The sequence below is a fragment of the Mytilus galloprovincialis genome, chromosome 6 (genome assembly GCF_965363235.1).
Source record: "Mytilus galloprovincialis chromosome 6, xbMytGall1.hap1.1, whole genome shotgun sequence".
Lineage (NCBI taxonomy): Eukaryota > Metazoa > Mollusca > Bivalvia > Mytilida > Mytilidae > Mytilus > Mytilus galloprovincialis.
Window position 1 is genome coordinate 102435585 of NC_134843.1, and position 124498 is coordinate 102560082.

Here is a 124498-nt window from a genome sequence, read left to right on the forward strand (position 1 = left end):
AATATTTTTTGCACCACCATAATTCGATTTCAGGAATTCCACAGTTTGATTTAAAAAAAAACGTTAATTATTACAGAATATCGCCCTTCAATCAAGATGTGTGAGATCCTGAAACGAAAATAACACATGAGTATACAGAAGCAAACGACAGCATTCATGATACAGACACTTGACTTGGGGTTGGTGAATACAGAATGTGAAAAGGGTTAACATAAAAATAAGAACATGGGATACGATTGACCAGGTATACGATTGTCATGAGATCTCTCCACCACAGAACAAATCATCGGATGTAGAACGTTCTCAACTGGTCATCGAACGGCCTTTAACAATGAGCAAAATCCATTTTAAAACTATGATATGTTTTAGCAAATTAGTAATGTTGTTATCGATTTTAATTTAAACCTTTGTCTACATTAATTTAAAGTCGGCCTGCTTGGTAAAAATCCTTCCCTCATGTTTTCCCCATAAATAAGCCAAAGTTGTCGAAGAGGCACTAGCTAGGATATATATGCAAAATAAAAAATAGGTAGATTTTTTTTTCAAGGCTCATTAATGAAAGTGAAACGTGGAAATAATAATTTGCTTTTAGCAGCCAGTTCAATTTTGTCAAAAATAAGCTAAGAAACATTGATGATGAATAACTCACTTGCAAGTGAATAATTCGACCTCATTGAATCCGTAGTAATGTTTACTTCAATTTAAGCCCTTAACTAGAGTTGAATAACGCATGCATTGTGCGTGCTCAATTATTTATAGGAAAACGAACATTGAATGTGAATCAAAGGTAAATCATTTGATTGACTAATTCGATCCAAAAAACTAAGTCTAGGCAAAAAAAACACACGAAAGAAGCTTCATATATTATCGCGCTCATGCCCTGTAAATCGTTGTTATTTTTTTTTTAACTTTTTATAAATCAAATATGAGAATTTAAGTCAAATCGGTGAACATGAATTTGACCGTCTGAGCTAGTGCCCCTTTAGCCCGGCCATTCTGAGGGGGCACTAAATATACTGAAGTAGTTTATTTGGCAACGGTAGAATATATAGAATAGGTAACAGGTAACATGTAACTGAGGTACTTGTGTTGGAGACCGAACATTTTTTTTTTGCCTCCCCCTTTTTTTTTATCTTTTAATTTTAATTTTTATATACATTTTAATTATTTTTGCATTTTTCTGTATCATAAGAACATAAATATACTACAACTTACTTGTATTTGATATTTACTATCAGAGGAAAAACAATCGCCCCGGGCTGTCCCCCTGCAAGTACAGGTATATGCAAGCCACACCGCGGATACATACTTACGATACATCTGCGAAAGATACACAGGCACTTGTCTCAGACACAACTATAAAATATATTCTATACCTTATTATAACTTGTTATAGTAACTAAGGTATATAGGAATTTTTTTTCTGAGACAAGTGCCTGTGGAAAGATACCACAGGAACAGTCAAAGTCATAAATCGACTACCCAAGATAGCTTTTTATAGACCGTATAGCAGAGACATATAATACATTATATAATACATATAATGTATTATATGTCTCTGATTATAGGCATGATTCTTCTTATGGTATCCAGTTATCCATCAGATTTTTGATGGTTACTAACTGCTTAAATCTTATTATTCGATAAAATTTAGTCACTTTTTCTTATATATAATTTTAGAAATGTATTTGAATCATTTATTTTTAACATAAAGCGACAATTGGAGATGAGATCGGGATTGCTTGTACACAATTTGGCAAGATCAAAATGTCTGCTCCCATGAACTATTTTGGACCTGAAGTTATTAGACGTTAGAGGTCTACCAACATCTATGAACTAACATGTGTAAGGTTTAAATGGATCACAGATTAACATAAATCAAGTCCAATAACAACTAACCTTTAAATTTCTTCACAAAATACAGGAATAGTCTTAAAACATATGAGTAAAATTAGTTTCGTTTTATACCTAAAGGCTAAGTTTAGATCCTGTTTAGCTGTTTCAATACCGATATGTAAAGCAAAATTATATCCGGATGAAATTTGATCCGGAGGAAAAAATGTCGCAGTAGTTGTTGTTATTTTTTTATCTGGAGGAAAATATTTCCCTGGGATATTTTTTCCTTTGCCGTGAAATTCTATCTGGGTAGTTAACTTATTGAATAGTTATTAGAAAAAACTTATCGTTTAAAAAATACCATGAAATAATAAAAGTGTATTTGAAATGAAGCAAAATTGTTAAAAAAAATGTATTATAATGGGAAATATTTCACAAATTATCCTTTAAAAAATTTCCTGAAATATTCAAGTCAATGTCATCCTTTCAAAAAGAAAATTATCATGAAACATAGGGAAGAAAACCAGAAGTAATTTTAAAGATCGAAATTGTGAAAATAATATGATTAAATAAGGTTAGTGAAATACATGTAAAAGTGAGTTGTTTTCAGATCTCAGTACAAATATGAATTTAAAAGTAAGGTAGAAATATAGTTGCATTACTACAGTTAACTGAGTGAGTAATAGAAGAATTTGATTATGATGATATTTTTAACTATATAAATAGTTTTGTCTGGGGACAGAGATTTAGTTGTTGATTATATGGAAATCAGATAAATCATAGCATAACAATATATATTGGAACAAAAGCACGCATGTTTAACAGCTGGATAGTTTTTACCTGTGAAATGTTATCTGTCTTATTAGATCAAGATGTAAGTCATCTTTTTATATAAATGAATATATATTTTCAAGGAAACATTTCACTATAAAATAGATTCAGAAAATATATTATATTAATATCTTTAAAATAATAATTGCTCATAATTACCTCCCTTTGATAAATTATGCAAATTTGGTCTACCTTTGTGAAGCATTTTATAATTATAGTCAGGGTTATATTGATTGTGAGTAACTTATATAGTAGTTAATGGGACTCTATTTCACACAATTCTGTGAATTATAGGACGGCAAATATATACTGGTAAATACTATCCACATAACACAGATAGATTTTCACTCCTCTGGAAAAAATCAACCTGTGAAACACCATGCCTGGAAAAATATTACCGGGACAAATTATCCTCAGGATAAAATATCACAGAGGAAGAAATAAACTGTTGCTGCTTTGTCTGGTAGATGCTGTAGTTGTATTAACAGTCGCTTGTGGTATTTAGTCTTAATTTTTTTTTTTGGGGGGGGGGGGATTTCAGACTTTTAACAGGACTCCAGGATCAGGTGTTTTTAAGCTCGAGATTTCGGGATTTATGCTTTAGGGATCCTGACTTTTTTCGAAATTTCAGGAAGTCATTAGATATAGGAAGATGTGGTGTGAGTGCCAATGAGACAACTCTCCATACAAATAACAATTTAAAAAGTAAACCATTATAGGTTAAAGTACGGCCTTCAACACGGAGCCTTGGCTTGTCAGGATTTCAATTTCTTTGAATTTGGGAATTCGGGGAGCCACTGCTGGAGCTCGGGGGGTATAAAGTTTTACCCTTGCCCGTCTGTACGTATGTCCATCCGTATGTTCCAAAGTTGGTTTCTGTTCTCTAACTTTAGTTCATAGAAGAATTACGAATTTGCCGGTATTTGAAAGGCAGAAAAATGATGAGATTTTGCACGTCTAAAACATTTGATTTTTTTCCGTTCTCTAACTTTTACCATTCTATAGGTATGCTTTTTTTTTTACAAATTTATGGAAAAATTACTGAATTTTTTATTTTTGTTCTCCAACTTTAGATTGTCTCAACCTAATGTTGTGAGACTTATACACAATACTTATTACCACAAAACTCAGATGAAGTACAAATTTGGATAGCGTCAAACTTCATAATATATTTCTTTTATAGATACTCACTAAACCATCAGATTGGTGATAGGATCGTTGAGCAAAAAAATTATAGTTGTTCAGTTTTGTCCCTTTATAACTTTATATGATAAGCAAGCGGGGCCATCACCTGTGTCCCATGGACACATTCCCACTTATTTAAAAAATGTAATAAAAAATAAGGGTCACCATACTTTTTTCAAGATGCAGCAGGAACATACATTGTGTATATTGATGGGACTTGACACTACCTACATGTAGTTGTAGCAGTTATCTATCATGTCTACAGAGCTCATGTTGAATCTATGTTTGAGTGACATCTTATTGATATAATCAGAAATTATTAGGATAATAGCGTGCATATTTTAAACTCATGTCTGTTTCCATATCGTATCTTTAATAATTATGACCTGATGATAATATAGTAAGTAAGTAAGTCAATTTATTTAGAGTCCGGCATTTTATGTACTAATCAACACAGTCAACATGAGCTCTGTAGATATGATAGATAACTGCTACAACTACATGTAGGTGGAATCAGCACCATATTTTTATTACCCTGTTTGCATTCTGTATCATTCTGTGATGAAATGAATTGGATTATGACAAATTTGAAGTGACAGATTACAAATTTGATACACTTAAAAAAAATTTGGTCCTACATGTGTATTGGTATCATATTGTTGTTGTCGTCAGCATAGTCCGAAGACAAGTGGTTTCCAAATAATTACTTTAGTATAATATAAGTAAATAGAAATTAATAAAATTTTTGCAAAAATGATTAGAAAAACCACATCTACAAATAAACCAACACTGATGAAAGGATCTGATGACCTTGGGCTTATTGGAGTAGATACAAATGTACCTAATATCTTAAAAATACTCATAGACTTCAATAATCAACAATGATCAGTAGTACTAGATTTAGAACTGAGTAAAGCATAGCCAAAATTGTCAGTAGTCTTCTTATTTCATTTATTTGGAGTTAGTGCTCTTGAATGATGATTTAAGAATATTTTATGTTTTTGCCTGTTATCTTGAAAATTATAAAAGATAGACAGACACTTTGACAATAAATGAAAATGAAAATGAAAAATAAGAAGACTCAAGCATTAATTTATTTTTTTATTTTTCAGGACTTAGATTTGCTGTCTAAATGATTTAAAACAAGAAATGGGTTCATCTAGAAATACAAGGAAGAGACAGAAAGTTGGTAGAAATAAACTTGAAGATCTTAAGGACAAAGATAGTAATGATGGAACAGAGGTAAAGACAATTTCATTTACACATAACGACAGCTTAGAAGAAAACTTATCTCAGAATACACAAAGTTATGATGAGGATCTAGACCAGTATGAAGAAAACTATGATTACTATGACAGTTACTGTGGTTATGAGGAAGACTGTGGGGAAACTCAAAGTTTTGGCATGGGTGTTGAACCAGAAACTCTGGAAGTTTTAAAACACATGATCCTTGATTTAATATCTGACACTAGAAAGTCTGAGATGATATCCTGTGATGCTGAACGATATTTGGCATCCATATTAGGCATCTGTGATATAGAACAAAGAAAAGAGTTGATGAAAGTGAGAAATAAGAACCATAACCCACTATCTTTGGCTTGTAAGTTAAAAAATGCTGACTTAGTCAAGTTTTTAGTGGAGCATTGTGATGCTAATGTTGATGGTGAATCACATGACCTGAAGGGCAAGCCTTTGTTTTGTGCAGTAGCAAATGGGGATGAAGATGTTATCCATTATTTACTTGAATGTAATGCTGATGTTGGTATTGACATTGGGAAGAACTGTAATTGTCTAATGCTTGCCATGATGGTATTCCCACCAGAAGTATTTCCAGTATTTGGATATAAACACCCAGAAGATTCTGATAACCAAACTAAGCTAGGTGAGGAGTTAAAGGAGGCAGTGGATAAGGGAATCTGTCATAAAGTGGAGATTGTTAAAATGTTGGTAGATAAAGGGGCTGTGGAGAAATGTTCAGAGAGACAACTTTTTGATATCTTGACTGCTGCTTTTGATGAAACAAAAGATTTTTATAAAACCTCACTTCAATTTTTGCTTGATAGAGTTCCAGTTGATTTTGGTAATGTTAGGAATATAGAAGGTTTGTCAGTATTTGGATTTGAGATGATTCACAGAGGAAGCTCAATATCAGGTTATCTAGAACCTTATCTAGAGAATATAAACAATGTAAATGATGCTAATCTACTTAGATTTCAGTCGGCCATTGAAAACTGTGATAGCACTGAAGAACATGTTGATTGTGTTTTGGCATCATTTAGTATTGATAAAGATAAGAATGAGATTGTCCAGTGTGAGAAATCAGATGAAAAGTTAGAGGCTAAGTATGTTCACCCCATTCTGTATCTAGCCTCCTCTGGGGACACCATGTTATACCATAAGTGTTTACTGATGCCAGACATACCTCTCCAAGTTAAGATAGAAAGTCTGGAAGTGTTTGGGACATACTGCTGTACTTCTAATTACTTCGCTGATGCTGTGCAATGTTGGAAAGCTGCTGATGAAATAAGGAGACAAAAATGTGTCCGTGTCACCAGAAATAAAATGTACAAGACAACAATAAATGATGCAGAAAGTATGTCAAAATGGGAAACTGAGGAACGTGCACGTGAAGAAGCCCGATCTCAGTTTTTGTCCTCTTTAAATCCAATTATGCCAACATTAATTATAGATCTTCTAGACACTGTGTCAAATTATTTCTCTCATGTAACCAAGAAAACTGTTCAGCTGGTGAAACATATATTTAATGAAGAAGTCAAAAAGGGGGAGGTTCCTGATTTGAGTGACATATCTACCCATTCATCTTTCGGATGGCACCTTGGTAAAAACCAGGCAGGAAAGACAATAGACACACGCTTGGCAATCCTACTTAAAAGTGCTCAGATTCATGAGAGTTTGATCGGTTATGGAGATTTCAGAACATTTTTGGCGTACAAGAATCTAGCTGAAGAACTTGACAAGGAAGATAGAGTTAGACAATTGGCTACATTCATTACTTATAGTTTTCCATATTTCATTCAATTTCTACCAAATGAAGAAATTTTAGACAAAAAATATTTTTGTAAATGGTTTATCTTAAAATTGGTTGACATAGTTACTAATGAGAATCACCGTTCACTGTTATCTTTTGAAACTTTAATGTCAATATGGAAATGTTTCTTCCTAGAATGTTGTGTGACTCCAAGGAGTCAGAGAAAGTTCATAGAATTTGCATCATTGCTTGTGATGATGAAGATTATGAATAAACAAAAGAAAACCTTTGAAGAAACGAAGAGGTTTTCCAAGTTTATGAGACAAGTTATTCAGGCTGATCTTAGGAATTTATACGGTCAAACAATACTTCATTATGCTGTACCAACTCTCTCTGATGATACTATTGATTCATGGATGCCATATTTGGAATACAAGAAAAGTTCATTGACAAATGAATTTAGTGGATCATTGGAAATGATAGAGTTATTGTTAACATTTGGAGCCGATCCTAATGCTTCTGATGATGAAGGAATGACTCCTTTACATTTTTGTTACTTTTTAATGTTAAAGGTTTCTGAGGAGCAGGGTACCAGTAACCCTCAAGACATTGTTAAAGCTCTCCTGGAAGGAGGTGCTCACCCAGACTGTGTAGATCAAACCAACCAATCAGCAATAGATAATTCACAGGATTCAGTAGTACCACTATGTCCAGTGGCTAACCGAACACTTCAATGTCTTGCCTCGGTGTCCATCCTAGATAATAATATTGGATACCATGAACATTTACCTCAACATCTAATACAATTTGTTAAACTTCATCAGAGGAATGGGGAGCCTACATATCAAAACTTTCCTGACCATTTATTTGGATTATCTCCTGACTGACCATTACACAGATCAGAAGTCATGTTAAGTGTTAGGGATATTAAAATGATTTTTGATTTTATTTACATATTGTATACATATTTTTTTTTCTAACCAACTGGTTCCTTTTTTCACACCTACTGGTTCCATTTTCTAACCAACTGGTTCACATTTTATAACCATGGTTCCATTTTTCTAACCTATTGGGTCCATTTTTCAAACCTACTGGTTCCATTTTCTAAACAACTGGTTCAATTTTTATACAACCCCAAACAAATTTTGGGAGTGTTTAATGGTATGATGTTGTCGTCTGCGTTGTCGTCCTCGTCATCGTCAGAAGACACATTTGGTTTCCGGACAATTACTTTAGTTTCATGAGAAGGTTTAATACCACAAAAGGAAGGTTGGGATTGTTTTTTGGGATGGTGGTCTCAAGTGTTATCGAATAAGGGGCCAAAAAGGGGCCCAAAACAAGCATTTTTCTACTTTTAGGGTAATAACTTTTGTATAAGTATTTCCTGAAGTAGTTTTGGATTCATTTTGGGGGTTATGATGCCAACAGTTTAGGAATTAAGGGCCAAAAGGGGCCAAACAACAAGCATTTCTGTAGTTTCTGTACAATAACTTGGGTGTCAGTGTATAGATTATTCTGACATTGTACCACAAAGTTCCAAATCACAAAAGGAAGGTTTGGATTGAGTATGGGGGTTATTGCCCCATTCATACAGGAATTGGGGGCTAAAACAAGTATTTTTCTTGTTTCTGGACAATAATTTTTGTTTAAGTGTATGGATCTCTCTGAAATTGTACTACAAGGTTCCAAATACTACAATGGAAAGGCGGGAACCAATTTTGAGACAATTGCTCCAAGAGGGGGATTATCAAAGTTGTTTTTTTTTTGGGAGAGGGGGTCCAATTTTTCTCAATTTCTCAAATTTCAAATTTTTGAAAAGTTTTTAAAAAAAATCTTTAATTGCACAGTATTTGGCAATAGATTTGTAAGATCATGACATTTGTTTTGTGTCAGAAACCTATATTATGTCAAAAATTTGATTACAATCCAAATTCAGAGCTGTATCAAGCTTGAATGTTGTGTCCATACTTGCCCCAACTGTTCAGGGTTGGACCTCTGTAGTCGTATAAAGCTGCACCCTGCAAAGCACCTGGTTATAACCATGGTTCCATTTTTCTAACCTTTTTGTTCCATTTTTACAACCAACTGGTTCCATTTTTCTAACCAACTGGTTCCATTTTTTCAACCAACTGGTTCCATTTTTCTAACCATCTGGTTCCAATTTTTCCAACCAACTGGTTCCATTTTTCCAACCAAATTGTTCCATTTTTCTAACCAACTGGTTCCATTTTCCAACCAACTGGTTCCATTTTTCTAACTTTATTCATGTATAACAGCTGTGACTGAACGTGTTTTGAAATGTATAAATCTGTGATTTTCATAAACTTTCTGTAGATCTTATTATTGTACAAGTAAATGCAGTTACACACTAGTTATCAGGTATCTTGACTAAGGGGTATACATTGTAAATATCCACATGTTACACACTAGTTATCAGGTATCTTGACTAAGGGGTATACATTGCAAATATCCACATGTTACACACTAGTTATCAGGTATCTTGACTAAGGGGTATTCATTGTAAATATCCACATGTTACACACTAGTTATCAGGTATCTTGACTAAGGGGTATACATTGTAAATATCCACATGTTACACACTAGTTATCAGGTATCTTGACTAAGGGGTATACATTGTAAATATCCACATGTTTAATTTTTTGAAAACCGTAGTTAATAGAAAAGACTTATTGCAACTCAGTTACTTACAAAGTGATGATCAACTGAAATAAATCAATATTGTTTGTCTATTAAGTAATGCCTGTAATGGAGTTGTTGCCCTTTAAAGCCAATTATTTTTATGGCCCATTTATTGGCATTATGTTTTCTGGTCTGTTTTTCGCTCATGTCCGTCCGTCTGTTCGTCCGCCTGTCTGTCCCGTTTTATGTTAAAGTTTTTGGTCGAGGTAGTTTTTGATGAAGTTGAAGTCCAATCAACTTGAAACTTTGTTCACCTGTTCCTTAAGATTGATCTTTCTAATTTTAATGGCAAATTAGAGATTTTCCCCCTTTTTCACTTTCCACTGAACATAGAAAATGATAGTGGGGATGGGGCATCTGTGTACAATGGACACATTCTTGTTTTGTGTGTTTATTACCCTGAAACCCATACATGTACAGCTAAGAAAAAATAAACAACAAAATTGATATAATAAGTCATTTCATTGGTTGTAAATGCAGTGATGACCAAAATGAATATAAGGAGATGTGGTATGATTTCCAATGAGACAAGAAGCCACAGAAGTTCAAATGAAGCTTATGTAAGCAATTGAATTTGTACAACATTCAACAGTGAGAAAAACTGTCTACCATATAGTTGGCTATAAAAGACCACAACATGAAAAACATGAAACAATTCAATAGACAAAAATCGACAATTGATTGGTAATGGAAAGGTCTGATTCTCCAATGATTTGTAAGCAAATCATTGGTCTTCAGTAATAAATACTAAAAAGCTTAAAATAGATATCAACATGGCATGATTATTTTGCTAGTTGAGCAGTTCTGCCTCAATGAAGATATTTTTATAAAGTGATTTACAGTAGAATATGAAATACAGGAAATAATGTTATATTTGTTCTTCAGTCAATGTCTTGTCTGCTTTGTTATCAATATGCAAATAAAATGATTTGTTTTCTTACATTGTATTTATTATTTTTTAGCCTAGTTCATAGTTTGATATGTTTAAAATGTGGATGTGCAGAACTAAATAATTTTCTCTTGGACTTTCCTTAACATTCTTGAAGAAATTTACTGAAAAACAATAATTTGATGAGCTATAATCGTATTTACAGATCTAAGTGCAACAATTATATCCCACTCTAATAGAAAGTTTATATTAGGTAACGTCTGTATCTCCATCCCATAACATTTATCTTAAAATTCCCTGAGAACTACATATCAGAGCCTACTGAAATTTGGTATCAAGCTTTATCTGAGCCTGTTTCATTGTGAATAGCACTTGTCCACTTCCTGTTCATTATAATCGCCATGTATAAAATGTTCGGCGCTTCTTACCAAGGAATTGCAAATTAAGGTTGTCTTAAATCAAGTACCAACCCTGACGTGATCATGCTTTTTCATGCCTTTTAGATTGTTGACTCATTCATTTATAGTTTACTTAGGTTACATTGTATAACTGACAAATTCAGTAAGTAGGTTACATTGTACAACTTATAAAGACATTAAGTCATTGTACAACCGGTTTCGACAATAAGGTTGAATTGTACACGTAAAGTAAGTGACAAAACCTGTGTAAATTGATAAAAGTAGATGTGGTATGAGACAACTCTCCATCCAAGTCACAATTTATAAGGAGGATTTTGAAAATAGATAACTCAGCCTTGATAATCACAAAAACAAATGGTTTGTTCTGTGGTAGTTTGAAAATAAATTACCTGACTTGCAATGTATAGAAAATAAATAACTCAGCAGGTCTAATCGAAAGTATGAGATGGCACCAGATTCTTCATAAATTCATCTTTTCCCCCCAAAAAAATCGGGAAACACTTCCCAAATTTTTAATAACAAAAGTATAAATATTTTTTAAATATGTCTGAAAATTGGTTTCATTTAACTTGAGGTATATTGTTTCAGGAAACCTTACCTCACCTTTATTTTAACAGGGCCGTAACTACATGTAGGAAATTTCAAAACCAAACGATTGTCTCCATATCAAATTGTGTTCACGGCCTTGCAAGAAGAAAGTTCTGTTTTCCCTCAGACTTATAGCCCTGATTTTTCGGGATCAATTTTTCTTATTTATTTGTCTTTTGTTCATTGATTGCCCTTCTGTATTCTGTTAGTGTAACATTCCTTTTGTAATCTAGTAATTTTGTTATGAACTTGATCATGAGTTAAAAAAAACAGCAGCCACAGGCTTACCTATGTGAATTCCATTTTTGCTTTATCATGCACATTGGTCTTTTGATGTTGTCCCTAGAAACTTCAGTCTTACACTGAATTTATACATTTTGCTTTGAGACCAAAATATTGTCAAAAAATTATTAAAACAAAGGGTCTTCGGAACACCCAGAAAGAAAGCATAATTTTGCATCGTTTGTTCTATAGCTTCTTGGGCCTTCAGTGGCTCCAAATCCCTTCAAAAAAATTAAAAGTGCCTAGTTATAACTAAACTTTAATACTATGTATGTATGCAATACATGTATATATGCAGTTGGGAATTTAAAAGATTAATTTCTGCAGAGGGGGATGGTTATTCTAATTAAATAGTACATAATGACTTGACTATACTATATGTATTATTTATAATAAACAAATCATTTAAAAAATTGTATGTTTTCGAATATCAAAAATATAGATGTGAAAATGAATAATCAGTCCCTTGCTTTAATGAAAATGAAAAATCTTGCTTCAATAGTGCAGAAAATGAATAATCTGTCCTCTTAGTTTACAAAAATAAATAACTGATCAAAAACAAATCCTCCTGCCCCCCCCCCCCCCCCCAGAATATCAAATGGTCGTCCCCTAAAAACGAGAAACACTTATGAACCACACCAACAAACGACTACTGAACATCAGATTCCTGACTTGGACAGGTGCAAACAATTGCAGCGGGTTTAAACGTTTTAATGGTACCAAACCTTCACTCTTATCTGAAACAATAGTGTAACTTCACACTATATACTTGTCGTGTGTTTTACATTAAGTGACAGTACATTATGTTGCATTGTACAAAACGACTAAATGGTGTATTCAACTCATATAAACAGTAAAAATGTTGCGATATAAAACAAGATAAAACGAACAAGGATTATGCCGAATGTGTTGTTGTATGGATTTTTTAAAAGCTTTCGATAAAGTGGACCATGTAAGACTTATCTTTAAGCTAAAACGCACGGGAATTAACAACAGAACACCAGTATAAATAAAGGCATGACCTATAATGGTTTACTTTTATAAATTGTTATTTGGATGGAGAGTTGTCTCATTGGCACTCATACCACATTTTCCTATATCTATGGTTTCATACAGATTTCAAAAAGTGGTAGTTGATGGTTACACATCAAAGAGATGTCCTGATGTGTCATTCGTCTCTCAAGGCTCTGTTCTTGATCCTCGTCTTTTCTAATTTATGATATACCAGACAACCGTCAATCAATATGCTTCTGTTTGTAGATGATGAAATCTAACATCTCTTTCTAAATGCCGAACCCTTCAACCAGACTTGCATAAATTGGAACAGTGCGGACAAGAAATGTTAAGGTCGTTCAATCCAGACACATGTGAAATCTATACAACTAGAGAGCAAAAACCTTATTTTTTTTAATACACATTGTCGTTACACGATCTCATATTTAAAAAAAACATGTAAGGGTTCCAAGGATCTCAGTGTCTCGCCTTCTTTTGCTGTTATTCGCATGTAGGCTCAACCAAAATGGGGGTGGGTAAATTATTATTTACTGAATTTCCTCCAAATACTAGTAATATCTTTTGATTGTAGAAGCTTCTATCCAAGTTTGGTAAAAATCCAGGATGGATTATGAATCTAATAAATGTTTTAAAAACCTTAATCACATAGTTATTGCAATATTTACTGGTAAAACAACTAAATCCATCTATAAGTAAAATACGGATAAACAGGATTTTTTTTCTCACAAAATTTACTTCTGGATACTATCTTAGGATCATAAAGTTCTGTCCTAGTTTGGTAAAAATCCAGGAAAGTTTAAGAAAGTAAGGGACGACATCAAAAGTTCAATGTAGGATAAAAAACTTAATTCACATAGTTTTTTCACTGACCCCTCATTGATCTGCAATGGAAATCTATAACGAAGTACCTACATAATACTATTGATCTGCAATGGAAATCTATAACGAAGTACCTACATAATACTATTGATCTACAATTGAAATCTATAACGAAGTACCAACATAATACTATTGATCTGCAATGGAAACCTATAACGAAGTACCTACATAATACTATTGATCTGCAATGGAAATCTATAACGAAGTACCTACATAATACTATTGATCTACAATGGATATCTATAACGAAGTACCTACATAATACTATTGATCTGCAATGGAAATCTATAACGAAGTACCTACATAATACTATTGATTCTGCAATGGAAATCTATAACGAAGTACCAACATAATACTATTGATTCTGCAATGGAAATCTATAACGAAGTACCAACATAATACTATTGATCTACAATTGAAATCTATAACGAAGTACCAACATAATACTATTGATCTGCAATGGAAATCTATAACGAAGTACCAACATAATACTATTGATTCTGCAATGGAAATCTATAACGAAGTACCAACATAATACTATTGATCTGCAATGGAAATCTATAACGAAGTACCTACATAATACTATTGATCTGCAATGGATATCTATAACGAAGTACCAACATAATACTATTGATCTGCAATGGAAATCTATAACGAAGTACCTACATAATACTATTGATCTACAATGGAAATCTATAACGAAGTACCAACATAATACTATTGATCTGCAATGGATATCTATAACGAAGTACCAACATAATACTATTGATCTGCAATGGAAATCTATAGCGAAGTACCAACATAATACTATTGATCTACAATGGAAATCTATAACGAAGTACCAACATAATACTATTGATCTGCAATGGATATCTATAACGAAGTACCTACATAATACTATTGATCTGCAATGGAAATCTATAACGAAGTACCTACATAATACTATTGATCTTCAATGGATATCTATAACGAAGTACCAACATAATACTATTGATCTGCAATGGAAATCTATAACGAAGTACCTACATAATACTATTGATCTGCAATGGAAATCTATAACGAAGTACCAACATAATACTATTGATCTGCAATGGAAATCTATAACGAAGTACCTACATAATACTATTGATCTGCAATGGATATCTATAACGAAGTACCAACATAATACTATTGATTCTGCAATGGATATCTATAACGAAGTACCAACATAATACTATTGATTCTGCAATGGATATCTATAACGAAGTACCAACATAATACTATTGATCTGCAATGGATATCTATAACGAAGTACCAACATAATACTATTGATTCTGCAATGGATATCTATAACGAAGTACCAACATAATACTATTGATCTGCAATGGATATCTATAACGAAGTACCAACATAATACTATTGATCTGCAATGGATATCTATAACGAAGTACCAACATAATACTATTGATCTGCAATGGAAACCTATAACGAAGTACCTACATAATACTATTGATCTGCAATGGATATCTATAACGAAGTACCTACATAATACTATTGATCTACAATGGAAATCTATAACGAAGTACCAACATAATACTATTGATCTGCAATGGAAATCTATAACGAAGTACCAACATAATACTATTGATCTGCAATGGATATCTATAACGAAGTACCTACATAATACTATTGATCTTCAATGGATATCTATAACGAAGTACCTACATAATACTATTGATCTGCAATGGAAATCTATAACGAAGTACCTACATAATACTATTGATTCTGCAATGGAAATCTATAGCGAAGTACCTACATAATACTATTGATCTGCAATGGATATCTATAACGAAGTACCTACATAATACTATTGATCTGCAATGGAAATCTATAACGAAGTACCTACATAATACTATTGATTCTGCAATGGAAATCTATAGCGAAGTACCAACATAATACTATTGATCTGCAATGGAAATCTATAACGAAGTACCTACATAATACTATTGATCTGCAATGGAAATCTATAACGAAGTACCTACATAATACTATTGATCTACAATGGATATCTATAACGAAGTACCTACATAATACTATTGATCTGCAATGGATATCTATAACGAAGTACCTACATAATACTATTGATCTTCAATGGATATCTATAACGAAGTACCTACATAATACTATTGATCTGCAATGGAAATCTATAACGAAGTACCTACATAATACTATTGATCTGCAATGGAAACCTATAACGAAGTACCTACATAATACTATTGATCTTCAATGGAAACCTATAACGAAGTACCAACATAATACTATTGATTCTGCAATGGAAATCTATAACGAAGTACCAACATAATACTATTGATTCTGCAATGGAAACCTATAACGAAGTACCTACATAATACTATTGATTCTGCAATGGAAATCTATAACGAAGTACCTACATAATACTATTGATTCTGCAATGGAAATCTATAACGAAGTACCTACATAATACTATTGATCTGCAATGGAAATCTATAACGAAGTACCTACATAATACTATTGATCTGCAATGGAAATCTATAACGAAGTACCAACATAATACTATTGATTCTGCAATGGAAATCTATAACGAAGTACCTACATAATACTATTGATCTACAATGGAAATCTATAACGAAGTACCAACATAATACTATTGATCTGCAATGGAAATCTATAACGAAGTACCAACATAATACTATTGATCTGCAATGGAAATCTATAACGAAGTACCAACATAATACTATTGATTCTGCAATGGAAATCTATAACGAAGTACCAACATAATACTATTGATCTGCAATGGATATCTATAACGAAGTACCTACATAATACTATTGATCTGCAATGGATATCTATAACGAAGTACCTACATAATACTATTGATCTACAATGGAAATCTATAACGAAGTACCAACATAATACTATTGATCTGCAATGGAAATCTATAACGAAGTACCAACATAATACTATTGATCTGCAATGGAAATCTATAACGAAGTACCAACATAATACTATTGATTCTGCAATGGAAATCTATAACGAAGTACCTACATAATACTATTGATCTGCAATGGAAATCTATAACGAAGTACCTACATAATACTATTGATCTGCAATGGAAATCTATAACGAAGTACCTACATAATACTATTGATCTGCAATGGACCTCATTTTCATGGTTAAGTGATCTAAGTTGAGTTTATGAGTTTTGGTCGTTTTTTTCTAATACTAAATACAATGGTCAACTATATTCGGTGTATAGAAATATTTTATGATCTTTATGTCAGTTGACCTTGACTTCATTTTCATGATTCAATGCTCAATGTTAATTTTTGTGTTTTGATCTGTTTTTCTTAAAGTCATATGAAACGAATGAGTGGTGAAAAATAATGTTTATCCAAATCTTGAACCAATGCATGTATATATCATAAACTTAGTTCTCTGTGCACGATTTTCTAATTTTTTACGCAAATATATCGTATAATCGTCAATTTTTTTTTCTCTCTGTCTGTTATGATTTAACAAATATGGCTGCTCATTATATGCCGTGTTTTGAAGCCGAAGTTTACCAATTGTCACCTAATAGTAAACAAATAACAAAAAGCATGGGTATTGAACACGTGTTTAACATGAACAATCAGATAATTGTTTATTTTAATGACAGATTCATGCGTATTGCGATCACCGGATTTTTACGAGGAGGGCTGGGTTACGCTCAGGTCACGTATGCATACGGAAAATAAGTCGGCGAATTGGTTCCTGGAAGGAAGCAATTAAAAATAAGTAAACTTCTTCGAAATGTGGACAAATTAAAGAATTTTCCTCAGAAAAAAGTATATATACATAAGTTGTATAATGAAAACCATTCATTTAGTTATAAAAAAACATATGCATATTTTTTTTTAATTTGAGGTTTCTTATGCATGACTTTAAACTACTAACAATAGGTTAACTATATTTGTTCTATGGACAAATTGTTAGCTGTACATGTCTGCCTGGCATTGACCTCATTTTCATGGTTCATTGATAATTACTTAACTTTCTTGGTTAATGTTCAGTTAATGTGACAGTTGTAATAAAGCTTTACAAGATGGGACTATCAACATTATATCAATGATTAGTAAAGAAGGCGAGACATTTCAGCGTGTGCACTCTTGTTTTTATTGGTTCTGGTCTGGCTGTGTCTAAGAGCATCTCATTCTGCATATTTCTCATACTATTTATATGATGTCTGCATCTTACTGGTACTGCATTGGTACTTAGCAATTTATGGCTATCTTAAACAACACCCGGCGTCCCTCAATTCGATTATAATGTCTTTATAGTTATATCCATGTTATCCAAGCAAAGACTTCTCCCTGAAGCTGATATTCTAATATTCTTCACAGAACACTAAATGTATAATTAGTGATCCCCTGTTGGTTTATATACATACCTTTAGTATAATTGAAAATCCAACCATATTTATACTAATTTTTCACAACCAAGAGTAACATTTTTTAAGAATGACACTTTATTAGCCAAATTATAATAAATATATCCACAAAGCATTAATATGTACGATAATTATGTGTACAGGCAGAAACATATAATACAATTGTATTATATATGTCTCTGGTACAGATAAATTGGCGCAAATGAGTGTAGAATATTGGGGCAATTGATACATTTAGGAAAAAGAATTTGCGTAAATGATCGCCTGAAAAACAGTAATTTGACTCCTGCCATACAATCAAATTGAATATATTCATATTAACTGGGACTATTATACTAAGTAGTAACTAGTATAATAATCCCAGGTCTCAATAATTAAAAGGGCAAACAAAACAAATCTTTCACGGTGCACTGCTAATCATATTTTTAGCTCCTAGTATGTCCTCTCTTGTGATCCTCAACACATTGATAAAATTTATATGTATTTGTGTTACTGTCACGGGATTTGTAGGTGTTATTGTAGGTAAAATGTTTTTTTTTAGATTGCCGCCCTTTTCCCGCTGATTAATGTTCACAGGTTTAAAACAAAATACAAGAAGTCTAATAACATACAGACCAAATTGACGAGTTTTCTTTGGGTAGGTGAAAAAAGATTGACATCAAAATGCAATAACAAACAAATATTATATCATAACAAATCAGGAATAAACAAATCGTTTAAGTACAACATGTCAATTTACTATAACAACAAAAGTAAACACTAAGTCTAACACCAGGCAGAAATCAGCTTAAGAACATTTCTGACAATATTTCATTTAAAGTTGTTTGATATAAAATATGTTAATATGAGAGTCAAACAAGTCTTGTAAAACTGTTTTATTATCGTCCTGTGAATTTTGGAGACCAGAAACATACAGAATTAGATTAGAAAAAAAACAGTATATTTTTTCAAAGTTTTTTTTAAGGTCAACATTCAATAAACTACATAAACACAAGATCTAGTGAGCTTTTCTAATCAACAGGTGCTTGTGGATAGGGTCCCTCTTTGTCCCCTGCCTCTAGTTTGAACTCTCCCAGGAAAAATTCTTGCCAGATTTTTATTTAGAACCTTGACCCTCATACTGGGTGAATTGCACCTCAGTATGCACATAAATCTTCATCCTTCGTGAAGATTCACATCATTAGCACCTCTACCCTTATCCTGGGTGAAGTATATATACACATCAGTAAATGCACCTAAATCCTCATCCTTTGTGAAAGTACACATCAGTATGCTCCTTCATCCTAATCATTGGTGAAGTACACATTAGTATGATCCTTAAAATTCATCCTGGGTGAAACACGCATCAGTCTGCACCACAATCCTCTCCCTTGGTGAAGTAAACAACTGTCTGCACATCATCCTTAGTGAAATACACATCTGTATGCACCACAACCCTCATCCTAGGTGAAGTACACATCAGTCTGCACCTTGACCCTCATCCTAGGTGAAGTACATATCAGTATGCACCTCAACCCTCATCCTTGGTGAAGTACACATCAGTATGCACCTCTATCCTCATCCTAGGTGAAGTACACATCAGTATGCACCTTGAGCCTCATCCCTGGGTGAAGTACAGATCAGTCTGCACCTTGACCCTCATTCTAGGTGAAGTACATATAAGTATGCACCTCAACCCTCATCCCTGGTGAAGTACACATCAGTATGCACCTCTATCCTCATCCTAGGTGAAGTATACATCAGTATGCACCTTGACCCTCATCCTAGGTGAAGTACATATCAGTATGCACATCAACCCGCATCCTTTGTGAAGTACACATCAGTCTGCACCTTGACCCTCATCCTAGGTGAAGTACACATCAGTCTGCACCTTGACCCTCATCCTAGGTGAAGTACATATCAGTATGCACCTCAACCCTCATCCTTCATGAAGTACACAACAGTCTGCTCCTTGACCCTCATCCTTGGTGAAGTACACATCAGTGCCCCCCCCCCACCCTTTCCTCATCCTTGGTGCACTACATACCTGTATGCACCTCAACCCTCATCCTTGGTGAAGTACACAACAGTCTGCACCTTGACCCTTATCCTTGGTGAAGTACATATCAGTATGCACCTCAACCCTAGTCCTTGGTGAAGTACACATCAGTATGTACCTCTATCCTCATCCTTGGTGAAGTACACATCAGTATGTACCTCTATCCTCATCCTTAATGAAGTACACATCAGTATGCACCTTGACCCTCATCCTTTGTTGAAGTACAAATCAGTATGCACCTTGACCCTCATTCTTGGTGAAGTATACATCAGTATGCAACTTAACCCTCATCCTTGGTGAAGTACATATAAGTCTGCACCACAACCGTCATCCTGTGTGAAGTACACATCAGTCTGCACCTCAACCCTCATCCTTGGTGAAGTACACATTAGTATGCACCTTGACCCTCATCCTTGGTGAAAAACACATCAGTGTGCACCTTGACCCTTGTCCTTGGTGAAGTACACGTCAGTCTGCACCCTGGTTCTGGGTGAAGTACACATTAGTATGCACCTTGACCCTCATCCTTGGTGAAGTACACATCAGTCTGCACCTTGACCCTCATCCTTGGTGAAGTACACATCAGTCTGCACCTCAACCCTAGTCCTTGGTGAGGTACATATCAGTATGCACCTCAACTCCATCCTGGGTGAAGTACACATCAGTATGCACCTCTGCCCTCATCCTTGGTGAAAAACACATCATTCTGCACCTTGACCCTCATCCCTTGTGAAGTACACATCAGTCTGCACCCAAACCCTCGTCCTTGGTGAAGTACACATCAGTATGAACCTCAAACCTCATCCTGGGTGAAGTACACATTAGTATGCACCTTGACCCTCATCCTTGGTGAAGAACACATCAGTGTGCACCATGACCCTTGTCCTTGGTGAAGTACACGTCAGTCTGCACCCTGGTTCTGGGTGAAGTACACATTAGTATGCACCTTGACCCTCATCCTTGGTGAAGTACACATCAGTATGCACCTCAACCCTCGTCCTTGGTGAAGTACACATCAGTATGCACCTCAACCCTCATCTTGGGTGAAGTACACATCAGTATGCACCTTGACCCTCATCCTGGGTGAAGAACACATCAGTATGCACCTCGGCCCTCATCCTTGGTGAAGTACACATCAGTCTGCACCTTGACCCTCATCCCTTGTGAAGTACACATCAGTCTGCACCTCAACCCTAGGCCTTGGTGAAGTACAATTCAGTATGCACCTCAACTCCATCCTGGGTGAAGTACACATCAGTCTGCACCTTGATCCTCATCCCTTGTGAAGTACACATCAGTCTGCACCCAAACCCTCGTCCTTGGTGAAGTACACATCAGTATGCACCTCAACCCTCATCCTGGGTGAAGTACACATTAGTATGCACCTTGACCCTCATCATTGGTGAAGAACACATCAGTCTGCACCTTGACCCTTGTCCTTGGTGAAGTACACGTCAGTCTGCACCCTGGTTCTGGGTGATGTACACATCAGTATGCACCTTGACCCTCATCCTTGGTGAAGTACACATCAGTATGCACCTCAACCCTCATCCTGGGTGAAGTACACATCAGTATGAACCTTAACCCTCATCCTTGGTGAAGTACACATCAGTCTGCACCTCGAAGCTCATTCTTGGGTGAAGTACAGATCAGTATGCACTTCAAACTGATATATTGTTTATAGGCTTTCAAAATTGCTTCCTGAGGAAAAATTGTTAAAAACTTGGAATTAATGTGAAATGATTCTGTGACAAAATTTTCGTTTTTTTGTCTTGCTTGACAGAGTCAAAAAGCTATAGACATCATTGACATAGGTATGATGTTTCCGGCGTCGGCAGTGTCAACAATGTTACTGATGTATTAGTTTGTGATTAGGTCTAGTTTATGGTGAACCACTAGAGGCAAGTCATTGATATTTCGTATGCTGTCGTATTAGTATTGACACATCTCATTACCATGGAGATTATTTTGCCCTGCCCCCTCAATTATAAATCTATTGACCTATTTATCAGTTTGTGATTATGTCAGTTTATGGGGAACCACTAATATTTGGTATGCAGTTGCATTATATAATTAGCATTGGCTAACCACATTTCCATGGAGATTGTTTATCTGTTTTCTCTTGTACCTTTTTATTAATAAATTTGTAATCATGAAATAAAATGACTGACCAATCAGATTTAGTCTGACCTTCATTAAAAAAGGCTATAATAGTATTGACATCATAAACCTCTTGGGCTCCAAACATTAATTTCAAACATAACGGGCATTTAAGATCATAAATACATCAATTTTAAGTTTGCATAAAGGATCCATAAAAAGTTGAGTGGAAATATGAATGCATTCCAGCTAAGGCAACATCAATATTGTTTAAGTACTGTAAGCTGTATGGTGAGGAAACTGATCAATAATCTGGGTGTTTCAGTTTCAACTCTTTAAGATTTACATTTGTTTAATGGTTCATACATGCATTAAACTGGGTTTACATGTATCATTTTACATGTATCATACATGCATTAAACTGGGTTTACATGTATCATTAAACTGGGTTTACATGTATCATTTTATTTGTAAGTTGTTTGAGTTATAGTTTTGTTTATTTTCCAGATTGAATGAACGGCTATGGATTCTACAAGCGACTGCTGTTTCAAAGAAACATCTTCATACGAAAAATGCTCTAAAAGACGTCGTTTAAATGTTGATATTAACAGTAATTGCTATCACCCTGACTTACAGAACGATGGTTGTCAAAATACAAGCAATGAACATCTGCAAAAGACATTTAATTATGGGGATGGAGTTAAACCAGAAACTTTTAAATCTATTGAAAGCATAATTCATGATTTAGTCTTATCTACAAAACCACCAAATAAATCTGAAGAAGTGAAGATGTACTTAGAAACAATGCTTCTTGGAAAGCATTCAAAAGAGAAACTAAAAAAGTCGAAAGAATTGAAGGATAAATCGAGGGTCATTACCGATGCTGAAAGGTATATAATGGCTGTATTAAGTGTTTGTTCTAAAGAACAGAGAAAGGAATTGATGAAAGTTACAAACAAACATCATAATGATCACGTTCCGTTATCATTGGCTTGTAAGATCGGAAATCTGGAACTGGTCAAGTTTCTGGTGGAGTACTGTGAGGCTGACGTCAATGGCAATGAGGGAGATAGTAAACCCATGTTGTGGGCAATATCTAACCAGGAGGAAGACTTGGTTCGCTACTTACTGGAAAACAAAGCTGACCCTGCAACAAATGTGGGTAACTGTAATCTTTTAATGTTTTCAATGAAGATCTTTTCTTATGCACCATGGCCAACATTTGGTTATGAAGAAGTAGAGGATGATGATGATGAAGATGAAGATGATGATGGAGATGATAACAAAACTAAAGAGGGTTCTGATAAGAACAAAACTGATGATGATGATACCGATGATGAGGAGGAGGAAAAAGAGAGTTGTGATAACACTGATGTTGAAAACAAGAAGAATGAAAACATTCCTGCGCCATTTTGTCCAAAACTTGAAATTGTAAAAATGTTGATTGATTATGGAGCTGTTGAGAAATGTTCTGAGAGCCAACTTTATGACATATTTAAAGCTGTGCTTCCAGAAGAGAGTAGCAACTTGATAATAATCAACATGGCAGAAGAATTGTATGAAGCTTGTTTGCCATTATTACTTGCCAAAGTACCTAACATAGCCAGTTTAAAGAACGATCAAGGTATGACTTTGTTAGGTTACGAACTTCTTCATAAGGATTTGATTAGAAAATGTAAGATTTCAAGTCATTTGCTACGTCGCCTCGGTAGAAGTGACGGGTCAGATATCAATAACGCCAACATTATCAAATATTACCCTGTACGTCTTCCATCAGAGGACATGTCCGATTGTATTGAAACAAATATAGATACTGTTCTTAAGTCTTGCAGTGTTGACCAGACTACAAACAATGCAGTTTGTACTGATGAACCTGGTAACTATGAGTATGTACATCCAGTTGTATTTTTAGCGAGTGGTGGGAGGAGGTTATTACATACATGTCTAAATAAACATAAGGTTCCGTTTCAACCCAAGTTTGACGCATTAGAAGCTGCTGGGGCTTATTATGCCAAATTTGGGTACTATAAAGATGCTATGAGTTGCTGGAATAATGCAGACAAAATAAGGCAACAGAAAGTTTCAAATAGAACAAAGAAAATCATGAAAGTAGAGATCATTCAAAATCCAATTAATATTTCACCTTGGGAAAAAGAATTTCAAGTAAAAACTTTAATGTCTAAGAAGTTACTGAATCCATTTGAAGGTGATTCTAATGTCAGCATGGAGTTTGTTTACCTGGATATGGCTGAGAATGCCAGGATAACTATCAGGTTGGTAAAAAAATGGCAGGAAAAATTAATAAGAAGCGGTAATGCTCCTGTTATTACAGTGAATCCACCAGACAAATCAATAAAATCTCACCTTACTTGTCTGAACACATGTAACAGTAAAAAGTTGGACAAGAACACTAATACACGTTTGGCTATGCTGTTAAAAGGTGCATTAATACATGAGCGCCTCGTAGGATACGGTTCTCATGAGACGCTAAAGGCATTCGAAGCATTGTCCACAGAGTACTACAAACTCAATCAAATTAAAGATTTCGTTTCTGTTGTCACATACAGCTTTCCATACTTTTTGAGATACATATCACAAGAGGAAACCTATATTGTAAGAGATTATACAAAGACTGAGACATTGTCTAAGTTCATTACCAACTTAACATCCATTGTTTTGACAGAGACAAAATGCATGCAGTTAACGTTTGACGAGCTAATGGCAATTGGTAAATGTTTCTTCCTCCACTACTTAGGCACACCAAAGATACAAAGAATGTTCACAGATATTGCACCTCTGCTTGTAGCTGTAAAAGTACTGGATAGTTATGACAAGAGTGAAGAGCAGAGAACAAAGTTTTTAAAGTTCATGAAAAGAGTAGCGAGTGACGACCTGAGGAACCGTGTTGGACAAAGTCTCTTACATTATGTCACCCCTGTAGTAATGGATAGAGAAGCCAAAGATTTAGAGAAAGAAGTTTCAGGATCACAGAAATTAGTCCAGATATTACTAAGTTCAGGAGCAGATCCTAATACCGTGGACGACTATGGAATGACACCTCTTCATTTAGCTTACCGTATCTTGTTGAGTGCTGGATCAGAGCGTGAAACTGACCAAATGAATATCATCCAAGCCCTGTTGGTATCTGGTGCTCACACTGACTGTATAGATGCTGCCAACAGAACCCCCATCTGGTATTCCCAAACATCATCAAGACCATTGTGCCCCGTGGGTACACGATCCTTGCAATGTCTAGCCTCTGCTGTGATTATAAACAGTGGTGTACCTTATCAAGGACATCTATTACCTCACATAGAGAAGGTGGTAGACTTGCATAAGAAGAGGGGCAAACGTACATCTGATCAATTTACAGAATATTTGTTCAGTGAATCTAATCAATGTTTGTACCAGGAGTCTGATCAAAGTGATCAAGGTGATCAAAGTGTTCAAAGTAATCAAAGTGGTGAAAGTGATGAGAATGAATGCTCTGATTGACATATATATATATATATAACCAGACAGTTAACAGCTAGTTGTAAATTGTGATCATGGTTAAGTTGGTTGTAATTTGCTAAACAGGCTAAAGTAAATGTGGTAAAAGCTCTAAAAATACTTTCAAAATGTCATTTATAACATGCTAAAACATATATAAGTATTACATATGTCTCACAGGAAACAGTAAGCAATACATGACAAAGAAAAAAAGTTCAACATTTTGGGTGCATCTTAATTTTAAACCATGGACAGGACTTTTGAAGATTGCTGATTGATTAACATGTGACCCATGTATAGATATAGGCTGAGTTTTTTGTCTTGCATATCAATAATTTATCTACAGGCCATGTTTTTTTCTGGGCTAATTTTTACATTATTTAATTAAACTATCAGTAAATAACCCATTAAAAAAACAATTTTGTGTAAATTAAAAAAAACAACAGTTTAATTATTTGAACTTATATTGCCATAATGTTTGCTTATTCCCATTTAGCTAATACATTGCTGTGAAGTAGAACCTTGAATGAAATTCTCTGTTCATAGATCAAGGAATTTAGAAATAAGATATTCTTTTACTTCAATAACAGCAAAATGACAGTGCTTTAAAGTGGGACATATTTCACCAGACGTTTCTATTGTTGACACACCAATTCAAAACTCCATTATTAAAATATATCATGTTACAGTGGGTGTTTATTTATAAAATCCAATTGTGTTCAACTTTCTAAAAAACCCAAATTGTGTGCAACTTTCTTAAAAAAAAAAAAATTTTGTTCATTACTTTCTCAAAAAACACAAATTGTGTGCAACTTTCTCAAAAAATTCATAATGTTATATAGAAACTTTCTTCAAAAATACAAATGGTGTGCAACTTTCTTTAAAAATAATATTTGTGTGCAACTTTCTTCAAAAATACAAATTGTTGTGTGCTACTTTGTAAGTTAACTCAAAATTACAAATTATGTGCTACACTGTTAACTATCTTTTAACAAACTTAACAACACAAATTGTATATAAGTTAACTTTAAAATACAAATTGTGTGCCACTTGTGTGTTACTAAACTTAAACATACATATGGTATCTTACATTGTTAGTAAACTTATAGATACAAAATGTGTGCTACATTGGTTGTTAACTTAAAATTACAAATTGTGTGCTAAAGTGCTTGATATTAATTAACTTAAAAATCCCAAACTGAAATTCAAATTGTGTGCTACATTGTTAATTAACTTTAAAATTCAAATTGTGTGCTACATTGTTAATTAACTTAAAAATTCAAATTGTGTGCTACATTGTTAATAACTTTAAATTCAGAAATTATTGCTTGCATTTATTATTGCGATTTTGTCATTTTAGACTTAAATGCAATTTTAATTTTTATGATTTTGAGAAAAATTCTGCTTAATGCATATAAAATATTTCAAAATGTGAGTTTAAATTATTGCATTTACAACTCTGTCAAATTGTTTGCAATAATAAAAACCTCGCAATAATTTCTGAATTTACAGTAACTTAAAAATTCAAATTGTGTGCTTCATTGTTAATTAACTTAAAAATTCAAATTGTGTGCTTTATTGTTAATTAACTTTAAAAAATCAAATTGTTGCTACATTGTTAATTAACTTAAAAAATCAAATTGTGTGCTTCATTGTTAGTTAACTTAAAAAATCAAATTGTGTGCCTTCATTGTTAGTTAACTTAAAAATCAAATTGTTGCTACATTGTTAATTAACTTAAAAATTCAAATTGTGTGCTTCATTGTTAATTAACTTAAAAAATCAAATTGTGTGCTACATTGTTAGTTAACTTAAAAAATCAAATTGTGTGCTTCATTGTTAATTAACTTAAAAAATCAAATTGTGTGCTTCATTGTTAGTTAACTTTAAAAATCAAATTGTGTGCTTCATTGTTAGTTAACTTAAGAAATCAAATTTACATTGTTAATTAACTTAAAAATTCAAATTGTGTGCTTCATTGTTAGTTAACTAAACAAATCAAATTGTGTGTTACATTGTTAGTTAACTTAAAAAATCAAATTGTGTGTTACATTGTTAATTAACTTAAAAATTCAAACTGTGTGCTTCATTGTTAGTTAACTTAATTAACTTAAAAATTCAAATTGTGTGCTTCATTGTTAGTTAACTAAACAATCAAATTGTGTGCTACATTGTTAGTTAACTTAAAAAATCAAATTGTGTGCCTTCATTGTTAATTAACTTAAAAAATCAAATTGTGTGTTACATTGTTAATTAACTTAAAAATTCAAATTGTGTGCTTCATTGTTAGTTAACTTAAAAATGCAAACTGTGCTCATGTGGTGCATTGAATTTTGTAGTAATTTATATAATTACTGTGTTACCAGTGTTTAATAAAAAAAAAAAGAAGAATTGGACTAGTTTCCACCTTGCTACAATTTACATTAAATATTTTGTTCAAAATTTAGAATTAAATTATTTATCATTCATTGCATTATTTTTCATTTTTTATGCCATGCTCAATTTAAGATGATGATTAAGTATTTATGACACATGGCCTTACCTTGTAGTTGGTGGATCACTTTTGGTGCCACATCACTTTGTAGTTCAGCAGATCTGTATTTACGTCAAAGAATCTTGTAAATTGTAGTTCAGCAGATCTGTATTTACGTCAAAGAATCTTGTAAATTGTAGTTCAGTTATTATGCCACACCATATTTAAAATGTTACTTCAGTTTTTATGCCACACCATATTTTTGAGTCACTTCAGTTTTAATGCCACACTTCCTTATAGATATTGTTCAGTTTTCATGCCATACCAATTTATTTGGTATGATTTCAAATAAAACTATCCACCAGAGGACAGAGAACAATGATGTCAACGTCTATAGGACACTGTATTGCCTTGAACAATGTGTAAAACCCATACTGTATAATAAGTTATACCAGCCCAAAACATGATAAAATGGGAAACAATTCATAACATTTAGAACTATCCTAAAGATTTATGTAATTTCTCCAGGTCACAGTGGCACCCATAATAACTATGTTTTGTCAATAACTTGGTTTATATCAGGTTAATTAGTGTAAATGTGTATTCATGTCGTTTTTTGTTTAAATGTACTTTAATCATTCTAATCATTTTCTGTGCTTTATTTTGTAATTCATTTGATTGTATAGCTCAAATTTTGGGCACCATGATTGGTTAATAAAATTACCTATTTATCTATCTAACAGAAAACCAGCAACCTTATGATAAAAACCATTGAGGGAAAACTACCAAAAACAAACAGTTGATAGTTAAGTAATAGACAACTTTCGAGTTCGATGCATTTCCGTCAAAAACTCTGGTTTTAATGAATATATAAAAAAGAAGATGTGGTATGATTGCCAATGAGACAACTATCCACAAAAGACCAAAATGACACAGACATTAACAACTATAGGTCACCGTACGGCCTTCAACAATGAGCAAAGCCCATACCGCATAGTCAGCTATAAAAGGCCCCGATAAGACGTCATTTGTGCGTTTAGGGGCGTCGTCACTTCCATTCTAATGTTGAGCGAGTGGTTGGAAAACTATAATTCTATATTGTACGAATTATTCGTCAAATTGAATTCTCAAAATTGACAATCAGCATTGCTGTCATTAGGGAATTGTCATTAAGTTCCTACAGAACAACCATTATTTCTAGTTTATCCCACACAATGATGATCACTAAGACGCTTGATGAACGTAAATAGTGCAGGGATACAAGCGATCCCCTCTATCTGGTAAATGACATCATAAAGGCTCGTATAATCCGGTGAAGGATGAACTCGAAAGTGGTCTATTATGTCATATAACCTTGCAGTTGGTTGTCTCTTTGTAATGCCACAAAACCTTGTAGTTGGTATAATTCAATTTTTATGCCACAAAATCTTTTAGTTAGTTGTCAAGTTATAATGCCACAAAATCTTGTAGTTGGTTGTTCATTTCAATGCCACAAAACTTTATTAAAGCTTGTAGTTGGTAGTTCAGTTAAAATGACATACAACCTTGTAGTTGGTAGTTCAGTTAAAATGTCATACAACCTTGTGGTTGGTAGTTCAGTTAAAATGTCATACAACCTTGTGGTTGGTAGTTCAGTTAAAATGTCATACAACCTTGTAGTTGGTAGTTCAGTTAAAATGTCATACAACCTTGTGGTTGGTAGTTCAGTTAAAAAGTCATACAACCTTGTGGTTGGTAGTTCAGTTAAAATGTCATACAACCTTGTGGTTGGTAGTTCAGTTAAAATGTCATACAACCTTGTAGTTGGTAGTTCAGTTAAAATGTCATACAACCTTGTTGTTGGTAGTTCAGTTAAAATGTCATACAACCTTGTGGTTGGTAGTTCAGTTAAAATGTCATACAACCTTGTTGTTGGTAGTTCAGTTAAAATGTTATACAACCTTGTTGTTGGTAGTTCAGTTAAAATGTCATACAACCTTGTAGTTGGTAGTTCAGTTAAAATGTCATACAACCTTGTTGTTGGTAGTTCAGTTAAAATGTCATTCAACCTTGTAGTTGGTAGTGCACTTTTAATGAAGCACATCTTTGATATGAAATATATAAAAAAAATGTGGTATGATTGCCAACGAGACTCCACAAGAGACCAAAATAACACAGAAATTAACAACTATAGGTCACCGTACGGCCTTCAACAACAAGCAAAGCCCATACCGCATAGTCCGGTATAAAAGGCACGAAATAACATGATGTAAAGCAAACGAGAAAACTAACGGCCTAATTAATGTACAAAAAATGAGCGAAAAACAAAATATGTAACGCACAAACAAACGACAACCACTGAATTACAGGCTCCTGACTTGGGATAGGCGCATACATACAGAATGTGGCGGGGTTAAACATGTTAGCAGCAGTGGCGGATCTAGAAATTTTCATAAGTGGGGACCCGATTTTGTCACGTTTCAGTGATTCCCTATATAAGCAACCAAATTTTTTTCTCAAAAGGGGGGCCCGGGCACCCTGTCCCCCCCCCCTAAATCCGCCTCTGAGCAGGATCCAAACCCTCCTCGTTACCTGGGACAGTGGTATAACAGTACAACAAAAGAACGAACTATCAAAATCAGTTGAAAGGCTTAACTCATCTGGAAGTTCATTTGTTATGTCACAAAACCTTATAGTTGGTAGTTCAGTTATATTACTACAATACCTTGTAGTTGTTATTCTAGTATAATGCCACAAAACTTTGAACATGTTGCAGTGCTAGTTCAATTATATTGCCACACAATCTTGTAGTTGTTAGTTTAGTTTTGCCACATAACCGTCTATCTGGTACTCATTTGTTAGGCCACATAACCTTATGGTTAGTAGTTGGTAGTTCGGTTATGCCACATAAGCTGGCTGGCATTCAGTTAATACCACACAGCCTTATTGTAACTATTTAAGTTACTATACGAAACAACCTTGTAGTTGGAAGCTTAGTTACGTCACATAACCGTTTATCTGGTACTCGTGTGTTAGGCCACATAACCTTATAGTAGGTATTTCAGTAATTATACCACAAAATCTTATAGTTGGTAGCTGAATTATGCCACATAACCGTCTATAAAGTTATACCACACAACATTATGGTTGGTAGTTCATTTACTGTATCACACAACATTGTGGTTGGTTGTTTAGTTATAATGCCACATAACCGTCTATCTGGTACTCATTTGTAATGCCACACAACCTTATGGTTGGTAGTTCAGTTACTTTATCACACAACCTTGTAGTTGGTAGTTTAGTTATAATGCCACATAACCGTCTATCTGGTACTCATTTGTAATGCCACACAACCTCATGGTTGGTAGTTCAGTTACTTTATCACACAACCTTGTAGTTGGTAGTTTAGTTATAATGCCACATAACCGTCTATCTGGTACTCATTTGTAATGCCACACAACCTTATGGTTGGTAGTTCAGTTACTTTATCACACAACCTTGTAGTTGGTAGTTTAGTTATAATGCCACATAACCGTCTATCTGGTACTCATTTGTAATGCCACACAACCTTATGGTTGGTAGTTCAGTTACTATACCACACAACATTGTAGTTGGTAGTTTAGTTATGCCACATAACCGTCTATAAAGTTATACCACAAAACATTATGGTTGGTAGTTCATTTACTTTACCACACAACCTTGTAGTTGGTAGTTTAGTTATAATGCCACATAACCGTCTATCTGGTACTCATTTGTAATGCCACACAACCTTATGGTTGGTAGTTCAGTTACTTTATCACACAACATTGTAGTTGGTAGTTTAGTTATGCCACATAACCGTCTATAAAGTTATACCACACAACATTATGGTTGGTAGTTCATTTACTTTACCACACAACCTTGTAGTTGGTAGTTTAGTTATAATGCCACATAACCGTCTATCTGGTATTCATTTGTAATGCCACACAACCTTATGGTTGGTAGTTCAGTTACTTTATCACACAACATTGTAGTTGGTAGTTTAGTTATAATGGCACATAACCGTCTATCTGGTATTCATTTGTAATGCCACACAACCTTATGGTTTGTAGTTCAGTTACTTTATCACACAACCCTGTAGTTGGTAGTTTAGTTATGCCACATAACCGTCTATCTGGTACTCATTTGTAATGCCACACAACCTTATGGTTGGTAGTTCAGTTACTTTATCACACAACATTGTAGTTGGTAGTTTAGTTATAATGGCACATAACCGTCTATCTGGTATTCATTTGTAATGCCACACAACCTTATGGTTTGTAGTTCAGTTACTTTATCACACAACCCTGTAGTTGGTAGTTTAGTTATGCCACATAACCGTCTATCTGGTACTCATTTGTTATTTCACAAAACCATAACGATGGTTATTCATATGTTTTGCCATACAACCTTATGGTTTGTAGTTCAGTTATAATCCCACACAGCCTTATAGTTTGAAGTTCAGTTATATTATAATGCCACACAATCTTGTAGTTAGAAGTCCAGTTATGCCACATAACATAGCTGGTAGTTCAGTAGGTATACCACTCTATCTTATACATGTTAGTACAGTTAAGCCACACAGTCAACCTTATACCTGGTATTCAGTTATGCCACACAACCTTATAGTTAGTTAAGTTATTAGGCCATGCAACCTTAGATTAAGTATTTCAATTTTTATGACATACCACCTTTTAGATAGTACTTCCTGTGTTATGCCACACCACCGTATAGTTTAATAGTTCAAGATGGTGCCATTGGTGTTTATTTCCATATTTATGTTGTTTCCTCTTCTTTTCGAACGAATAAAAGATATGGGTTAACAAAATGATACAATAACAAAAGATTGCAATAAAATTGAGAATGGAAATGGGGAATATGTCAAAGAGACAACAACTCGACCAAAGAGCAGACAACATCCGAAGGCCACCATGGGTCTTCAACGCAGGCGAGAAAAATATCCCGCACCGGAGGTGGGCATCAGCTGGCCCCTGAATAAAAATGTGTACTAGTTCAATGAAAATGAACATCACACTAAACTCCAAATGCATATTTTATAGGTTCATTTCTGTATATAAAAAAAGTCATACGAACGCTAATGGTGTGTACACCTGTGAAAAGAACCAGCTGTACATGCTGTACCACTGTACCAAAGGGAAAACCCCTCAGACACTTTTCTACATAGCACTGCTTAAAAAAGATGCATCAACACATACTTCCCTACACAACCTGTGTGATTTATGTTCTCTATGAGGGAAAGTAGAGCATGTTCCAAAAGTAACACCCATCGAAAACAAATTCAGGGGTCACAATATGGGAAAAGGATCGGGGATGGTGTCTCAACAAATGGAACAAATACATGGTCATATGTGACAGATATTCCATAAAGGTTAACCAAATTATTGTCGAAATCCGGATCTGGTGTACAAAAAAATATTGACACCTTATGTTTGTGGCATAAAACCTTGGCCACAAGTTTATTGTTTTCTGTATAGTATTAAATTTATGTTAAGATCCATTTTGTTACATCTTGCAATCGCCAATGGCAGTCAGCAGGGTTAAAGAAAATCAGTTGTTCGACCTGTTTGTCAAATGCGATTTGTTTAAATATACATGTACTTTTTCAATGTTTTGGTCTTTTGGAAATGGTGTTTGTGCTGTATTTAGACCCTTCTACAACGAAATTTGTTTTACATGCACACGTATAAAAATTGCGGTTTTTATCCAACGCAATAATAGGTTTGAACGTAGTTTTCAATTTAGACTTGTCAGTGGCGGATCCAGAAATTTACATAAGTGGGGGCCCACTGACTGACCTAAGAGGGGGCCCGCTCCAGTCACGCTTCAATGATTCCCTATATAAGCAGCCAAATTTTTTCCTAAAAAGGGGGGGGGGCGGGCCCCCTTGGCCCCCGCTCTAAATCCGCCTCTGCTTGTTTATATATTCCATAGACAGGGATTGCTGAAATGTTTCTTCATTGAAATATAAGACGCGTTTAGCGGATGAAATATTCATGTTTTCCTATTGCTATATATAGCGAGTTCGGCTTTATACATTATATCTCAGTTTTGTCATTTTTTGCATTTTGTTGAACAGAATATCCATGTTCATACTGTTTTGGGCAAATTTGATTTTAATCAGTTACCATAAGGTAACTTTGAGTCCGTCATTGTGTAAAGCAAAATATCGTCCTATGAAATATTGTGGCCATATTTATGAACAAGTTTTTGTCGAGCCTGCGACTTTTGTCGCAGAAAGCTCGACATATGGATAGTGATCCGGCGGCGGCGGTGTTAACTCACTTCTTAAAAAGCTTTATATTTTAGAAGGTGGAAGACATACATGCTTCATACTTTGTATATGGATGCCTCATGTTACAAGGTTTCCGTCAGTCACATGTCCAATGTCCCTGGCCTCATTTTCATGGTTCAGTGACCACTTGAAAAAAGAAGTTAAGATTTTTTGTAATGTTAAAATCTCTTATTATATAAGTAATAGGATAACTATATTTGGTATGTGCGTACCTTGCAAGGTCCTCATGCCCGTTAGACAGTTTTCACTTGACCTCGACCTCATTTCATGGATCAGTGAACAAGGTTAAGTTTTGGTGGTCAAGTCCATATCTGACATACTATAACAATAGGTCTAGTATATTCAGTGTATGGAAGCACTGTAAGGGGTACATGTCTAGCTGACAGGTGTCATCTGACCTTGATCTCATTTTCATGGTTCAGTGGTCAAAGCCAGTTTAGTTTTTGAGTTTTGGTCTTTTTTTTTTTCTAGTACTATAATGCAATAGGTCAACTATATTTGGTGTGTGGAAATATTTTATGATACATATGTCGGAAGTGTAGGTTTTATTTGACCTTGACCCCATTTTCACGGTTCATTGCTCAGTGTTAAGTTTTTGTGTTTTGGTCTTAAAAAAAAATAAACTATTAGTAAAAGGTCATGTATATTTGTTGTATGGAAGAATTGTTAGCTGTACATGCCTGCCTGGCATGGTTCATCTGACCTTGACCTCATTTTCTTGGTTCAAAGGTCAATGTTTAGTTTTCTTGGTTTATTTTAAGTTTATGTGACAGTTGTAATAAAGCTTTATGTTTAATAAGACTATCAATATAATATCAATGATTAGTAAAGAAGGCGAGATATTTTAGTGTGTGCACTCTTGTATACTAAAAGCATGATTATATGGACAAAGATTTGTGCATGTTCATCCTGTTTTTGGCAAGGATATTTTTGTCCAGTTCTTTTCATTCATGGCAGATTTTTCATTTTTAAAATACAACTATTCCCTTCCCCTGTCATGAAATAGAATGATTGCACTCTTATCCTGTTCCAAAGGTACAGTAAACAGTTTACTTAAAACCCTGTTGTATTCCATCAGTAGAGTTTAACGTCAGTTTATGTTGATATTTTCATGTTTTTTTTTTTTTAAATCGGGTAGCACATTGATAGTACATACAGAAAATATAGAATAACAAATCATTAATGACAATACAACAATACAATAATAATAATTTATTAACGTCTCACCATCAATAATACAGTATACGCATTTCACATTATAAAAGTAAACATTTTTAAAATTAGTAATGTCATTCTAAAAGAATAATGAGAGACGGATTAGAAGGAACTAGTATTTACAAATTTTCAAAAAGCAATTATAAAACAAAAGTTAAATCATAGAACATATTTACCGTCATCAATTATCGGTATAAAAACGTCTTCTACGGTCTAAAATAAGCTTGCAGATTTTGGCACATTTTTGTAAAAATGACAAAGAAATGAAAAAGATCATTATCAAGATGCTTATATCGTTTAAAAAAAAAAGAGATATTTATGATTTTATTAGATAATCATACTTGTATTTTATATTATTTGACTGAGTCCAGGTGAATAGATACTCTCAAAATATGCTATTTATCGAAGGAAAAAAAATGATTAAATTTCATTTTCATTTAAATATTATGTTACAAGCACCGATTATGAGCACACCTTTTATGTCGTTTTTTGTTTCCCGCTCTTTTTATTCAGCACACGATGTAAACAAAGATGATGAGGATGCTGGAAAGCTTTGATTTACATTTTAATTCAAGTGATTTAGACGTAAGAAAAGTACATTTTTTTTTGGCAGAAACTAATTGTACATTTTATCTGTCTGTTTTTTTTTGTTTTTTTTTTATCTGAAAATTATTTATTCTAAGTTTCTGATGAAGTTTAAAGTCCAATCAATCGTTCGTCCTTTCGTTCGTTCGTCCGTCTCTGTCTGTCCTTCTTCAGGTTCAAGTTTTTGGTCAAGGTAGTTTTAAATGAAGACAAGTTGAAGTCCAACCAATACAACTTGAAATTAGTACACATGCTCCCACGCATGCTCCATGGATTTTTGACTCCAATTTCGCGGTCCACTGAACCATGTGAACATAGTCAAAGCAAACAGATAGTGCGAGTTAGCTTTAACAGTTAAATATGACGTCGTAGGAAGGCGTCTGAGTTAAAAAATTAAAATAGCTTTGCCAGACACCCTACATTTGCACTAGGGCGGTTCCAGAACCTTGATGTCTGGGTTAGGGGCGGGGGGGGGGGGGGAGGGGGGCACCGTGAAACCAAAATTTTTAAATATTTTTATTAAAGATGTATATATTTCTATAGCTTTTATTATATACTATCCTCGTGTATTGTATTTTCGACCTACTAACATATTTTTCCGAATTTCCCTGTTATATGTTTGAACATAGACATACCTAATATTTTGAGAGTCGCTAGTATACTTGTGCATAAAATAGTTGTATCGGAAATATATTGCGATCTTTAATTTATTTTTTCATTTGAGCTCATTAGATCGATGGCAAATTTGTTGACAAAAACAAGGGTCCTGTGTTTTCGACCTATCTGAAAAACGGGTCAAAAGTTGGAAACGACATGTCGTACATTTTGTACATATCCAGAATTGGTTATAAATTTGATACCAAAATTTATATCAAAGTGTTAGAGGCAATCAAACTTATGACTTAAAGAATTGAATGGTTAAATATACAACTATAAGATATAAAATATTATTTTGATGTCTTTTTTGGACAAGTTGTACACATTTCAGAATGAGGCACTTTGGAAGCCTTGTATGGTCTTGTATACATTCATGTTTTTGTTAAATACTTTGGTTAATCCATTGTGAAGTGAGGTTGGTGAGTATTGTCTGTAATTTCCACTGACACTGTTTTTTCTGTAAATAAAATTTAACTGATATTTTATTTTTTCGGTAAAAAGCTGTATGGAGCATGCGTATTTCCGTATTCAAATTAACATTAAGTATTACAACTAACCACCTGACAGTCATGTGACTTTATGACCTTGAAGTTAAATTTGCATGCAAAAAGACCTCTGCCATAAGTTTAGAAAATTCGTTTATTTTAGACCGATTCTTTTGGAAGATAAAACTAGTATTAGTGAAAAGGGTACAAAAATGTGATATCAAATAAAAAAACATAAATACTTAATATAATATCTTTATTTGAAAAATCTTCACCCCACGTGGTATCATTTACTATTGTTACTAATTATAGCATATGGATATGACGTCATGCGGGCATGCGCAGCATACGGGAAGTGAAAGTAGAATTAGGTCGAAAACGTCAGACGGTCGAAAACACAATACGAGACGATACATGTATTTCCCTTTAAATATACTTTATATACTTTATTTTCAGGCCAATTGATTTTTATCATATTCGTCCTAAACATGCATGAAATATTTGCCACTGATCAACAATCAATCAATATTGTTTTTATATTTGGATAATTTCATCACCGCTATATTCTGTTATCGATATTTTTTGTCTTGCTTCCAGACTTACTTTTTGCCCATTATTCTAATATATCTTGAAACAAGAAAAATAAACATATATAAATGTATGCTTGGCCTCTTACAGAAATTTACAAGTCCCAGATTCTGTTACAAAATAGATAAAAAAAAATAGTATTTATTAATGATTTTCTATTAGATCATTTTCTTTGACCGTGGAAAACGGGTGTGGGGGTTAAAAACAAATTGTTCTTTGAAAATAAGAGGGGAAGGAAATACAACATTCCGTTTGAAAAACAAATCTTGTACATGTTGTATAGTGATCAAAAATAGACAGATTAATTTGTTGCTGAAAAAATTCATAAAAATACAGTTTTGAAGAAAAACAAACATCCATTCACAAGAAATGCTATTGTGAGTAGTACTGTATTTTGGAATGAAGAGATACATGTACATGTATCTCAAATACAGATGTAAACCAACTTTATCGACATTAAACATATACTTGTACATTTTTTTAAAAACATGAAAAACACAGATCAGAAGATTTCACCTGGTAATTAATCGATCTTAATTTGTTATGTATTATAAAGCAATAAAAATTTGGTTCATTCCCTCTATTCCCACTTTTTATAAATCTGGTAAGAAAAGGTAAAATTTCATGTGGGAATAGGAGGAAAACATGTTCTTTTCCATTCCACATGAAAATAATGTATTTTACATAAAATCTTAAGGTTTATGACCCCTTCTGTAGCCATTTTTGTACGAACTTTTTAAACCTAAATTGTATCAAAACTACAGATATAATGAATAATAGAGATAAGCCATTTTGTACAGATACCAAGGGGAAACTTGATGCTAAGCATTATTATCTATTGTTTCATTGCATTTAAGAGAAAAAGGGTACTTTGTGGCAAATAAACCAAGATTTTTATAGAAAATCCACAGCCTTTAATACAGAGATTTTTGTTATAAAATTTGAAACATAGATTACTGACTCGCTTTTCTATGATGTGCTAGTGTTACTTCTTTACAAAAAGTTCTACGCAACCTGTAAATTCCAAAATACCTCGTGTGAGTCACTAAAGTCGAGCGCACCCTAAAAGGTGTACTTGATTTGGTCCATATTTGTATTTGTTTTAACCAATAACTACATTAATAAACTTGTTATAAGGAAATCAATGCTAGCACTGCATGCACTAATCCTATATCTATCAGTCATCAAATTGCCAAATATGAGATTACAAGGATAAAGGCTGTGGATTTTCTATGAAATGTTTATATGTTTAACATTGAATCACACAAGGGTACATAATCCTTAAATTGCAAAGAGACATTACACACAGGTGTCAATATAATATTTACACACCCACCGATAAGTTGTCATACATGTAAATCACACATGTGGACTCGGGTATTAATTAACGACCAGTTTAAAAAGTCAAATTAAGCTGTGACTAATTTCTGCGCTCTAGATAAGCAGTATTCAGTTGCAATAAGATTGTTAGAAATTTATTTTAGTGACCTGAACTGGTGCCCCTGTACCCCCTGGTAAATCCAGCCGCAGATTTAATATAGAACTGTTTGTGCATGATGTGACTTACAAATTATTTTCTCATGACCAAGATTTCAAAATTTTTCATATAAATGTGAATTTCAGGGATTTAACAAAATCACTGAAAATATTGCTAGGTATTTTACAAAATCCCTGATTACAATGTACAAGTTTAAACTTGATATTAGAAATAGGTTTTTCTTAAAAACTACACAAACCAATTGCAATGATTTTGAAATGATTTTTGTCAAGTCTTCGACTTATATCCAAAAAGCGAGACATAGCGATCCTTCATTCCGTTGGCGGCGGCATCCACAAATTTTCACTCTGTGGTTAGAGTTTTTTTTAAATTTTAATAACTTTCTTAAACTATCCTGGATTTCTACCAAACTTGGATAGAAGCTTGTTTATGATCAAAAGCTACATGTACATTTAGTATCTAGAATGCTAGAAGGAAATTTAAAAAAAATATATTTCCTGTTTTTCTGTATGTTACTTATATATATATATATATATGGACATAGTTTTTCATCAAGTTAACATTACATACAATCTACAGTTAAAGTTTTTTAGCATTTATTAGCTTCATCAAGTAGGCAAGGCACTGGGTTCCGCGTAACCCTTAATTTTTTTTATTATAAATAATACTAGTGAGTGCCAATGAGACAACTCTCCATCAATGCACAAATTTTAAAAGTAAAACCATTACAGGTAAGGTCTTCAACACGAAGCCTTGGCTAACAACAAATAGTACCATGTCTAGTGTAAAACCATTCAAATAGGAAATCCAACCGTCATAGGAAAAATTTGTAAGGGTTCCGCTGAACCCTGTGTCTCCTCTACTTTTGCTGTTAATCTGAGGCCTAAAATAAAATTGAATTTGTTTGGCATTGCCGCCCGACCCACTGAAAAACTTGCCGCCCAAATAATTTTATTTGCGTTTCAGAAATTTATTTTTTTTTATTTAAAAAAAATCGAAATTGTGCCGGAATTTGATCGTATCCGCCGAGTTTGTTCCTGGCTTTACTTATTTCAAATCACGATCTTAAAAGCGCTTGCCTTACACTGTATTGGGATCAAACATTTAAATGACATGGAATAGAAAAAGTCTGTCAAAGAGGCCGGCAGGGGAAAGCATGTTCCTATGCTGCAATGCATTTGTTAAGGGAGATGAATTTTATCAAAAATCAAATTTTCAGCTATTCTTTGAAAGAAACGTTCTGAAAGACCTTATAGAGGACTCAAATTTTATCTTTTGTAAAGCAGAAACAGATGATTTCTGCTAGACTTTGTCGCTTCATGAGATAGAAGTTTTTCACCGGGACATCACAGAACAAATATGCGTGGCTCTTACATTTGTTGAACTTATTAAATATTTGAAATTAAAATATCATTGACAAATTTTCCCTTGAACCAGAGAACAAAGTATTTACTATAGTCAGAACCACAATGATGCATTCAAGATAATTATGGCTGTAAGCACCAAAGCTCAAAGACCAAAATGGTCCCAGATTTACAGGTTTATAGTAGTTTTGTACCAGTAGATGCTAGCCTGGTACAAAACATACATATCTTAAAGACTAGCATCTTGTGTCAATTGAAGTACTTCCCCCTTTTCTTGCCTTTCTTATTAACATGAATAAGATAATTCTTAAAACATAAAAGAGACTGACAGAAACATATTTATAAATGTATCTAGTGTAATAGTGATGAATAAAATCCCCTCCTTTTCCACAATTCTAAGGGCTCATTAATTTATCTGTATTCATGTACCGGGTAATGCATATTAGTATAAACACCATGTCTATTTGTGCCAACCTTCCAAATTTTTAATATTTTGCTATCCTAATTTGGTACAGATCCTTTATCCTCAAAACTTATCAGGGGCAGTAGGCGTGTTTGTATGGTAGTTCGTCACACCTTACATGTATGACTACTAGCCTCTAGGTATTGGTTTGAGCCCTAGTTGGGCAGTTGCAAAATTAAGGTTTGATTTTCATGTCATATGTGATAAGGTTAGTCAGTTTCCTCCCGCAGGTTGACGTTTTCCTTCAAGTACTACGGTTTAGTACACCACTAAAACTGACTGCCATGAAATTACCCATATGGTGTAGAAAGTCATGTTTATAAAACCAAAGCAAACAATCAAAGTTTTAAATCTGTGTCCATTTGTACAAGGAGCCATAGTGGTTGAGACATTTAACTTATGGTAATTTTACCAAACTGTGACCACAATAACAGTTCAATTTTCACGTCATACATTTTATATGGTTAATTTGTCAGTTTCCTGCCTCAGTTCTGTGTTTTTATCTGGGTACTTTGGTTAACTCTGCCAATAAAACTGACTGTCTTACATGAAATTATTCATATGATGTAGAATGGGACATTGACGGTTGACCCCTTTCAAAGAAACCACCAGCATGTACACACAACAATGCTGCAATGCTTTACACAACATTGATCTAGAGACTTCATGATTTACATGATTGTATAAAGCTTTTAAATGTAAAAAAAAAAAAAATCCCTACCTACCTACCCACCTGCTGATAGTGTGGGTCGGCAATGCCAAACAAACAATTTTTTAAGGGTGGCCTGACACAGGCTCAACAAAAATGAGGAAAAAAATCAATAAAATTATTCCTCTTGATACTACCTTTTGATCGGAAAAAGCTTCTGTCCAAGTTTGGTAAAAATCCAGGATAGTTTATGAATCTAATAAATGTTTTAAAAACTTAACTACAGACTGTATGTAATGTTAACTGGAAGAAAAACCAAGTCCATTTATAAGTAAAATACCGATAGACCAGTACAAAATTTTAACAAAATTTCCTTCTAGACACTAGCTTTTGATCATAAACAAGATTCTGTCCAAGTTTGGTACAAATCCAAAATAGTTTAAGAAAGTTATTAACATTTCAAAAACTTTAACCACAGAGTGAATGTTATGTTTCCCAGCAGAAAAACTACATGTAAGTCCATTTGTAAGTAAAATACGGAAAAAATGAAATTTTATTTTTTTAAATTTACTTCTGGATACTATCTTATGATCATAACAAACTTCTGTCCAAATTTGGTAGAAATCCAGTTTAGTTTAAGAAAGTTATTAAAATTTCAAAAACTTTAACCACAGAGTGAATATTTGTGGACGACGCTGACGGAATGTAGGATCACTATGTCTTGCTTTTTCGACAAAATTTGAAGGCTCAACAAAAATGAGGAAAGAGAAACACTATATATATGAACCACATCAACAAACAATAACTACTGAACATCAGGTCCCTGACTTAGGACAGGTGTAAACAAATGCAGCGGATTTAAACATTTAATAGGTACCAACTTCCATCCTAACCCAATACAATAGTGTAACATTACAAAATAGAAAGACACACTATAAAATATCAATCGAAATTGCTCAACTCAATCAAAAGACATATAAACACAAGTTAACATACACTGAATGAATAAACTTGATCCATGACACAATGTAAATACAAAATCAATGAAATAAGAGGTGAATAAATAAAAGGCAACAGTAGTAAACAGCTGTGAAATTCTAAATAATTACAGAAGGTATACCATAACCTTGAACAAATAACTTTGATGCCATATAAAAAATTGTACACAGTTAACACGATTAAAATTTATAGTCATACTAAACACTTATCAAAGGTGGTATATCTTAAAAAAAAAGCAGACAATAAATGGCGGTGATAAATCAACTATATCATATGAGCTGCGTCGGATAGAAATCGACCTTATGCAAGTGCATGTACACAGATACATGTTTAAGACTTTGATCGATTTTGGAATAATTAAGATATGAAAGATGCATTTTGGACCGATTTAAAGGGTTGTCTTATAAAAACCTACCTATGGAACAATAACAGACTTTCCGTAGAAATTATTTCAACCCAAAATAGGTTAACAGAGGTATTAATTTTCGTTTGCATAAGGTCGATTTCTATCCGACGTAGCTCATATGATAATATTAAAAAGAAGAAACCAAACCATAACATTTACTTCATAGATATGTTCAAATGCTAAGGCAGCAACCATTTGATTTTCTGGGGGGGGGGGGGGCTATGGTTTTTTTTGGAAAAAAAAGTTTGTTTCCAGTCTTTGGAGAAAAAAATAATTTGTTTTTGATTCTGAGAAAAAAAAATTGTTTGTTTCACCCTCAGCTGCCACTATATGTAATGCTAAAATTGAAAGAAAAAAATTGTTTTTGACTTGTCGCGAAAAAAATAGATTGTCCAGAAAAAAAAACCATAGCCCCCCCAGAAAATCAAATGGTTGCTGCCTAAGGCTACGTCTTGCACTGACGTCAACCCTTTACTAGATACAATAGGTAAAACATGACGTCGTTACATATATATGTGGTTCAAGTAGTTGACCATTTTATACAATTATTTAGATTTTTCGATGTATGCCGGAGTTATGAGACTTTGACAATAATGTGACTTGTACTATAAAGGCACTTTGTGACACCATTTTAATCAATCATTTAGATTTCATTAAATATACATTTTTCCGGGATTGGTAAGACTTGACAATATTCTTGACTATTGTACCACAATGACACCTTTTGTGGCGACACCAATTATTCATCATTATTAACACAACAGTAGGAAATATGTATACTAGTACAGTTATTATGGACGTCATACTAAACACAAGAAACTAAAATTAAAAATCCTACAAGACTAACAAAGGCGAGAGACTCCTGACTTGGGACCCATCTATAGCATGAAGCCCCAAATATACACAGAAAAAACTCACATCTAACTTGAGAAAAACTCAAATTTTACATTTTTAATTTCTTATGGAAAGAAACATTGAAAAGGGAGAAAACTCCACAATTTTTTTTTCAGTTTTGGTTGATTTTCTTAAAATTCATGTAAAATATAATACTTTGATGGGGATATAAGTTCGCATTTGACTATATTATATTATCTTCTGTTCATGAAATGTAGAAAACCGAATTGTTATGGGTATTTTCAGTTTTTGTGCACATTTTTCATTCAAGAAATTGCAAATTTATGGCTTTGTGACCATTTTGAAACTATAATGTGAATATTTGGTATTGTTTATATCTGTAAATTATATTTGTTCAGCATCTACCTAGTTTAAAGAAACCGTAAGCTACAAAAAGAAGAATATATATGCTTCATTAGTTTTATTAAATTTTCAAGATTCTTTACCTTGATATGCAGAAAAATCTAATAAATGGTCAAGTAATGAATTATGAAATCTATGTTCTAGCTTGATAAAAAATATGAAAACACCTTCATGACCTGTAGAGTTGTTTGTTATACTCTAAAGACGGCTAAAATATCAAGAATCCATACATTCTGTTGAATAGAAGCCGTAAAGATATAATTTTGTATCAATTTTTATTAATATTTCTTCCTTTTTTGCAGAGTTATCTCCCATATAAATGCAAATCTCCTTAGATATTTTAAAATCATGATCTTTTAGTTTTCCGCAAGTTAGATTTTATGGGACTTTTTTCTGTGTATATTTGGGGGATTATGTTAAAGATTAAAACTTAAAAATCTTCTGTTGCAATTACCATGATTACTTTAAGGTAAGGGTCAAATTTATGCTAGATTAACTGGACTATATGATAATTATTGAATCTTTATCAACCTGTATTGTGCATGTTGTGTACTACAGTTAGTGTGTAATACATGTATAATAACAATAAATAAAACTCTTCCTAAACTTTTACACTTTGTTTTTTGTGTATTTTCAGATTGATTTGTTATAAAAGAATGGAGTTTAAAGAAGATTTAAAGATAACAAAATCTATTGAAAATTGTTCCTTGAAAGAAAATTATCCAACAAAGAATATGACTTTTGATACTAATCAGAATTGTTGCTACTCTAACTTAATTAAAACGGGACATTTTGGTGAATATAATATAACTGAAAAGTAGAGCAATAGATCAGAACAGTCAGGAGGGCCTCTACAACAACATGAACTACGGCGATGGAGTGAATTATAGAACTTTTGAAGCTATTAAAAGAAATATTCATGATTTGATTTGGGCTACCAAAAAGCCAAAAGTGGAACCATTTTCCTTTCTTTGGCTGTTTCCATCTAGAAGAACCAGAACTAAATCCACCGATGCAGATAAATACTTAGCAGCAATATTAGGTGTATGTTCTAAACAGCAGAGACAGGAATTGATGAAAGTTAAAAACAAACGTTATTATGACCATGTTCCTCTATCTCTGGCATGTAAGATAAGAAACCTTGACCTTGTTAAATTTCTAGTGGAGTACTGTGATGCTGATGTTAATGGTAATGATGGTGACGGTAAGCCAATGCTTTGGGCAATAGCAAAACAAGAGGAACACATTGTACATTACCTACTCCAACATAGCGCTGATCCAGGGAAGAATATTGCCCCCACCTTCAACTTGTTGTTGTTCTCAATGAAGATACGTTCATCAACAGCAACATGGCCATCGTTTGGATATGAAGAAAACTATGACGAGGATGATGAAAAGGAATCTTACAATGAAGACAGTGATGATGACAATGAAGATGAAGATGATGAGGATGATACTGAAGGAGATGATGATGATGATGAAAGTCAAGATGGCCAAGGGGATGAAGGGGATTGGACTGATGTTGACGATGATGAAAGTGACTATATGTCAGATGATGAAGATGAATTTTTAGATGAAGAGGAAAGTATGTACGGATCGGATGATGAAGTCGAATGTCGAATAAGACTTGATTTTAAGAATAAGAAGGATGAGAAAATTCCAGTGCCATGTGATCCTAAATTAAGAATTGTGGTATTGTTGATTGCTTATGGAGCCGTAGAGAAATGCTCTGAGAATCAACTGTTTGATATATTTAGAGCTGTGCTACCAGAAGAAAGTACTAATGTTATAGTAATGAATTCTGGGGGACGGTTGTATGAAGCTTGCCTGCCTATATTTCTAGACAAAGTTCCTAACCTAGCTAATGTCAGGAATGCTGAGGGAATGTCATTATTAGGGTATGAACTTCTTCATAAAGATTATAATTATAAGAGATGCCAAATTTCAAGTTATATTGAACCAATTTTGGAACAATCTGATGGCACAGAAGTCAACACTGCCAATGTTCTAAAGTATTATTACATCCCTATGTTAGAGGATCAACCAGACACTATAGAGACCAATGTAAATACTGTTCTAAAGTCTTGTAGAATAAATCCTACCACTAATAATGTCACATGTGATGACGATTCTAATCCTAACAAGTATGTACATGCTCTTATATTCTTAGCTGCCACTGGGAAAAGCTTGTTAGGAACCTGTTTAGATATGCCAAAGATACCTTTCCATGTTAAGTTTGATACTTTAGAGATAGCTGGGGCCAACTTTGCCAAATGGGGATGTTTTTCTGACGCTGTAGATTGCTGGAATGCTGCCAACTGTATCAGACAACAGATAGTTACCCTCAAGAATAAGAATTCAGAGCAAGAATATGTGTCAAAGTGGGAGAAGGATATTGAAATATTGGACGAACTTGCCGAAGAGTTACAGAATCCTTATGAGGATTATACTGACATGGATACTGTTTATATAGACTTTGATGAAGATTCCCGTTCCATTATTGAGTCTGTTGAAGAGAGCTTTAAAACTAAGTTGAACACAGGTACTGTACCCGATATTGTAGTCCATTCACCGATGAAGTCAGTTGTATCACATCTCTACAGTTTAACCAGCCGTGAAAGAAGATCAGATAATGTCTCAAGTGACAGTGAAGATGAAGAGGAACAATTACATAAAACACGTATTGCCATTCTCACTAAGAGTGTGTTAATTCACGAGAGACTGATAGGTTACGGATGCCATCAAACTATGAGAGCATTTCATGCTTTAGCTATTGAGTATAAACGTCACGACAAAGTCCAAGAATTTGTTACTGTAATGACATACAGTTTCCCATACCTTGTTAAGTATATTCCACAAGAGGAATACTATGCAGTAAGCAGTATTACAAAGACTTATACACTGACCAAGTTTATTGACTCCTTCACCAATGTACTACTTACTGAGACGAAGAGAGGACAGTTATCATTTGATCTACTGATGGCTATATGTAAATGTTTGTTCTTGAACTGTCTAGCCACTCCAAGAAAACAAAGAGATTTCTCACAGTTTGCACCTCTTCTGCTGGCAATCAAATGTCTACATAGATATGAGAAGACAGATGAAGAAGATAGAAGATTTCTACAATTCTTGAGGAAAGTTCTCAAAGATGACATTCGTAATGATGTAAGACAAAGTCTACTACACTATGTCACACCAGTCACAAACAAAGCATCAGACAAATTAGAGAAAGAAGTATCAGGATCATTAGAGTTAGTGGAAGTCTTATTAAGTTCAGGAGCAGATCCAAATACTGCGGACGAGTTTGGAATGACACCTCTACATTTAGCCTACCGTGTCAGGTCCACTGAATTGAATGAGGTAGTTAACGAGCATCATGATAACCAAATGAATATCATCCAAGCCCTGTTGGGAGGTGGTGCTCACACTGACTGTGTAGATGCTGCCAACAGAACACCCATCTGGTATTCCCAGACGTCATCAAGTCCATTATGCCCCGTGGGTACACGATCCTTGCAATGTCTAGCCTCTGCTGTGATTGTAAACAGTGGTGTACCTTATCAAGGAAATCTGTCATCTCACATGGTGAAATATGTGGATATACATAAGAAAAGAGGCAAATTAACAACAGATATATTTCTTGTGAATCTTCTGAACAATTCTCAAAGAGGTCCCAAGTTTTTCCAAATGTTTTAGCAAGTTTCATGGTTGTGTATCTTCTGAATAGAACTGAATGTTTTAGCAAGTTTCATGGTTTTATGTATATCAGTAGATAATCATTAGATTCATTGTTCAACTGTTACTTGTTAAACATTGTATATAGTTACATGCAAAGTTTTAACCTCACATGTTCAAAGGGTCAAATGAGCTATAACCAGATAACTATAGCTTGCCATTTTTTATCTTCAACATCCTTGCTAACCCAAATTAGAGAGTCAGTGTGCCATGTCCCTTTCATGCTCATATCTCATTGTAATCTGACAACTCAACATAGGAACAAACTATAAAAATCAGTTGAAAAAGGCTCAACTCATCAGATGGTTACAAATAGAAATACATCTAACAAAAATACATATATAGTGGACATGGCCAGGTACTTGCCCATTTCAACAACAAAAAGACAACACCTAGTTCTAAGCCACTAACAACTAAAAAAAACATGCATCTAAGACAAAATTATCAATCAGTACACATCCAACATCAAATGGAAAAACATGACCTAGTACAAGTCCTGAAATGGTTCATCCCACTTTGATCTCGTTTTAATAGTTCATTGATCTTAAATCATCAACAATAGGTAACTGCCTTGGTCATGTTTGTGATCTTGTAGAGGTGCAAATACTGCAGTGAATAACTGGCTAGGTCAAACCAGAGACATATAGACTACATATATAGATGGTCAAACCAATAACTTGGAAATGAATGCTTAATTTGCGACTTCTCTGCTAAGCATGCAACATTTGTCAGTCTAGCACACAGCAGGGTTCACATTCCTATCACATTAAGATGTGCATGTCATATAATTGTGACTGGACGTAACACACCAGTTTATATAAGAATAAGATGTATGATTGCTAATGATAACTATCCATTAAAGTTCAAATGAATGGGATGCATGTGAGCAATGAAAGGCAATCGCATGACCTTCAACAATGAGAAAAACCCATACCTATCGCCATTGTCAACTTTTCTTGAAGTCGGTCTCTGATTCTATAAGTTCAATTACAGACAGAAAGATTGTACATGTTGTGGTTGTAATCAATTGATATTGATCTGTTTTCCATGGTTCCATAAATAAACGTAATATGTCCCATTATTATTTTATTATGTTTCTTGGTTGCTGTATGTAATACATGGTTGTTGAGGGTATATGCCATCACTTTTCGTCTGTTATTTCAAAGGTCTTCAGTGCTCTTCACTGTATCTACTATAACGATTTAGGGTGAATAATTCTTGTGGTATTTTTGGAAAACTATAACCAATAGAGACAAACAGGTATTTCTAGCTAAAGATCTAGTGGCAGATATTTTCAGGAATAGCTCACTTAAGGTATAGTGGCAGATTTTTCATGCAAACTCTGGTCTAGTTCGCTTAAGATCCAGCGGTAGATATTTCATGCATATTCTGGAATAGTTGGCTTAAGATCTAGTGGCAGATATTCCATGTAAACTCGGGTCTAGTCTGCTTAAGATCTAGTGGCAGATACTTTATGCATATTCACGAACAGTTAGTTAAAGGTCCAGGGTTAGATATTTCATGAAAACTCTGGAACTAATTAGCTTAATGTCTAGTGGCAGATATTTTATGCAGACTTGGGACAAGTTCGTTTAAGGTCCAGTGGCAGATATTTCATGTAAACTATGGACTAGTTAGCTATATATCTAGTGGCAAAAAATGTATGTATATTTAGGACTAGTTAGCTTAAGATCTAGTAGCAGGTATGTGGTGCATAATCAGGACTAGTTGGCTTAAGATCTAGTAACGGGTATGTGGTGCATAATCAGGACTAGTTGGCTTAAGATCTAGTACCAGATATTTGGTGCATAATCAGAAACAGTTCGTTTAAGATCCAGTGGTAGATTTTTCATGTAAACTCTAGTCTACTTAGCTTAAGATCTTGTGGCATATATTTAATGCATATTCAGGACTGGTTAACTTAAGAACTAGTGGCAGATATTTCATGCAGATTGAAACAAGTTAGCTTAAGATCTATTGGCGTTATTTAATGCATATCTAGGACTGGCTAGCTTAAGATTAAGTGGCAGATATTTTATGCATATTCAGGAACAGTTAGTTATAGGTCCAGTGGCAGATATTTCATGACAACTCGGGACTACTTAGCTTAAGGTCCAGTGGCAGATATTTAATGCAAACTCTGAACTAGTTAGTTTAAGATCCAGGGGTAGATATTTCGTTCATATTTTAGACTAGTTGGTTTAAGATCTAATGGCAGATATTTCATGCATATTCAGGACTTATCACTTTGAGATCCAGGGGCAGATATTTTATGCATATTTAGAACTAGTCATCTTATGATACAGTGGCAGGTATTTGATGCATATTCAGAACTTGTTAGCTTAAGAACTAGTGGTAGATATTTCATTTTTATCTAGGACTAGTTAGTTTAAGGTCCAATTGCAGGTATTTCATGCATATTCAGGACTAGTAAGCTTTAAATCCTGTGGCAAGTATTTCATTCATATTAAGGACTAGTTAGCTTTAAATCCAGTTGCAGGTTTTTAATGCATATTCAGGGCTATTTAGCTTAAGATCCAGTGATAAGTATTTCGAGCATATTCAGGACTAGTCAGTTTAAGATCCAGTGATAAGTATTTCGAGCATATTCAGGTCTATTTAGTTAAAGATCCAGTGATAAGTATTTCGAGCATATTCAGGACTAGTCAGTTTAAGATCCAGTGATAAGTATTTCGAGCATATTCAGGTCTATTTAGTTAAAGATCCAGTGATAAGTATTTCGAGCATATTCTGGACTAGTCAGTTTTAAGATCCAGTGACAGATGTTTCATGCATATTGAGGACTCCTACAAATCAAACAAGTAGTCAGTTGGAAGTGGTTTGACAAGGTCAGGAAGTGGTTTGACAAGGTCAGGAAGTGGTTTGACAAGGTCAGGAAGTGGTTTGACAAGGTCAGGAAGTGGTTTGACAAGGTCAGGAAGTGGTTTGACAAGGTCAGGAAATGGTGAAAGCAAAGAACTATGTTGCATACGTGTCACAATTAGCACCAAATGACCCCTCAATCAGTTTCTTGAAGATAAGTAGTAAGTGTAAATTTAAATGTTAAATGGAAATGGACTACATTGTATTACAGATGAAAGTTCAGAGGTGATCAGATTAACTGATGCTTATTTATCTGTTATAGTATCGTTGGAAACCTGCACATGTTAAAACTGATGCTTATTTATCTGTTATAGTCTCAAACCTGCACATGTGTTAGACGTAAAAATATTAGTTCTGTTCAAAATCTTTTTGATTTAAACCAGAGACATATAATACAAGTATTATGTCTCTGTTTAAACTAATTCTTTCAGAACAAGTTATTTATTTTTTTCTTTCATCGATTCAAAATGTTAGAACAATCTGATAGAAGGAAAGGTTTATTACAGTGACTTGACTGTTAGTGTTGCTATTCACCAATTGCAACTCATTCAAAATTTTGACCCAATTGCAATTTGTTTTATTAAATCAAATTGTTCAACTGGTCAAAAATTTGAACAAACTGTTCAGCCAAAATGTGAAAGTATTCTATATTTATAAGTATCACACATTATGTGAATAAAAACATTTCATATTCAGTAAAATATGTATGAAATAACAATATGCTTCCTTGGGGAGATAACCTAAAATACTATTCTTTTGAATAAAGACTTTTTGAAACCAAAAAGCGATTATCTCCCCTTCCTACAAACATATTGCAATTTCAAATATTTTACTGAATATGAAATGTTTTTATTCACATAGTGTGTGATTCTTATAAATATAGAATACTTTTCGAAAGAAAAACTCTATAAAAGCTTAGTTTTGACATTTTTATAGCAATTCAAAATAAAACAGTTCACCTTTAGTATGGTAATGGCAATAATATAACTATACAGATTGATAGACTGATTTAGGAAATACATCAATACAGTGGAGTTACAGACTTATAGGATTGTAAGTATGATTTATTTTATCACTTTGCACTTTCACATTTTGGCTGAACAGTTTGTTCAAATTTTTGACCAGTTGAACAATTTGATTTAATAAAACAAATTGCAATTGGGTCAAAATTTTGAATGAGTTGCAATTGGTGAATAGCAACACTAACAGTCAAGTCACTGTAAGCTGGGATTTTTTTTGGTCTAAGCAAATGAAGGTTTTGAGAACGAATTCAAATATGCACTTAATATAAGGAAATATCAGAGGCACGGGGGGGTCTCTTCCTATATAAAGGTATATACATATGTGCCGCTGGAATGGGTCCCTTTTTTGATCCGTCAAATATATCAATGGGGTGCAATTTTACCGAGGAAATATATCAATAGGTAGTAATTGACCGATTGTGATATATCAGTATATGCATATAGGTACTATTTGAGCTGATAAATATATGAATGGGTTATGATTTCGCTGTGAAATATATGTATAGGTAGGGATTTCACAATTATTCAATATATGAATGGGGGGTGTTTTTAAAATCCCAGCTGCACACCTGTACCCAAAATCCCATGTTGAGACCCCCCCGTGATCAGAGGTTCTTAACTGTCATACCAAGGAGTTTACTATGATTTTGTCATGATTTGGTGCAGCGGGACATGATTAAAAAACGTTACTATTGTAAAGATTTCCTCATTTCTTTACAAACCAGCAAATAACTTACAAAGTAATGTTGTAAATCAAATAACTTGCAAAGTAATGTTGTAAATCAAATAACTTACAAAGTAATGTTGTAAATCAAATAACTTACAAAGTAATGTTGTAAATCAAATAACTTACAAAGTAATGTTGTAAATCAAATAACTTTCAAAGTAATGTTGTAAATCAAATAACTTACAAAGTAATGTTGTAAATCAAATAACTTACAAAGTAATGTTGTAAATCAAATGGTCTACATTGAAATTATTGAATGAAACACAAAAAATTGGAAGGTTAAAGTATTGAGTGATAATTTGTCATGATTTGAATCTTAATGCCTGCATACTTGTCTTAAATTAATATTGATAATTTGTAAAAGACCTCTGTAAGGATAACAAAATTTGTGCACACACTTGACAACAACCAAAACATATTAAATTAGGAACCAGTGGCGGATCTTTAAATTTTTATAAGTGGGGGCCCACTGCCTGCCTAAGAGGGGGCCCGTTCCCATCACGCTTCAGTAATTCCCTATATAATCGAACAAATTTTTTTCTCAAAAAGGGGGGGGGGGGGCAGGCCCCCACCCCTAAATCCGTCTCTGGGAACAGTGCTTTAGTTGCTGTTCTTAATCTTGATGTGACTGTAAGGCCTTTGACACGCAGCTAAACCTAACATCTAAAGACAAGTGGATACAAGATTATGTAACTTTTATATAAGTTCTGTCATTACATATAGTGATATACCCTGCACATATATGATGACAGCAAACCATTAACATCAAGGCATCAGTAATAAATAGTAAAAGACAGAGCCACTACTTTTAATGTCATATCCATGATCAGATGTTATTTATCTATTTATATGTTAATTAAAAAAACAATAAATCTTTTATTTTTTCTTTATTTTTATACTCATTATAACAAACAATACAAACTTGAGTAAACATTGATTTCACACAACACATCATATTATTAACATCACATAATAAACAGTTCTATGGTGCACAAATTGTATCAGAACATTTACCTGATTGGTTGTATGATTTATCAAAACATTTATCTGTTTTAGTCTATGATTAATTTATTACCATTTCTGGTTCATTGATATTCAACAAAAAATAACAACAACATATATCTGCATTTTAAAAGAATTATCTTAAATCTATTCCTATAAGGTTTTTTAATCTCTTATTTCAAAAACGACAACAGACACAATGAAACTCACAGAATTTGTAGTACATATAAGAAACATACAAAATATAAAACTCTTATTACTGTCTCAGTAAAAGTAACTTTATGTTGCCACGAATTATAGCAGCATAAGCTGCCTAATTTGTGTCACTAACTTGACCCAAATATTTATAACATCTGAAAACCTAAATAAGAAATACAAATTGTTATATTCCAAACAATGAACAATGCATGGAAATATATAAAGCATCAATTGTTTTGGGAATATACACTATCTAATCTACCATACATCTTACTGATATCTGTTCAACATAATATAATAACTATTTTCTGTATTTATTTCATATCATTAATAAAAAAATAATGAATATTATTATTACACCTGTAAGCACTATAGAAAAGATTTATTTGTACCCTGACTGAATTAACAAAATTGGTTCCCTACTTTCACTTTTTGGCTTACATTCATTTCAATAACTGAATTGCTGAGCACACAAACAATTGATCTGTAGCTAAGGTCACACAAGGTTGCATGCATATGGGTCCTAATGATGTTGAACTTTTTGGGCTTATTTTGACAAAATTGAACCAACCTGACTGATAATAGCAAAATATTCAAAATCCTTTCTGTGAAAATGTTGGAAACAAACACAAATACCCTTTTTTTTTTATTTCAACTAATATTGTGGAAATCATAGATGATGAATGCCTTTTAAAATTCATATATATTTATACTGGAACAAACCTATACACATGTCCCTATTATAATAATTAAAACACCCTCTTCTGATTACAATGTTCAAATTCTACCATAATATTAAAAACGCCCTCTTCTAATTAGAATGTTCAAATCAACCATTTTCAATATTTGCACCATAATAAAAAAACACCCTCATCTGATTAGAATTTTCAAATTCACTTCCAATATTGGCACTAACATGATAAAAGTTTGTTATGTCTTTATCATCTCTGTAAGCAAAGATACAATAATTGATCAGACGATTTACTTTGGCTTGATATCTGATTATTTTTTAGGAACAGGAATAAAAACGGGATCAGATGAAGTATAAGCCTCCTTTGTGGTATATAGTCTGGCCTCAGCTTGAAATCTCTGTCCTCCTACGACTACTTCATAGTTAGCATCCTTGTCCATTATAAATTGGTTAATGTTTTTATGAATTATTCTGTTATCATTTTCATCATAATCTCTCACAAAGCCTAAACATATCATCTTCTCTAATGTTGGACCATATGCGCTGGAGGTAACTGTACCAGCAAACTTGCCGTTACGATAGATTGGTTCACCACCCCATGGCCACACGTCATTGTCCGTATCAAAGTCTTTTAACAGGAACTGAACAAACTTCTGACTAATTCCATTTTCTTTCTGTTTTACCAAGGCATCTCTTCCTATAAAGTCACCTTTCTGAAATAAAATCCAAAGTAGGTAACTTTTAATAGTTTTTAAGATGTGTATTGTTGGATGAAGTTATCTTTGCTGTATCTCAATGGAGAAAATGTAGGTTATTTTCATTGTGGAGGCCCATAGGATGTGTTTAAAAATTGCCACATTTATCAAACTTTACAATTTCAAGCTGATCTGATTTTACAAATTTAACTCCACCTCATGTTCAAAGAAAGTTCAAAGAAAGTTCTTTAATGAGAAAATTTGTTGTCTTAACTATACATTATATGACATAGCCATTATAAAAAAATTATTGACCAATCGACATCTATCCCCCACTATTACTCCCCTACTCAAGCTTCATACATTCAACTTTACTTTGAAATCTCTGCCACATTCAAAAGGGGTATCATCTGTAGAGAGATATTGTCCCCAGAAAGAGCCTCCTTTCTTTAACCCAATAAAAGTCCCTTACTGTAGTTACTTACATTTAACTTTACTCTGAAATCTCTACCACATTCAAAAATTATCATCTGTAGAGAGATATTGTCCCCAGAAAGAGCCCCCCTTCTTTAACCCTATAACAAGTCCCTTACTGTAGTTACTTACATTTAACTTTACTCTGAAATCTCTGCCACATTCAAAAGGGTATTATCTGTAGAGAGATATTGTCCCTAGAAAGAGCCCCCTGTCCCATTCTGTAACCCTATCACAAGTCCCTAACTATAGGTACTTACATTTAACTTTACTCTGAAATCTCTGCCACATTCAAAAGGTGTATCATCTGTAGAGAGATCTTGTCCCCAGAAAGCAAAAAACTTCTCAATCCTTAACTTCCTCATGGCATAATACCCAGCATTCCTTATTCCGTAGTCCTTTCCTGCCTTCATTAGTGTGTCGTATACATGTAAGGAATACTGAAAGATAAAAAGATCTTGTCTTATTGATCCATACTAGAGCCCAAAAGGCAATGTCTATATTAGAAATAAAATACTGTAGTCATTTATACTTACCATGCTCAATATTGAAGTGTAGAAAAGCACTACCGTATGTCTTTTATATAAGTAGAAATTCTATAGTCCTTTGGCTCATGGGCTAATAAGGAATGTTCACTTCAGGTTTCTTATGCCTAAACTTACTTAACTCTGAAGGTATAGGTATGCATAAAACACATTTATATCATATTTTATAACTTAATATCATAAAAAAAAATTTAAATGATGTTCAGTGTTTTGCCACGTCTTTAAACAGAAATATTTCTCAGCCTTTACGAGTACGACTTTCAATATTATCACTGTTTCATTTCTGTTTACCAATCATCAGAACTCAAATCATTTAAGGTGGTACCTAACACTTTAATTAAAATTAATTTAGGTCGTTTAATTTTCTTGAAATTTTGACAAAGTATTTACTTGGACCCTTTGACAAAAATATAAAAATTTTAAAAAATTTGAACCAACCTTTTTATCAGAAAAATTACACTGGTTATATAGCAGTTTGACACTCATTTTGATCATTGAGAAGCTTAATATTCCCTTAACAACACAACGTAATTAAAACGTTTAGCTGATTTTACAGAGTTATCTCCCTGTAGTGTTAGGTACCACCTTAAGAACAAGAAAAGTTAAAAGGTCTTATTTATTCTTCCCAGCTACTTAATATTTGCTAGATAAACTGAAATGTAATAGCATATATATAAGATAAGAACTTGGACAAGAAATCAGAAATTACATCTGACAATGTTGACAAAATATCCATCATCAATGTGAAATTCTGTCTGAATTTATTATATAGTATAGAAAGTCAATGTTTACTGCTATTTTATTAGTTTAATCAAAGAATTAAAACCATTGTTATGAATTGGCTGTTTCTGTATTGGACCTGTTATTTAGATTCTCGATCAGCTGTTTTGGCCTATCTACTCTAGGAGTCTTTGGTTTAATACAGCTAACCTCAAATCTATAACAGGCCAAATCCAGAAACCGCCAGTTAATAAAACTATAATAATCTAGCAGTATAACATGGGAGTTGATGTCTTCATTTTCTATAACTAGAAAATGAACTATCATAAAAACAAGCTATAAGGCAATCATGTGTGTGGTCTTAGGTTCTTAATGTCTTACCTCTGACGGGACATAAAGCACAAAGCCATCTTCACCAGCATGTGTTAACCTCATAGCTATTATACCTCCAGCATAACCAACATCTATAACCTGTGGATATACAATTCTAGCCATATTAGAAGTGTATATAAATAAAAATCATAGTTCACACAATTATTCCTATAAATTAACATATAGATTCTACAGCTGAATCTAGTGAGATACGATATTTATCCACTCCAGACAGTTAAATTTTTAAATTAATACTTGAGGTTTGCCAAGCGGTTTAAATATTTAAAATTGAACTGTCAAGTAAGAGTCTGGAAACGGTCATATTTGCCAGTCTTGTCCTAAACTGAAACTATTTGTCCTAAGCGAGTAATTGGGATTCAGGACAAATTTTATTTTTTTAACAGAAATAATTTCCAGATCCTTGCTGTAAAGAGTAGATAAATATCATATAACACGAGATTTGATGGTGGAATCTGTTTCTCTAATGATTTTTAAACAATATCCAGACAATGCAATTCTTCTTTTCAAATGATCTGCAAATAGATGTGTTCCTTCTATGTGACGTCATCAGGCATGGTCGACTTTTTTTTCGAGCTGTCACAATAGGAAATTCAGAGGAAATTAAGAAAATTTGACGTCATTATCAAACTTTCACCAATGAAGAATTGAGATCAAATGATTCACACGTTGATTAAATAAAAATAATCCACATGTCAGGAAAGGGATAAATTGTGTAAGAATTAGAGAAATAAAAATATCTGGAAGAATTACAAAAATTTTGAACATGCCAATTGTTATCAATAATAGAAGATGTCTCAATGTCTTGTAACTGAATACACTATTTTTAACCATTACTAACTTTTGTTAAAACTGAATTTTGTGTCCTCTGTAGAAAATAAACAGCTGCACCATGAGCGCATGATATGCCCGACATCTTATGTGGAAGTCTTATGCAATAATCATAAATAGTTTATGAGAAAGTTTTAAGCAATAACCATATATTGTTTTAGAGACACGGCGGGACATGTGAAACCCCCCACCCTGTTTTTTTTTACAAAAACTAAATATTACCAAAATAAAATTTTGAATCAAACCAAAAAGTATACAGATCTTTAGATTAATATATCAAAAAAGTGTGTAAAGTTTTAAGCAATAATCATAACCTATTTTTGAGATACGGCGCGACATGTAAAAAACCCTCCCCTGTTTTACAAAATACTCAATAATTCAAAAATAAAATTTTGAATAATCACCAAAAAGTATACAGATCTTTAGATTAATAGAACAAAGAAGTGTATAAAGTTTTAATCAATAATCATAAATCGTTTTTGAGATACGGCACAACATGTAAAAAAAAAAACCTCCCCCTTTTTTACAAAATACTAATAACTCAAAAATGAAATTTTGAATCATCACCAAAAAGTATACAGATATTGAGATTAATATAACAAAGACATGTGTAAAGTTTTAAGCAATAATCATAAATCATTTTTGAGATATGGCGCGACATGTAAAAAAAACCCTTCCCCTTTTTTACAAAATACTCAATAACTCAAAAATGAAATTTTGAATCATCACCAAAAAGTGTACAGATATTGAGATTAATATAACTAAGAAGTGTTTAAAGTTTTAAGTCATAATCAAGAATCGTTTTTGAGATACAGTGCGACATGTGAAAAAAACACACCCCTGTTTTAGTTATAAAGTGCCGTAACTCAAAAAGTTTAAATCTTATTTTCACCAAAAAGTATACAGATCATTTGACCATCATAAGAAACAACTATATTAAGTTTCATGAAATTTGGATTAGTCGTTCTCAAGTTACGGTGCGACATGTTTACGCCGGACAGACGGACAGACGGACGGACAGACAGACGGACGGACACCGGACAGACAGACGGACGGACACCGGACATTTGTATACCATAAAACGTCCCGTCAAAATTTTGACGGGCGTATAAAAATCAGTGATATTTAGTGTTAGTTAAATTTTAATTTTTGCATAGGCTTGAATCTCATTGGTCCCAGATATACACATGAGTTAATCACATTAGTCCTAAGCTTACAATCTCATGAGCTCATCAATATTGAGGATCAATAAAACCTACCTGACAAGTCATAGGTTTAAAGTCATTGAGAGTCATTGACGTATCTGTGACATCTGCCAACAGCTGTTGAGCATGTGGACCAACCACATTTAACCCTGAGAAAGCTGATGTAAGGTCAGAGATCATCACAGATCCATCTAGTGGACAATGTTTCCTTAACCAGGAGAAGGATCTGGTCTGTTGTGAGGTAGGTGCGATCATGAAGAACCTGAAATTGTGATAGCCAACTATTTACAGTTTATTCTGGTTTTCTTTGGTTGATCTTCAATCAGGTCTATATATATTTGTCTTATGCAGAACCATTGTCTTTGGTTCATGTCTGTCTTATTTGTTTTAGTACTGTTTTACTATAAATTAAGCTCTCAATTTTCTCAATTGAATTGTTTCATATTTTTCCTGTTATGTCCTTTTATAGCCGACTGTAAGGTATGGTTTTTCTCATTGTTGAAGGCAATAAGGTTGCCTATAGATACTTACATCTTCTTCATTCAAACTTTGGTGGATATTTGTCTCATAGGATATCATACCACACCTCCTTTTTTCTTTGGTGGATATTTGTCCCATAGGATATCATACCACACCTCCTTTTTTCTGTTTGTATGTTTCTTATTTGTTATTCATCATATATACAACAGATACAAAATTTCCTACACTGTTCCTATATATTTTTTGGTTCCTTGTATAGTTATTTGTCAATAATTCAATATTATAATGTAATAAATGAAGAGGACTTTCATTAGTCGTAGCTTTATATTTTGAAGGGTAGATAGAATCTAATATCAACTGGTCTGTGACTAAGGTAAGCTAACAATTTAAAATTGTTGAGTACATCATTCTTTATAAAAATAAACCAAAAGTCACATTTTTTTATATATAAATATGACAATACATACCTATTATCTGTCAGCGGTACAATAGAACAGTCATTTTCGTATCCTCCACGATTATTCTGCATTCCAGTATGAATAACTGTTCCGATTGGTTGATTTATGTCGTTAGAACTTAAATACTGCAATAAATCTAATGCTTCTGATCCCTGAGACTGTAAGTAAAATAATTTTGTATAAACTAATACAGGTCTAACACTGGTCATCAGGGTTTAGTGTAGATGTTGTAAGTTTATCAAATTATATCAAACTTTTAATCTTTATCTAATTCAGATCTGTAAGATTTTACTGTTCAAGCTTCAATGAAACGAAACAATTTGAGAAATACTAAATCATTTAATGGACAAGGTACTACTGACAATGATTTTTTAACTTTCAGTAATCACTTACAGCTATTTAAGGAAATTTAAAGTTCCCTTTGTTTTAAATACAAAATATCAAGAACCTCCACTTTTATAACTACAAATGTTTTCTTACATACTTCAGTTCTTTCTGTTAAATTTACACTGGGATGTTAGGTCAAATGATACTTACACTTATCCAATTATCTATCAGTAAGACAGAGGTCAACATTTTTAAGTCAACTGAATGGACTTCTTTATTTTTATGGCCCCGCAACGAAGTTGTCATTGCCATATAGTTTTACCCTTGTCCGTAATTCTGAAATTCCGTCATTCCGCAACAAACCATTATACAGAGTTTTTTCTAAACGCCTTCAGATATTGGGCTGATTTTTGGTATGTGAGTTAACCATGATGAGTTACAGATCAAATTTAAGTTTCTTTCCACTCCGTTAATTTTGGCCTAAATTAGGGCTTTGGACTGTGATACATTGTTGAAAATCACAGTTATACACACTTTTTTCTAAACTCTTTCAGATATTTGGTATGTGAGTTAACCATGATGAGTTACAGATCAAGTTTATATTTTGTTCCGGTCCGCTAATTTTTGCCAAAATTGGTGCTTTGGACTTTGATAAATTGTTGAAAATCACAGTGATACAGACTTTTGTTCTAAACTCTTTCAGATAATGGGCTGATTTTTGGCATGTAAGTTAACCATGATGAGTTACAGATCAAGTTTAAGTTTTGTTCTGCTCGTCTAATTTTTGCGGAAATTACAGGCTTTGGACTTTGATAAATTGTTGAAAATCACAGTTATACAGACTTTTTTTCTAAACGCCTTCAGATATTGGGCTGATTTTTGGTATGTGAGTTACTCATGATGAGTAACAGGTCAAGTTCAAGGTTTGTTCCACTCCACTAATATTTGCCAAAATTAAGGGTTTACAACTTTGAAAATTGTTGAAAATCATAGTTATAGACTTTTTTTCTATATGCCTCCAGATTTTGAGCTGATTTTGATATGTGAGACTACCATCATGTTTGTGTTCATATGTGTTATTGAAATTGCAGATTTTTCAACTTTTTGAGACAGGGCCATTCGTGTCTCTTTGACACATCTAGTTAATTTCAATTTCAATAGTCATAACCACCATCTTGTCCTCTATTTCTTGAATGTGACCTACCAAGTTTTACTGATCAGATTGTACTTGTATGAGCAACATGATGGGTACCACATATGGAGCAGGATCTGCTTACCCTTCTGGAACACTTGAAATTGTCTCTAGTTTTTGGTTGGGTTCATGTTGCACAGTCTTTAAGTTTTCTATGTTATGTTTTGTATACTGTTGTTCATCTTTTTCTCTTTTTTTCATTTTTTGCATGATGTCGTCAGTTTATTTTGGACTTATTTGCTTATAAATGTTTCTTTGGCATTCCATTTAGAATTATGAATTTCAAGGTTTTGTCCTGCTTTACCAAATAATCAAGCTTTTGCTTATTTCTCCATAAAAACTTGACAGTCATATTAAACAAATAAATGATTAATTGATTGTTATTCTAATTCCACTTTTAGGACATTTGGATTTTTAAAACTTTAAATATGTGCGTGATACATATGTATAACATTTTTGTGCTGAGGGGGTGTTAAGCAACCAACAATCAATCAATAAAAAATTTAAATGAAGTGGTGACATAGACAAAGTTTGTTTAAGTCAGTAAAAATTATCTTACCATTATTTCAAACTTTGAGAATGATGACATATCAATCAAGCTGACCCTTTCTTTACATGACCAGTACTCATTCTTCACATGCTCATGCCAGATTGGTTTACCAAATGTACCCTTCTGTATGCCCCATTGTTCTTCACCTGTAAAATAATCAAAGTACTGGAATACTGGTATGCCAGATAGTTTTACCAAATGTATCCTTCTGTATGCCCCATTTTTCTTCACCTGAAAAATAATCAAAGTACTGGAATACTGACATGCCAGATAGGTTAACCAAATGTACCCTTCTGTATGCCCCATTGTTCTTCACTTGAAAAATAATCAAAGTACTGGAATACTGACATGCCAGATAGGTTAACCAAATGTACCCTTTTGTATGCCCCATTGAAATACTAACATATTAAGCCATTACATTCCAGGCAAGTTCCATGGGTAACATTCAAACATCCAAGCTTCAACAAACAGTGACATTTCTAGAATAATTCCTCATATGTTATGATATGTACCCATTTTTGTCTATTCATGGCTTGAAAAATAATCAAATTGCAAACATCAAAGGGACATTTAAAATCATAAGACAAACTGAAAAAGCATTGGACGTCAACTTCATCAGAAACTAACTTGACCTAAAATTTTCACCCAAAGCTGGACAGCCGGTACGACAGACGGACGGACAGAAGGATGAATGAACAGACTGACACACACAGACCTAAAAAACATAACGCCCCTGGGTGGGACATAATAATGACAATTCATGTGCCAGTTAGGTTAACTTTATGTGTCTTTCTGTATTTCAAGCTGTTCCAGGCATAAACAAATTCTGAAAAAAAACTATTAATTACATACAAAGCAGTAACATTCCTTGAAGGGCTATTAACTTTACTGAATGCCCAGCAGTTCCTGTTTTAAAACAAATATACACACAATATATATAAAATCTCACTAAACTATAGATTTCATTAACAAAACTTTTCCTGACTTCCTAAAGAAAACATGCTCTATCAGCTTTCAGTCATTAATCTAGACTATAACCAGGGGGTGGAAACATCAGTTTTCTTCACTAGCCCAAGGATAAGTACTATTAAAAAATCTACCTCCCAGTAAATTAATTGTCTATAATGGTTGTGCTATTGCAGAAATTACTAACATTTATTGTACAGAACATTTGAGACTTGCCATTTGAGTCTGGCATTTCCAAACCCCTGATTACCATTGATTAACCAACCTTAGTCCCCAGCCCTTAATCATTTACATAGCTTTAAACTTTTTAGATGACACCAACTGTACTTACTGTCAGCTGTATCATTGAAATACATAGGTCTCTCATAAGCATTTGTTTCACCAAAGCAGGCTCCCTCAGCCTTCAGTCGGGTATAGAGTGGTGAGGTACGGAAGTTACGTCCTGTCTTCCATTGCTGTCCTGGATATTTCATCCTATACATGCCTGTAAAATAGCATCACATTTAATTCTCATTTACTAGTACATTTTGTTATAGACCAAAATTAGTATTTTGTGAAATGCAACAGATAAAATTCAAAATGATTCTCTTGGCCATAAATTATAAATGCCTCAGCAATCAAAGGTGTACTAACAATTTTGGATTTTGGGAAAAGAAAATTAAATGTTAAGTTACCAATGGATCCACATCTTCTAATTTTTGTATATTCTCCTGTAAAATTTACTCATAACAAATATTGTTGCCCCTAACATATTTTCTCTTATATGACCACACATAAAGATAGACAAATAGATTTTGAACTTGAAAAGTGTGAGATATAAATTTGAATTATCTCCCCTTCTGTACAAACCCCCTCTCTCCCTGAGGAACCCCCTGTGATGTACAAACCTAATGATTCCTTAACTCTCTCCCTCAGGAACCGTCTGTTGTTATGGAATGATACAAATCTTAGGATGTCATGAGCTTCTAGATTAATGCTTGGCTCTCCATCAATGATCCACTCTGCAATGTGTTTGCCTACACCACCAGATGCTACAACACCTGTGGAGGACATCCCTGCTGCCACAAAGTATTTACCAATCTGAAATTACAGGGATAGACAAATATTATATCCATGAGACCACAAAGTATTTACCTATCTGGAATGACAGGGATAGACAGATATTATATCCATGAGGCCACAAAGTATTTACCTATCTGGAATAACAGGGATAGACAAATATTATATCCATGAGGCTACAAAGTATTTACCTATCTGGAATTACAGGGATAGACAAATATTATATCCATGAGGCTACACAGTATTTACCTATCTGGAATTACAGGGATAGACAAATATTATATCCATGTTGCTACAAAGTATTAACCTATCTGGAATTATTGGGATAGACAAATATTATATCCATGAGGCTACAAAGTATTAACCTATCTGAAATTACAGGGATAGACAAATATTATATCCATGAGACTACACAGTATTTATCTATCTGGAATTCCAGGAATAGACAAATATTATATCCATGTGGCTATAAAGAATTTACCTATCTGGAATTACAGGGATAGACAAAGATTATATCCATGAGACCACAAAGTATTTACCTATCTGGAATTACAGGGATAGACAAATATTATATCCATGAGGCCACAAAGTATTTACCTATCTGAAATTACAGGGATAGACAAATATTATATCCATGAGGCTAAAAAGAATTTACCTATCTGGAATTACAGGGATAGAAAAATTTTAAACCTACAACATAGGTAAGACAAATATTAAACAGGCATCTGATAAACAGGGGGTGGGGGCTTGTTGGCCGTGTGTTGTAAGTAGTTACTACTGTAATCACTAGCCAGTCATTACTGAGGTTGTGAGTTTAAATCCACGCTCGTGCGTGTGCACTGGACTCCTTTCTTAATTGACTAGGATTGTCAGTTTTCCTACTGAATGGTGGTGGTTTTCTCCGGGCTCTTTGGCTCTCTCCATCTATAAAAACTGGCCACCACGAAATAGCCAAAAAACAGTAATTAAAAATGACATTAAAACATTATAATCAAAAATCAAATCAAATCCATAGAACAGGTTTCTGATACAACATTCATGTGGCTACAAAGAGTTTAACAATCTGGATTAACATAAATAGAAATCATCCATTTATATATTATAGGTCCATTGACAAACTAACAGACTTCTGTTTCCATGGATACATACCTCAGCAGATTCCCCAAGAGTCCAGCTCCCATCAGGAGTAAAACATTCTGGTCCAATGACAAACTAACAGACTTCTGTTTCCATGGATACATACCTCAGCAGATTCCCCAAGAATCCAGCTCCCATCATAATTAAAACATTCTGGTCCATTGACAAACTGACTTACTTCTGTTTCCATGGATACATACCTCAGCAGATTCCCCAAGAATCCAGCTCCCATCAGGAGTAAAACATTCTGGTCCATTGACAAACTGACGGACTCCTGTTTCCATGGATACATACCTCAGCAGATTCCCCAAGAATCCAGCTCCCGTCTGGAGTAAAACTTTCTGGTCCAATGACAAACTGACAGACTTCTGTTTCCATGGATACATACCTCAGCAGATTCCCCAAGAATCCAGCTCCCGTCAGCAGTAAAACTTTCTGGTCCCTTGACAAACTGACAGACTTCTGTTTCCATGGATACATACCTCGGCAGTTTCCCCAAGAATCCAGCTTCCGTCAGGAGTAAAACTTTCTGGTCTCTTGACTGACAGACTTCTGTTTCCATGGATACATACCTCGGCAGATTCCCCAAGAATCCAGCTTCCGTCAGGAGTAAAACTTTCTGGTCCCTTGACAAACTGACTTACTTCTCCTTTCATACCTCGGCAGATTCCCCAAGAATCCAGCTCCGGTCAGGAGTAAAACTTTCTGGTCCCTTGACAAACTGACTTACTTCTCCTTTTTCCATGGAAACCATACCTCGGCAGATTCTCCAAAAATCCAGCTCCCGTCAGGAGTAAAATTTTCTGGTCCATTGACAAACTGACAGACTTCTGTTTCCATGGATACATACCTTGGCAGATTCCCGAAGAATCCAGCTCCCGTCAGGAGTAAAGCTTTCTGGTCCCTTGACAAACTGACTTACTTCTCCTTTTTCCATGGAAACATACCTCAGCAGATTCTCCAAAAATCCAGCTCCCATCAGAATTAAAACATTCTGGTCCATTGACAAACTGACTTACTTCTGTTTCCATGGATACATACCTCAGCAGATTCCCCAAGAATCCAGCTCCCGTCAGGAGTAAAGCTTTCTGGTCCCTTGACAAACTGACTTACTTCTCCTTTTTCCATGGAAACATACCTTAGCAGATTCTCCAAAAATCCAGCTCCCATCAGAATTAAAACATTCTGGTCCATTGACAAACTGACTTACTTCTGTTTCCATGGATACATACCTCAGCAGATTCCCCAAGAATCCAGCTCCCATCAGGAGTAAAACATTCTGGTCTATTGACAAACTGACGGACTCCTGTTTCCATGGATACATACCTCAGCAGATTCCCCAAAAATCCAGCTCCCGTCCGGAGTAAAACTTTCTGGTCCAATGACAAACTGACAGACTTCTGTTTCCATGGATACATACCTCGGCAGATTCCCCAAGAATCCAGCTCCGGTCAGGAGTAAAACTTTCTGGTCCCTTGACAAACTGACTTACTTCTCCTTTTTCCATGGATATATACCTAGGCAGATTCCCCAAGAATCCAGCTCCGGTCAGGAGTAAAACTTTCTGGTCCCTTGACAAACTGACTTACTTCTCCTTTTTCCATGGAAACCATACCTCGGCAGATTCTCCAAGAATCCAGCTCCCGTCAGGAGTAAAATTTTCTGGTCCATTGACAAACTGACAGACTTCTGTTTCCATGGATACATACCTTGGCAGATTCCCCAAGAATCCAGCTCCGGTCAGGAGTAAAACTTTCTGGTCCCTTGACAAACTGACTTACTTCTCCTTTTTCCATGGAAACATACCTCAGCAGATTCTCCAAGAATCCAGCTCCCGTCAGGAGTAAAATTTTCTGGTCCATTGACAAACTGACAGACTTCTGTTTCCATGGATACAAACCTTGGCAGATTCCCGAAGAATGAAGAATCCAGCTCCGGTCAGGAGTAAAACTTTCTGGTCCCTTGACAAAGTGACTTACTTCTCCTTTTTCCATGGATACATACCTCGGCAGATTCCCCAAGAATCCAGCTCCCGTCAGGAGTAAAACTTTCTGGTCCATTGACAAACTGACGTACTTCAGCTGTTTCCACTGCAGGCATACGATTGAGAATAGCATCAAGTAATATTTCTAAAAACAGAAAAAATTGAAAGCATTCACATAATAGTTAATGACATACTTGTGTTTAAAATGTGTTAAGGATGAAATCAGCTGATGTAATTGACAAAACAAAAACACGAAGGGGCTTCAAACTCAAACTTGCTATGCTTGTACAATTGTTTTTTTTTTAAAACTCACAGGGAAAAAATGCTGATGAAGCAAAATATTTTTATTTTTAGAATGAATTGGATTACAAGCTATCATTAAAGTGTAATAAATGTATATAATTATGTATTTACGAAAGTGGTCCCAATCTTCTGGCAGTAACTGGAACTCAAATTTGTCTGGAATATTTGTATGGAAAACTGGCTTAGCTACTGGTTCAAAACCTCCTGCCATTACACCCCCACTCCATTCCCGATAGTAGATTAGTCCATCATAATCTCTGATCACTGGAATAAAATAAAATCATGGATCAAACTTTCTTGTCATTACACCCGCATTCCACTCTTGATAATAGATTAGTCCATTATGATCTATGATCATTGAAATAAATCAAAACATATCAAACTCTCCTGCCATTACAACCTCAATCCCCTCTTGATTAAGAATTAAAAGCTTCTTTTTGAAACTTTATTAGGGTCAAAATACATAATAATTTACCTGGTAAGGTAGAGTCCACTCCTGTCAGAATATAGTATATTTTACCTGGTAAGGTAGAGTCCACTCCTGTCAGAATATATTATATTTTACCTGGTAAGGTAGAGTCCACTCCTGTCAGAATATATTATATTTTCATACCTGTCAACCTGTGACGATGAAAATGCAGGTCATGACCTGCATTGAAGAATCAAATCTCAGGTCATAACGCGTACGAACTTTTTCGAGCTGAATTTCAGTATTTATGGTACATTTTCTTATAACATATATCAAAGATACCAAAACATCAATGCATGTTCACTTGGTTAAGTCATTTTAAATTTTATTTATTATTATTTCATTACACTTTTAAAGAGTGTTATAAACTTGTGTGTCACAATATTATGTCCTTTACTTTATGTCATCATCTTCAATTTATTTTTCAAATGTAATTTTAAAAGGAGACTACTAGCGTTTAAACATACCATGTAGAGGTATTACATGTATGAACATTCATCTCTCAAACAACAAATGGAAGTGTTTAACGACCTTGACTGGCTATACAGCCCTCGCACGGTCGGCTCGGTGCCCGAAGGCGATTGGTGAGCATTTAAATATTTTCTGCCGTGGGTCAGGAACTGGTAGTAGAGGACGCCGAATGGAGGCCGCCATCTTGGTTTTGGTGAGTTGTTTTTGGTTTTTGACTATTTTGGATTTTTCTTCTTCACAACGGCTGCTTTCAGGGCCAGTTTGGTCAGCTTGGCAGCCCGCTAACCTCGATGAGTGAGTACCGGTAGATGAATGGTGGATGTAGTTCTAAAGATGACAGGAAGCGTTATCAGGACCCAAAGCCGTGAGGCAGTTACATGCAGGTCGTATCACCCAACAGCCTAGGATACAGCCCTCGGACGTTAATCGGCATAACACTCCCCATGATACAATGGTTTTGGAGTGCATGTTAACGCGGGTACGCCAACTACTACGTCTATCTGTACGGCATGGATTGGTTTCTGTCATCTTAAGTAGTATGTCGTTGTTCATCTAACTGTAAACCCTCATCGAAGATAGCGGGTAAAGGAGAGCTGGCCCAGCACATCCGTTCAGCTGTAATGACTGAGACGTGACTGGATTGATCTCTCAAACAACAAGGAAATAAGACTATGATAAAATATAGTAATACAGTTAAAGGAAGTATAAATGTAAAAAATAATTTTCAACTTTTCTAAAAAAAATTGTATAAAGGTATAAAAATAATAAAAATTTATTTTTCAATATGTATTTGAATTTCATATTATTATGATTTAATCTTTTTCACCCATAAAACGTAAATATAAGGAATAATTTTGAATGGTGACAAATAAGGGGAAGTAACTCTTAGTTGAAATATCTTTGTAAAACAACAGGGCAATTTATTTACGACCTAAAGCTAAGGTAATTGGTGTTAATTAACAGTGTGTTTGACACCAAAGCTGTCAAGTGAAGCCATGCACTTAATGGGTCACTTAATTTGACAGTTTACATAGCTAGATGAACTGCCTGTTCATGGAAGAATTACGAATTTGCCGGTATTTCAAAGGAATATTACTTCTCAAGGCTAAGAAATACGGGTGAAATCGGGTCATTTTCGGAATTCCCGGGTTATTTCAATGACCCGGCGGGTGATCCGGGTGATCCCTCAGAATTGTGAAAATCTCGGGTCACACCTGCAGAATCCGGGTCAGTTGACAGGTATGTATTTTACCTGGTAAGCTAGAGTCCACTCCTGTCAGAATATATTATATTTTACCTGGTAAGGTAGAGTCCACTCCTGTCAGAATATATTATATTTTACCTGGTAAGGTAGAGTCCACTCCTGGCAGAATATATTATATTTTACCTGGTAAGGTAGAGTCCACTCCTGGCACCTCCTTTGTAACAATGTAGAAATGTTCTGTAGCATGTAATGGTACTTGTACTCTGGGTTGTGACTTCTTTCCTATCTGTCGACTCCACTGATAAAGACACAACAATGGCAATAAGAAAACACATTAAAGAAGAATATGGACACACATGCCCTGGCTTGATAATATACAAGATGTACTAACCTTTTGACTTTTTGTTTTCTTTTAAACTGAATGACATTTGTTTCTGTATGTTGTCATTATAGATTGCTCAGGGGTTAGAGTGTTCTCATTTGTTGAATAACAAACAGTAGTAATAAAGTAGCTCAAGAACAGTGAAAGTGATGTCACCTTACTTAAAACTTGATGTGTGTTTGGTGGTAATAAGCATTGCATATATAAGTTTCATAACATTTGAAAGGTAAGACATTGCTGAATTCCTGGATGCAAGTTTTAACTCGGCAAACCTTGTTTTGTTGTATTTTTCTTATTATTTTAAACATTACATAAATTTCTGAAATTTTTTACAATATTATCCTTCTAGATTGGCTTTTCATTCATATACTGTGGATTCATTTATTTTCGTTGATACCTATATTCTTGGATTAAGGAAAACTTGCATGTTCATGGAAATTTGATTTTGTGGTTTTGAAAAAGTCTGCATAGAAAATTTGTCATTTGTCGAACATTTAATTTAGTGGTTCACCTTTACCCACGACATTCACAAAATTGGTATTAAACAAAAAATGATGAATCCACAGCAACAATTTATCAAACTAAGCTTTGAATTTGATTATTTTTTAGTAAAACAACTATAAGATATACTTACCAGTCCTCCACAATTAACAAAGTATTCACAGTTGATTGTTCCTAGGCTTGTCTGTACAGCATGAACATGACCATTGTGAGTTAGAATCTTTTCAACTTGTACTCCTTCAAACATTTTCACTCCTAAAACAAATAGGAAATATTTTATATATTGAACAAAACATGTCTTTCAAAACATTAGAAATAATTCACAAAGTGAAATATATTATGGGTTTATTCCAAAATCTTTTCAAAATTTTTACTTTTAACAAGAGAACACATGCTGAAATGTCTCGCTGTTTAACTGAACATTAGTTTTATGTTGAAAGTCTTTAATACAAAGGTTTTCCTACAAGTATCACATATTCATCAAATTAACATTTTTAAAAATGCATGTTAGTTTCTTGTGTATAATTTGGAGTTTAGTATGACGTCCATTATCACTGAACTAGTACATTTATTTGTTTAGGGACCAGCTGAAGGACGCCTCCTGGTGCTGGAGTTTCTCTCTACATGGAAGACCTATTGGTGACCTTCTGCTGTTGCCTGTTCTATGGTTGGGTTGTTTTCCCTTTGACACATTCCCCATTTCCATTCTCAATTTTGTGATCATGAGGTTAAGGTCAGATAAACACTGTTAGACAGACATGTTCACCTTACAATTGTTCCACCCACCAAATATAGTTGATTGCTCAACATTGACCAATGAACAATGAAAATGAGGTCAAGGTCAATTGTTACCTACCAGACAGACAGACATGTACATCTTTAAATCATTCCATACACCAAATATAATTGAACTACTGCTTATTATATTTGAAAAACTGACCAAAACACAAAAACTTAAAATGAACCATTAAGCATTCACTGAACCATGAAAATGATGCCATGGACAATGGATATATGACAGACTTAAACTTTAAAACATAATGTATACAAGGTATGAAGCATCCAGGTCTTTACCTTTTTTTGTCCCATGTTGGGAGGAACTTTATGGATAAAAGATTACCTCTGTCCTTGGCTAGTTATACATAAGGGTTGACATCAAAAGTTCAATGTAGGATAAAAAACTTAATTCACATAGTTTTTTCACTGACACCCCCACCCCCTTCTTAACTTAATTTGGGAAAAATTGATTTACCAATAGAGATATATGTAAAAATCGATTTTAGATATACAAAACTTGTAGAATTTTAACCCCCCACCCCCAAACTATTTGATTTAAGTTTTTTATCCTACATCGATCTTTTGATGTCGTCCCTAAGTTGTACAATTTTTATAGTGATAGATTGTCCTATGTTAGGAGGAACTTTATAGATAATAGATTACCTCTGTCTTTGGCCAATCTGACATAAGTTGAACAAATTTTATGGTGGTAGGTTGTCCCATGTTAGGAGGAACTTTGTAGAAAATAGATTACCTCTGTCTTTGGCCAGTCTGACATAAGTTGAACAATTTTTATGGTAGGAGGTTGTCCTATGTTAGGAGGAACTTTGTAGATAAGAGATTACCTCTGTCTTTAGCCAGTCTGACATAAGTTGATGCTAAGTCTGAAGGAGCTACAACTCCGTCTGATGGAACATATAAGGCTGCCTACAAATAAATCATTTGTGTAATACATATAGATAATGAAACTTTATTTGATTAAAACTCACAGAATCAAAAGATTGAAATACCCAACATGAGTTTTGAGGGTCAGAAAGTTTAATGTTTCTTAAAAACATGTCTCTTCACTGGCTAATCTGTAAATCTAAGACAACTGAAATCATCATGCATCCCAAACTAGTTTCTCAGTTATAATTCCAATACATACATGATTAAACTTTCAAATCAAGTTGCACATTTTTTGTGTGTGTTTATACAGTATGTATTTATTTCTGATGCAGCATCTGAGCTGTGTTGGATACAAATTGACCTTTTGCAAATGCATATCAATACATCTGTTATCGTATAATGATAAAATTGAGAATGGAAATGGGGAATGTGTCCAAGAGACAACAACCCGACCAAATAAAAAACAAAAAACAACAGCAGAGGGTCACCAACAGGTCTTCAATGTAGCGAGAAATTCCCGCACCCGGAGGCGTCCTTCAGCTGGCCCCTAAACAAATATATACTAGTCCAGTGATAATGAACGCCATACTAATTTCCAAATTATCGTATAATGAGTTGAAAAAAATATTTAGGTATTAAAGTTTATAACAGTTTGAATATTCTGTAGTTATTAGAAAGCGTTTTTCAGTAGCTACTTCTGCTGCTCCAGCCATACTTTGTTGCCGGAAACATGTAACTGTCGTCTGTTAGATCGAAACGATTTTATGTCGAGAGCGCTAATTGGTTGATATTTATTCGGTCGTCCAATTAAAAACCATTTTATTTATACATCCCTTAAATAGCTAACAAGAATTCCCCGTTTCTATATTTTGGTACACGGACGCTGTTCCAAATCTTATATTAACCTCTCGTGATTTTTGACGCGGTGAATATAATGTTTTATCAAAGAGGATTTCCTATGCTTTTAGCCAATGAGAAAACAGAAAATTTATAGTCATATAATAAACCTCAATATCATCTGTTTTAAGAACAGGTGATAACCTATATGTTTTATACCTCAATATCTTCTGTTTTAAGAACAGGTGCTAACCTATACGTTTTATACCTCAATATCATCTGTTTTAAGAACAGGTGCTAACCTATATGTTTTATACCTCAATATCTTCTGTTTTAAGAACAGGTGATAACCTATATGCTTTATACCTCAATATCTTCTGTTTTAAGAACAGGTGATACCCTATATGCTTTATACCTCAATATCTTCTGTTTTAAGAACAGGTGATAACCTATATGTTTTATACGTCAATATCTTCTGTTTTAAGAACAGGTGCTAACCTATACGTTTTATACCTCAATATCATCTGTTTTAAGAACAGGTGCTAACCTATATGTTTTATACCTCAATATCTTCTGTTTTAAGAACAGGTGCTAACCTATACGTTTTATACCTCAATATCATCTGTTTTAAGAACAGGTGCTAACCTATATGTTTTATACCTCAATATCTTCTGTTTTAAGAACAGGTGATAACCTATATGCTTTATACCTCAATATCTTCTGTTTTAAGAACAGGTGATAACCTATATGTTTTATACGTCAATATCTTCTGTTTTAAGAACAGGTGCTAACCTATATGTTTTATACCTCAATATCTTCTGTTTTAAGAACAGGTGCTAATCTTTGTACTTCTTTTGGTCCAATAAAATGGGCTTCAATACCAGTAGCTCTAAAATAGAAAATGTTCATATTAGCACTTAAATATATAAATATGATGAAAGATTGCTATAAGAATAAATACAAGATTTTTTTGCCAAAATTCTAGAAATTATAATAAAGAAGAATACACATGCAAAATCATGACATGTTTTAAAAAAATAGGTTTATTTTTTATATTTCCATTGTCAACAGTCAAATTAAGAAATCTGTTATTTAAGGGCATACATCGATGTGATAATGTTTTGATCCCACATTATTTTTTTTACAAAAATTTGCATACAAGTTATTTTTCACCTAGTCAATTCAAACATGTAATAAAAAATAAACTGTCAAACTTTAAGGGATAAATGGGGTTGAAACTTTGGACATTTATTTAAATTTCTTCTTTTTTTACATTTCTATCTTTTGAATAGACCTTTTACATGTTTACTTACATAGTTACAGCATGTCAGTGCCCCTAATTGACAGGTTTACTTATAAAGTTACAGCACATCAGTGCCCCTAATTGACAGTTTTACTTACACAGCTACATCACGTCAGTGTCCCTAATTGACAGGTTTACTTACACAGCTACAGCATGCTTTCTCTGTAACAAGTTGACTCTATCTTTAGTTTGAGCAATGTTAATACTGCCACACTGCTTCCAACCTAAAATGTATAAGAGGAGTGAAGATTTCATAAAAAATGTTGAAAACATTATATTAAAAGGGGATAATTTTAGATGTGTGTTTCGGTAAAGGGAGATAATATTGGTTGTGTGTATCAATACAGGGAGATAACTTTAGTGGTATGTTTGGATAAGATAAAGGGAGATAATATTGGTTGTGTGTATCAATACAGGCAGATAACTTTAGTTGTATGTTTGGATAAGATAAAGGGAGATAATATTGGTTGTATGTATCAATACAGGCAGATAACTTTAGTTGTATGTTTGGATAAGATAAAGGGAGATAATATTGGTTGTATGTATCAATACAGGGAGATAACTTTAGTTGTATGTTTGGATAAGATAAAGGGAGATAATATTGGTTGTGTGTATCAATACAGGGAGATAACTTTAGTTGTATGGTTGGATAAGATAAAGGGAGATAATATTGGTTGTATGTATCAATACAGGGAGATAACTTTAGTTGTATGTTTGGATAAGATAAAGGGAGATAATATTGGTTGTATGTATCAATACAGGGAGATAACTTTAGTTGTATGTTTGGATAAGATAAAGGGAGATAATATTGGTTGTATGTATCAATACAGGGAGATAACTTTAGTTGCATGTTTGGATAAGATAAAGGGAGATAATATTGGTTGTGTGTATCAATACAGGGAGATACCTTTAGTTGTATGTTTGGATAAGATAAAGGGAGATAATATTGGTTGTATGTATCAATACAGGGAGATAACTTTAGTTGTATGTTTGGATAAGATAAAGGGAGATAATATTGGTTGTGTGTATCAATATAGATAATTTTAGTTGTGTGTGTGTCATTAAAGGAAGATAATTTTAGTTGCATGTATCATTAAAACCACTAATTCATTGCCTCCATTGCTGTTTATGTTAAATTCCTCGATTTCAAGCAGTCACAACTCTTTTGTCTCAAGCTCAAATAAAGTGTCAGTCATTTCAACTTATTGAGTATTGTACTAAAAAAAATCAACATACCTTTAATCACATATGAATAAGAGAGTTCTGATTCCAGAAACTTGGGAAGTACAAAATCAGGTACTTCAGATTGATCAGAGAATCAGCGAAAAAGTACCCTCCTTTTAAAATTTCCTACTTTTTTATTATCAAAATTAAAGTCAAAAAATGGTTCTACAATGATCACCATTCATTAAGCTTTCATTTGATACCAAAGTTGCCAAAATATTCTACATATTTTGTAAGTTACACTTATGTGTAGGAACTGTTATGTTTTGAATATTGTTGTGAAGTCAGCTTAATAAACTTATGGTATAGTGGGCTGCTCAATTGTTACGTCAATATTGTTCTTCCTTTACCTTTCTTAATACATTCATTAAAAGAGCAAGACAACTGTTCTTTAGTTCATGCCATTATATGATATCTTAGCACTATTCTCAATAAATATGTACTCCTTTTTGGTATGTTCTTTCAGACTGGGCATGAATAAGTGATGTTACACATTAAGGGAGATAATTCTAGTTGTTAGTATCATTAATGGGAGATAATCTAATCTGTGATTATCATTAAAGGGAGATAATTTTAGTTGTGTGTATCAATAGAAAACTTTCGAGTTCGATGAATTTCCATCAAAAACTCTGGTTTTAGTGAACGTCATTTGTGCGTTTAGGGGCGTTGTCACTTCCATTCCAATAATGAGCGAGTGGTTGGAAAACTATAATTCTATATTGTACGAATTATCCGGCAAACTGAATTCTCAAAATTGACAATCAGCACTGCTGTCATTAGGGAATTGCCATTAAGTACCTACAGAACAACCATTATTTCTAGTTTATCCTGCACAATGAAGTTCACTAAGACGCTTGATGAACGTAAATAGTGCAGGGATACAGACGACCCCCTCTATCTGGTAAATGACATCATAAAGGCACGCATAATTCATGTGTTTCTGCCGGTGATGGATGAACTCGAAAGTGGTCTATTAGATTGCATCATTGTCTCCTTTGATATCATTAACATATTTATTCACGCTATAAATAAAATATTCTTATACCTAAACTATAATTCTTTGATTGAAAACAAACCATAACTTTAGTGCCAAAAAAATCAGTAAGCGTTTAATAAAATTATTTACTTATAGATATAAAATAATTATTGAAATTTCCATATCCAAACCACATTTTAGGACTTATGTTTATGATTTGACTTTTAGTTAAATGTTTCTAATTATCAATGACCTATGCAGATATAATACTGACATCATTTTCTAACTTTTCTACTGACCTATTCAGATGAAATAATGACCAATGAGATGTTCAGATTTCCCAATGACCTATATAATACTGACCAATGCCATGTCCTGCCTTTTCTATTGACCTGTACAGATATAATACTAACCAATGCCATGTCCTTTCTTTTCTACTGACCTATACAGATGAAATAATTACCAATTCTATGTTTGGACTTGCCAATGACCTATGTTATACTAACCAATGCCATGCCCTGCCTTTTCTAATGACCTGTACAGTTCAGCACTATACTTGACTAGTCTAGCTGAAGGAACATCATCTCTCAATTGGCCAATTAAACCAACAGAATGCCATGTTGTTCCACATGTATATCTACAAAAGCAAGAGTTAAAAAAAAGAAAACCTTTTATACAAATTTTACCATGTTCATCACATTTTACATGATTTTGGCAGTTATCTTGGTTATGTTAAATTCAAGAAGTTGATTTGCAGACTTAATTGGTCTGATATTATTGCTTTTTTCAAGTTTTTTTCTTTGAATTTTCAGAACAAAAGCATACATAGAAAATGAGTTTTGCAAGCAAAATCTTATTACCTCCTCAAAGTTAAAGTTTTTTTTTAATATAACAGTAATATTTTAGCATTCACTTCCGTTGTAGGTTATTAAAGTCCCCTGAACTAGCAATACAACATAATTTCACCCTCTCCCTGCTAGTTGGTAGATAGCTATAGATGTCTCAGTTACACCCCTATTAATGTTACAATATCCCCTGACCCACTGTAGGCTACTTACTTCCCCTGCTCCAACAGTACAACATCATTCCAACCTCTCTCTGCTAGATGGTAAGCTATAGATGACCCAGTTACACCCCCACCACATATCACCACACGAGCATGCTTTGGCAAATCAACAACTGTCTTCAGTGATTTTGATGCTTCGTTATTGTTTATAAAACTACTGTGGAAAGCTCTGTAGAAGGCATCACTTGTACAGCGTTTGTGTAAAGGAACTTTTAAATAGCGGATTAAAGACATACTTGTTGCTCAGTCTGTTCAAGTCATTTTTAACATCTTATATCAATCCAGTTTGTCAGTAGTGATACTAGATATTACACTGACTATGTTAACAAAACAACTTTATCTAATGCATATCCTGGTGTCTACCCATATCACCAGGGTCATCATCTAGGACGAAACTATTTAAGATCTAAAATGTAAATAAACAACTTTTATAATATATACCTGAGGTCAGAAAATGATAATGGATAAAACTTACATATAAGAGTCAATACTCCTGGCCTAGATTAGACTCATCGCAAACATTTTGATCTATTTCAGTTATTAAATTGTATTCATATCAAGATTGTCACCTCATCAGACCTTCCTTGACATTAGACAAAATGTTAGATGTTAAGATAATGTTTATTATGATAGAGATTAAGCCTCATAAGCTAAAATTCAGCTAAAATCTGGTTCTAATATTTTAGTTTCATCAATCTATATATGTCAAGGATATACATTTTGTAGTTACTTTGACAAACAGACTGATTAAAATAATTCACTTCTTGTCAGAAATGTTTAAAAAAAATTACAGTTTAGAAAAAAATAAATTAAAAGTCTTGAAGGGATTTATATTGCCATCATCCCTCTGTTGATAGTTAACTTTACACATTAAATTCAATAATGTTTATTGAACCATTTTATACAAGTACATTTATTAGAAATTAACAAAACTTGGCAGGTACATATATTCTTTTAAGTAAGCTGAATTTTCTACCTTGTGTATGTGGATTGAACTACAGTTTTGATGAAGTTCACTACAAAAAGTGCCATTAAAAACCTCTAGGTATGCATGTTAGGACATAGAAATTTGTGGAAATTTAGAATACCTTCACACAAATATACTTTCTATTTGCCTGAGCAGTTGAAATGACTGATCTCAATAATATTATTGAAATAACAAAAGCAGCCTGCATTATACAATGTTATAAAAGAATTTATTACATTGGTTGCAATGAATTACATTGATTTCCCAGTTAAATAAAAACCAATAATTTCACATGTGAAATAACAACTATTTCACTCTCTGACGTCATACAACAATTGGCGTTGTCAAGACATCAATAACGGGGGGTCAAAACAAACTGTGAATGCGTAGGGAAAAGATATAGTTGCTTACATGTTTTACATTAATTTCTTTAAAAAAAGCCATTTGCCAATGTAATAAAAAGAATAACTAATTAAAGAATTCAAATATCTAAAAATATTCAACTTGTGACCCAACAACACTGATAATTAACTCATGGGCTACGCAAATTCGTAAATTAATGTGAATATTAATGACATGGACATGATTTCCTATATATATATGTAACTGAATTTATTATAGGATTTTATTTTATTTTTATTTAGGATTACAATCCCCGAAACTAAATATATTTATACTAGTAAATTTTGTAACCATGGACTATTTATATGGGGACGAAGTCCCCAATTACGGTTGAAAAATCAATAAAAAAAAAAAAAAAAAATTTCAGGAAAATTTCCCCGAATTTTTCATTCTACTAATGAACTCAAAATCCTTAACTTTTTTTTTCAGATCTACTTCCTTTTCCGGTCTTGTTTGCATGAGACTTTGAATAAAATGTATATTAATCAACATATCAACAAATATAGGAAGGAATTCAACATTCAATTATTTTTGATAATTGTTTGATATGAAAAAAACGTTACCTGGATAACAGCGTTTCTTTGTTTACAAATTGCATATGACGTCATAACTTAAATAACGTCACAACTAAAATCCATAACAACAGAACCAAAATCGGAAACTTTACGGTATTTCCGTTTCTTTTTTTTAACAAATATTTTAGTTACAAAAAAAATGTTCATACAGACTTCGTCCCCATTTACAGGTATTTAAATGCCTGCCTCATATTACAATTACCATGATTACAGTCATGACAGTTGTTTTCCTTTTGTTCTGTTGACAAAGTCTAACGTTTGATTTTGTCCGTTTTCATGGACTTTCTCTTTTAGATTTTCAATGAAGTATAGTATTTTTGTTTATATTTTCATACAGGTCAAATTGAAATCATTTCTTTACACACTCCCAGTGACTCTGTGTGACACTCAAAAAAATACAACCCTACACTTTCCTTTGTCTCAGAGACAAAGATGACAAAGTTGATTTTCAGAGCAAAACTAATAAATAAAACGATTATTGACTTACTGTTTAACACTAAACTATATATAATACAGAGAGGTTTAACTAATAATGCTGTCTGCTAGATATTTACAGTCTCATGGAGGCACAAATTAAGGCATGCGAATTCTGGGCTCAAAAAATATTTTCATATGTCTAAAGAACAAAAAAAAACCCAACAAAACTGATTCTTAGATTTGAGAATATGTATAATTTTTAATTTCCTGTAAATTATTAGTGCTTTTACCTTGTTAATAAAAATATGAAAACTTATTTGTAAGCAATGTTCCGGTCTTTAGGCAATTCTGAAGAAAATGGCTGCGCCCATAGAGAAAAGTTTACCCATTGGAAAACTTGTTTTTGAAAAATCCAGCTTTAAAAATGAAAAGTCTAAACATGAGGAGTTTATAGAAGATCATCATTTCAATTATGCAGTATGTTGACTAACCAATAAACACACCAGCACATGTTCAATGTTAGCTGGTCAGATACAATGTAAAAAAAAAGGGGGAGGGGATTTAAGATGGACAAAAAAGCTGTTTTTACACCTCAGAGTACAGACTAACCTGTGTAGTTGGAAGAGTTTGAAGGCCTGGCATCCACCAGATTGAATCCTTGTTTGTTGGCCCTTATGTACAATCACCCTGGCACACATACATGTATCTGTCCGCCTAGTCCGAATAATTAGGCCTTTCAAGCCGTCATAATTATTTGGACTACTTTTCGCCCTAATACCTGTATGGCCAGGGTCCAATCTTCATGCCTGCCAAATGTCACTATTTGCAGGGGATTTCCAAAACAAAAGTTCCCAAATGAAAATTTTTGAAGAGCAATTGTTGAGGGGGGAAAGGACCTGTAATGGGACTCCGGGATCGGGTGTTTTTAAGCTCTGGATTTCGGGATCCAGGATTTTACTTAATTTAAATTCGGGACCTCGGGATTTCGTGTTTTTAAGCCCAGGATTTCAGGATCAGGACCCCTCCTACCCCCCCCTCATTGTTTTCCACAATATAAAACGAGGCATTGGCTAGGACGGTTACAATACATGGGAATATTATTGTTACTTTGGAGACTAATTGCCGGAATGCAGGGTTGGGCATAGGCACTAGCCTTCTGTCAATAGTAATAAAATTTTGGAAATGGGAAGAACATAGTGTCCATGGCACATGCACTAGACTAGCTGCGGAACCGTAGCTCTTAGGTCCTTATGTTATTTTTTGACTATTTGCGGACCATAGAGCTACGGATTTTTCCTATTTCAAAACGCACTTATTTCTCAAAAAAATATTGTTTATAATCCATGCAAAACTTGTCAATATATACAGTTCGTTTCGTTAGATATTTTTCTAGGATATGACGTACCTATTTATTTTTCTAACGAAACGAACTGTATATATTGACAAGTTTTGCATGGATTATAAACAATATTTTTTTGAGAAATAAGTGCGACCTGAACCTGGGTCGCAATTCCGAACGTTTTGAAATAGGAAAAATCCGTAGCTCTATGGTCCGCAAATAGTCAAAAAATAACATAAGGACCTAAGAGCTACGGTTCCGCAGCTAGCACTAGACATGCTAGAGGTTTGTCTACGGTTACTAATTGTGTTATTGTTTCATTAAAGCACTGCAAAGAAGGATTCATGGGACTAGTAATACATGTATGTACATTTGTATTAAAATAAAACTATTATCTGATATTTACAATATTGCATACAATTTATTAAAATTTTTATTTACATTGAACATGTTGAACTACAAATCCAGTAAGTTGTTTTTGGAGCATATTTTATTCCGATGCATTTTTGGAAAGATTAGAACTTGTTCTAAATCTACTTAGGCACCGGCCTCCATAACAACAGGACAGGTTAGCTACTGTTACTAAATGTATTCACACTGAAATATAGTTCCCTATGGTTCTCATGTATGTGCACATAAAACACATATAAACTGAAAAAAACTGGGTATATTATTGGAGCAGTTCATTCAAGAATGTGTGTTGATGTGCAGGCTTTTTTTTAAAAACATATTGATAAGGTAACTGGGTATTGATTCAACTAGAAGTATGATTGACAACTGTCATTATCACTAAACAATCAGAGACAAGGTGGACCTTTAATTACAATGCCCCACCTCCTAAACTGCCAATCAAATTGACCACATTACCTATCAACCTTAGTCTTACATAATTATACAGACCACTAAATATACATATAATTCTTAATACACAAGTATTTGACCTCATAATTGAATCCACAAATGTGTATATTAGATGTGTGATATATATATAAGGATGATAGATTTATTGATTGCCTATTACTTTTGATCTACATTACATATAGTGATTCTGTAAATTATATCTGAAAGGTAAATTATTAATGGATTAACAAGATCTTAAAAAAAATGAAATATGAAGATAAATATGAATAAATAAAAGGTATTCAAATAAGGCCTATAATTTACTTGATAAATTTCTAATAATCATCTGTAATTAATCAACAATTAAATAAGTACACTTTTTTTTATCAGGAATTGGCTTGAAACAGTTTAAAAATTTTAAAACTTTTAATTATAACAAACCATTGTTTATTAGTTTATTTCCCATCAATTAGTATGTCTATTTTAGTCATTTGAATTTTTATTAGAAGTGAATATATATTTTTACAATTGAGAAAGAATCCACATTTCAATAAGATAAGTTTTTCAATTGGTTAACGTTAATGCCCTGTGTTGAAAAATACTTTAAAAAATGATCAAAAGGCACTCTAAAACTTTTAATCTTCAATGCCATATAACCTCTGTTTCAACTTACAAAATGCCCCAAAACAACATTTTTCAATTTTTTTTGTTGACACTTGAAAGTTTTAAGATGTTGGTCCAGATAATTATGTCCATGATGTCTTACAAGGATAGTTGGTAACATTTACTAGAAGAATTTTTGCATTTTTAGCTCACCTGGCCCAAAGGGCCAAGTGAGCTTTTCTCATCACTTGGCGTCCGGCGTCCGTCGTCGTCCGTCGTCGTCGTTGTCGTCGTCGTCCTGCGTTAACTTTTACAAAAATCTTCTCCTCTGAAACTACTGGGCCAAATTTAACCAAACTTGGCCACAATCATCATTGGGGTATCTAGTTTAAAAATGTGTCCGGTGACCCGGCCAACCAACCAAGATGGCCACCATGGCTAAAAATAGAACATAGGGGTAAAATGCAGTTTTTGGCTTATAACTCAAAAACCAAAGCATTTAGAGCAAATCTGACATGGGGTAATATTGTTCAACAGGTCAAGATCTATCTGCCCTGAAATTTTCAGTTGAATCGGACATTTCGTTGTTGGGTTGCTGCCCCTGAAATGGTAATTTTAAGGAAATTTTGCTGTTTTTGGTTATTATCTTGAATATTATTATAGATAGAGATAAACTGTAAACAGCAATAATGTTCAGCAAAGTAAGATCTACAAATAAGTCAACATGATCAAAATGGTCAGTTGACCACTTTAGGAGTTATTGCCCTTTATAGTCAATTTTTAACCATTTTTCGTAAATCTTAGTCATCTTTTAGAAAAATCTTCTCCTCTGAAACTACTGGGCCAAATTAAACCAAACATGGCCACAATCATCATTGGGGTATCTAGTTTTAAAAATGTGTCTGGTGACCCGGTCAACCAACCAAAATGGCCACCATGGCTAAAAATAGAACATGGGGGTAAAATGCAGTTTTTGGCTTATAACTCAAAAACCAAAGCATTTAGAGCAAATCTGACAAGGAATAAAATTGTTCATCCGGTCAAAATCTATCTGCCCTGAAATTTTCAGATGAATCGGACAACCTGTTGTTGGGTTGCTGCCCCTGAATTGGTAATTTTAAGGAAATTTTACTGTTTTTGGTTATTATCTTGAATATTATTATAGATAGAGATAAACTGTAAACAGCAATAATGTTCAGCAAAGTAAGATTTACAAAAAAGTCAAACATGACCAAAATGGTCAGTTGACCAATTTAGGAGTTATTGCTCTTTATAGTCAATTTTTAACCATTTTTCGTAAATCTTAGTAATCTTTTACAAAAATCTTCTCCTCTGAAACTACTGGGCCAAATTACTCCAGACTTGGCCACAATCATCATTGGGGTTTCTAGTTTAAAAAATGTGTCCGGTGACTCGGCCAACTAACCAAGATGGCCGCCACGCCTAAAATTAGAACATAGGGGTAAAATGCAGTTTTTGGCTTATAACTCAAAAACCAAAGCATTTAGAGCAAATCTAACAGGGGTAATATTGTTCATCACGTCAAGATCTATCTGCACTGAAATTTTCAGATGAATCGGACATTTCGTTGTTGGGTTGCTGCCCCTGAAATGGTAATTTTAAGGAAATTTTGCTGTTTTTGGTTATTATCTTGAATATTATTATAGATAGAGATAAACTGTAAACAGCAATAATGTACAGCAAAGTAAGACCTAAAAAGAAGTCAACATGACCAAAATGGTCAATTGACCCCTAAGGAGTTATTGCCCTTTATATAGTCATTTTTTTTTAACAATTTTCACAAAATTTGTAAAATTTTACTAACATTTTCCACTGTAACTACTGGGTCAAGTTCATTATAGATAGAGATAATTGTAAGCAGCAAGAATGTTCAGTAAAGTAATATCTACAAACACATCACCATCACCAAACCACAATTTTGTCTTGAATCCATCTGTGTCCTTTGTTTAGTATTCACATAGACCAAGGTGAGCGACACAGGCTCTTTAGAGCCTCTAGTTTTGTTTTTTTGAAACATGTTCAGAACCGGCAACATAATTTCGATAAGATATACACTGCAGTTTAAATAAAATTGTGCAAATTAAGAGACCCATATTATTTAATTTGAGCTTGTTTTATCCTCATACTGGAAAAGCAAGTTTCCTTCAAAAGACCTGCTGTAAATGCAATTTTCAGTAAAAGTGCTTTATAAATGTTCATTTTCCCCCACCATACCTTAATATGAAATAATTCAAACTACTCTTCTAATCTTTCCATGAGTGATTTCCATCACTTTGATTAATGAAATCACTCTAAGCAGCCATGCAACACCAACCAGTGATGTGGCAACACGCATGCTCTGTATTCCTTACCGTACACCAACCAGTGATGTGGCAACGTGCATGCTCTGTATTCCTTACCGTACACCAACCAGTGATGTGGCAATGTGCATGCTCTGTATTCCTTACCGTACACCAACCAGTGATGTGGCAATGTGTATGGTCTGTATTCCTTACCGTACACCAACCAGTGATGTGGCAACATGCATGCTCTATTCCTTACCCTACATAAACCAGTAATGTGGCAACATGCATGCTCTATTCCTTACCCTACACCAACCAGTGATGTGGCAACATGCATGCTCTATTCCTTACCCTACACCAACCAGTAATGTGGAAACGTGCATGCTCTGTATTCCTTACCGTACACCAACCAGTAATGTGGCAACATGCATGCTCTATTCCTTACCCTACACCAACCAGTGATGTGGCAACATGCATGCTCTATTCCTTACCCTACACCAACCAGTAATGTGGCAACATGCATGCTCTATTCCTTACCCTACACCAACCAGTGATGTGGCAACATGCATGCTCTATTCCTTACCCTACACCAACCAGTGATGTGGTAACGTGCATGCTCTGTATTCCTTACTGTACAATTCCATTCTGCACTATCCCATTTTGTTAAGTTAAAAAACTTTCAATTTTTGTCATGCTTCAGTCATGTCAGTTGGAAAATATATTTGTACTCTTGCGATATTTTTTTTATATGAAGCATGTGAGGTTTTTTATAAATACATTTCAATTGTGAAAGTAATTAATGTTGACATGGTTGACATTTGCCTACAGGTTGAAACTGGTGGAAACAGTGATTTTCATTTTCAAAGTCCAGATGCAAATGTATTTTGGGATCGTAATTTCGTTCTTGTTGGTGACAGTACATGTTCTATTGACACTAATGATTGAACAGTTCATGTATTCATAAATAGTGCCATTGTACATGTTGTAGTAGTATCTTTAAGAACATCTAAATAATTGATACTATTTAAACATTATTCGTTGAATAATTATTACTAATACCATCTAGTATAAAGAATTAAGTATCTAAACTTCAGAAGGTTTAAGTTTAATAAATCTAGCATACATTGCAGTCTTGAATGTAACAATAATGCAATGTAACTGTCAGACTGTAGACACAAATATTATTGTTGATCTTCATTTTTTTCTTTTTGATGTCTTGTTGCATACATGTAATGTTTATTATAACAGATGTCAATATTTTTTGAAAAAATCGCTGACTATTTGTATTGCCACAACCATACAACCAGTTAGAAATTTTCCCTTAGATTTGCAAAGTAGATTTCTGGAATACAATGTATTTATCTCTATTGATATTGATGTTATAAACAATATGATTTTATAATGTTTATTCAGTCAATTTGTGCAGAATAACTAAGACTACTATTACACATGTTTTACAGTAGTCATAGAGTATACTAATACTATTACACATGTTTTACAATAGTCATAGAGTATACTAATAAAGAACTTGTAAATCCTTTTCATAATTTACAATCAGTTATGAATGATTGTTTTTATTTAGAAATTCCAAGCTGACTAGTTTATCATAACAAACTTTATTTTATTGTTACTCCGGTATCAATCAAAGACCAGTATTACAACAATCAGTGAGAATTATCATGATTATTATGTCATTGAACAATTTTGATGCTCCAAAACAACCTTTAACTTTTGAATGTTTCCTTGTGTTTTCATGAATTTCAAGAATATATACCATATAAACATCTGAATAAGTGCCCTTAATACATGTAATATAAATATATATTTCTTTAAGTAGGGAGAACCAACTAGGGGCGACCGAAATATGGGCGACCAAATATGGGCGAATTAACTCAGGGCAAACAAACACACAAAATATATAAAGGAAAGAAAAAAAATGCCCATCAAATTCCAAAACTTTTTAAGTCTTTTTTTTTATGTTTAAAAAATGATTAAAAACGTGATTTATTAAAGTGTAATTTTGTGAATGATTCTCAACTTTGATAAGATGTAGTGAAAATTAGAGACAGATTGGATACTACTATAAGATGATAGTTTGTTTCTTATTTAAGAATAAAAGTTATTATAATTTTTAAACTCAAGCCTTTTTCAACTGTTTCCTATATTTTGCTTCTACATCACTGTTTTGATTAAGGAGAAAGAGTTGAGTGCTTGTGTAAAACTGCCACCATATATTTTGTTTTTTAGATCAGCTGTATTCTACCAAATTGTAAAAGGATTCCTGACATACTGCAATCCATTTGTGTTGGAGAGAAATCCTTCTTGGTACAAGATTTACCATTGATAGAAGTGATTAGCTTGGATTTGATAGAGGCCTTTATTAAAAGAGGTGAGATTTAAGGTCACTCCAGGTCAATGGTTAATGCCACTTGTAGTATCCTTGTCAATATCATTGCAGCGTGTTTTTACTGAGAGCTATTCCAGAAAAAAATGTATGGGGGGGTTGGAAGGCACATTGTATTAATAATACATGGGTGATGGGTATCAGAGCAACTTTTCACACTATAATGCACTATAATTCTCAATTACAATTGTCTGGGTGGCAGGTGCTGACATAAAATGCCTTCCAACCCCCCCATACATTTTTTTCTGGAATAGCCCTGATGAAGAAAGTATATCAGAATTAATGTTAACCTTAGTATGATTAGTAAAAATCTATGACAAATATAATCAACTGAACAGATAGCCATCAGATCAAATCACATTAATCCAGTGGGGAAAGATAATTATGAGACAAAATAAATTATAATTAGATATATGATCTTGTTACAGACTTCCAGTGGCGTAGCTTGCATGTATGCTCAGATGCTCAAGCATCCACATCATTTTGACAAAAGAAAAAAATAGCAGCAGTTTAACTCGGAAGTATCCAAATATAACAAGGCTGAGGATATGAGCAGTCATTTTCGAAGCACTATGCCTGGTCTTTCATTAAGGATAATTTCGTTTATGTAAACAAGATAGTTGAATCGCAGAATAGTGTTTCAAGTTAACTTCTGGTCGTAAAAAAAGTCTACGTCATCGACTTAGGCAAGCGGAGAGGACTTATAAATACGCAGACCCGTGGACATGTTTCATCTGAAATTGAACCTAGTGGAGTGATGACTTCTCATTTGACTATAGCAACTAACAACTAAAACACCATATCCTGATATCGTAACGTTTCTTGTGACATGGTAAACGACGTGATGAAAAAATCAATTTGTAATAGATCGTGATAAGTCCTAGGCTAATGAATTCCCGTTTCTATCTAGGTTCAAATACTAATTTTAATTTCAATCAGTAAAGAACAAAGATCCAATTTTCCCCGCCAAGCACATTTCATGTCATATTTTATCTATTAAAGGACAAGGAACAAGCTAGGGAATAACTAAAAAAGCACTTTTTTTCTTTCTTTTTTTCTTTTCAATATCTTAAGAAATAAAAGTTTCACAGCAAATGAAATGGGATTTCCATTACAATTTATATTTCAAATGGTCATAACTGGTTAAAGATATTTGATCACGACTTATTTTCCAAATTGGCAAAAGACATTGCTTTTGATATGAGTTTCTGACTTAATCTGACAAGAATTGTACACATAAGAGTGCTAACAAGACCGGACGATCGGACGCCCGGTATTTCTATGTCTCCTGCAACGCGTTTAGCTCAGTAATAAAAAAATCAAAAACCCAAGGTTGTAGACTCAAATTCCTGGAAAGAGAAGTCACTTCAGTTCCTATATGTCAAATATAACTTTAAAATTGGGTGCAGAGGCGGATTTAGGGGGGTGGAGAGGGGGCAAGGCGGCCCGTGTCTCCCCTTTTCTGCGAAAAATTTGGTTGCTTATATAGGGAATCACTGAAGCATGACCGAAGCGGGCCCCCTCTTGGGCACTCAACGGGCCCCCACTTATGAAAATTTCTGGATCCGCCACTGGGGTGGGAAACTTTACATCAAATATTTATGAATTGAATGATGGTAGTTTCGAGGAAACAATAACATTTGGTTAAAAATATAAATATATGTATTGGTGGGAATTTTGAATTTAAACAAAAATCTAACTAGTGTCGGATTCTGTGGGAGTACATGTGCTTAAATAAAAAGTAATTTTCTGCATAAAAAGGTCTAAAAAAAAATTCGCGTCGCTCCGCTCGGCGCCGAGACATCCACATCATTTCAACCCTGGCTACGCCACTGACTTCCATTGGATCCATGCTTATGAGACCAAAAACATGAATCAATTTGATTTGATACTCATCAGACCAAATCATATCAATTAATTGGATCAATGCTCATGAAACCAACAACATAAATCAATTTAATTGGATACTCATCAGACCAAATCATATCAATTAATTGGATCAGTGCTCATGAGACCAAAAACATGAATCAATTTGATTGGATACTCATCAGAACAAATCATATCAATTAATTGGATCAGTGCTCATGAGACCAAAAACATGAATCAATTTGATTGGATACTCATCAGACCAAATCATATCAAATAATTGGATCAAAAACATGAATCAATTTGATTGGATACTCATCAGACCAAATCATATCAATTAATTGGATCAATGGTCATGAGACCAAAAACATGAATCAATTTGATTGGATACTCATCAGACCAAATCATATCAATTAATTGGATCAATGCTCATGAAACCAAAAACATGAATCTATTTGATTGAATACTCCCAAATAATATCAATTAATTGGATCAATGGTCATGACACCAAAAACATAAATCAATTTGATTGGATACTCATCAGACCAAATCATATCAATTAATTGGATCAATGCTCATGAGACCAATAACATGAATCAATTTGATTGGATACTTGTCAGACCAAAATCATATTAATCAATTGGATCAATGCTCATGAGACCAGAAACGAATCAATTTGATTGGATACTCATCAGACCAAATCATTTCAATTAATTGGATAGGTGCTCATGAGACCAAAATCATTAATGTACTTGATATAATACTCATCAGACCAAATCTTATCAATTAATTGGATCCATGCTCATGAAACCAAAAACATGAATCAATTTGATTGGATACTTGTCAGACCAAATCTTATCAATTAATTGGATCAATGCTCATGAGACCAATAACATGAATCAATTTGATTGGATACTTGTCAGACCAAATCATATCAATTAATTGGATAAGTGCTCATGAGACCAAAATCATGAATGTACTTGATATAATACTCATCAGACCAAATCTTATCAATTAATTGGATCCATGCTCTTGAAACCAAAAACATGAATCAATTTGATTTGATACTCATCAGACCAAATCATATCAATTAATTGGATCAATGGTCATGAGACCAAAAACATGAATCAATTTGATTGGATACTCATCAGACCAAATCATATCAATTAATTGGATCAATGCTCATGAAACCAAAAACATGAATCAAAAACATGAATCAATTTGATTGGATACTCATCAGACCAAATCATATCAATTAATTGGATCAGTGCTCATGAAACCAAAAACATGAATCAATTTGATTGGATACTCATCAGACCAAATCATATCAATTAATTGGATCAATGCTCATGAAACCAAAAACATGAACCAAAAACATGAATCAATTTGATTGGATACTCATCAGACCAAATCATATCAATTAATTGGATCAGTGCTCATGAGACCAAAAACATGAATCAATTTGATTGGATACTCATCAGACCAAAATCATATCAATTTATTGGACCCATGCTCATGCGACCTAAAACATGAATCAAAAACACGAATCAATTTGATTGGATACTCATCAGACCAAATCATATCAATTAATTGGATCAGTGCTCATGAGACCAAAAACATGAATCAATTTGATTGGATACTCATCAGACCAAAATCATATCAATTTATTGGACCCATGCTCATGCGACCTAAAACATGAATCAAAAACATGAATCAATTTGATTGGATACTCATCAGACCAAATCATATCAATTAATTGGATCAATGCTCATGAAAGCAATAACATGAATCAATTTGATTGGATACTCATCAGACCAAATCATATCAATTAATTGGATAGGTGCTCATGAGACCAAAATCATGAATGTACTTGATATAATACTCATCAGACCAAATCTTATCAATTAATTGGATCCATGCTCATGAAACCAAAAACATGAATCAATTTGATTTGATACTCATCAGACCAAATCATATCAATTAATTGGATCAATGGTCATGAGACCAAAAACATGAATCAATTTGATTGGATACTCATCAGACGAAATCATATCAATTAATTGGATCAATTCTCATGAAACCAAAAACATGAATCAAAAACATGAATCAGTTTGATTGGATACTCATTAGACCAAATCATATCAATTAATTGGATCAGTGCTCATGAAACCAAAAACATGAATCAATTTGATTGGATACTCATCAGACCAAATCATATCAATTAATTGGATCAATGCTCATGAAACCAAAAACATGAACCAAAAACATGAATCAATTTGATTGGATACTCATCAGACCAAATCATATCAATTAATTGGATCAATTCTCATGAAACCAAAAACATGAATCAAAAACATGAATCAGTTTGATTGGATACTCATCAGACCAAATCATATCAATTAATTGGATCAGTGCTCATGAAACCAAAAACATGAATCAATTTGATTGGATACTCATCAGACCAAATCATATCAATTAATTGGATCAATGCTCATGAAACCAAAAACATGAACCAAAAACATGAATCAATTTGATTGGATACTCATCAGACCAAATCATATCAATTAATTGGATCAGTGCTCATGAGACCAAAAACATGAATCAATTTGATTGGATACTCATCAGACCAAATCAAATCAATTAATTGGATCAGTGCTCATGAGACCAAAAACATGAATCTCTTTGATTGGATACTCATCAGACCAAATCATATCAAATAATTGGATCAAAAACATGAATCAATTTGATTGGATACTCATCAGACCAAATCATATCAATTAATTGGATCAATGCTCATGAAAGCAATAACATGAATCAATTTGTTGGATACTTGTCAGACCAAAATCATATCAATTAATTGGATCAGTGCTCATGAGACCAAAAACATGAATCAATTTGATTGGATACTCATCAGACCAAATCAAATCAATTAATTGGATCAGTGCTCATGAGACCAAAAACATGAATCAATTTGATTGGATACTCATCAGACCAAATCATATCAAATAATTGGATCAAAAACATGAATCAATTTGATTGGATACTCATCAGACCAAATCATATCAAATAATTGGATCAAAAACATGAACCAATTTGATTGGATACTCATCAGACCAAATCATATCAATTAATTGGATCAATGATCATGAGACCAAAATCATGAATAAATTTGATATAATACTCATCAGACCAAATCATATCAATTAATAAGATCAATGCTCATGAGACCAAAATCATGAATAAATTTGATTTGATACTCATCAGACCAAATCATATCAATTAACTAGATCAATGCTCATCAGACCAAAAACATGAATCAATTTGATTGGATACTTATCAGACCAAATCATATCAATTAATTGGATCCATGCTCATGAGACCAAAATCATGAATGTATATGATTGGATACTTGCAACACCAAATCAAATCAATTAATTTGATTTCGATACTGGTGACACCAAATCACAGCAATTAATTTGAATCAATATTCACGAGACCAAAATAAAATCAATTTAATTGATTAGATACTCATCAGACAAAATCACATGATCAATCAATTTGATTCTATACTCTTGGCACCAAATCACATCAATTAATTGAATACATGATACTTAATTTGATCAATCAATTGCAAAGATGCTCACAGGAACAAATACACATCAATCAATTTGATAGATACTTTGTAAAAAATGATATCTGTAAAAAAAAAAGAGGGACGAAAGATACCAAAGGGACAGTCAAACTCATAAATCTAAAATTTATGGGTTTTGGGAATTTGAAAATTTCATGAAATTAACAGTTATACAGACTTTTTTCTTAGCCTCTTGACATATTGAGCTGATGTAATAAGTATGTGAGTCTTCTATGATGAGTTACAGATTGAGTTTGTATTTAATTCTGCTCTGATGATTTTTACCTAAATTACATGCTTTTGACTATAAAAATTCTGTGAAAAAAACAGATTGATGGACTTTCATTCTCAAATTTCTGATCCTAAAAATTACTTGATGCTAAAAGGCCAAGTAAGCTTTTCTCATCATTTGGCGTCCATCGTCCGTAATCTTCGTCGTCCGTCGTCACAATCATCATTGTTGTATCTAGTTTAAAAAATGTGCGGTGACCAAGCCAACCAACCAAGATGGCCACCATGGCTAAAATAGAACATAGGGGTAAAATGAAGATTTTGGCTTATAACTCCGAAAGCAAAGCATTTAGAGCAAATCTGACACAGGGTTAAATTGTTTATCAAGTTAAGATCTATCTGACCTGGAATTTTCAGACAAATCAGGCAATCAGTTGTTGGGTTGCTGCCCCTGAATAGGTAATTTTTAAGGAAATTTTGTTGTTATTGGTTATTATCTTGAATATTATTGTAGATAGAGATAAACTGTAAACAGCAGTAATGTTCAGCAAAGTAAGATCTACAAATAAGTCAACATGACCAAAATGGTCAGTTGACCCCTTAAGGAGTTATCACCGTTTACAGTAAATTTTTTAACAATTTTCATAAATTTTGTAAATTTTGGTAAATTTTTAACAAAATATTTTCCTCTGTAACTAATGGGCCAAGTGCATTATAGATGAAGATAATTGTAAGTAGCAAGAATATTGAGTAAAGTAAGATCTACAAACACATCACCATCACCAAAACACAATTTTGTCATTAATCCATCTGTGTCTTTTGTTTAATATGCACATAGACCAAGGTGAGTGACACAGGCTCTTAAGAGCCTCTAGTTTTATGAGAAGGGCCATTCATGTTGCTCTGACACATTTAGTTATGAATAATAGTTGTAATATTAGTACTAGCTGTTACAGCACATTAAGTTATGAATAAGAGTTGCTGTTACATTTCCTTTTAAGCAGCAGAAAACTCCCAAAAACTTTCAAACTGGTGTTTGCTGCTATCACACAACTGAAAGGAGTAGAATTAAACTTTACATTTTCTAAATTTTATTGTAAGCACCTTCTAAAGCAATTATCCCAATAGATATTGAAAAGAAAAAAAAATAATGCTCTTGCATGTTTAACATAACTATTTTTATTAAGTTGAGAAACAACATTTAATATGTAAGATTACTAATGAAACAAAATTTTGATTTTGTCATCTTTCTAAAGGAGAGTTATTTTCTATTGTTCTGATTGACCAGTTTTCCCACTGTACAATGGCATTGTTTTATATTTACAGGAAAACTACGAATGTTATCTCATGGAGGAACTATAGATGCGGATGACTGCGTAGCTGTTCTTCCCACAGGTAAATATAAAAGCGGGTGGTATATAAGTGTGTCAAATAGAATAGGTTTACCTAATAGGTTAAGCGGATAATATTTAGACAGAATAACAGGTAAACCCGTAGTATCTTTTTTATAATTCAATAACTTTAAGTTTATCCTTGGCCATTTCTATGCGTGGCTTTGAGCATTCCTGTTTTACTTTTATAATCCAATACTGCTGATCTACCATAACTAACTATGAATTCATTCATATTCGTTGGATACCAATTTTCCTTGGTACAGAGAAACCATAAATTCAAATGTTCAAAGAATTACAAATTTTCTAAAGGAATGTATGCAGTCTTTATCAAAACAATGAAATTAAATATCCACAAAATTGCAACTTTTGAGTTTTCTTGAAACCACAAAAATAAAAGAATCCTCAATAATTCAATAATTTTATGATAATGTTTAATAAAGATCTTGCCCCGAGCTGATAGACAAGTTGTCTGGATGCTAATTAATTTACTTTTTCAAGGTTAACAATAACAATCAATATACTGGACAATTGATCTGTCAAATTATTTACCCCGACTATCATTTAGAATTAAACAAAATTTATTGATGCTTTCAATACAAATTTAAATCAAATCTATTTTGAAAAAATAGAAAAAGGTCTGGTAAACCGGTTAGTGCTTTTGGTATTCGATATTCAGTCCAACAGACGGTGAACCGTTGACAACACTTTTATATGTATATATGCTTACAGACATCATAACTATAACAGTTCTATTAATTATACAGTAACACCCGTTTCTTTAGACCATGTAATGAACATGAAATTAATTCAAGTAGTAGTATGCCTTATTAGTCAAATATTTAGTAAATTATAATCATAACAATTTCTGTGAATATAATCCTGTTTTACAGACAATGAGTTATTTTTACTATCAATTCTGTTTTTCAGGTCATCTAATTTTACACCTAAGTAAAGACACATACCAACAACTAGGTTTGGAAGGAAAACCTTCACAGTTTCCTAAAAGAAAGAAATCTAAATACAGTAAAGTTACTACATATATTATATCATTAGAAAATTTACAACATTTGCAATGAAGACAAAAAAGTGTTTATTTGTTAAAGGGAGATTATCTATGTTCAGATTATATTGACCAAGGAAATCTGAGTGTCAATATAATCTAACAGGTCCATATATAACGTATTGACTGACTGAAAGTTCTAAATTATATATTACATATGTAAACAATGTATTAGGAAAATCTTATTCAGTGTTCTTTCTGTGTATTTTTTAATTGTATTTTGCCAAAATTTAACATTGTATTAAAATAATCAATATTCTTTAAACAACTTCATAGCTTGTTGCGTTAGCTTTCTTGTATTCTTAGCGTCTGCAATTAACATAAAATCTCCTTCTGATAAACTTTTCCTTCTGTCAGAGCTTTCTCGATTGTTTTAAGTGTAATGGCAGGACATCATTAATCTAATCTAGCAAGATTTTTTCATACTGACTGTCAATATGTATACATGTACATATAAATAGAAACATAGCGTCAATAAGATTAAAATAGAAACAAGGCTTCAGATTCATTAAATAATCTTTGAACGTCATGTGATCGTAATATCCAATGAAAACAGGACAATGCTACATCATATATAATATGTAATATTGACAATTATTCTGCAAGCACCCTTTATACATATATATATAAGATTACTAAAACTGATTTTGGTTTATAGTCTTTTATTTTATGATTATGTTGATGCAATGAAATTGTTTCTTAGAAATGCTGTCTTTTTTAGTTGTAGATATAGATTTGACAAGTCCATCCTTTAAACCAGGAAAGAAGGGTTACAACAGAGTAAAATGGTGCTTTAAAGACAGACTTGGTCTCAAGTTTAATTTCATAGCAACATGGACACCTTCAGGTTAGCAAAATTATATTTGAAATTATAACTGAATACTTATAGATTATTACATGGCATTTTCCATATTGTCCCTGGTATCAGCCCATGACTCCCATATCAAGCCCTCTACTCCCATATCAAGCCATAGGGCTTGATATGGGTCGTGGGCTGATACCACGGACCATATGGAAATGACATGTAATAATCTATTTATTACATATTTTCAAGCAAGAGAAAGAAAGATAGCATATATCAAATTATATTTGATATTTTCAACAAAAATTCAAATAAAACATTTAACGAAAAAAAAAAAAATGTATCACAGTAAGTTATCAAAGTTCGAATCACAGTCGAAGGCTGTTATCAATATTGACTTCTGGCTATTATTAGCCATGCATAAACGTTCATATCAATACAAAATATGTGATAATATCCATTACAACTTATTGATATGCTTTGCATGTGACACCTTATTGATAAATTAGTTAGGACTTAGAAATCCAGGCTTCTGTTTGTCCAGTCTTGTTAGTGCTCTCTCATGTACAATTCTTGCCAGATTTTTATGAAACTTATGTCATAGGTTTTAATCAGCAATGTCTTTGACACTTTTGAAAATAAGTGCTGATGAAATATTTTTAACTAGTTATGCCCCTTGGAAAAAAATGATCATCCCATTTCATTTGCCCTGAAGCTATCATTTCTCTAAGATATTTATAAATTGTTTTGAAGAACAACAAAAAAGTGTTATCTTTAGTCATTGCCCTTGGATAGGTAAAATATGTGCAATGCAGGGGAGATTGGAACTCAGTTCTTTTATTTTTGAATAATATTTTGGTGCATACTGCAATATACCTGACAGTACACTTTTTAGCTCACCTGGCCCGAAGGGCCAAGTGAGCTTTTCTCACCACTTGGCGTCCGTCGTCCGTCGTCGTCGTCCGTCGTCCGGCGTCATCCGTCGTCGTCGTCGTTAACAATTTACATTTTGAACTTCTTCTAGAGAACCACTGAATGGAATGGAACCAAACATGGCATGAATGTTCCTTATGAGGTGCTGACCAAGTGTTGTTACTTTGTAGCCGATCCATCATCCAAGATGGCCGCCAGCGGGGGACTTAGTTTAACATAGGACGCTATGGGAAATGCATACAAATGACTTCTTTTAGAGAACCACTGAATGGAATGAAACCAAACATGGCATGAATGTTCCTTATGAGGTGCTGACCAAGTGTTGTTACTTTGTTGCCGATCCATCATCCAAGATGGCCGCCAGCCGGGGACTTAGTTTAACATAGGACCCTATGGGAAATGCATACAAATGACTTCTTTTAGAGAACCACTGTATGGAATAAAACCAAACATAGCATGAATTATCCTTATGGGGTGCTGACCAAGTGTTGTTACTTTGTAGCCGATCCATCATCCAAGATGGCCGCCAGCAGGGGACTTAGTTTAACATAGGACCCTATGGGAAATGCATACAAATGACTTCTTCTAGAGAACCACTAAATGGAATGAAACCAAACATTGCATGAATGTTCCTTATGGAGTGCTGACCAATTGTTGTTACTTTGTAGCCGATCCATTATCCAAGATGGCCGCCAGCGGGGACTTAGTTTAACATAGGACCCTATTGGAAATGCATACAAATGACTTCTTTTAGAGAACCACTGAATGGAATAAAACCAAACATAGCATGAATGTTCCTTATGGGGTGCTGACCAAGTGTTGTTACTTTGTAGCCGATCCATCATCCAAGATGGCCGTCAGCGGGGGACTTAGTTTAACATAGGACCCTTGGGAAATGCATACAAATGACTTCTTTTAGAGAACCACTGAATGGAATGAAACCAAACATGGCATGAATGTTCCTTATTAGGTGCTGACCAAGTGTTGTTACTTTGTTGCTGATCCATCATCCAAGATGGCCGCCAGCGGGGGACTTAGTTTAACATAGGACCCTATGGGAAATGCATACAAATGACTTCTTTTAGAGAACCACTGAATGGAATAAAACCAAACATAGCATGAATGTTCCTTATGGGGTGCTGACCAAGTGTTTTTACTTTGTAGCCGATCCATCATCCAAGATGGCCGCCAGCGGGGGACTTAGTTTAACATAGGACCCTATGGGAAATGCATACAAATGACTTCTTCTAGAGAACCACTAAATGGAATTAAACCAAACATAGCATGAATGTTCCTTATGGAGTGCTGACCAAGTGTTGTTACTTTGTAGCTGATCCATTATCCAAGATGGCCGCCAGCGGGGGACTTAGTTTAACATAGGACCCTATTGGAAATGCATACAAATCACTTCTTCTAGTGAACCACTGAATGGAATGAAACCAAACATCAGTGATGTCACTAAGTTTTGAAGAAGCAGGCTAAATTTCTAAAATAGGCGGCAAGTACATGCGGACGGCGAAGCCGTTCGCGTCGACGAGCTTGCTCGTCGCTACTACGGGGGGGGGTCTGGGGCCCGCTCAAGGGCCCCAGGATTTTTTTTTAAAATGGTGCAAAATCCTGCATTCTGGGGGTGTCCTAGACCCTTATTCAGACCTCTGAAAACATCATTTTTTACTGAAGATAATGTAAATGATTAACTAAAATTAGCAACATGATGGGTAAATTTTCTGTACATGTGATCACATCATTGATCATCTTGATGGACCAATATACATTTTTGTGCATTTTCCTGCAGGTTGACTGCTAGTAAATATTTTTGAACTGAAAGAATTCAAAAATCTTAGTTTGAATAGAAACATATTGTCTCTAGTTTTAAATGAAAATTGTAATTGTGACATTGAGAACATTATGTTTTAATTTTATATTAAAAAAGTGTTGGTTTTGTTTTTACAAAATTAAAAACAATATTCACTGACTAGTAGTCAGCTGGAGCTTCGATTTCAAAGTTAAAACTGTTACAGAGGTGCTATATTTTATAAAATCGTATGCTATCCCAAGGACGTATAACTAACATAATATACGTCCTTGGCTATCCCCAAAAAGATTTGAAAATTTAGACTAAAATTCCTGCATTCTGAGCATACCTGAGAGTGATTTAGATGCTTGGGAAAATGTTAATTTTGTCTTATTTTTGTTGTTGACTTCAATCACATTTGATTTTTTTTTAAATGAGAATCCGTAGTCCTGACAAGGCTAAACTATATTATATTTTTTTCTGGGAAGGTGTCTTTTGTAAGACAACTAAGGAAGTCTGTTCTTGAATATATGTAAATAATACACAGGCAAGTGCCTGTGAAATAATAGGTGAAATATTATAATTTCATTTCAAAAATAATCGAATTTATTAAATATCTTGATCGATTTATTTGCGTACGTACTTATTGACAAATGACCCCCTTTTTTCTCATATAAGACTTGTACACGTATTTCAAACATGTTGTCAAGCTATGTCGTTTTATTTTCTCTTATTTGTTAACTGTTCAGTAATCAGTAAACTAAAATCCTTTTGAACTATAAAAGATATTTTTAAAAATTATTTGTGGTCGACAATATTCTACTTTCGTTATTGACCTTCATTCTCTGGACACCACGTGGTCGTGGGCTTTGAAATGTGAACTTCAAAAGGTGCTGTTTTCCAGATTCTTGACAACATTATATATATTATACTTTCTTTTATTTGACTGATATATTTCCATAACATGCTATTGTCATCTTTGGCTTATTCCTTCTCTTGAAGCAAAAACCAAACAGGGTCATAATGTCCATCGGAACGTCTCTCTTTTTATCATTGCAAACATACAATACTTACCGACTTTAAATAGACGAAGATTTTGGAGCTTTGTATTAGAGCTAGAATCGAGGGTACACTAAATAAACATCAAAACAAGCTTCAGAAAGGTTTCACTAAAGGTGCATCATCTATTAATATTGCTCTTCTCATCTCAGAAGCAATTAACGAAGCCAAAGATAAAAACGAGTGTCTCATTCTAATAACTCTGGATGCAGAAAAAGCATTTGACGTGGTAGACCATATACACCTATTCTGGAAATTATATCATCAAGGAATTAATGGAGCTACATGGTTACTAATTAAGGAACTATATAACAAAACAACTACACAAGTTAAATCTCAAGGATATATCTCGGAAACATTTGTGAATGAGCAGGGAGTCAAACAAGGTGGAATTCTCTCTGCCAATTTTTACAAGGCCTATAATAAGAATATCCTCGATACTCTTGAATCCACAAACATAGGAATTAAAATAGGAACCAATTATGTGGGTTGCCCAACGTGCGCAGATGACATAATGCTATGTGCTGGCTCAGAACATGATGCCTCAACCCAACTACGCATCATTGAAAACTGTACCAAAAACGATCGGGTAAAGATAAACAGTAAAAAGACTGAAATTCTAATGATTAACAAGAAGAATAAAGATATAAATCTTCAACTTTTTAATGAAAAAATAGACGAAAAGCAAAACATTAAACATTTAGGAATTGAAAGACAAGAAAAAAATAATCCAAATGTAGAGAATAGAATTTCTGTTGCAAGAGCTACAATGTATTCCCTATTAGGAGCTGGATTACATGGAATAAATGGTATAAATCCACTATTATCGTATAAACTATGGCGGACTTATCTGCTTATGTTATACCAAGAATGCTCTATGGAATTGAAATTCTCAACATTAATAAAACCGATATACAAAAATTAGAAGCTTTTCAGAAAAAAACTTTTAAACAAATTCTATCCTTACCACAAAGAACTGCAGATGCTGCTATCTATATCTTACTCGGAGCCGAATCTATTGAGCAACTCGTACATAAAGCTGTCATTTCCCTATTTCTAAGAATATCAAAAGATCCCAACTCAATTGAGTGTAAAATTGGAATTAGACAGCTAGCTACAAAAGATGATAAATCAAATAGTTGGTATATAAATGTGGACAGAACTCTCAAATCTTATGATCTTCCATCCGCACATGAGATTATACTAAATCCTGAGAAAAATTGGAAACGATTGACTCATGAAGTTATAGACAAAACCTGGAAAAACAAATGGACCGAATCTGCTAGAAGCAAATCGACACTCAAATATATGGAAGTAAACAACTGGAACTTTAAAAAACCAAACTTCTGTTGGAGCAGTGTCAGAGATAATAAAAGAGATGTCAGCAAAGGGATAATAAAATCCAGGATACTTACAGGAACTTACAAAACCCAAAGTATTACCAACCGATTTGACGGAACAAAATCTGCAGAATGCAAATTGTGCATGGTAGGACCTGAGGATTATAAACATTTCCTAATCAACTGTGAAAGTCTGAATTGTGTGAGAAAAATCCATCAAGATAGACTAAAATCCCTACTAGAGGATAATCATATCCACTATTGCAGTATAATTGATTCTGATGAGGATCTTCTAGAATTGTTGGTTGACTGTTCTAGGAACGACCTTATAACTGTGCCTCAGCAGAGAGACTTAGAACGAATCTGCAAAGACTGGATCTATGCATTGCATGCTAAAAGAACCCAACTTTTGGAAAACAAATGAACAATCAGTTGAGTTCTGAGCTTAAACTACAAGTGGCTGTCAGTCGTGGGAATGTAACATATAACAAGTATTATACTACTTTGTCTATATACTTAATTAATACAAAGTAATTCATAGTTAAACCATAACTAGAGCATATGTATTAATTACCCCTGTAAATAATCTTATAGACCCAAATTCTATTGACAAACTCTACTGTTTTACTTAAAACTAATTTTTACAAGTCTCTTGTTTTATTCATATCCCTTACCATTTTATTTTTTAACTACATATATTTAAACTTATTAAGAAACCATACTAGTCCATAAATTTAACCAATTACTAGTACAGATTAGTAGTTCCTTTCACTTTCCGTTGCTAAGAGAATATAAACAACTGATAAGATTACTTTTATCCATTTTATAATTTTAAATGTATAGTGTACATACAAGTTCCTGTTTTAACTAATTTTTAGTTTTATCCTATTATAACTGTTAATATTATCTTAAATTTTAACCAGTAGATAAAATTTTAAACAACGCAATTTTAAAAATAAACAAAATTTTTAAATGCGGTGACCCTGCAGATAGGGTGGACTTCCAGAAGAAGAAGAAGAAGACCAATCAGCGGACTGCATTTACGTGAACTATATTTAGTCAAAGGTAAACACTGATTTACATCCTTGTTTATCGCGACTTTAATCGTGGAAGCTGATGCATTGAACAATTATTTTTTAATATTAACCTGATTATCTTTTTTATCTTATTAATTTTTTTTACTCATGCAAAAATAGCCGGCGGGAAAAGGACAATAACCGGCGAAAATCGCCGGCTGCCGGCTTCTAACGACATCACTGAACATGGCATGAATGTTCCTTATGTGGTGCTGACCAAGTGTTGTTACTTTGTAGCCGATCCATCATCCAAGATGGCCCCCAGCGTGGGACTTAGTTTAACATAGGACCCTATGGGAAATGCATACAAATGACTTCTTTTAGAGAACCACTGAATGGAATGAAATCAAACATGGCATGAATGTTCCTAATGTGGTGCTGACCAAGTGTTGTTACTTTGTAGCCGATCCATTATCCAAGATTGCCGCCAGCGGGGGACTTAGTTTAACATAGGACCCTATGGGAAATGCATACAAATGACTTTTTTATAGAACCACTGAATGGAATAAAACCAAACATTGCATGAATGTTCCTTATGAGGTGCTGACCATGTGTTGTTACTTTGTAGCCGATCCATCATCCAAGATGGCCGCCAGCAGGGGACTTAGTTTAACATAGGACCCTATGGGAAATGCATACAAATAACTTCTTTTAGAGAACCACTAAATGGAATAAAACCAAACATAGCATGAATGTTCCTTATGAGGTTCTGACCAAGTGTTGTTACTTTGTAGCCGATCCGTCATCCAAGATGGCTGCCAGTGGGGGACTTTTGAATGAAATTAAACATGTTCCTTTCCTTATAAATGAGGTTGTGTTGTCACTTTTAGCCAAATTTTATATTTTTTTATATGATTTCAAAAACCCAAGTAGAATCAGGTGAGCGATACAGGCTCTTGAGAGCCTCTAGTTTGTTGTTATCAAAATAACTGAAATCACATATTATTGTTATCCTTTACACTTGAAATTTCACCTTATTGTTGTGAATATACCTGAAATATTTTTTTTCAATTTTGCCTGAATTTAACTTTTTGTTATTATCTTTATCATAGTGATTTTGTATGAATTGGGCTACCTGACGTAGAATACATTTTTATTTATAATAGACCTTTCATAAAATAGACATGATAGTAATAACCTTGAATCTGCTGTAATCCTCAGGTAATCACATATAAGTTGTCTATTACCTTGTTATGTAAAGACATACTATAGTAGATTCTGTTTGTGGATCTTCCCCTCCATCAAAATATCTATTTTTAAATCTTATTTATTGTATTATAAATGTATTTCAGATAATGAAGTCTGTCCAAGTTCTTTGCAAAAATATTTCACAATGAAAGGCTGCAAGTGTAAACCAGTAAAGATCAAATGTAACATGAAGAAATATAATGATGTCCTTGTCCCAGATATTGACCCTAGCCATGTGGATTTTGATAATATGGACTATAGCTACCCTGATGTTTTTGAATGGCTAGGAGGATTTTCATGTGGAATTGATTTGTAAGTCAGAAAAAAAATCTTTTCTGTTAACACTTGCATCAATGTGTATTATCTATTCAATTGAAACAGTAGTATAAGTAGATTTTATGTAATTCAGGACTTTGACTTGGTTAACAATCCTGATATCAGGATTCAGGTTGAGACATGAACAACGGAATGAAATTGCAAAATCGCAATAGTTGGCAGGTCTGCAAATGACTAAGATAAGCTAGCCTAGCTATAAAATCAGGTTCAACCCACCATTTTCTACATCATGCCTGTATCAAGTTAGGAGTATGACAATCGTTATCCATGTGAGAGCTTTTGGTTTTGCATTTCATTAGGAACTTTCTGTTGGAATTTTCCTCAGAGTTGAAAAATCTAAACTAGAGGCTCTAAAGAGCCTGTGTCGCTCACCTTGGTCTATGTGAATATTAAACAAAGGAAGCAGATTGAAAATTGACTACAAAGGTCAATAGCTCCTACAGGGGTCAATTGACCATTTCGTTCATGTTGACTTATTTGTAGATCTTACTTTGCTGAACATTATTGCTGTTTACAGTTTACCTATATTTATAATAATATTCAATATAATAACCAAAAACAGCAAAATTTCCCTAAAATTACCAATTCAGGGGCTGCAACCCAAAAACAGGTTGTCCAATTCATCTGAAAATTTCAGGGCAGATAGATCTTCACCTGATTAACAATTTTACTTCATGTCAGATTTTCTCTAAATTATTTGGTTTTTGAGTTATAAGCCAAAAACTGCATTTTACCCCTATGTTCTATTTTTAGCTGTGGCAGCCATCTTGGTTTGATGGCCAGGTCACCGGACACATTTTTTAAACAAGAAACCCCAAAGATGATTGTGGCATAGTTTGAATCAATTTGGCACAGCAGTTTCAGAGAAGAAGATTTTAGTAAAAGATATATAAAATTTACGAAAAATGGTTAAAAATTGACTTTAAAGGGCAATAACTCCTAAAGAGGTCAACTGACCATTTTGGTCATGCTGACTTATTTGTAAATCTGACCTTGCTGAACATTATTGCTGTTTACAGTTTACCTATATCTATAATAATATTCAATATAATAACCAAAAACAGCAAAATTTCCTTAAAATTACCAATTCAGGGGCCGCAACCCAAAAACAGGTTGTCCAATTCATCTGAAAATTTCAGGGCAGATAGATCTTCACCTGATTAACAATTTTACCCATGTCAGATTTGCTCTAAATGCTTTGGTTTTTGAGTTATAAGCCAAAAACTGCATTTTACCCCTATGTTCTATTTATAGCCATGGCGGTCATCTCGGTTAGTTGGCGGGGTCACCGGACACAATTTTTAAACTAGATACCCCAATGATGATTGTGGCCAAGTTTCAAATAATTTGGCCCAGCAGTTTCAGAGGAGAAGATTTTTCTAAAAGATTACTAAGATTTACGAAAAATGGTTAAAAATTGACTATAAAGGGCAATAACTCCTAAAGTGGTCAACTGATCATTTTGGTCATGTTGACTTATTTGTAGATCTTACTTTGCTGAACATTATTGCCTTTTACAGTTTATCTCTATCTGAAATAATATTCAAGATAATAACCAAAAACAACAAAATTTCCTTAAAATTACCAATTCAGGGGCAGCAACCTAACAACGGAATGTCAGATTCATCTGAAAATTTCAGGGCAGATAGATCTTAACCTGATTAACAATATTACCCCATGTCAGATTTGCCCTAAATGCTTTGGTTTTTGAGTTATAAGCCAAAAACTGCATTTTACCCCTATGTTCTATTTATAGCCATGGCGGCCATCTTGGTTAGTTGGCGGGGTCACCGGACACAATTTTTAAACTAGATACCCCAATGATGATTGTGGCCAAGTTTGGTTAAATTTGGCCTAGTAGTTTCAGAGGAGAAGATTTTTGTAAAAGTTAACGCCGGACGCAGGACGACGACGGACGACGACGACGACGGACGCCGGACGCCAAGTGATGAGAAAAGCTCACTTGGCCCTTTGGGCCAGGTGAGCTAAAAAGCACTCATTTTTGTTGAGACTACAAAATTTATTTTTAGAAAGCAAGACATAGCCATCCTAGGTTTGGTGTCAGCTTCAGCAGCATCAACATTAAGGTTCAGTCTGTGGTTAAAGTTTGTAAAGACATCAATTACTTTATCAAACCTTTGTGGAATTTGATGAAATTTAAAAGCTTGTATTGGTCCTTGGTTATGACCAAAATTCAATATCCAGAGCACAATTTGGAAAATATGTCCATATTTCTATGTTTCACTGATAAATGGACTCACTTTTAAGTCAACATTACACTTTTAGACTGACATCACCAACATAGGCAAGACACAGAATTCCTCTGAATTTTATAAATAACATATAATTTAATGTATTTATAGATCCTGTAATCCAGATGATTATTTATCAACATACAGTTTTAATGGTCCCACACGACCACCAGCAACATGTAGTTATGTACAATACAGTGGATATTTTTCCTGTCAAACTGTTCAGTCCATCATTAAGTCTATCAGGTATTTACCAAATGTTTGTTTAATATCAATTATTGTTTTGTGCATGATAAGGAAATATAATATAGGTTTGATTTACTGAAATGTGACCTGATTTGTAAGTTATTGTTAAAATGGTGGAAAATTTCAATTCATAAGTCTTTCACTACAAAACATAAATATTTCTATTGCTTTTATCTTCCAAAAACTTCTTGCGACAGCCCACAATCAGAACAAATAGGTTGGAAAAGTGACTTGAGTCATTAGATTGGCTTGAAAATAAAAAAATAATACAAAAGACACCAAGTACCAATCTAACAGTACTTGCAGTAACTGAAAGCTTGTACTTTTTGAATGTTTACATTCATACTTCAAAACCTTTCATTACAGCCTATATTTTTATGCCCCATTTATGGGCATTATGTTTTCTGGTCTGTGCATTCGTTCGTCCATCTGTTCGTTCATCGGTCTGTCCTGCTTCAGGTTAAAGTTTTTGATGAAGTTGAAGTCCAATCAACTTGAAACTTAGTATGCATGTTCCTTATGACATGATCTTTTTAATTTTAATGCCAAATTATAGATTTTACCCCATTTTCTTGGTCCACTGAAAATAGAAAATGATAGTGTGGATGGGGCATCCTTGTACTGGGTAACATTTTTATTTCAATTTACAATACCATTTATTATGAAGATACTAGTATGTCTTTTGTTTCAAAATTTATTTTCAACATTTTTAGGGATAGCATGGAAGAATGGAAGCTACCATGGTGCTCAGTAACAGTACAGGGATTTATGGACTCACCATTGTCATGGAAACAGAGAGAACATGGCTACCTTAACAATGGAGACAATTTATATACATTTATTATCTTTCCTGACGATTCTTACTGGCTGTATTCTGCTTATGGATTATATGATTTAGTGTCATGAAATGGATTTAATAAATTTTGTCTTAAAATGTTACAAGATATCTACATTACATCCTTACTTCAAAACGACAAGGTTATATCTATGCAAAAGTTTGGAATTGCCTTTAAATTTTTAGATGCTACAAATACCTGAATAGGGAATGAGTTTGGGGAGATTCAAACTGTATGAAGGGACGAAGGAATATCACTGTCCAAACTAGAGGTTTTTACGTGTCTGTGTACCTCAGCTGAATCTATGTGCATCTGCATAAATGGCATCTCTCAAACACACATTCTAGACTAAAACAATTTTTTGGTTGATCTTGTATTGCTGATAATTTTTTCTGTGTACAGGTTATATCTATTTACTTAAACCTGTTCCCAAAACACAATTGTCATTTAAGAACAATAACTCTTTCAAGTTTGAAAAAGAGGTTCAACAATTTTGCCTTACCAGGTCTAAATATATCAGCCTTTATTATTATTGGTTGATCATTGGTTAACTGCACTTTCAGCACTATTCTGTATTTCTTGGTTGTCAGCTTTTACTGGTGGAGGAAGCCAGCCTGCTCTCAGAAATCCTCCTAACTTTCCTAGGAAAACAGTCAAGCCTAGACTAGTCAATTAAGACCTGAGTCAAGCACTCCTGCTAAATGCTGGATTCACTGTTGTCATTTGTCATGCTAGTGATATGGTTGTTAGACTAATTCAATCATTTTGGCCACCAAGGCACTTTAATAATTATATTTTGACAGTAATGTAAAGGAATGCCAAAGGAGGTGACTGTCTTAATTCATGAGATGTAACATGTTTTAGGCACAAAGATATGTATCTTTGTGATTTGTCAATGGACCAAAGTTACCTTTGAATATATCTGATGAAGCTGTATACAAATGTTTCTAATTACAAAGGGACATAACTTGGATTTTCCAACAGACAATGATGCCTTCTATTGTAGGTATCTTCATTTCAGGATCTTTTAATGAACAGTTTAATGAACTTCAAATGCTGCATGTTGGAGGTGTGGTATAGGTATAAAGACAAAATAAATAAACATAACGACAAATTGTCATGGTATATAATATATTTATTCAACAAAACATACATGCAATATGAACAAAACACGCTGTCATAGAATAAGAAACTATTCAAAAGGTTTATTTCAAGATGGTTCACAATTTTGTTTTTGTTACAAAAAGGTTAAGACATCAACTGAAGACTGGTCAATATTAGAATCTTTTACTAATTCCGATCATTTTATATCCAAGGTAACTAAATCAGCTACAATAATGTGGTAAATTCCCTCCCTTTATTGGATAATTTCTTTCCCTGACTATATACTAACTAAATGTTACTTTGCTACAAATGTACATTTATATATTTAATCTGATATAATTAGCTTCCATGAAAAATATATGGTTATTAAATAAAACTTGAACACAGTTTAAAGCAGGATTTATTTTACTAGTTTTTATAATGCAGCAATATTATGAAGCTATTAAACAATAACATTGATGAACAAATAAATAAGGTAAAAATATACAACAGTTTGGTAATGCATACATGTATATAAAATCACAAGGGCCATTTCATACATTTTAAGCTAAATATACACAACCTCAAGAGACAAAGTCCCTGACTTATACCTCCAATCATTCCGAGAAGAACCTAGAGAGACAGAGTTCCTGACTTTTACCTCCAATCATTCTGAGAAGAACCTAGAGAGACAGAGTCCCTGACTTATACCTCCAATCATTCTGAGAAGAACCTAGAGAGACAGAGTCCCTGACTTTTACCTCCAATCATTCTGAGAAGAACCTAGAGAGACAGAGTCCCTCACTTATACCTCCAACCATTCTGAGAAGAACCTAGAGAGACAGAGTCCCTGACTTATTCCTCCAATCATTCTGAGAAGGACCTAGAGAGACAGAGTCCCTGACTTATACCTCCAACCATTCTGAGAAGGACCTAGAGAGACAGAGTCCCTCACTTATACCTCCAGCCATTCTGAGAAGAACCTAGAGAGACAGAGTCCCTGACTTATACCTCCAATCATTCTGAGAAGGACCTAGAGAGACAGAGTCCCTGACTTATACCTCCAATCATTCTGAGAAGAACCTAGAGAGACTAAGTCCCTGACTTATACCTCCAACCATTCTGAGAAGAACCTAGAGAGACTGAGTCTCTGACTTATTCCTCCAATCATTCTGAGAAGGACCTAGAGAGACAGAGTCCCTGACTTATACCTCCAATCATTCTGAGAAGAACCTAGAGAGACAGAGTCCCTGACTTATACCTCCAACCATTCTGAGAAGGACCTAGAGAGACTGAGTCCCTGACTTATACCTCCAGTCATTCTTAGAAGAATCAAGAGAGACAGAGTCCCTGACTTTTACCTCCAATCATTCTGAGAAGAACCTAGAGAGACTGAGTCCCTGACTTATACCTCCAATCATTCTGAGAAGAACCTAGAGAGACAGAGTCCCTGACTTATACCTCCAACCATTCTGAGAAGGACCTAGAGAGACTGAGTCCCTGACTTATACCTCCAGTCAATCTGAGAAGGACCTAGAGAGACTGAGTCCCTTGGCTTATACCTCCAACCATTCTGAGAAGAATCAAGAGAGACAGAGTCCCTCACTTATACCTCCAATCATTCTGAGAAGAACCTAGAGAGACAGAGTCCCTGACTTATACCTCCAATCATTCTGAGAAGAACCTAGAGAGACAGAGTCCCTGACTTATTCCTCCAATCATTCTGAGAAGAACCTAGAGAGACAGAGTCCCTGACTTATACCTCCAACCATTCTGAGAAGGACCTAGAGAGACAGAGTCCCTGACTTATACCTCCAACCATTCTGAGAAGGACCTAGAGAGACTGAGTCCCTGACTTATACCTCCAATCATTCTGAGAAGAACCTAGAGAGACAGAGTCCCTGACTTATACCTCCAATCAATCTGAGAAGAACCTAGAGAGACTGAGTCCCTGACTTATACCTCCAACCATTCTGAGAAGGACCTAGAGAGACAGAGTCCCTGACTTATACCTCCAATCATTCTGAGAAGGACCTAGAGAGACAGAGTCCCTGACTTATTCCTCCAGTCATTCTGAGAAGGACCTAGAGAGACAGAGTTCCTGACTTATACCTCCAATCATTCTGAGAAGGACCTAGAGAGACAGAGTCCCTGACTTATACCTCCAATCATTCTGAGAAGGACCTAGAGAGACAAAGTCCCTGACTTATACCTCCAGTCATTCTGAGAAGGACCTAGAGAGACAGAGTCCCTGACTTATACCTCCAACCAATCTGAGAAGGACCTAGAGAGACAGAGTCCCTGACTTATACCTCCAACCATTCTGAGAAGGACCTAGAGAGACAGAGTCCCTGACTTATTCCTCCAATCATTCTGAGAAGGACCTAGAGAGACAGAGTCCCTGACTTATACCTCCAATCATTCTGAGAAGGACCTAGAGAGACAGAGTCCCTGACTTATACCTCCAATCATTCTGAGAAGGACCTAGAGAGACTGAGTCCCTGACTTATACCTCCAACCAATCTGAGAAGGACCTAGAGAGACAGAGTCCCTGACTTATACCTCCAATCATTCTGAGAAGAACCTAGAGAGACTGAGTCTCTGACTTATACCTCCAATCATTCTGAGAAGGACCTAGAGAGACAGAGTTCCTGACTTATACCTCCACTCATTCTAAGAAGGACCTAGAGAGACAGAGTCCCTCACTTATACCTCCAGTCATTCTGAGAAGGACCTAGAGAGACAGAGTCCCTCACTTATACCTCCAACCAATCTGAGAAGGACCTAGAGTGACAGAGTCTCTGACTTATACCTCCAATCATTCTGAGAAGGACCTAGAGAGACAGAGTCCCTCACTTATACCTCCAACCAATCTGAGAAGGACCTAGAGTGACAGAGTCCCTGACTTATACCTCCAACCATTCTGAGAAGGACCTAGAGAGACAGAGTCCCTGACTTATTCCTCCAATCATTCTGAGAAGGACCTAGAGAGACTGAGTCCCTGACTTATACCTCCAATCATTCTGAGAAGAATCAAGAGAGACAGAGTCCCTGACTTATACCTCCAATCATTCTGAGAAGGACCTAGAGAGACTGAGTCCCTGACTTATACCTCCAATCAATCTGAGAAGGACCTAGAGAGACAGAGTCCCTGACTTATACCTCCAATCAGTCTGAGAAGAATCAAGAGAGACAGAGTCCCTGACTTATACCTCCAATTATTCTGAGAAGAACCTAGAGAGACAGAGTCCCTCACTTATACCTCCAACGATTCTGAGAAGAACCTAGAGAGACAGAGTCCCTGACTTATACCTCCAGCCATTCTGAGAAGAACCTAGAGAGACAGAGTCCCTGACTTATACCTCCAACCATTCTGAGAAGAACCTAGAGAGACTGAGTCTCTGACTTATTCCTCCAATCATTCTGAGAAGGACCTAGAGAGACAGAGTCCCTCACTTATACCTCCAGTCATTCTGAGAAGAACCTAGAGAGACAGAGTTCCTGACTTTTACCTCCAACCATTCTGAGAAGAACCTAGAGAGACAGAGTTCCTGACTTTTACCTCCAACCATTCTGAGAAGAACCTAGAGAGACTGAATCCCTGACTTATACCTCCAATCATTCTGAGAAGGACCTAGAGAGACAAAGTCCCTCACTTATACCTCCAACCATTCTGAGAAGAACCTAGAGAGACAAAGTCCCTCACTTATACCTCCAACCATTCTGAGAAGGACCTAGAGAGACAGAGTCCCTGACTTATACCTCCAGTCAATCTGAGAAGGACCTAGAGAGACAGAGTCCCTGACTTATACCTCCAATCATTCTGAGAAGAACCTAGAGAGACAGAGTCCCTGACTTTTACCTCCAATCATTCTGAGAAGAATCAAGAGAGACAGAGTCCCTGACTTATACCTCCAATCATTCTGAGAAGGACCTAGAGAGACAGAGTTCCTGACTTATACCTCCAGTCAATCTGAGAAGGACCTAGAGAGACTGAGTCCCTGACTTATACCTCCAATCATTCTGAGAAGGACCTAGAGAGACAGAGTCCCTGACTTAGACCTCCAATCATTCTGAGAAGAATCAAGAGAGACAGAGTCCCTGACTTATACCTCCAATCATTCTGAGAAGGACCTAGAGAGACAGAGTCCCTGACTTATACCTCCAATCATTCTGAGAAGAATCAAGAGAGACAGAGTCCCTGACTTATACCTCCAACCATTCTGAGAAGGACCTAGAGAGACAGAGTCCCTGACTTATACCTCCAATCATTCTGAGAAGAATCAAGAGAGACAGAGTCCCTGACTTATACCTCCAATCATTCTGAGAAGGACCTAGAGAGACAGAGTCCCTGACTTATACCTCCAATCATTCTGAGAAGAATCAAGAGAGACAGAGTCCCTGACTTATACCTCCAATCATTCTGAGAAGGACCTAGAGAGACAGAGTCCCTGACTTATACCTCCAATCATTCTGAGAAGAATCAAGAGAGACAGAGTCCCTGACTTATACCTCCAATCATTCTGAGAAGGACCTAGAGAGACAGAGTCCCTGACTTATACCTCCAATCATTCTGAGAAGAATCAAGAGAGACAGAGTCCCTGACTTATACCTCCAATCATTCTGAGAAGGACCTAGAGAGACAGAGTCCCTGACTTATACCTCCAATCATTCTGAGAAGAATCAAGAGAGACTGAGTCCCTGACTTATACCTCCAGTCATTCTGAGAAGGACCTAGAGAGACAGAGTCCCTGACTTATACCTCCAATCATTCTGAGAAGAATCAAGAGAGACAGAGTCCCTGACTTATACCTCCAATCATTCTGAGAAGGACCTAGAGAGACTGAGTCCCTGACTTATACCTCAAATCAATCTGAGAAGGACCTAGAGAGACAAAGTCCCTGACTTATACCTCCAATCATTCTGAGAAGAATCAAGAGAGACAGAGTCCCTGACTTATACCTCCAATCATTCTGAGAAGAACCTAGAGAGACAGAGTCCCTGACTTATACCTCCAATCATTCTGAGAAGGACCTAGAGAGACTGAGTCCCTGACTTATACCTCCAATCATTCTGAGAAGAACCTAGAGAGACAGAGTCCCTGACTTATACCTCCAATCATTCTGAGAAGAACCTAGAGAGACAGAGTCCCTGACTTATACCTCCAATCATTCTGAGAAGAACCTAGAGAGACAGAGTCCCTGACTTATACCTCCAACCATTCTGAGAAGGACCTAGAGAGACAGAGTCCCTGACTTATACCTCCAATCATTCTGAAAAGGACCTAGAGAGACAGAGTCCCTGACTTATTCCTCCAGTCATTCTGAGAAGGACCTAGAGAGACAGAGTTCCTGACTTATACCTCCAATCATTCTGAGAAGAACCTAGAGAGACTGAGTCTCTGACTTATACCTCCAATCATTCTGAGAAGGACCTAGAGAGACAGAGTTCCTGACTTATACCTCCAGTCATTCTGAGAAGGACCTAGAGAGACTGAGTTCCTGACTTATACCTCCAATCATTCTGAGAAGGACCTAGAGAGACAGAGTCCCTGACTTATACCTCCAATCATTCTGAGAAGGACCTAGAGAGACTGAGTCCCTGTCTTATACCTCCAACCATTCTGAGAAGGACCTAGAGTGACAGAGTCCCTCACTTATACCTCCAACCAATCTGAGAAGGACCTAGAGTGACAGAGTCTCTGACTTATACCTCCAATCATTCTGAGAAGGACCTAGAGAGACAGAGTCCCTCACTTATACCTCCAACCAATCTGAGAAGGACCTAGAGTGACAGAGTCCCTGACTTATACCTCCAACCATTCTGAGAAGGACCTAGAGAGACAGAGTCCCTGACTTATTCCTCCAATCATTCTGAGAAGGACCTAGAGAGACAGAGTCCCTGACTTATACCTCCAATCATTCTGAGAAGAATCAAGAGAGACAGAGTCCCTGACTTATACCTCCAATCATTCTGAGAAGGACCTAGAGAGACAGAGTCCCTGACTTATACCTCCAATCAATCTGAGAAGGACCTAGAGAGACAGAGTCCCTGACTTATACCTCCAATCAGTCTGAGAAGAATCAAGAGAGACAGAGTCCCTCACTTATACCTCCAACCATTCTGAGAAGAACCTAGAGAGACAGAGTCCCTGACTTATACCTCCAGCCATTCTGAGAAGAACCTAGAGAGACAGAGTCCCTGACTTATACCTCCAACCATTCTGAGAAGAACCTAAAGAGACTGAGTCTCTGACTTATTCCTCCAATCATTCTGAGAAGGACCTAGAGAGACAGAGTCCCTCACTTATACCTCCAGTCATTCTGAGAAGAACCTAGAGAGACAGAGTTCCTGACTTTTACCTCCAACCATTCTGAGAAGAACCTAGAGAGACAGAGTTCCTGACTTTTACCTCCAACCATTCTGAGAAGAACCTAGAGAGACAGAGTTCCTGACTTTTACCTCCAACCATTCTGAGAAGAACCTAGAGAGACTGAATCCCTGACTTATACCTCCAATCATTCTGAGAAGGACCTAGAGAGACAAAGTCCCTCACTTATACCTCCAACCATTCTGAGAAGAACCTAGAGAGACAAAGTCCCTCACTTATACCTCCAACCATTCTGAGAAGGACCTAGAGAGACAGAGTCCCTGACTTATTCCTCCAATCATTCTGAGACGGACCTAGAGAGACTGAGTCCCTGACTTATTCCTCCAACCATTCTGAGAAGAACCTAGAGAGACTGAGTCCCTGACTTATACCTCCAACCATTCTGAGAAGGACCTAGAGAGACAGAGTCCCTGACTTATACCTCCAGTCAATCTGAGAAGGACCTAGAGAGACAGAGTCCCTGACTTATACCTCCAATCATTCTGAGAAGAACCTAGAGAGACAGAGTCCCTGACTTTTACCTCCAATCATTCTGAGAAGAATCAAGAGAGACAGAGTCCCTGACTTATACCTCCAATCATTCTGAGAAGGACCTAGAGAGACAGAGTTCCTGACTTATACCTCCAGTCAATCTGAGAAGGACCTAGAGAGACTGAGTCCCTGACTTATACCTCCAATCATTCTGAGAAGGACCTAGAGAGACAGAGTCCCTGACTTAGACCTCCAATCATTCTGAGAAGAATCAAGAGAGACAGAGTCCCTGACTTATACCTCCAATCATTCTGAGAAGGACCTAGAGAGACAGAGTCCCTGACTTATACCTCCAATCATTCTGAGAAGAATCAAGAGAGACAGAGTCCCTGACTTATACCTCCAACCATTCTGAGAAGGACCTAGAGAGACAGAGTCCCTGACTTATACCTCCAATCATTCTGAGAAGAATCAAGAGAGACAGAGTCCCTGACTTATACCTCCAATCATTCTGAGAAGGACCTAGAGAGACAGAGTCCCTGACTTATACCTCCAATCATTCTGAGAAGAATCAAGAGAGACAGAGTCCCTGACTTATACCTCCAATCATTCTGAGAAGGACCTAGAGAGACAGAGTCCCTGACTTATACCTCCAATCATTCTGAGAAGAATCAAGAGAGACAGAGTCCCTGACTTATACCTCCAATCATTCTGAGAAGGACCTAGAGAGACAGAGTCCCTGACTTATACCTCCAATCATTCTGAGAAGAATCAAGAGAGACTGAGTCCCTGACTTATACCTCCAGTCATTCTGAGAAGGACCTAGAGAGACAGAGTCCCTGACTTATACCTCCAATCATTCTGAGAAGAATCAAGAGAGACAGAGTCCCTGACTTATACCTCCAATCATTCTGAGAAGGACCTAGAGAGACTGAGTCCCTGACTTATACCTCAAATCAATCTGAGAAGGACCTAGAGAGACAAAGTCCCTGACTTATACCTCCAATCATTCTGAGAAGAATCAAGAGAGACAGAGTCCCTGACTTATACCTCCAATCATTCTGAGAAGAACCTAGAGAGACAGAGTCCCTGACTTATACCTCCAATCATTCTGAGAAGGACCTAGAGAGACTGAGTCCCTGACTTATACCTCCAATCATTCTGAGAAGAACCTAGAGAGACAGAGTCCCTGACTTATACCTCCAATCATTCTGAGAAGAACCTAGAGAGACAGAGTCCCTGACTTATACCTCCAATCATTCTGAGAAGAACCTAGAGAGACAGAGTCCCTGACTTATACCTCCAACCATTCTGAGAAGGACCTAGAGAGACAGAGTCCCTGACTTATACCTCCAATCATTCTGAGAAGGACCTAGAGAGACAGAGTCCCTGACTTATTCCTCCAGTCATTCTGAGAAGGACCTAGAGAGACAGAGTTCCTGACTTATACCTCCAATCATTCTGAGAAGAACCTAGAGAGACTGAGTCTCTGACTTATACCTCCAATCATTCTGAGAAGGACCTAGAGAGACAGAGTTCCTGACTTATACCTCCAGTCATTCTGAGAAGGACCTAGAGAGACTGAGTCCCTGACTTATACCTCCAATCATTCTGAGAAGGACCTAGAGAGACAGAGTCCCTGACTTATACCTCCAATCATTCTGAGAAGGACCTAGAGAGACTGAGTCCCTGTCTTATACCTCCAACCATTCTGAGAAGGACCTAGAGTGACAGAGTCCCTCACTTATACCTCCAACCAATCTGAGAAGGACCTAGAGTGACAGAGTCTCTGACTTATACCTCCAATCATTCTGAGAAGGACCTAGAGAGACAGAGTCCCTCACTTATACCTCCAACCAATCTGAGAAGGACCTAGAGTGACAGAGTCCCTGACTTATACCTCCAACCATTCTGAGAAGGACCTAGAGAGACAGAGTCCCTGACTTATTCCTCCAATCATTCTGAGAAGGACCTAGAGAGACAGAGTCCCTGACTTATACCTCCAATCATTCTGAGAAGAATCAAGAGAGACAGAGTCCCTGACTTATACCTCCAATCATTCTGAGAAGGACCTAGAGAGACAGAGTCCCTGACTTATACCTCCAATCAATCTGAGAAGGACCTAGAGAGACAGAGTCCCTGACTTATACCTCCAATCAGTCTGAGAAGAATCAAGAGAGACAGAGTCCCTCACTTATACCTCCAACCATTCTGAGAAGAACCTAGAGAGACAGAGTCCCTGACTTATACCTCCAGCCATTCTGAGAAGAACCTAGAGAGACAGAGTCCCTGACTTATACCTCCAACCATTCTGAGAAGAACCTAAAGAGACTGAGTCTCTGACTTATTCCTCCAATCATTCTGAGAAGGACCTAGAGAGACAGAGTCCCTCACTTATACCTCCAGTCATTCTGAGAAGAACCTAGAGAGACAGAGTTCCTGACTTTTACCTCCAACCATTCTGAGAAGAACCTAGAGAGACAGAGTTCCTGACTTTTACCTCCAACCATTCTGAGAAGAACCTAGAGAGACAGAGTTCCTGACTTTTACCTCCAACCATTCTGAGAAGAACCTAGAGAGACTGAGTCCCTGACTTATACCTCCAATCATTCTGAGAAGGACCTAGAGAGACAAAGTCCCTCACTTATACCTCCAACCATTCTGAGAAGAACCTAGAGAGACAGAGTCCCTCACTTATACCTCCAACCATTCTGAGAAGGACCTAGAGAGACAGAGTCCCTGACTTATACCTCCAACCATTCTGAGAAGAACCTAGAGAGACAGAGTCCCTGACTTATTCCTCCAATCATTCTGAGAAGGACCTAGAGAGACAGAGTCCCTGACTTATACATCCAGTCAATCTGAGAAGGACCTAGAGAGACAGAGTCCCTTGGCTTATACCTCCAACCATTCTGAGAAGAACCTAGAGAGACTGAGTCCCTGACTTATACCTCCAACCATTCTGAGAAGGACCTAGAGAGACAGAGTTCCTGACTTATACCTCCAACCAATCTGAGAAGGACCTAGAGAGACTGAGTCCCTGACTTATTCCTCCAATCATTCTGAGAAGAACCTAGAGAGACTGAGTCCCTGACTTATTCCTCCAATCATTCTGAGAAGGACCTAGAGAGACAGAGTCCCTGACTTATTCCTCCAATCATTCTGAGAAGGACCTAGAGAGACAGAGTTCCTGACTTATACCTCCAGTCAATCTGAGAAGGACCTAGAGTGACAGAGTCCCTCACTTATACCTCCAACCAATCTGAGAAGGACCTAGAGAGACTGAGTCCCTCACTTATACCTCCAACCAATCTGAGAAGGACCTAGAGAGACAGAGTCCCTGACTTATTCCTCCAATCATTCTGAGAAGGACCTAGAGAGACAGAGTCCCTGACTTATACCTCCAGTCATTCTGAGAAGAATCAAGAGAGACAGAGTCCCTGACTTATACCTCCAACCATTCTGAGAAGGACCTAGAGAGACTGAGTCCCTGACTTATTCCTCCAATCATTCTGAGAAGGACCTAGAGAGACAAAGTCCCTCACTTATACCTCCAACCATTCTGAGAAGAACCTAGAGAGACAGAGTCCCTCACTTATAACTCCAGTCATTCTGAGAAGGACCTAGAGAGACTGAGTCCCTGACTTATTCCTCCAACCATTCTGAGAAGGACCTAGAGAGACAGAGTTCCTGACTTATACCTCCAGTCAATCTGAGAAGGACCTAGAGAGACTGAGTCCCTGACTTATACCTCCAATCATTCTGAGAAGGACCTAGAGAGACAGAGTCCCTGACTTAGACCTCCAATCATTCTGAGAAGAATCAAGAGAGACAGAGTCCCTGACTTATACCTCCAATCATTCTGAGAAGGACCTAGAGAGACAGAGTCCCTGACTTATACCTCCAATCATTCTGAGAAGAATCAAGAGAGACAGAGTCCCTGACTTATACCTCCAACCATTCTGAGAAGGACCTAGAGAGACAGAGTCCCTGACTTATACCTCCAATCATTCTGAGAAGAATCAAGAGAGACAGAGTCCCTGACTTATACCTCCAATCATTCTGAGAAGGACCTAGAGAGACAGAGTCCCTGACTTATACCTCCAATCATTCTGAGAAGAATCAAGAGAGACAGAGTCCCTGACTTATACCTCCAATCATTCTGAGAAGGACCTAGAGAGACAGAGTCCCTGACTTATACCTCCAATCATTCTGAGAAGAATCAAGAGAGACAGAGTCCCTGACTTATACCTCCAATCATTCTGAGAAGGACCTAGAGAGACAGAGTCCCTGACTTATACCTCCAATCATTCTGAGAAGAATCAAGAGAGACTGAGTCCCTGACTTATACCTCCAGTCATTCTGAGAAGGACCTAGAGAGACAGAGTCCCTGACTTATACCTCCAATCATTCTGAGAAGAATCAAGAGAGACAGAGTCCCTGACTTATACCTCCAATCATTCTGAGAAGGACCTAGAGAGACAGAGTCCCTGACTTATACCTCCAATCATTCTGAGAAGAATCAAGAGAGACTGAGTCCCTGACTTATACCTCCAGTCATTCTGAGAAGGACCTAGAGAGACAGAGTCCCTGACTTATACCTCCAATCATTCTGAGAAGAATCAAGAGAGACAGAGTCCCTGACTTATACCTCCAGTCATTCTGAGAAGGACCTAGAGAGACTGAGTCCCTGACTTATACCTCCAATCATTCTGAGAAGGACCTAGAGAGACAGAGTCCCTGACTTATACCTCCAATCATTCTGAGAAGAATCAAGAGAGACAGAGTCCCTGACTTATACCTCCAATCATTCTGAGAAGGACCTAGAGAGACAGAGTCCCTGACTTATACCTCCAATCATTCTGAGAAGAATCAAGAGAGACTGAGTCCCTGACTTATTCCTCCAATCATTCTGAGAAGGACCTAGAGAGACAGAGTCCCTGACTTATACCTCCAATCATTCTGAGAAGGACCTAGAGAGACTGAGTCCCTGACTTATACCTCCAACCATTCTGAGAAGGACCTAGAGAGACCGAGTCCCTGACTTATTCCTCCAATCATTCTGAGAAGAATCAAGAGAGACAGAGTCCCTGACTTATACCTCCAATCATTCTGAGAAGGACCTAGAGAGACAGAGTCCCTGACTTATACCTCCAATCATTCTGAGAAGGACCTAGAGAGACAAAGTCCCTGACTTATACCTCCAGTCATTCTGAGAAGGACCTAGAGAGACAGAGTCCCTGACTTATACCTCCAACCAATCTGAGAAGGACCTAGAGAGACAGAGTCCCTGACTTATTCCTCCAATCATTCTGAGAAGGACCTAGAGAGACTGAGTCCCTGACTTATACCTCCAGTCATTCTTAGAAGAATCAAGAGAGACAGAGTCCCTGACTTATACCTCCAACCATTCTGAGAAGGACCTAGAGAGACAGAGTCCCTCACTTATACCTCCAACCATTCTGAGAAGGACCTAGAGTGACAGAGTCCCTGACTTATACCTCCAATCATTCTGAGAAGGACCTAGAGAGACTGAGTCCCTGACTTATACCTCCAACCAATCTGAGAAGGACCTAGAGAGACAGAGTCCCTGACTTATACCTCCAATCATTCTGAGAAGAACCTAGAGAGACTGAGTCTCTGACTTATACCTCCAATCATTCTGAGAAGGACCTAGAGAGACAGAGTTCCTGACTTATACCTCCAGTCATTCTGAGAAGGACCTAGAGAGACAAAGTCCCTCACTTATACCTCCAGTCATTCTGAGAAGGACCTAGAGAGACAGAGTCCCTCACTTATACCTCCAACCAATCTGAGAAGGACCTAGAGTGACAGAGTCTCTGACTTATACCTCCAATCATTCTGAGAAGGACCTAGAGAGACAGAGTCCCTCACTTATACCTCCAACCAATCTGAGAAGGACCTAGAGTGACAGAGTCCCTGACTTATACCTCCAACCATTCTGAGAAGGACCTAGAGAGACAGAGTCCCTGACTTATTCCTCCAATCATTCTGAGAAGGACCTAGAGAGACAGAGTCCCTGACTTATACCTCCAATCATTCTGAGAAGAATCAAGAGAGACAGAGTCCCTGACTTATACCTCCAATCATTCTGAGAAGGACCTAGAGAGACTGAGTCCCTGACTTATACCTCCAATCAATCTGAGAAGGACCTAGAGAGACAGAGTCCCTGACTTATACCTCCAATCAGTCTGAGAAGAATCAAGAGAGACAGAGTCCCTGACTTATACCTCCAATCATTCTGAGAAGAACCTAGAGAGACAGAGTCCCTCACTTATACCTCCAACCATTCTGAGAAGAACCTAGAGAGACAGAGTCCCTGACTTATACCTCCAGCCATTCTGAGAAGAACCTAGAGAGACAGAGTCCCTGACTTATACCTCCAACCATTCTGAGAAGAACCTAGAGAGACTGAGTCTCTGACTTATTCCTCCAATCATTCTGAGAAGGACCTAGAGAGACAGAGTCCCTCACTTATACCTCCAGTCATTCTGAGAAGAACCTAGAGAGACAGAGTTCCTGACTTTTACCTCCAACCATTCTGAGAAGAACCTAGAGAGACAGAGTTCCTGACTTTTACCTCCAACCATTCTGAGAAGAACCTAGAGAGACAGAGTTCCTGACTTTTACCTCCAACCATTCTGAGAAGAACCTAGAGAGACTGAGTCCCTGACTTATACCTCCAATCATTCTGAGAAGGACCTAGAGAGACAAAGTCCCTCACTTATACCTCCAACCATTCTGAGAAGAACCTAGAGAGACAGAGTCCCTCACTTATACCTCCAACCATTCTGAGAAGGACCTAGAGAGACAGAGTCCCTGACTTATTCCTCCAATCATTCTGAGACGGACCTAGAGAGACTGAGTCCCTGACTTATTCCTCCAACCATTCTCAGAAGGACCTAGAGAGACAGAGTTCCTGACTTATACCTCCAATCAATCTGAGAAGAACCTAGAGAGACAGAGTCCCTGACTTATACCTCCAACCATCCTGAGAAGGACCTAGAGAGACAGAGTCCCTGACTTATACCTCCAGTCAATCTGAGAAGGACCTAGAGAGACTGAGTCCCTGACTTATACCTCCAATCATTCTGAGAAGGACCTAGAGAGACAGAGTCCCTGACTTAGACCTCCAATCATTCTGAGAAGAATCAAGAGAGACAGAGTCCCTGACTTATACCTCCAATCATTCTGAGAAGGACCTAGAGAGACAGAGTCCCTGACTTATATCTCCAATCATTCTGAGAAGAATCAAGAGAGACAGAGTCCCTGACTTATACCTCCAACCATTCTGAGAAGGACCTAGAGAGACAGAGTCCCTGACTTATACCTCCAATCATTCTGAGAAGAATCAAGAGAGACAGAGTCCCTGACTTATACCTCCAATCATTCTGAGAAGGACCTAGAGAGACAGAGTCCCTGACTTATACCTCCAATCATTCTGAGAAGAATCAAGAGAGACAGAGTCCCTGACTTATACCTCCAATCATTCTGAGAAGGACCTAGAGAGACAGAGTCCCTGACTTATACCTCCAATCATTCTGAGAAGAATCAAGAGAGACAGAGTACCTGACTTATACCTCCAATCATTCTGAGAAGGACCTAGAGAGACAAAGTCCCTGACTTATACCTCCAATTATTCTGAGAAGAATCAAGAGAGACTGAGTCCCTGACTTATACCTCCAGTCATTCTGAGAAGGACCTAGAGAGACAGAGTCCCTGACTTATACCTCCAATCATTCTGAGAAGAATCAAGAGAGACAGAGTCCCTGACTTATACCTCCAATCATTCTGAGAAGGACCTAGAGAGACAGAGTCCCTGACTTATACCTCCAACCATTCTGAGAAGAACCTAGAGAGACAGAGTCCCTCACTTATACCTCCAATCAATCTGAGAAGGACCTAGAGAGACAGAGTCCCTGACTTATACCTCCAATCATTCTGAGAAGGACCTAGAGAGACAGAGTCCCTGACTTATACCTCCAATCATTCTGAGAAGAATCAAGAGAGACAGAGTCCCTGACTTTTACCTCCAATCATTCTGAGAAGAATCAAGAGAGACAGAGTCCCTGACTTATACCTCCAATCATTCTGAGAAGGACCTAGAGAGACAGAGTCCCTGACTTATACATCCAGTCAATCTGAGAAGGACCTAGAGAGTCAGAGTCCCTGACTTATACCTGCAATCATTCTGAGAAGGACCTAGAGAGACAGAGTCCCTGACTTATACCTCCAGTCATTCTGAGAAGAACCTAGAGAGACTGAGTCCCTGACTTATACCTCCAATCATTCTGAGAAGGACCTAGAGAGACAGAGTCCCTGACTTA

At 35.0% G+C, this 124498-nt stretch overlaps 4 protein-coding genes and 1 long non-coding RNA gene across 5 annotated transcripts; 4 read left to right on the forward strand and 1 right to left on the reverse strand.

The window, feature by feature from the left end:
- The first annotated feature begins 1757 nt into the window (after positions 1–1757).
- Positions 1758–9170, forward strand: LOC143080983 (uncharacterized). Its single transcript, XM_076257209.1, has 2 exons — positions 1758–1845; positions 4965–9170. Exon 2 carries the CDS (start codon positions 5002–5004, stop codon positions 7726–7728), a length of 2727 nt encoding a protein of 908 aa, XP_076113324.1. The 5' UTR covers positions 1758–1845; positions 4965–5001; the 3' UTR covers positions 7729–9170.
- A 9435-nt stretch (positions 9171–18605) lies between these two features.
- On the forward strand, positions 18606–28160 carry LOC143080984 (uncharacterized). Its single transcript, XR_012979834.1, has 2 exons — positions 18606–18696; positions 22705–28160. It is a non-coding gene; the product is annotated as an uncharacterized LOC143080984 (long non-coding RNA).
- An 8002-nt stretch (positions 28161–36162) lies between these two features.
- On the forward strand, positions 36163–48437 carry LOC143080987 (uncharacterized). Its single transcript, XM_076257218.1, has 2 exons — positions 36163–36272; positions 45276–48437. The coding sequence occupies exon 2, from the start codon at positions 45500–45502 to the stop codon at positions 48332–48334; it is 2835 nt and encodes a 944-aa protein (XP_076113333.1). The 5' UTR covers positions 36163–36272; positions 45276–45499; the 3' UTR covers positions 48335–48437.
- A 5438-nt stretch (positions 48438–53875) lies between these two features.
- Positions 53876–80841, reverse strand: LOC143080988 (pyruvate dehydrogenase phosphatase regulatory subunit, mitochondrial-like). Its single transcript, XM_076257219.1, has 18 exons — positions 80742–80841; positions 78303–78716; positions 77751–77881; positions 75187–75268; positions 74549–74630; positions 72862–72943; positions 71373–71494; positions 70540–70654; positions 68324–68476; positions 67930–68054; positions 64617–64809; positions 64061–64213; positions 62773–62909; positions 60704–60852; positions 59811–60018; positions 57712–57801; positions 56326–56505; positions 53876–55609 (listed from the first exon to the last, which is right to left on the reverse strand). Exons 2-18 carry the CDS (start codon positions 78542–78544, stop codon positions 55208–55210), a joined length of 2646 nt encoding a protein of 881 aa, XP_076113334.1. The 5' UTR covers positions 78545–78716; positions 80742–80841; the 3' UTR covers positions 53876–55207.
- Positions 80842–81013: 172 nt separating this feature from the next.
- On the forward strand, positions 81014–108319 carry LOC143080989 (ribonuclease P protein subunit p40-like). Its single transcript, XM_076257220.1, has 8 exons — positions 81014–81148; positions 88004–88145; positions 95215–95283; positions 96210–96305; positions 97064–97189; positions 104640–104847; positions 107235–107369; positions 108083–108319. Exons 1-8 carry the CDS (start codon positions 81029–81031, stop codon positions 108273–108275), a joined length of 1089 nt encoding a protein of 362 aa, XP_076113335.1. The 5' UTR covers positions 81014–81028; the 3' UTR covers positions 108276–108319.
- Positions 108320–124498: the final 16179 nt, after the last annotated feature.

Bases quoted from the DNA above. Each gene is read 5' to 3' on its own strand.
- LOC143080987 (XM_076257218.1), top strand. From the start codon at position 45,500: ATGAACTACGGCGATGGAGTGAATTATAGAACTTTTGAAGCTATTAAA.
- LOC143080983 (XM_076257209.1), top strand. From the start codon at position 5,002: ATGGGTTCATCTAGAAATACAAGGAAGAGACAGAAAGTTGGTAGAAAT.
- LOC143080988 (XM_076257219.1), bottom strand. From the start codon at position 78,544: ATGTCTTTAATCCGCTATTTAAAAGTTCCTTTACACAAACGCTGTACA. The intron at 72,944-74,548 runs GTATAAAACATA...ATTTATTTGTAG, and splicing joins TTAAAACAGAAGATATTGAG to GCAGCCTTATATGTTCCATC. The intron at 64,214-64,616 runs GTTTGTACATCA...GCTATTTTACAG, and splicing joins GAGAGTTAAGGAATCATTAG to GCATGTATAGGATGAAATAT.
- LOC143080989 (XM_076257220.1), top strand. From the start codon at position 81,029: ATGGCTGCGCCCATAGAGAAAAGTTTACCCATTGGAAAACTTGTTTTT. The intron at 88,146-95,214 runs GTGAGATTTAAG...TTATATTTACAG, and splicing joins AGAGGCCTTTATTAAAAGAG to GAAAACTACGAATGTTATCT. The intron at 96,306-97,063 runs GTAAAGTTACTA...TGTCTTTTTTAG, and splicing joins AAGAAAGAAATCTAAATACA to TTGTAGATATAGATTTGACA.